The sequence below is a fragment of the Populus trichocarpa genome, chromosome 4 (assembly GCF_000002775.5).
Source record: "Populus trichocarpa isolate Nisqually-1 chromosome 4, P.trichocarpa_v4.1, whole genome shotgun sequence".
NCBI classification, from domain to species: Eukaryota; Viridiplantae; Streptophyta; class Magnoliopsida; order Malpighiales; family Salicaceae; genus Populus; species Populus trichocarpa.
The window spans coordinates 3,682,264-3,800,700 of NC_037288.2; the positions used below are offsets into that span (position 1 = coordinate 3,682,264).

The 118,437-nt window shown below is 33.0% G+C and overlaps 8 protein-coding genes and 2 long non-coding RNA genes across 16 annotated transcripts; 5 read left to right on the forward strand and 5 right to left on the reverse strand.

Annotated features, from left to right (window-relative positions):
* Positions 1–9,802: 9,802 nt before the first annotated feature.
* Positions 9,803–11,864, reverse strand: LOC18097482 (dof zinc finger protein DOF1.4). The gene is made up of 2 exons (XM_052452599.1): positions 11,695–11,864; positions 9,803–11,504 (listed from the first exon to the last, which is right to left on the reverse strand). Exons 1-2 carry the CDS (start codon positions 11,752–11,754, stop codon positions 10,539–10,541), a joined length of 1,026 nt encoding a protein of 341 aa, XP_052308559.1. The 5' UTR covers positions 11,755–11,864; the 3' UTR covers positions 9,803–10,538.
* Positions 11,865–26,433: 14,569 nt separating this feature from the next.
* Positions 26,434–28,911, forward strand: LOC112327136 (uncharacterized). Its single transcript, XR_002981178.2, has 2 exons — positions 26,434–26,737; positions 28,523–28,911. It is a non-coding gene; the product is annotated as an uncharacterized LOC112327136 (long non-coding RNA).
* A 7,553-nt stretch (positions 28,912–36,464) lies between these two features.
* On the forward strand, positions 36,465–38,352 carry LOC7456784 (squamosa promoter-binding-like protein 3). The gene is made up of 2 exons (XM_002305747.4): positions 36,465–36,893; positions 37,973–38,352. The coding sequence occupies exons 1-2, from the start codon at positions 36,565–36,567 to the stop codon at positions 38,088–38,090; spliced, it is 447 nt and encodes a 148-aa protein (XP_002305783.2). The 5' UTR covers positions 36,465–36,564; the 3' UTR covers positions 38,091–38,352.
* Positions 38,353–39,261: 909 nt separating this feature from the next.
* Positions 39,262–43,092, reverse strand: LOC18097483 (mitochondrial arginine transporter BAC1). 4 transcript variants are annotated; one of them, XM_052451981.1, is made up of 9 exons: positions 42,682–43,092; positions 42,338–42,427; positions 41,590–41,691; positions 41,369–41,473; positions 41,180–41,278; positions 40,922–41,110; positions 40,726–40,824; positions 39,930–40,106; positions 39,262–39,785 (listed from the first exon to the last, which is right to left on the reverse strand). In XM_052451981.1, exons 1-8 carry the CDS (start codon positions 42,772–42,774, stop codon positions 39,951–39,953), a joined length of 933 nt encoding a protein of 310 aa, XP_052307941.1. In that variant the 5' UTR covers positions 42,775–43,092; the 3' UTR covers positions 39,262–39,785; positions 39,930–39,950. The 4 variants fall into 4 exon arrangements, with proteins under 4 accessions (XP_052307941.1, XP_052307940.1, XP_052307943.1 ...); XM_052451980.1 differs by having other exon boundaries at positions 39,262–40,106; XM_052451983.1 differs by having other exon boundaries at positions 39,262–40,067; positions 42,682–43,091.
* Positions 43,093–45,529: 2,437 nt separating this feature from the next.
* Positions 45,530–52,133, reverse strand: LOC7477389 (glyoxysomal processing protease, glyoxysomal). 2 transcript variants are annotated; one of them, XM_002305088.4, is made up of 14 exons: positions 51,954–52,129; positions 51,810–51,856; positions 51,528–51,702; positions 51,385–51,432; positions 51,216–51,299; positions 50,446–50,589; positions 50,228–50,353; positions 49,984–50,087; positions 49,484–49,569; positions 49,308–49,402; positions 48,493–49,225; positions 47,690–47,882; positions 46,506–46,597; positions 45,530–46,136 (listed from the first exon to the last, which is right to left on the reverse strand). In XM_002305088.4, exons 1-14 carry the CDS (start codon positions 52,017–52,019, stop codon positions 45,871–45,873), a joined length of 2,259 nt encoding a protein of 752 aa, XP_002305124.3. In that variant the 5' UTR covers positions 52,020–52,129; the 3' UTR covers positions 45,530–45,870. The 2 variants fall into 2 exon arrangements, with proteins under 2 accessions (XP_002305124.3, XP_024455854.1); XM_024600086.2 differs by lacking the exon at positions 45,530–46,136 and having other exon boundaries at positions 46,506–46,637; positions 51,954–52,133.
* Positions 52,134–56,040: 3,907 nt separating this feature from the next.
* LOC7456782 (putative E3 ubiquitin-protein ligase RING1a) lies at positions 56,041–60,734 on the forward strand. Its single transcript, XM_002305746.4, has 10 exons — positions 56,041–56,564; positions 56,679–56,730; positions 57,945–58,003; positions 58,266–58,347; positions 58,461–58,581; positions 58,667–58,708; positions 59,143–59,661; positions 59,893–60,000; positions 60,113–60,322; positions 60,434–60,734. Exons 1-10 carry the CDS (start codon positions 56,393–56,395, stop codon positions 60,458–60,460), a joined length of 1,392 nt encoding a protein of 463 aa, XP_002305782.4. The 5' UTR covers positions 56,041–56,392; the 3' UTR covers positions 60,461–60,734.
* A 1,861-nt stretch (positions 60,735–62,595) lies between these two features.
* On the reverse strand, positions 62,596–64,007 carry LOC7456781 (auxin-repressed 12.5 kDa protein). 2 transcript variants are annotated; one of them, XM_024599463.2, is made up of 3 exons: positions 63,725–64,007; positions 63,410–63,638; positions 62,596–62,924 (listed from the first exon to the last, which is right to left on the reverse strand). In XM_024599463.2, exons 1-3 carry the CDS (start codon positions 63,828–63,830, stop codon positions 62,888–62,890), a joined length of 372 nt encoding a protein of 123 aa, XP_024455231.1. In that variant the 5' UTR covers positions 63,831–64,007; the 3' UTR covers positions 62,596–62,887. The 2 variants fall into 2 exon arrangements, with proteins under 2 accessions (XP_024455231.1, XP_024455232.1); XM_024599464.2 differs by having other exon boundaries at positions 62,883–63,123; positions 63,725–63,927.
* Positions 64,008–81,524: 17,517 nt separating this feature from the next.
* On the forward strand, positions 81,525–88,385 carry LOC7477387 (receptor-like protein 4). 2 transcript variants are annotated; one of them, XM_002305745.4, is made up of 9 exons: positions 81,525–81,755; positions 82,918–83,973; positions 84,658–84,805; positions 85,578–85,649; positions 85,759–85,830; positions 86,854–86,925; positions 87,000–87,077; positions 87,278–87,459; positions 87,733–88,385. In XM_002305745.4, the coding sequence occupies exons 1-9, from the start codon at positions 81,683–81,685 to the stop codon at positions 87,852–87,854; spliced, it is 1,875 nt and encodes a 624-aa protein (XP_002305781.4). In that variant the 5' UTR covers positions 81,525–81,682; the 3' UTR covers positions 87,855–88,385. The 2 variants fall into 2 exon arrangements, with proteins under 2 accessions (XP_002305781.4, XP_024455626.2); XM_024599858.2 differs by having other exon boundaries at positions 81,550–81,755; positions 82,886–83,973.
* A 6,929-nt stretch (positions 88,386–95,314) lies between these two features.
* LOC7456780 (ethylene-responsive transcription factor 12) lies at positions 95,315–96,323 on the forward strand. Its single transcript, XM_002305744.4, has one exon. It carries the CDS (start codon positions 95,465–95,467, stop codon positions 95,993–95,995), a length of 531 nt encoding a protein of 176 aa, XP_002305780.1. The 5' UTR covers positions 95,315–95,464; the 3' UTR covers positions 95,996–96,323.
* Positions 96,324–108,295: 11,972 nt separating this feature from the next.
* LOC112327216 (uncharacterized) lies at positions 108,296–110,069 on the reverse strand. The gene is made up of 3 exons (XR_002981336.2): positions 109,800–110,069; positions 109,396–109,476; positions 108,296–108,780 (listed from the first exon to the last, which is right to left on the reverse strand). It is a non-coding gene; the product is annotated as an uncharacterized LOC112327216 (long non-coding RNA).
* Between the last annotated feature and the right edge of the window lie 8,368 nt (positions 110,070–118,437).

Here is a 118,437-nt window from a genome sequence, read left to right on the forward strand (position 1 = left end):
CCTTTTGCAGTAGAGTTTGAAGACCACCAAAGCTTAAATGCCCATATCTACAATGCCAAAGGTACTCCAAATTCTGTGCAGGAGTTATGAAGCAGTGATGATCTGGAAACTGAATCTTTGCAATAACAATGAACATTCTGTTCATGGTCATCTCAGTCTCAATAATGAGTCCTCTGTCAGGGTGGAAAACTTTGCATTTGTTGTTTTTAAACAAGATTGCTAGCCCCTTTTCCTGAAGTTGCCCAATGCTGAGCAAATTGTTCTTTAAATCAGGAATATAGAACACTTCTGAGATCACTTGGGAGCTGTTATTGACTTGGAGATGAATCCTCCCCTTTCCCAACACATCAATACTGGAGTTGTCACCAAGCTTGACTGATCTGTGGAAGTTTTCATCCAATTCTAGGAAGAAATTCTTGTGCCCGGACATGTGGTTGCTACACCCCGAATCCAAGAACCAAGCTGTTTCATCGTGTGCTTTCTCAATATGAGCCATGAGCAACATTTGCATTGTGTTCTTGGTGATTTTGATCTCATCAAAATCCAGTTTAGCCCCCTCAATGTTGTTCTTCCCTTCATTCAATTCTATGGAAATTTCGACACCCTCCAGTTTGTGAACCGGTCGACCGCTTGGTTTTGTCTCATCTGGAATTTCCAGAAATTCCTTCTCATCTGCAATTTCTAGATTTGGTGTGTTGCTGTGCAATTTCGATGCATTTTCACACTCCCCTTCATCTGCACAACTCATCTCAACTGCACCATTTCCTTCATCACAACTCATCTTAACTGCACAATTTCCTTCATCTGCACAATTTTCAACAATTTCATAACTCTTCCCATCTGCACATTTTTCTTCAAAACAATGTGCATCTGTGGGCATGTGATCAGTATTTTCCAGTAAAGAGTCAAAAAACTCTATCTCTTTTGCATCATCAACACATGCCATAAGTAACATGAGTTCATTCTCATCCATGAAATGCCTTGATTTCATTATCTCTTCATCTTCAATGCAAGCCATGAGTAACAGTGGTTCATCTGTTTCAGCATAGTAAGCCTGTGATTGTGACTGTGATCCTTTATTTCTGCTCTTTCTTGGGCATTCATATTGGAAATGACCAAGATTGTGGCAATAATAGCATTCCACAACAGACTTGTCAAAGCCTTGCCTTCCACCAAAGCTCTGCCTCCCACTGTTGCGACCTCTTCCTCTCAAGTAGCTGCTGCTACGACCAGTTTTTACTTGATTATAGTCATGAGTGGTTTTCAATGCTTGATCCTCCACAACATGACTGTGCATCCTCTGCTCATGAACTACTAAACTACTTTGTAACTCATCAATGGACATTGTGTACAAATCCTTGGACTCCTCAATCGAGCACACAACGTAATCAAATTTCGAAATCATAGAACGCAAGATTTTTTCAATAACAGTGATTTCTTTCATTTCTTCTCCAAGGAATCGCAGCTTATTAGTAATTGTAAGTGTACGGGAAAAGTAATCAGAGACATTCTCACCATCCTTCATGTGTAGAATCTCAAATTCTTTGCGCAAAGCTTGCAGCTGTGCACGTTTAACCCGTGTGTTACCTTGAAATTTTTTCTTCATAGAATCCCAGATTCCTTTAGACGTTTCTTTGTCCAGTATAGTTTCCAGAATTGAGCGATCAATTGCCTGGAATAGGTAATTTTTAGCTCGCAAATCCTTCAGCCGTTGATCTGCTAAGGTTTTCTGTTGTTCACTCGTGAGATTTCCTTCATCTGCTGCTGCAGCAATTCCAGATTCCACTACCTGCCAGTATTCCTTGGATCGAAGGAAGTTCTCCATCAACATGCTCCAATGATTATAATGTCCCACAAATCTAGGGATTGATGGTTGAACAAAATTGCTTTCACTTGCCATTTAAGCACAGGTTATGCAGAGAAAGAAAATTTGACAAAGAAGCTCTGATACCAAATGTAAACTCTGGTTTGACAGATTTGGAGAAACTCTCCTTAGTTTTATTAATGAAGGTGACTCAATATATATAGTCACACAGCCTATTACAGAAAACGATCAATGTGATTCTCATGCGAATCACATGTTACTACCTCTAAACAGAAAGATAACTGAATAACAGAAATGCAACAGAAAACTGAAATGAAACTAATTGTAAATGCCACTAACTAATTAACAGACTTATTGTAACATGCATTGTGTAGCTTTTTTTATTATTATTATTAATGTTGGTGTTCGGACCAGTTTACGTGTATCTCAACTAATCCTATAGGTTATGAAGTTAACGATCATGTAAGCCTTCAATGGCCATGAGGTTTGTGGGACTCGAATTGATGACCTCTGGAAAGCAAATTTAGAGTCTGACCAGTTGAGCTACACGCCTCGGGGTTGTATAGCTTTTCATTTTTAAATAGATTGATGCTAGTGATCCTTTTCAATAATAATAATATATTGGACAAATTGTAAAATATCTTCATGAAATTAAGTGAAAAAAATAAATACTCACATGAACGAAAAAAATCCCTGATTTTTGTACCCTAAACTATGATATTTTGAATTTACTCTTAAACAATAGAAATTAACCAAATATAAATAAATAAAAATCCATTTAACCCCTCTTTCTTTCTCAACAACTTGTAATAGAGGGGAAAAAACACACATCTTCGTCTTCTTTTTCTTCTCTCTTCAACATTTAACCTAACCTCTATAAAAAAAGAGTCTCACAAAGACCTACCGAAAACTTAAATGGAAAATCCTTCTTAAATATATTTCTAAAAACCCCAATTCAAAAAAATTTCAAATCTACAAAATCTACAAAAAAAAAAACTCTATATTCTTTTTTTTTATTTTGTTTTTGAATAATGATTTTAGGCATGGATTTGCATTTCAAAGATTAATCTTTGGTTTATTAGCAAAGAGAGAGAGAGAGTAATCAAAAGAATATTATGGATTTTTCATTATTTTCTTAATAAAACCATAATAAAAGTGGCAAATTCAAAAAACTATCAGGGTGGAAAATCAATGTTTTTTTTTTTTTAAGGGCTATGTGTTTTTTCATGCAAGTTCATGTAGGTATTTTATAATTTAGCCCAATATATTATGAAGGGCTATTTCTTTGTGTAGTTTAAAGTGTAATAAAAAAAATAGCAAATAATAATTAAATAAGTGAGCATGCATGTTTACTATATAATCATGCAATTTATTAGATTATGGTAAATTTGCTATCATAACAAGAATTATATATATATATATATATATATATATATATATATATATATATAATTCACCTAAGAAATGGCTTAATCATAAGGAAATTAGGTTTAAATGGTGTGTGAAAATTAGGGTTGGTACACCGTTTCACTTTAAATGAAATGGTGCGTTTTACTTAAAAGGAAAAGAACACGCTGATGAAGATAAGAAGAAAATGGTGTCATTTTGTTCATGATCTTTGTATATTTCTGGGTAAAAAATGAATGCATAGATGATTGCTCCTCACACCATTAAGGGCTTGATCCTAGTCCAAATTGAATCTTTTGGTGGCACAAAAACAAAAGAAATGTGTCTTCTAACATGTCGGCTACAATTCTCGTGCAAGAAATCAAGGTTTAACTCTCAACATCCACTACAGATTTTGAGCCAAACATGCCCCTTCAATTAGCCTTTCTTTAAGACCATCAACCCAACCTTTCTTTTTTGATGCAAGATTTAGATCTTTGATCCTCTCTCCATAAATCAAGCAGCAAAATATTGGTGGCCAACACTTAATTTCCTTATAAAGATGATGATTTATTTCTTTTCTAAAAGAATTGGTACTCACCTATAAAAAGGCAGTAACAAGTCCAAGCAAGAGGGGGGAAGGAGAGTGAAAAAAAAAAAGAAAAAAAAACATTTGAGAGAAGAGATTTGTGAGAAGGAAGGGAAAAGGACAGAGGGTGGAACAAAAGAAGTTAGTGACAAGAAGAGGAGAAAAAAGGTTGAAGCAATAAAAGTTTCTTTTGCTGCTACAAATTCATTTTTAATTTTAGGTTTATGCAAGTTGTCTTTTTTTTTTTTTTTCCAGCATCTTGTAAGAACCATGATCATATTACCTTATATTCTTCTTTATATTTGTTATATGAATAGTAAAGTGAGATGATGGTCTCATATCATCACCACCATGAATGTTTTGAGTATATTGTAATCTTTCAAATCCCATAGTTAAATGTGAGAACATGATACATGGGTTTTGCTAATTTATTGAAGTTTTTCTTTTAGTGTTGATTATCAAAGAACTTATTAAGAGAACTTTGAAAATTTAAGATTATAAGAACACCTCATCTATGGTATGCTAGAGTAATTTAAACTTTTGACGTCTTTTATTTCTTTTCTTTTAAATCTAAAGCTGACATCTACAACATGCAAAAATAAACAAAAACAAATTAGTTCTCGTACTTTGGTCATATATTTTGAATAAAAACAGAAGTGAAAGAATGAGTACTCGTTAAGATGCATTAGTTTATGATTCAAGAAAATAAAAGGAGAGTCACCTAGGATCTGTGTTCATAATGTTAATATAGTCATGCATGGGATGGGTAAGAAAACATAGCTTTCTATAAAAGTTGTTGTTCTGATATGGTTTAGAACACCTCGGGTTGAAAGTAAGCAAATGATTGGTAAAAGATTTCTTGGATCTTAATTCTCTAGCAAGGATTAGGTGGCACTTGCACCTGAAAAGGATTTGTTTTCTTTTAAAAAAATCATTTTACCTCTAACCATATTTTTACCTTTTGAAACTTTTTTTTTTTGTGACAAGTCTTTTGGTTTAGGACCGATATTAAAGTGTTTTTTTTTAAAAAAAAATATACTTCCTTTTAAGGGATCGATGACAAATTTTTACAAATTATCAAATCGACGTCTCTCATTCTGGGGACCGATGTCAACTTTTTTAACAAGATGATTTTTTAAAAAAAAAAACGAAAAATGACAATTAGGACAATTAATTGCAATTAAAAAGATAAATTTAAGAGAAAACACACAATAAAGGTAACCTTTCATAAGAAAAGATGTTGTAAGGGCGACGTCATTTTTCCCTTAAGCATAACTAACCTGAGTCTATGAAACCAGTACATATTTTAGAATCCCTAGTTTCTTTTAATTACTAGGTGGTGACTCTTAATCTTTCACGATACATTTTTAGACCTTACCACGACGTCTATCGATATGTGACAACATTGAAGGCCATTTATCCAGTTTAGGCTATATAATGGTAATATCTCTCATCAGACATCATTAAGATGTATGATGGAATGGTGAGGATCCTCTCCCATAGTCTCACCACCTCAAGTTAGTCTCTCGAAAGCCTAACCTTCTACTAACAATAGCCTTCATGAGATGCCTCTCTTTATCAGTCAAGGTAAGGAAACTTAAAGGAGCTTGATCAAAAGCGAGGTCAGGAAAAGCATCCTCAAATTCATCTTTCTTAGGGACATCCCAAGTAGAGGGCTCATCTATTGCAGCCTTTACATATAAAGTTAGAAGTCGAGGTAAAGGAAATGCCACCATAGGAGCCTTTATAGTCGAGGCTGGAACACTGGTCTTCATAGGGGTTGAGAACCTCTTTCTCTTAAAGCAAGCTGCAGTGACTGCAATAGCTTCCTCAATTGCATCCTTAGGGATGAGGAGTTCATTGATGATAATGGGGTCACCCCTCATCTCTTCTCTAGTCTTGCCTCTACTCAAGATAAAAGACGAAGACTCTTTCAGTGAAATCTCATTTGCAGTTCTTGTTGAAACTTCTCCTTCTCCTTTAGTTGCTAGTCTTGCACAAAAACAAAGTTAGTAGTGAACTTAGATGTAACAAAAAAAAAAAGACTAAGGAAGCTGCATATTTTGTTATAGGGTCTAGTAGTGTCCTCTAACCATCGTATTGACTTCATACTCAATTAAGGTCGATGCCAATACAACATATGTTTTCTCCTCATCCGAGTTCAAACGAAGTCTATTGTTGACTTCAGGGGGAGGTATCCTATAATAGTAGGAGCAACCTTAAATATGTTGCATCTCATCTTTAGGGTTGATTGGCCTGTTATACCTCACTATCATCCACCTCCCCTTTCATTTTTTGACATGAGCAAGTTTTCCCTATATGGTTCCCTTAATAGCTTATATAGGTATGTTGAAGAAGGTAAAGAACTAATGCATGTTATTGCCACCATCAATGCCAAGAACTAGATGGTAACAGGTCCTAAAGTTATTAATTATAGGCTCAATTCCGACACGTCTAAGAAACATATTGGAGGTGGATAAAATTATTCATATATTAAGGTGCAACTAACCTTAACCTAATTGATAGTATCTAAAAACTTCCTTTACAAATCCTTAGAGTGGGAAGATGTACCCCAATGCATACATATAGAAGGGGAACTGTATACATGGGTTTGACAAGTCACTAGACCCTACATCTCTAAGTTCAGTTATGCTCTAAGCCTAAGTACATGTGGGTCTCGCAAGCCACCAAACCCAACATTTCTAGGTTTAACTATGCGTTGAGCCCAAGTACATATGAATTTGGTAAGCTGTTAGACCTTACATTCTTGGGCTCAGCATTTTGTCGAGCCTAGATGGATGTAAAGTTGATCTTTCTAGGCTCCTAATTGGATCACAAGACTTTGTTTGTTTTTTATTGTGACCTTTGACATAAAAAGTTAAGGTCAAAGATACTCATTTCTCTATATCTCTAGGTGTATAAAAGTCTTTAAAATGACCTATTACTTTATCCGTGATTAATGACGTGTATGATATATTTCATCTCTCATTAATGATGTGTAAGATATACCTATCCCTCTTCAATGATATCAGGCCAAGATGACATTTCAGCCTCTCATCTCCATAAAAAACCAAGGTTTACGGACTATAAAAACCCTATGAATCCTTCAAAAAGCTCAGGTTCACAATCTTTATTATGTATTGCATACATATTTTCAGAGTCTCTTTCTAAAATATCATTGCCTTCTTTTTATTAAAAGTCACCAACTTTACTATCAGAGAGTCCCTAAATCCATCAAAAAAAAATTTTTTAGGTACCAATCACCCTGACCTACCAGGCACTAGGTATTGGTTACTAGCTACCTTGGTTAAAGAAAGGCTTGAATCAAGAAATTAATCAATTATCCGACACTTAAACCTTGTCATTATGCAACTTAAATTTTAAAACATCATCACATCCTTTTTTTTTTCTTTTTTCTAATAAGTCAGTGTCTTTTAATTAGTTTTTGTATATCAAAATTAATTTCCTTCACCATCAATTTTAGATGCACTATTAACATGTGTATTCATTCCTTATGTTTGAACCTGAAATAATAACACGAGGAATTTACAAATCGAAACCAACTCCTAAAGGTTACATCAAATGAATGTGATCGTCTTGTTGGTTTGTGTTTGACACGTTACTTCAATAGGTTGAGGAGAGAGGAGAGGAATAAGATCAAGTATCAATCTCAATTAAGGTCAACTGAATCTTATTGATCTCATGGAGATCTAACTTAATTAAGAAGGCTTAATTTGGTCCCCCACGGTGATGCCTCGCGCATGCTGCAAGTGAAGCGTCCTTGCTAGCTAGAAGTGTGTGCGGGGAAATTGGGCTGCTGCCGATTGCTTTGTTAGGTTAGGTGGCTCCACAGTAAACATCAATATAGCATAGACATATATAGAGCGTGAATTATTAACCCAAAGATTTTGACACCTTCTCCCATTTTTTTTCTCGTGACAAACACTGTACTCCTTGCTTGCTGCTGTTTGCTCTCATTGAGCTTCTCCTTTTCTCTGGCTGAGGTTTTCATAGCCTTCTACCTCCAACTGTGGCACATGACCGTATCACTCTACAGTCCACAATCTACAGGCCACTCTATCAATGAAGAAGCTCTCTCTAGCTGAAAATTTATCTGCATCCTAGCTGTAATTGATTACTGTTTGGAATTGGATAACTACTATAAAGAAAAAAATAAAAAACATGTGTACCATCACAAATACCACTGTTTCTGAGCACCATAGGCCACTAACTAGGAGAAATTATTAACTCAAATCATAGAGAATATAGACAATCAACAGTGCCATAATTGATTCCTTCAGTACTGCCTACTGCTGCATCAACTAAGCCAGTTCAGTGTTGTTTGCCAGTTGAGACACTGTACCGCTGCAAAAAATAAAGCCATTACCAATTTTCCATCCCTCTCTTGACCACCTTGGTTCCATGTCACCTGGCTACTACGAGTTGTCGTTATCATCTTGGAACACTTTCACCGTCGGGTCCATCACCACTTTCATGGTGGCTTTGTCAATGTATAACCAACAACTACATCTGTAACACATGTTAATTATTAACATGTGCTGCGTTTAATAACATTTCCATTCTTTGCATCTACCATGTTAGTTAATCAATTGCCATTTTACCAATCTTTTCACCCTCAAAAGAAAATCTAATGATTGGAGGCCGGTGGCAGCCACACTAAATATTTCTCATAAGCTATTTGTAAACACATATAAGATATTATGCAGTACAGTTTAATTAATTATTATAAGCAGCATAAATATTTTAGATGAGTAATAAAATAAAAAAAAACCGACCCTATAGTATACTTTTAGATGAAGGTTGTGAGATAAATATTTACTTGTTTCAAAATGGATTTGAACATGTGTTGGGCCTCAGGTCAATTTTGCTTAAGATTTTCAGACACAGGTAGGTTCATTCGAATTTGAGAAACCGAAGGCCTAGAGCCAAGCCCGTGAACACCTCTATAGTATAATCTCAAAGCAAACTCTTGGAAATGAAGACCTTACTCAGCAGGGAAGTACGAGATGCCTTTCGAGAAGGGCAGTTGCTCAAAATAAAATCCTAGATGATCAGCTAAACAAATAGTAGTAGATAGCTCAATATCTATGGAGCTCTATGCTCTAGTAGAATAAAGCTGTTAAGGCCTCCAATTTGTAATTATTCTTTCATATCACATACTAATTATTAGACCAAATATTTAATAAACCACTACTATCACTTCATCTCCCAACTACTTCCACCCAAAATTGACATTACAATTTGTAAATACATAAGAAGTTTAGTGAAATGTAGAGGGATGGAGCAATCTTAGAGGGCGAACTAGATAATGCTATAGCTCTGCCTTCAGCAAGATTCTGGGCATGATGTTATGAATGCTATGGCTAACCTAGCTAGAGCATTAGTTCCTCAATTATACCATTGATAAAACCTAGAGCCGAATTCCCTTTTATAACTTCACCAAACCCTCATCACTAACTACTAATTTGGGATCGTATATAATTTTGAAAACAATCTTCTTATAGTCGATTTTATAAAAGATCTCTTTCTCGGCCGAGAGTGGAGACTAAATAATAGAGACAGGCACTGCAGCCAATATACTAAAATCCAAGTCATCATCTTGTCAGGAAGAAATCTTAATTTTCACCATATCTAGATCCTCAGTCCTCTTTGAGGAACGTACTAAAATCAGGATGCAAAATTGCAGCTGCAAGCCATATCCTCCTACATGTAACATCTAGTCCTTGAACATTTTTCCCGTTTAGAGAAAATCTGAATTTACAAATAATGTGCCTACATTTCTAACACTATATATGCAGGCATATGGACTATCTCTGCCATTGACAATGCGTGGTGTATCCAGAAGTTGAGCATATCACTGAATGTAGTTATTTCTTATACAAGGCTCAAAAAGTACTGAAACTATCAGCATTTGAAATTTCAAAACCCACACAGTGCTTTTAATGCAATAACATGAAATACATCAAAGTCAACAAAACATATAACCCGAAAGACCAATCACATAAAGAAAATCCCAACATTACAATAGCAAAATCTCCCCCTTTTCCTATACCATTAATTATACCCATCCCCTTTTTTTTCCTAAAAAGAAAGTATAAAAGACAAAAATTAAAAAAGGAAGAAGAAAGAAATGATCTTCAGTGCCTCAACTGATATTGATAGAGGACCGAGACATATACCCTCCTAACCCCAACCTAATAACAAGTACGAATACATTAACAAAAAAAGAAAAAGGGACTTGTCATGCATATATACATACAAATTAAGGTATGACCAACTTACTGGCACTAGCTAGAAAGTTGCACCAAATAGTAGTTGATCCTTTCTTCAACACTGTGTGATGTAGATGATAATGATGGTGATGATGATATGATTATGATAGCTGAGTTGATGAGAGGGAAGAGGATCCGAGGTTCCTCTCAGTGCAAATAGGATTTCTCAACCTTGAAAATAAAACCAATAGGCTGATCTTGCAGCTGACATGATCTCTCTGATCCAAGCTCCTCTCATCTTTAGGTTCCAACCACACCAATCTTATACCCTTGTTAAGAGAAAGTCTTAATCCATCCCCGATTTGAGTACCATAAACTCCACTACAAACAGAAGTAATAAGAAAAGAGAAAAAAAAAAAAACTAAGCTAGAAGAAGACATCCAAGGTCACTAACAAAGAGGGAGATAACTGAGATGAAAGAAATGGTTTTTTAGGTAGAGCTAGATCAAAGAAGTACTGAGGACCCCATATTAGCTGGATCATGCCATGAACCCACACTATTGGTAGTGTTCCAATACATTGAAGGATCTGAGAAGCCAACTTGTTCTATCTGATTCTGGCATGGCACATTCCAGTTCGACCTATTTTGATCATGCTCAATTTTCACCCCTTTCATACCAACCCCAGATTCACTATTGCCACTCATTTGCAAGTCCTCAAAGGGGACTGTCAAGTTTTGGTACAGGTTAGGAGCTCTAGTACTCTTTTGTTGGTTGAAGCTAGAGGCAAGCAAAGAAGCCATAGTTGGAGAGGTTGTGTTGGTGGAAGTTGTGGAGGAGCCAAAGAGATTGGAATAACTTGAAAGAAGAGAATTGGAAGTGACCACATCTTGGATTTGCTTAGTAGGGTTAAAACCGTTAGCATCATTAGCACTCATGATTCCTGATGAAAACCCTAATGCAAGAGCATTTAACTGAGGCTGGAGATCATGATACCCAGAAACAGCTGAATACACCCTTGAATTGAACCTACCAGGAAATGGAAGGTCCATCTCTGATGGGTTACTGCTAGTTAACCCGTAAAACAAAGGATTAATATGATTTGAAGTTGGAGAAATATGGTCAATTGGGGTTTGAGGATTAGGATTTGCACTAGAAACTGAATTATTAGCTCCTTCAACGGCTGAGGCTGGTCTCCTGACACGCTTGTTCTTTCTACATCCACCACCAACAGGAACATTCCTTAAAGTTCCACCTCTCGTCCAGTATCTCTTGCAAGCCTTGCAAAAGTGTCTTGGCTGAGATAAGCTGTAGTTGTTATAGTAACAGAACTTGGTGTTTGAGGAGTCACAGCGAGGACACTTGAGAGCTTGTTGCTGCTGCTGCTGCTGTGGTTGTGAAAGTACTTCTTCACTTGGTCTCTCCATTAGTTTACCTGTTGATTCCATCAGGCTTTTCTCATCTATCTGATTCTGCACCATAGAGAAAGGGAAAGAAAAGAAAAGAAAAGAAAGACATCAAGAGTGGTGTTTTTATTAGTGTAAAAATAACATCGCAAGATAGATATTCTCTTCCAAAAGCTAAGAAACAAAAAATGGGTCATGTTTTGTCTAATAATTGAGAGAGAGAGAGAGAGAGAGAGGGTGAGAGAGGGTGAAGAACCTGTGGCCATTCGTTAGTAGTTGAAGAGATGACAACCATCTTCTCACAGTTGCCTAACATTTCTTCTCACAAAGGAATCGTTGAAACAAAGAGTAAATAGACAGAGCAGGTGGCGACGTGAGTCTTTCTTGATGGGGTACAAATATTGTCACATAGAGAGAGAGGGGGGGGGGGGGGGGGGGGGAGGGAGGGAGGGAGAGAGAAAGTCTGTGTGTGATTAATTAGCAAACATCAGAATTTGTGTGATTTAGTTAGTCAGAATTTCACGTGATGGGGTCTGGTCTAAAATCGAATTTGGGTAGATTGTTTTTTTAAGTGAAATTATTAAAAGAGAATGCAAAAGAATATATGGAGGGACATACAATGTATTCAAAATCCAAGAAAAGGACAGGGAGGTAAAGTGGAGCTAGGGATGAATCTTTGAGCTGTTCAAGAAAGAACATTTAACATATGAGAGACTACACATTCCACCATCACTATACGTAACATTCCTTCGTATTAGATAGATAGAAATCCACAGATATACATAGAGGGAATCCCTAGAGCTCAAGACCCAATGCAGTCACACAGCAAATCCCACTTCCACTTTAGTTTCTTGTGTTTATTATATTTTATATACTGAATGGTATGCTATGTATGTGAACACATACGCCATACAAATTATGGCCAATGGCTTCAACAAGGGAGTACTTATGACGGTGCTCCTAAAAAACAACATCCAATCCATACCAAGATCCAGTGATGCACATATCATATCAATGTACACTAGCTTTTGAATTGGATGGGATGTTAATATACAGCAAATTAAAAGGTTCCAATCAAGCACGATGTGAGTATTTATTCAAAGAGTGGCTTGTTCTTGTTTTCTTTCTTTTTCCCTTTTGTAAGAATGAATGATACATCATGTTTGACATTACAAGCAGATAAGCTACTGTAGTACTATTTTATGGACTTTATTTCATACATAGGAGAATGTATTTACTATATTTTGCACACCTAGTTTAGTACTAATAATATCGTCAAGAATCACCTTGGAAGCATCAAAGGTTGTGAGGCAGTGAGCTATTGGGTGTTGCTACTTTTTGAACGGGAATGAGACTGCCTATTCAACGTTGGGGAGAATGTGAAAACTCCAAGAGAAACAGGACAACAGGGCTCCATGTGGGGAGTCCAAGTTACATCTCAGTCTCAAAGCATAGAAATGGCAATGCTTTATTCCGGAGTGCTAGCTCTTGCATGCTGTGCTTCTTATTCTCTCACCTTATTTTTTGTCTTTAAAAACAAATAAATAGAGAAGCCGTTAACAGTGTCTGTCAGAGAGAGAGAGAGAGAGATGGAAGCATAAGGTGCAGGAGCCATGTGGTGGGCAGCTCAGATACAATGGAAAAAAGAATGGTAAAGCTAAAGCATAGTTTGGGGAACATATGGATTTTGTAGTCTTTCAAGGGATCTTCTCCTCCTCCCTAATATCCCATCATTATTCTTGCGCAGTCCTGATCTTGATTAACTTTGATCTTTGGTAGAGTAATTAAAATATTATACAGTACTGCTCACATTGCTAAATGCTTGATCACTAGCTAGGGTTACTACTTCCACATGATTTTTATTTTTTTTATAATGCTTTCAAGTATGCATGTGGCTGGAGGAAGGCAGGCTGTAATTAAACTTTAGAGAGGTTAACAATAGCAAATTGACATGTTAGGGCAGTTTCCAGATTCGGCTGTCAGTATAGTCTTTTTATTTGCTGGGGAAGAATTAGACAACTAGTTTAACTAGCAGATGCGCGATATCCAGTGTTATTTCTACGAAGCACGAGTGCGAAATTCAAAGCTCAAGGGCTTGTTTCGAGAAATTATTTACACAATCCTACTATTCATTTAAACCTAAGCAAACCTTAATCATGTTACAAGAATATTTCATAATGTCATTTGGGTATTCCACCATATCGATCAATTGGACAATTTTGGTCTAATTACTTTTTTTTTTCTAAATAAAAGAACTATTCATATGATTCAATAACTGATTTGGGTGAAATTGCAATTCTATGAGTGAGTCGAGATAGAAAAACATGAATATTAGTTGATTTATGTACCCTTGTATGTTAAGGGTACACTCTTCGTTAGTGAGTGAATATAAGCCATTCTTGTATCTCATTTAAACTGAAAAATTAGACTATAATCAATTGATTGAGGATGAGTTGAATTGATTGAGGATGAGTTGTGTTGAGATTGAGGGGGTGGTTGTTTGTTGTAAAAACAAAATACATAAGAAAGAAGGAAAAAGAAGGAAAAATGAAAGAGGGAAAAGTAAAGTCGATTGTCAAGTTATAAATTAAATATTACTGATATATTTATCGATGGAATTATCCTGTCGGACATTTCATCGGTTATTCTGTTGATAAAAAGCATCACGTTACCATATAATTTGCCTATTTAAATCCCATTGTAGTACTTTCCTTAATTTCGTTGGTATATACCAAGAATTATTTATGTTGGTATATTTACGAACGAACTTTATTATCGGGTTAATCTCGTCGGTAAAACTATTGGTAAAAGTTACATCTCATCATATTTTTTTGGATTTTTTTATTCATTATTTTCTCATTGCAATTCCCTTAATATATATCAATAGAATGTTTTTGTCGATAAATACTGATAGATATAGTTATAGAAAAGTATGTTAGTAAAATTCATCGCAGTCTACTAATGAAAAAAAATTCATTGGTGTTTCTGATTATATTTGCTAAATTTATAGTAGTGCAAGGATCACATATAATTAACTAAAAATGTAATGGTAAATATGAAAATAATCTAAACTAAACTTACAATTTAAGGATCACGTATGTGATAAGTCATTTCATCTAAAATAAAAATGCCATTTGTAAATTCTGGATGCTATAAATATAATTGCAGTATGTTAATCCCATGCATATTAATTAATTACTTTGTAGTAGAGAAGTTTTATATATATATATATATATATATATATATATATATAACCTTTCAAATCATATAGATTGCTTAATAGTATACAAAACTAACATTATTAATAAATAAATAAATAAGGAGGGGAATTTTTCTGTAACTATTCACTTGACCAATGCTTTTCTTTTATTTATTTATTTCTGAATTTCATCTTTTAAAATTAAATTTTTTTATTTCGATCTCATGATCCAGATTTCAAGTTTGGCAGATTAATTAATATTTTTTTATTAGATTTTTTTTTAATTTTATCCTTCAACATTTAATTGATTTAGAATTACACTTCATAATTTTTTTTTATTTGCTCTCTATGAAGTTATCATGATCTCATTACTTGGGTCACAAGTTTAGAGGTTTAACCCAAACATGAGTTGACTCGGTTTAGGTTTTTTTAATCCTTTTCTAATTGATTTTTTTTTCAATATCATCTTTAAGCATTGAATTGATTAGAAATTGAGTTTTATAATTTGTTTTGATATGCTTTCTATGAGTTATCTCAATCATATGATACGGGTTGCAAGTTTGGCAAGTTAACTTAGGTTTACTCAAGTGTTTTTTGTTTTTAATTTTTTAATTTTTTAATTTTTTTTTCAAATCTCATCATTTAATATTAATTTCATTGAAAATTAAGTTTTATAATTTGTATTGATTTGCTTTATATGAGGTTATTTTGATCACGTGATCCAAGTCACGGATTTATTAGGTTAATCTGGGTTGATTTAGGTCGATTTAATATGTTTTCGTCTCAATATTTTTTTTAAAAAAAACAAGATATCTTGATTTTTTTATTTAAACTATATTTTTAACAATCATTTAGATTATTTTTAAACTTATCAAATTTACTCAATCATATTAAATTAAGCTCCACCCAACTTAGTTTTTTTTCTTACTACTAGCACTTTAGCAATATCTTTACCTTTTATTTTTTTACATTAAAAAAAAATTATTTGAACTCCAACGTCCATATCACGGACAATGTTCTAATGATTACTATGCATTATTGGCAAATTCCTAAGCTCAGCCTCCTTTGAAGACATAAGGTAGGCCCCATCGCTAAGAAATTGAAAGAGTTGTATGATCATGTGAAGGAATTATATCAAGTGAAAAGTTTAATTGATGAGTTTCTATAATTTTACACTATATATACTTAAACACATTTTTTCAAGTTTTTTTTTTATAAGCCTAAAGAATGCATCGAAAACACCAAGGGAAACCCAAGGCAAAAAAGAGAGATAATGGACAAATCTATTATTAAGTAACTATATTTAAAATATATGTAGCGCGCATATATATATATATATAATTAAAGTGGAATTTCTTGTTAAAGTATTTATGGACAAAATACCAGAACAAAGTTAAAAAAAAATTTTGAACATGTCAAATAATTTATTTATTTTTTTTGAAAAAAACAATCAATATTTAAATTTGACCAAATTCTACAAACCTAATTTTATAGGGGGTTAGTTAGTTATAATAAACTGAGATTAGAAAGACCGTTAAATAATTAGACTAGACTAGACTAGACTAGACTAGAAAGATATTGTTTTAGAATTTTAATTATTTTTATATTTATTTTCGGATTGTATTTTTTTTTATTTAGTTTTGATTTGTTTTTTCCTATATAGGCTAGGTAAGTTTTGACACTATAAAAATAGTTAATTTGTTATTTTTAAAGTCAGTTTATAAATTATTAACTTTTCAAAATATATCAAATTTCTTTCTATAATTTTATCTACGCTTTAGAGTTGTAATCAATTAATTTTAATTTCTATAAGAAAAAAAAATCAGCCATAAATTCTTTCATCCCGGAAAAAAGAAAGATGGCATATCATGGATCTATATTCGCTGAAGATCAAATGAATAAAGGACGATTGTGAGAAGTTCGAAACTGAGATAGTAAGGACTCATAACAGTTCGTTTGCTATTGTTAAGAAATTAATATAAGTCTATATTTGAAGCTTATATATAGTTTAAACTTAATCAAAACTAGTTCGGTTAGGTGCACATGCTAGTTCAATTAAGATCGTAAGCTAAATTTGTGAACGAACTTACTTAAAAGCTTGATTGGCCTATAATGGAAAAATAAATGAAACTAAGCTAAACTTTTTTTTCCCTCCATTATTTGTACTTTTTTTTCCTTTCTGATAATGGCTCTATGGGTCCACGATATGAAAAATATGTAAAATTTAAATTAAATCACTTACAAGCTCATCAATTAATGTAAATGAGTTAGATTCGGAAATTTTCATGGCTAGATTAAATAGTTTTATCGATGAAAATTTTTATCAGTATTTATAATCATAGTCCGTCAATATGTATATTACCGACAAGCTTATGGACAGAAACAGTCCGTCAAAAAAACTCTCATTGATAATTTATTGTTTATTGGTGAGTCCATCAGTAATAAATATACCGATGGATTTACAGACAGACAAATCACGCTAAAAAACTTTACCCGTTTTATTTTGTTGGTATCTCTATTGGTAAATTTAACATATCACCGACAGGAAAACTGTATGTAATGCCATCAGTGTTTTTATTTGTCCATCGGTAAATATAACATATTACTAACAGAATATCATTTGTAATTTTGTCGGTGAGTTAACATAAGGAATGGTAATTGCAGTAATTCTTTTCCAATTCTCTTTGAAATATATTGACGAAGTTGTTCCATCAGTAACCCCTTCAATAATAATTTAAAAATATATATATTGAACAAAAGTAGAAAAATAATTAAAATCAAATAAAATAATATAATATAAAAATCAAATATTTATAACAAATTTAAACATTTGTACGTTCAAATACAATAAATCTAAAATAGAGACTGCACTGAAAGAGGAGGAGGATGACGACGACGACAAGGAGGAGGTTAGTCGTCGCTGGGACCATGGGGCCAATTAGAGGGTGCACATGAATCACCCATATGTGGTCTCATCTCCATTACCAATCGGCGGAGTTCTTCATAATTAGCAGTGATTCGTTCACATTTATCATTAAGATGGGTCGACTGAGCCTGTACTCATTGGTCTAACATTGTCGTGAACTCTAGAGTTTGAGTGCTCGAAATCGATTGCGAGCATCCAACGGTCAAAGCACTATAGGTCATCCACAAGTTCTTAGCCGTAATGTTAGAGAGTTTGTACATCTGATTTCTATCGGATTCACTGAATGATCTTACCTCCACCCACAAATTCAGGTTGAGATATGGATGGGTCAAATAATCATCATTGTATCTCTCCTTCAACTGGATGTTATATGTATCCTGAAAAGAAAAAATAAATTCATCAAATTCAACGAAATAATAACTTTAACAAAAAAAAATAGTTGAAAACAAGCATACCACAAAGTGCTTAGCTCTGTTATCCACAAAATGCAGCACCCGGTCACCCATCGGGCTTCACTCACGTCCAAGAATCGTAAACTGCAAGAAAAAAATATTATCAGTTAAATATATTTATAAAAAACAACTACTAAAAAATGGATGTAATAAAAAAAATCATATCATCCGCTTCGCATGCAAAACCAATGGAATGAAACCGCTAGTATGCGTGGTAACGGAACCGTGAACATGTCGGTATACCTGTAAAAAATCAACAGAAAGCCCCTCTAAATATTATCAGCTCATTGATAAATGAATAGTTTATATAGTCACTGGGATATTCCAACAGACACATTCCGTCGATATACCCGTGTGTAATGAACACTATGAACATTGTCACGAAAAATAAGAGAAGGGGAACAGTTCGCATAATCTCTGGAATATATCGACGGACACATTCTATTAGTATAACCGTATGTAATGAACACCATGAACAGTGTTAGTAAGAAGAGGAATAGTTTCCATAGTCTTTGGAATATACTGACGAATACATTCCGTCGGTATTTTCATCAGTGTAAAACAGCGTTTGATGTCAAATTGTATATGTATTCCCTATCTATCCATCTTGCAAATACTTAAATTCATTGTTACACACACAACACAATAACACTAGTTTACATCACAATAATAAATTAAATATTTCCTTGTCATTCAATAATAAATTAACATCATTGTCATTACATTGAACTGGATTTTGTTCATAAATATTACTTTCTTGTTTATGGAATTACACATTCGTGTTGTACAAATTAATCAGAATTGTCTTCTTCTTCGTCAATTGACTCATCCTTATCTCCATCGCAATCTTCTACATTGATTTTGTCGTTATTATCTTCATCGACTTCTGTATGTGCGTTGGAGCTCAAAACACCATTCAACTCATCAGCATCAACATCAATATCAACAAAAATATTCTTGGCGATGTAAAAAATTAAGTTTTCTTCCAAGTCATTAATTTCGACCAAACCATGATGAAGATCTACTCTGATTCCTCTATCAGTGGTGTTATACCAATAGCATGAATACAAATTTTGTATTATGTTTGTTATGATATTGCAATTCAATGACCTTTTCCAACTTCTCATAGTAGTCAATTCCAAACTCATTAAAACTCGATCACTTAACACAAACTTCATTATTATATGTCCATTGACGAAATACTTGTTGTAGTACTACCCTGCATATATTCTTCAGTATGAAACACATGTTCATTGATGAAATACTTGTTATAGCACTTCACTTTTCTTTTAGGACTCAGACTTAATAAAGACAAAGTAACACTAGCATTCCCTCCTAATTGATAAACTTCATACATAAAGTATAACCATGAATAGTTAACGAGAAATGTGTAATGAAATTAAGTATCTTGAGAGATAAGAATAATTAAACATTACTTACATATGTTCTAAACCGTATGGAAAATTATTCATCTTGTAATCGAAAGATTTAAGATTTAATTAGCTATGAGTTTCGGGACAGTAAATATTGAAAATATTGCCTATAAGAAATTCAACAATGTATTAGTTTATAATATTATAAGAGATAAATTGTTCAAAAATAATGACATGTTAAGTAGTATACTTACTGAATAAAAGGTCTTAATTCATCACAGTTAAATAGCATATAATTATGTGTTTTTCTGAATTTTTGACAAATATCTTTTCCTCACAACATTTTTTGATATAGGTAATCTAGGATGAGAGAATATTGATAAGTTCTTACATAAAGATACTTTCCCACCATTGTCATGTCTTGGAACGTTGTTGATTCTTGCTCTAAATTGAGGCTCGAAATAGTACAAGATAAATGTTGATATCTCTTCAATAATATAGGCCTCGCATGTCGAAGCCTCAACATGCACCTTGTTTTTTACTTTTCTCTTAAGGTTGAATAGGTACATGTATGGAATTAAATGAATGTTTTGCAATATATAAAGAAAGACAATAAAATTTTAATTACGATGCATGTGTAATCCCTAACCTCTTGAATGGATACATCCATCTATATTGGATTGTGCCTTCAACTTTTACCTCAAATGGTAAATGTATAGGTAAATTCTCCATCGAGTCAAAAAATAATAGATGGAATATTATCTCAAATTTGCATATTGTCTAGACGATATTTGTTTCAAGCCTCTCCATGTGTTGTGTCTATAACTTGTTGGAGCATATATCTCTAAAGAAGTGATTGATCTCCTTGAGTACATCTCATATTCACTTTGGGAATAAATCCTGGCAAACTAATGGATTGAGTTTTTGCATAAACATGTGGTAGTCATGGCTCTTTATTCCATACAATTTGTAATTCTCTTAATTCATCAACCTTGATATTTTTGAGGCATGTCCATCAAGAAAACACAAACTTTTAAGCCATTGGTAGACAAGTAATTATGTATTCTTATCTAAGATGAAATTGGCTTTAGGCTTTGCAACCCATGACCTAATATAAACTAACTCTATATTTTTACGGTGACAAAACAAAGTTATATTCGTTCTAACTTTGATGTTTTCCTTTGTTTTCCCCTTCATATCCATAATCATTTTAAAAATGTTCTCAAACACGTTCTTTTCTATGTGCATGACATCAAGGTTGTAATGGAGGAGATTGATCTTCTAATAAGAAAGCTCTCGGAAAATACTTTGTCTTACCCAATTGTAGGTCAAATCAAAACCAAAAAATTTCTACTTACTAGATTAAAAACAAAACATAATGCCATCATACTCTAACACCACGTTATACAATTCTTCACTCGAAAGAAATGGCAATACAACATCCCTTTCAACTTTGCCAACAAAAATTTTTTCTCGATACATCATAAGTCAAAGCCTCAAATGATTACAACTGCTTCAATTTATCAATCAACGGTCAAAGACAAACATCTATATTCTAGCTTGGAATATTAGGATCAGGTATGATCGTAGATAGAAACACGAACTCCAGCCTCATACACATCCTCGAAAGCAAGTTATAAACCATGAGTATCACCGGCTAATAAGAATAAGGAGTAGCAAATGCCCCGAATAGATTGAATTCATCTATACATAACCCAAGATGCACATTTCTTATCTTCACTTAAAACTAAGGATGCATAATGTTAAAGTGTTTCCAGGCTTCACTATTAAAGGGTTGCACCATCACTCCATCCACTGCATCACATGATTGGTGTCATGTCATGTGATCAGCAATCTTTGGTGACATAAATAACATCTGCAGTCTAGGTGTGTTTGAGAAGTATCTAAGTTTTATGTGTGTAAAAATAGTCTTTTCCTGTTAGTCATGGGTTTATAATGAGAATGCTCATATGTTCAGCACTTAGTCAATTCTATATTTTCAAGATAGTACAACATGTAGAAGTTTGAATACATGTCAATTTTCTGGTATCCTATACTAAAGGGTTTCATCATGAACTTAGCAGCATATAAGTTCTCTTTCAATATGTTCCCTTTAGGTAAAATGTTTTTCGCACATTTAACAATTCTGTCATAACCAGCCTTACTCAACCCATGATCTGATTTTATAGTGAACACTTGTAATGGCCGATAATTTACAGTGATTTTTGCAGCTATCCCATAATAATTTGTCAGAATCTTTTAAAATATAAAAAAATCAGGTCGCGCCTGCATTAAGTTCTCCATCTACTATTGGACATTGATTGGCACAACCTTAATTCATTCTTATCGCGTCAATAATCATATTCTTATAAGGATTACTATTGTCATCTATAACTTCATGCACATTGCTAGAACTAGATGTTGACGCAACCATAATTTCTACCATTGTATCGTGAGGAAAATATGGTTTTCCAAGTCAAAATGATCATCCTCTGTAACCCTTTGGGTGAATGTCTATACATCCATGAATGATCATCCATTACTTTTATCAAACCTATATAAAATAATGATGACAACATGTATTAATTAACTACATTAACTAAATAATTTGTAAAAATATTGATTTAGCTCAAACTTATTTAATCTATTTTAAATGTACTCTTAATTTATTATCAATTATCTATATAAATTTAAATTTCTACACATTTACCAAAAATTTCAACTCGGTAATAAAATTGAAAAAATATAAAACATACTCATTAAATAAGCCATTATTTATTTCATCACAAAACACCTAAGTCAAAAATTCAACATAAGTTTCATCAATTTATAAACAAAATAATTTTACAAAATCTAAAACAAACTGTAACATGTACAAATCATGAATCCATACAAGAAATTTGTATGAGAAAAAACTAGAGGTGATCATTTTCGGTTCGGTTCGGTTTTTATTTAAAATTGAGTTCAAATAATAATAAAAAAAGGATAGATTTGCTTACTTAGAGTGGAGAATCCTTAATAAAATTTGAAATTGTGGTTGTTTGATTTGTTGCGGGAGGTTGAATTGTGTTGAGATTGAAGGGGGATGACTGTTTGTTGCAAAACAAAATGCATAAGAAAGAAGGAGAAATGAGGAAGGGCGAGAAGAAGGTCATAAATTAAATATCACTGATGACATTACCAATGGAATTATTCCATCACTAACTTCATTGGTCATTTTGTCGTTAAAAATATCATGTTACCGTATGATTAAACTTTTTTTAATCTCACTGCAATACCCTTAGTAATTCCCTCGGTATATACTAATAAATTTTCCCGTCGGTATATTTATAGATGTACTTTACTGTTAGGTTAATCATGTCGGTAATGTTGTCTGTAAAAGTTACACGTTATCGTACTATTTGGCTTTTTTTTTCTTTTTTATTTTTCCACTGTAATTTCCTTGATATATACTAAGAAAATCTTTCTTTTGGTGTTACTGATAGATATAGGGATGAAAAACTCTGTCGGTAAAGGTCATCGTAATATACCGATAAAAAAATTCTATTAATATTTCTATTTATATTTACTAATTTTTTTGCTAATTTTGATCGTGAACACAAGCTGGGTTTGAACTTTGCTTGAAGTTAGGTGAGTCCTGAATGTTAAAAATTCAGCTAAACTCATCTCATTAATTCGCACTGTCCGGAATCCGGATACATGAAATACACATCCTTCATTTCATAAGAAAATAGTACTTAATAATTCATCAAAAGCAAATGTACATCACTTAACAAAATAGCTATCAAATCATTGGATTTTTAGCCGGTGATCACACTTCGATCTTAAACAAGGACAGAGGTCAAAAGATTTATGAGGAGGAGACCGAGATTTATGATCGGTACTAGCTAGGCCAGGGGTCTAATTAAGAAGAGAAGATTTTTCATTTGTAAAATGGAAGTGTAGCATTCAACTGATTCCTTTAACATAGCTAGTCAAGGACTAAGACATAATATAATGTTTAAGGAGTGGTTGCAAAGCAATGATATGATGCTCTTAAATTGACAAATGACAATCACTATGTGGATTAGAAAAACATAAGGTTTTTAATTAGAAAATTAGCAGCAAGGAGTGCTTCTACAGGCTGCGCCTTTGACTTAAAGTGGTCATGTCACATTATTTAGGGCAAGCAAGTCTTCCAAGTGAACAAACTTGTGAGACTTGTGCCACACATGGCCATGTTTAGGTCCCACGATAAATCCACTATCATAATCATACAGCGATACTGTTCACACTGTAAAGCCAAAAACTTGCTGCTCTTTTTTCATTACCTTCGTGGACAATTCATCATCTTAACGTGGTACTGAATTAGCAAAATGATTCACAACTAATTAATATTTAGACGATGAATTGCTCATCACCGTTGCACTTGGATAAATGAACAAATAAAAAAAAATATCCCACTTGTAATTCCTTGGTCATATGCTTATAAAATATAGTGTAATATGCTCTTCGCCTCATGTTTTTTTAATAGAAATGATCTTTCCCTTTTCTTAAAAAAAAAAAAAAAACAAGAAGAACAATTAGGGGATACATAGATTGATGATGTGCTTCGCCAATTTATTGAGATCTTCAACATATTTATATTAAATGATAAATCTAAAATACTTTTACGAATAAAAGTATTTGGACCTAAAACTTTAGACTGATGAAAGTCTTCTCTCTTCAATTACTAATAGGGTTATTTGGCTCTTTTAACTTTATCAAAGAGAGTTCATTTCTCCTTCAACCAAAAACAAGTAAAAAGGGCATCTTAAAGAAAGCCAAAGATCCCTCGATATTTCGTAATTGACGCCTAAATTTTTGGATTGATATACAAACTATTTCTTGTTTGTGCAAAGTTCTATGCCGACGGCATATGAGCATCCAATAATAGGTTACAGGACCATGTTTTGCCTATTTACTCTATCATAGGTACCACCATTGTAGCGAACCTTACATTTTCATGCATTTCGATGTAGACAAATTAAGAATAATTCAGTGGTGATTCACTGTCCAGCAATTTGAAGAAATTATTCTCCATTATTATCAGCTACGTATGACATTAATGCATGCAGATCATTTGGATGGGACGACTCCAGCTCTCTAGTTGCGGAGTTAGAAAATTTCTTTCTTTTTTTCCATTTATTTTTAGGGCAATGAATTAATATTATGGATTTACAAGTTACATATAATTAAGGACCAGCAAGGAGTAATTTATTTTCATTTTGAAGGACTATTTTGTACAACAACGTCAATCTTTAATATATTTTTTTTATAAGGAACTGTTAAATCTCAAAGATATGTATAAATTTTGCGAAGTCACGGCGGCCGCCAGCCACAGCTACCTCTACCCTCGAGCGCAGAGGGCCCGTGACCTGAGAACTTGCCGATAGGCCTAGCCTTGCCCTTAGAGCTCGTGGGTCACGTAATGAATTTCCATATATAGACAAATATGTCAGGTTCTTGACAAAGCACTTGTCAAGTTTTAATAGGATGGAAAACAATAGGCAAAACAAGTATCAATGAAGACAACTTAGGAGGGTTAAATGAAACTTCTTTTGTATGAAAACAAATCCCCAAATCATCATTTTTGGGACGGGCATGATGTTACTTGTTAAATTTAATCCACTCGATTGCTATCCAAAACAAGGCACCGATATCTTAACATGTTTATTTGCCTAATTTAATAATGTATCTGAAAGAGAAGATTTATAGCTTGTTTATTTAATATTTGTGAGAGGAGGTCTTTCTTAAAAGTATTTTTTATTTAAAAATGTATTAAAATTATTATTTTTTTATTTTTTAAAATTTATTTTTAATATAACCATATCAAAATGATTTGATAATATAAAAAAATTAAATTAAAACAAAAAAATAAAAATAATAGTTTTTTAAAAAATATTTTTGAAATAAAAAACAAACAGATTATTATATATTAGTTTACAATGAAAGTTACTCATTGGTGCTCAGTGCTTCTTAGCTAAGGATCTGAAGACTGGAGATAGATAGTCTCGGATTGACTCATGTACCAAGGAAAATGTTTCTTTAACAAAGATCATTGGTTTAGCGTTTATGTTAGCTAGCACTTCTAGAATTAATTATAGGTTAGTATTAATATTGGGGAATGTATGTCTTTTAAGTTTATTTTCTAGAAGTTAAATAAATTTTAATTTCATTGAAAACTTATATAGTAGTTAATTTTAAGATTTGTGGAATTAGTCGAGGTGTACATAAATTAGCTTGGATATCCACATTAATAAAAAAAAAAATTATAAGTTTGTATTTGTAGTGTATCAAAATAAATTATTTAATTTTTTTAGTATTAAAAAACCATCTTATTAGTATTCTTAGTGATATTTTATTTTAAAAATTAAGAATATCTTCTTTTTCTACAAGTCTTTTTATATTATCTGTTTTTTTTCTATTTTTATAATAAAAAAAATTATAAATAGATCTAAGAACACAAAAATTAAATACATAACATCTAAGACCATAACAATTAATTAATTAGTTAGTTTTGATGAATAACATAGACTAAGTTATAATTAACTCATCACTAGCCTCACATAAGAGACCAAAACATTTATGTATGAATTGTTTTTGTTTTCAAAGTCTTGATTCAAACATAGATATGAATCATATGATAAAATCTTGTAAATTAAAAAAAGAAAAAACATAATAGTGGAAGATTTTGGTGATCGCGTAGATGGAACTAAGACAGAGGTAGTGCCCGTCAATTCCAGAGGTAGAGAGGTAGGTCCTACCCACCCACACTCAGTCACTCACTACCCCACTACCACCGGACAAGAAATGCCAATTTGGCAAACATTAAAGAAACCCAGCGAGCACGTTAAAGCAAAGTCTGTATCAGTAGGGTTTAGGGGACCAAAGCATCAAATCCAACCTCCCAACCTGTAGCCATCAAAGGCTGACCGTGGCGCACCCTAAACAATGTGCAGACAAAGATATCGCTCTCCATTGTGGTTATATTTTGGCTCTCCTTGCTGTATAAGGGCACCCACATGAACAAATTAGAGGACACTACTCTTCTTCCTCTGCTGAAAGTATGAAACTGCCATCCATCCATCGTAGACTAAACAGTAGTCTGTAAATTAAGGACTACGTACCTGATCAAATGAGGGTAAGCTGGACATTCTAGCATCATTTTAGTGCTCTGGCTACAAAAAAACTTATGGGGTCAGTTTGCTTCTTTCAAAAATCCTTTATGGAAGTCATCAATGGATTGGGATCTCCAAGAGAGAAGGATGTGAATGGATTCATCGAAGGATCATATATTCCTTTCCGGCCACTGATCAAGTGGCCATCAGGTACCATCCTGTACTTATATGTAATGTCATGGAGGGTGATAACTATTTAACACATTGATGTCAGGTCAAGTGGAACATGTTATGGAGCACATGATGTGGTTCTTGAAATTAGATGGAATCGCAGTCACGGTTAGGTCACCCAAGTGACAAGATGATGTTTATTTGAAAAAGATATTATGCAACTGTAAATCTCACTTCCAAGTAACGGATCCTGGACCAGAGGAGAAATCAAGGGTTCTTGAATCTCAAATTTCGAGGAATCCCAAACGTGGTGTTTAATAACGTGTTGCAGTGGTAAAAATAAATTAATTTAATGTTTTTTAAAATTAAAAAATTAAAAAAACAAGTTGAATCACAAAACAAACTCACCCAAAACGTTTTAATACTACCAATATTTCTATATATGTTTTTCCTTTATTATTTTATATATAGTTTTAGTGATCAAGCTGTATTGTTATCATTTTCATAAATTAATGTTATTTTTAATTAAGTAAAGGCATTCTATCAACATTTAAATTGGTTTGTTTGTGAATCTTTATCACTTTTTTTCTAAAGATTGAAAATGAAATAATGTTGTAAATCGTGTGGTGAAGTTTATTTCCCGAACGACATTAATTTCAAGGATAAAAGTAAAAAACTATGTGTAATTTTGTAAGCTAATACTTGCTTCAACAAATATCATTATCTGTAGAAGTTGATTTCTCCTAAGTAATATATATTTCCTCACAGAATTTCATAGGTCAAATGAAGTACCAAAACATTCATGGTTATGAATTTCATTTGAAGTATTTAACAACGACCGTTTTCTTTCTCTCTTTTGTTTTATTCCATTAGCATATGCTTTTTCTAAAACAGTAATTGATTATGTTGAAAGCTGATATCATTACGTAGTTAATTTGATTTGATTTGTTTGTAATTGTTTCTTGGGGGGAATCAATCTCTTGGTTAACCTGGGGTTAATAATATAGAAAAGCAAAAGCACATAGTTATAACGGGCAGTTCTATAATTATGATATTGCATGGTAACATGGGCCCAAAATATAAACTGGGAATGAAATTTACTGTAGGGGGTCAAACCTAGGCATGGAACCCAAGAAGCAGGAATGGATGAACGAGCATGAAAAATTCCAGAGAGGTCCGAGTCATAAATGGTCTTTAAAGAATCTTCACCTCTAAAATTCCAAACCCTTTTAACACATGGTTAGAAGCTAGCTTGTGGACTGTTGCTTACGGAAGTTTCAGGTCCGGTGGGTCCTAGAGAATGTCGTGGGGGACAATTACAGTGTATTTTAAAGAGGGTGTCCTAGAAATAAATCATCTCTCTGTCGAGGAGAAAAAGGCTTGAGTGAGTCCAAATAGAGTGTCCAAAACGTTCGTAGATTCAATTCTACTTCACATAACTAATGATGGCTTACAGGAAGGTAATTTATGAGAGACTGAGATTATTAAGAAACCCAAGTTTTATTTTTGATTAAGATATCTTCGAACAAGCTCGAAATTAGCTTTTCAAATATAATGTTGTGGTTTGAGAGCAAGGACTTATTTAAATATTAAATTCTTCTTGAAATACTGTCCATGTCTTGAACTTATTTCAACAAATACAACGTATGTAAGATGATTAGCATGTATTTGACATTTATGCTAGGAATCCAACAAGATAATTAAGCTCTTAATTTCCTTAACCACTACGATTCAAATCGGATCAGATTATTAAAAACAAAAAAACAAAACCATGAATCCTTAGATATTACTGATTCCAACATGTCACTTGATGTAATAAAACAGGACAGGACTTTATGTGGCAAAAGGAGAGAACAGAAAACGTAAGAGGTGTTAGAAGAGCATTTCTCTCCTAAGCTGTCAACAGGTAATACATGAGCTTAATTTATTATAAGCAGCATTATTGAGGGATTTGTATAATCTTAAAATGTCATGGCTTCATAATTATGTCAATCTTAGTGTTGATCTGCTTACGTTATCCAAATTCTCTAAAATTAATATAAGCTTTTTTTTGCTGTTTCTGCTGCTGTTGCTGCTGCTGCCCATTATATAAAGAGATTAAAGAGAATGATGAACAGAATTATCATGTGTAGCAGATTATATTATTTTATCATTCCAGCTACTTAGGTGCTCTTTGAATTAATGAAAATAAATGTCGGCCCTTTCACATTGAATTCTTTGCCTTTCCCCTTCCCTGATTTTAATATTATTTCTTGGTACAGTACGAAATTCTTAATTTTTAATGAAGGTGGATACTTTTTTTCCACAAAATTCAGCTCACCTACAGAGGCCAGGATCATCAACTTGCAGCAAGAAATCGAGTCGCTTTCACTACAAGCCCAAACCGTTTTGTAATGGGCCATTTACAGTCACATGTGCTATACATCCCAGGAGGATCTTTTTGGGCTCTCAAACATATAAAACTAAGCTTCGGCCTTTTTAGGTCTCTTAATGGGTCTCATAAACTCGTAGCCCAGTCCATAAAGGCAAAATCCATGATAAAGAACAAGGACTTTACTCTTTATGCATTTTCTTTTCCTGAAGCCGCCGCCTGGTAATTTTTGGTCATTTGACGTTCAAAAAATCTTCTAGGAGAATTACCTTGCACCTTAATTTTGGATTATTTTTAATAAATTTATGCCAAATTTAGAGCTAACTTCTATAGATGGTAAAAATACATGCCTCGTTAAAAATCTCCATACTACCCCTCACCCCAATTAGAGATGGCAATTTAATTCAAATTCAATGCATATCGATATAGCCATATTTAATTGGTATTCTTTTTTTAATAGCAACTTTATCTAATAAATAATGAATATGATATAGATATTATCAAAATTAACTGGATACATACTTGAACTTAACCCGACATATATATTTATATTATATAGTTGTATTTATAGAACATTTAGATTTTTTTTAATACAATATGATATATACATATCTTATAATTGGCATAAAACACACACACTTTAAATATATATTAATTATTTTATTTTTATTAAATACTAAATAATAATAAGATAATGGATATTCATGTGGATATCCAAAATCCAATGGATATTGATATTTAATTTTTTTTTTATCTGATAGATCATGAATATGAATAGAAAACAAATATCAAAAAATCTGACTAGCGGGTAGTCATTTTCACCCTTAACTCCAACCAAGGAAAGCTAATATAATTGAAATTTTCTCCTATGAAGGTGGGTATCAATGAAAAAATCCAAGTGTAAGCTATAATTAAAATAATTAAATATGTAAAAGTAATCATGTCTAAATCACTATAATTAAATGATACTTTTTAGTGTCAGTCAAAGCTATCTGGAAAAAAAGATTCAAGTACGAGTATTTATTTCTTTCAAATTTTATTTTTCCTGGATAAATGTTTCAATATAATTAACAAAAATATCAAGGAGAAGAAGAAGTTATTTTCACAATCAGTATTCATTGGTTTGATGAAATTGCTCCAGGCTCTAAAAAAATAATTTAAACTTGACATTAAGAGAAATACTGTCTTTTCAAAATGGTATAATTATCTTAGCAATTTCTGCAGGGTTAGGTTAGTATTTTTTTTTTTTCATAGTAGAATTCTACTATTGATTTACCTTTACAATAAAAAAAATATATATTTTTCAATCAGGAATGTTAGGAATGTTATGGTCTTTTTAATATATTTTTTAAATAGTAAAATTATCTTGTTGCTTTTAAACACAAAATCAATTTAACTCTTTCAGAATGATTTTTCTTTGTCCTTTTACATTGTTTTTATTGTTAATTTAAAGGTTATTCAGGAAAATTATTGTAATTCTTCGTATATTAAATATTATTAAAAAAACATGTTGGTAAACGTGTTAGCGAGCGTACAACCCCCACGTTCTTTGAGCAGCTCATGCAGGGTCATCCAGCCATTAAATACTGCCTTTCACTATAGCTTTTGAAAGGTCTTGATGCCCTCTCCAGTATGAGACAGCGTGTGCACCATATATGCATTTGATTTACCACCAACAACCATTTTTTTCATTTCTCTCTCTTCTTCTTGAATTTAATATCAACCCCTACAAAAAGTTAGGTCAACCCCTGCAATTTATTTTTTCTTCACATTTAATCCCTATTTTTTTGAATATTATTTTTTAAATTTTGAATAATTTATTAAATTACAAATATTTTTAATTTCACCCAGCCCTACCATTTTTAGTCTTTCAAATTTGGTCCCTATTTTTTTTGTTTGGGATCATTTTCTAGATTGTTTTTTTTTTTTACAATTTCATCCTCCTTGGGTTTTTTTCTATCAAATTTGATCCTCATTTTTTTTCTTGCTATCTTTTCTGTTTTAGCAAGTTTTTTATTGATTTTTTTTCACAATTTCATTCTTCAAATTTAAATTGGTTGGGAATTAAACTTCTTGATTGAACACAGGTCTAGGTTTTCATGAGTTGTGAGTTTTACATATTAAACCAGATTTAAGAGGATCGCCAATGTTTACTTGATTTTTTCAAAAGGGCAATTTATATATTTTTAAGAGCAAAAATGAAAAACTCTTTCAACTACAAGGACTAACATGAGATTTTGGGAGGGGTTGTGTCTAGGGGTGATAAAAAAAACCCGAGAAATCAATTAAACAGAAAAAACTAATAATTGAAAATACCAAACTGAGAAAAAAAAACTAAATTAACCAATTAGAACACACAAAGCAAATTTCAGTTTAGTTAGTTTTTAAATGTTTGAAACCAATTAAATTAAACTGAACCAGACCGGTTCAGCCAGCACAAAGAGTATGAATACTCAATTTTCTTGCCAACCCTACCCTTAACCAAAGTAACCGCCCGCGCCCCCAACTTTCTATCTGCCTCTCATCTCTTCCTGGTCTCAAAATCAAACCCAAAAGTAGCAACCCCCAAGCTCTCTCTCATCATCTCCGATCTCCTCCATCACGATCTCTTCTCTTTCTTAACCCAAAAGAGCACTTATGAGAGCAAGCAAGGAGAGAGGGCTAAGTCAAAATCTCATAAGAGAAAAAAGAATAGACAAGAGCCTATTCAATTAGTGAAAAAGCTAGATCAAGAAAGTTGCGTCCAATAAAGCTTCTTCTTGTGTAGACCTATCTTTTTTAGCTTAGTCGGTCGTCATTGCCTAAGGTCCTATTCTGAGATTTGAAGAGAGTCTCTTGAATCCCATTTCTGCTACTTTTGCTATATGCGTAACACATCAAATTCTAGACTTAATGGGCTTTGAATTGTTCTTTTTCATTGGCGGGGAAAGCTTATTCATCTATCAAAGTGATAAGTGAAGAAATGAAATTCTTGTATTGATCCATACTTGCTTCCCCTTCGTTAATTACATTTTTATTTAGATTTTTTTGATAGGTGCCGAATGATTTTCAAACCTTTTCTCTTTAAGTAGTTAAATTGTTCATTACTTTGCGTGAATAACTATTGATACTGCAGTCAAATTGTTAAATACTTTCATTAAAGAAAAAATTGTGTTCGAATAGGGCGGACTCATAGGTGAAGGAGAGACTTGTTGAGTGCATAAGTGATCCCACGTTAAGGAAAAGGAAGGAATGAGGTGTTTACATGTAAGATGAAGCCATGACTAAATATTCGAAGTTTTTGTATTTGAGATGGTGTCAACTGTCGATGCTTCTATATGCGTCCTCATGTGCTTAGTTCCAATGCAAAACGCAGAGATACATGCATCACAAGGAGCTCCCCAACAATGTTTCAACTTGTCTCATAAATCCAAATATCAAGCTATCGAATCTGTATATATTCTGCAATAGATTCTTCTACCACTTTCTTATAATAAAAATACTCTTTAATTCAGTACAAATTAAATCTTGATTTTAGAAATATTCTAATAATTGAGCCCTACAATGCACACTATTTATTTAATTTTAATTTAATTTCCTTTAAATATTAATATAATATGTATTGAAGTCCACCATATATAAGGATTATATATGCAAAAAAAAATTGTATCAAATTAAGAATTATCTCAACTCAATAGCTTAAATATTAGGTGATGTCCCAAGATATAATTTATATTATTTTCTAACATACCTCCTCAAGTAAAAGCTCTTTAGGTTTAATACTTGCATAGACTCACACTTGTGCTTAATTTTTATCAAATAAATAGTGATGGTGAGATTTAAACTTGTTTACCGCTTGGTCATCAAGACTCTGATACCATGTCAAAGAACCATCTGACCCAAAGACTCAAGCTTTTAGGTGAAATCCCAAGATATAATTTATATTATTCTCTAACAATTTGCACATCTAAATATTAAATATATACTAACATTTCATCTTTAATAACTTTGTTAGACTCTTAATGTTTCACCTCATAGACTTCACGTTCTAGAGGTCTTTGATATTGTAGTGCAGCGTGCTTTTCAAAATAACTTTTTGCTAGAAAATATAATAAAATAATTTTTTTTAATTTTTTATTTTTAACACCTCTATATCAAAACAATCATAAAGCATTAAAAAAATATTAATTTTAATATTTTTTTAGATTAAAAACATTTTTAAAAGGTTCTTAAAAACATAAGCAAAAGCTAAGCCAAACATCCATTCATTTATCCCCTCCAAAAGCCAACCTGCAAGTTGGTTTCCAATCTGTGAATATTGGGCAATCCATGATTCCTATCGCATAGAATTATTTGCGGTCCTATCATTTAGTGCTCGAAACCACCTGCGAACCTTGGATCTTTGATCTATTTGGCATCAATGTTTCGTGCTCCATATACAGTACAAATTAAAGAGCTGCCCTAGCACAGAGGGGACCAATTTACAAGATAATGCACATCGTGGTCCTTTTATATATATATGTGATAGCTAGAAACTGCAGCCAAGCACAAGAGCATAGGTGCCCACTTTGCTGCAACACTGTTGGCTACAGCAAAATGTAAGGTGTGAAAACGAGAGAGGGAGGGAAAAGAAGAGAAGAATCAGATGCCAAGGACATAGATTGTAGCTATGCCGTACCATAAGCATCTAATCTTGAGGGGCAACTTTGATAGATCATCTAGGTTTTTTCACCTTTGAATAATACCCTTACAGTGCAAAATTTCACGTGTTCAGACAAAGATATGTTCTTTTCTTTTCTTTTCTTTTTTCTATTATGTTCATAGTATCTAAACTATTAAATTTAATATGAACGATTGTAATTACTTGACTGTTTAACTTTGGCTTCTTGATCAATCATTAAATTCAAAATTAATAATTAGATATTAAGAATATGATCGGTTTTATTTTCTTCTAAATACAAAAGAATGAGATCCAATCGATCAGCAGACTCTATATATTGATGAACAATTATTTTCCAATGAGTTAGCTCTAACAAATTGATAATATTTGATTTTGTGTTATGCCCCTGCATGCAGATAATACTCTCTCTGTCTTAATGTTATTTGTTCATGTTTCCATTTAGAGATGTTCCAAAATATTTGTCATGAAGCATTTGAAAATATATGATTTTTCAACTTTATCCTTATTTATTTAATTAATTGCAATTTTATTTCAAAGTACATGGACTTGCAACATTTTTCAATACAATAATAGTTTTAAGAATGTGCACAGTGATAAAGCAATAAATAATATTTTGATAATTAATTTTTTAAAAGAGTTTTGATAAATAGTTGGAAATCGATCCCCTAATATTCTTACATGAAAGGTAAGAATGCATCACATGACAATTTAATTATATAACAAAATAAAATAATTAGACAAAAAATTTATGAATTAGTAATAAAATTCACTACTGTAGTTTTTATGCATCAGCATCTAGGCAAAATTCCATCAGTAATTTCAATATCAATAGAAAAACATAATTGAAAAGTATCTCCTCAAGCTTTTTTTTTTTTATCAATAATGAAATTATCAACCGAATATTCACATCAAATTTTACCGTTTATTTTTTATCAGAAACTCCATCAGTACCTAAATTGCTGACATAACATGTCAGAAATTTTGATGAGATTATTTTAATTTTTTTTGTTCCATCGCTGTTTCTATTGAAAATTATTGATGAAAATTTTTGTCGTAATTTTCATCAGTAAATAACAACAAAGTATTTTCCATAAGCAATTTCATGTCTTTTTTCAATTTTTCTAATAATGATATTACTCATTAATAATTTAATAATCTTGATTAAACTACCACTCTGCCATGTGATAATGTGTAGTAGCCATCCTTTATTTCCTTATAATCAAGGAAAAGTTACCACTTATAATCTCTTTAGAAATGAGGGAGAATCTGCTACCTTTTGTCTTCTTGATTCTGAAAGAGAATTTGCTGCCAATGCACCTCCTTTTCTCTACCACTTATTTTTCCCCAAAGCACTAGGAAACTTCATTGTTTATAGCTAAACAGTCCTTATAGAATAAGGATTGATGTTGACCTCTTTGTTTGGACAACTTTGGAATCCTTGCAAAAATATATAAGTAATATGTTACCATATATGTCAACAACAAAATTAAGAAATTCTTTCCAAGCATAGAATCCAAGAATCATAAAAAGATAATCCCAAACCAATTAGAAAAATAATACAATTTTTGTACAGTAACTTCATGTATCATACTTCTTTATTGGACTCCAATTGACGTGAAAGTTTATCCTAAAATAGAACAATACCTCTGGAATCATCTGGTAAAGTTTAATATCAATGAAATAGTCAGATTTAAAATTATGCTTAATATTGTAAAACTAGATAGTGGAAAATATTAAACCCAAAATGGTCTCTTTAGTCAATTCGATCCTTGGACTTGCAATAAACTTGATCGGCACCTCAATTAGATTCGTTGATGTCGTAAAATGATATGTATCATTTTATCTTTTTCTTTTCTTTTCTTCTTCCCTTTCTCTTCTTTTTCTTCTAATTTAGAAAAACTAAATTTGTGTTTTTTTTATTTTTTTTTATTTTAATGAAAGCATGTTCTGAATAAGATTTAGGTTGGATTGTTTGTGTGTTTGTGTGTAGACCTAGATTACTTTCTATATTTAAGTATATGGTGCACTAAATCCTTGCAAGGACAATTCAAGTTTTGAATTTTAAATAGTTTAGTATATGGCTAAATTTATGAAAGGACTCATTGCTAGTTGAAATGCCAAATTATAGTATTGTTGCTTCCATCATTGTTGTTGTCAAATCCTTTTAAAACAATAAGATTCAATTTCTATTAATTGTCATTGTTTCTACAATTATAATGTGACAATTGTAAATGTTATTCTCTATTTTGCTTACTGATTGATTGATTAATTTGCTTCTAGCTGAGCCATTGGCCACAGCATAATTAATTTCTTGTAGGATTATTGCATGCTTGAGAATCCCATAAAAGGAAATTGATGTTGTGACATCCACCACAGATATATCTAGCCTTTCAACTTGGGTAAACGACACTAGCTTCTTGTGGTACATATGAATTTCTTTATGTATAATATAATTACTTGATTTAACTATGTTAATAACTTTTTACATGAGAAGTTTAAGATAAGCCCGAGAAAGCAGGAGTGTATACACAGCACATGTACAACTACAATTGTACGTGCATGAGAGTAATAAATACATTAACATATATATAGAATACAAAGAAAGTTGTTCTTGATGTAACGCCTAGCATGCTTAGTTTTTGAGCTATAGCTTAAAATCTTAATTGGTCTTCATCATTACTCTTATACTTATAAGGAATAAAAAGAAATGAAGCATATGGTCCTCACACATAATTATTCTCCCTTTTTCACTTATTTATCAAGGTCTTGTAGCTTCTTGTTTGCTTCATATTTTTTGGTTCCTCCTATTAGCCTTCTTGATTAGTACTTTCCAATATGGGAACAAGCAAAGCTGAAGGAAAGAGGAACTTGAAGGAAATAGAAGATGAAGAGGAAGATGATGATGAAGAAGATATTTATACTGGGTTAGGGTTTGGAGATGATGACAAGATCAAGAAGAAAGGAAGAACAGGGTCTGGTTGTGGTGGTGGTGGTGGTAGATCGTCGTCAAGTCCGCCTATTTCTTGTCAAGTAAAAAATTGCACAACTGATATGACTGATGCCAAGCGATACCATAAACGCCATAAGGTGTGTGAGTTCCATGCCAAAGCTTCTTCTGTACTTGTAAATGGAGTCGAGCAACGCTTTTGCCAGCAATGTAGCAGGTGAAACCTTAATTTTCCAAGTCATTTCTAATTCCAACACTTCAAGTCAACTCGTAATTTTTTTTTCTTTTAAAGAGGGGTAAAAACACAAACGATATTTTAGCCTTAATTAGCCCTATCGATCTATATAATAATGTATATTGAAAAGCATAACACCTAATTTCACTAATATTTTTTTAGATTGACATTTTCTTCCTTTTTTAATTGTGAAATTAACAATATTTCCCATTTTATATGGCAACTCAAATACATGACTATTGGTCTTAATGATGAAGAGGCTGAATATATAAACTTACATTTAAACCCTTTTAAAGAAAAGGTAGAATTCTATTGCCATGACACAGGCCCAAATCAAGATAATTTTTTACGTGTAAAAAGGCATTGGTAATTGCCAAGAAAGATCATTCATAATTAATTAAGTAGGAGGGGGATCTTTGATCTAATCATAGTTAAAACCTTTCTATGATTTATGATTCGAGATTATATATTTTTCATTAAACATACAAATATAGCTAGGAATAACTAAATATATCCAAATTGAATATCATCAAAAAGTAATTTCTCCTTAATTACTTTTTTAAGAAGATTTTCTCCTTAATTCTCAAAAAAAAAAAAAAAATCTCTCTTCGATAAAGTAGACTAGTCCCATATATATAATATGAAGAAAAAGTAAGATTTTATATGTTATGAGTTTTACCTTAAAGATAAAAAAGTTGAAATACCAAAATTAACCTAAGTAATAAAAATTAATGTCTCCCCACAAAGAAATACTATTTAAAATTCCTGCATCTTTTTTTATATTTGTGCCAATTTTGCCTAATTGTTAGCCATATTTCCCCTAAAAACTACGAAGAAGTTACCTATCTAAGAAGTAAAAAACAATAAAAGAAAGAAGAAAGAATGAATGAACTATTTCATGTATATGTATAGATGTTGAACATTTTACCTCCTTATTATCCTTAGGAAAATAAAGAAACAAAAGAGCAGTGCATTTTCCACTTTCAATAATAGGTTCTTACTACTCCATAATTGAGAAATTTAATTTGTCACTAAAACAATTAATTGAATGGTGCCTGTAGGTTCCATGATTTATCTGAGTTTGATGACAGCAAAAGGAGTTGCCGGAGGCGTTTAGCGGGGCACAATGAACGGCGTAGGAAAAGCTCGTCTGACAACCAAGGAGAAGGCTCAAATTGACGAAAGGACTGCTCAGGTGTACAGGAGGTATGCTCACAGAGCAAAAGAGGGAGACAATTACATGTTATTTCCCCATAAGTGGCCTCTTCCATGCATTATTTAATTAGATTGGTTAGAATATCTAAATATGTGATCTCTGGCATGCTCTCTCTCTTCTGTCAATCTTTAGCTTTAATATAATAATAATAATAATAATAATAATAATAATCTATGATGTGTACTAATATTCAATAAATGGATGCGACTGGAAGTCTTCTATCTACTTTGCCTACCCTTCAGATTAATTAGTTGGTGTTCCTCCAGAAGTTTTTTTGTTCCATTTAAGTTCATCATTTATCTTTTTCTATAATTTGCATGAATAGCCAAAGATTGGTCTCTGCAAACTGGCGATAATATATTAGTCAGTTTATGGACAAAATCTTTTGCCTCGATTGAATCTTGAAGGGTTGATTGCATGAAGCAAGTTTCCATTATAAAACAAAGCTTTTTTACATAGGTATTTATTAATAATTTAATTGTTTTTTATTGAGACAATTGGATTATTATTTTTTTTTATGAAATGCAAGAGATTTATTTAATCCATTGTTATAGCCATTAAACACATGGCTTAGCAAAGAATATTGCATAAAACTTTAAAAGAGATATAAAAAATTATTTAACAAAACTAAATTCACAACCGAATCAAGCAAAAAAAAAAAACTCTAATAAAAAAAACCGAGTCGTTTTTTCTAAAAACTCTTTACTTGGTCAAATGATCCACAACATGATTCTTTTCTCTATAAACATGATCAAAGCATATTGCATGCATTGAAAATATCATTGAACTATGTTCCAAGGTGTAAAGACGGCATAATATTTTTTTTCTTTAATCCAAATAATTATATCGTAAGAATTGACTCCACAACTCATTAATTTGTAGAAGTATAGCAGCAATAAATACTCAAAAGCATTGATTTTTTAATTTTCAAGACCTCAACTTCATTAGAATTCATATTATTAGAATTCCAATTACCTATGTAACAAGAAAAAATACAAATAAATCTCCCTTCATGATCTATGAATCATTTCTTTTATTTATCATGTTAGTAAGAGACCATTAAAAAATAGAACAAGCCCACTGTAGCAAAAATTTACATCATTACATTTCACCCAACTAAAAACCCTATAAAAATAAAATAATCATACAAATCATCTCATTTTGTTTCTTTCTCAATAAAAAAACATGTTAACTCCACAAAATTGGAATTAGTTTAACAATTGCACGCCATTATTAGGCTCTTAGAATCTAATAAAAAACTCCACACAACGCAAGGGCAAGTGGCTAGTTTTTAATAAATCAAAAGGGTTATAGATATACTTAGCGATTGATTTATCATTGATAATTTGACTAATTGTTTCTTTAGCTGAAATGGGGGGATTTGTATAGCCTTTTCTGATCATGGGATTGGTAGTTCTGATTAGACGTCCTAATCTCCATGTCTTCTCCTGGGATTATGGCAGCACTTGTATAGATAGTAAGCATGCTAACATCTCAATTCTCCTAAGAAGAATATTTTGCCTAAAGTAGGCCAAAGATCTTAGTTGCAAGGTGCAATGCAAGCAACGTAAGCAGGATCAAGTTTGCATGGATAACATGGAGGTAAAAGAGCGTTTCTTCTTGAATTATGGTGATTTCCACGGCATTCATACCAAGTGCTGTAGTGTTTGAAATTCTCTTTCAGTGTATCAGGCAGAAAGCATATTAAAAAAAGAGGGGGGGGGGGGGTTGATGCAGTGGAAATATATCAGTGGAAACTCTCAAGTCTGAAGCCTAAAGTTTCAAAATTAAATCTCAATTACCTTAGCAAGAGACTTAATTAGCTAGAAACGCGAAGGATTCTCATAGTTGATCCACCAAGACTGTCTCGATTCTTGACAACAATTTATGAACGCATCCATGAAAACAGTAACCTGGCACAGGTTTTTGCAGCACAAAGACTGCAAGCAAGCAATTGCATTAATACAGCTGGTACATACCTGTCCAGAATCAATACTATTCAATAAAAACTGGTCCTTCTAATCTAAGGTACTTCAAAAACCATTATGTAACCAAAGGTCTACGTATTTGAACATGACTTGCATAAGCATCTTCAAACAGAGGACACCACTAATTCCACAACCTTCATAAAATCTGGTAAGTCAAACAAAGATCATTTTCTCTTTCAGGCACCAATATCAGAGCACTCTTCTTGAAGAAAAACTATCTGGAGCTTAAATTTTATATTAGAATCACCCCAGTTCCAATGGAGAGAACTTCATGAGTCAAACCGAATAATGGTGATGCAATGAAAAATTAGAAATCCTTGGTAACTAGCTATCACTTTTAGTCACGGTTTATCCCTAGCATTTTCATGGCTAGCTCCCAGGTCACTATTGCGGCGGCATTAGCAGGAAATGCTCTCACTATTGTCGGACCCAAACCCGTATAACATCCTTTAAGTCCAGCCCTTCTGTAGATCTATCAAATAAGGATTTAATTAGGTCCTCCTTTTTCTTTATACAACAATATTTTATAGTTTACTGGACAGCCCCCTGGCATTAGAAGTAGGGAATCCTTTTAAAATCAACAAAAAGAGAAAGGAACAGGACATCTTACAGAGTTCAGAATTAGAAATGGATTTCTTGAGGAGCTTTTATCAGGAGATGTCTGGATAATGGTTTTCGCCACATCCAAAGGCAAAACGGCAGACCAAAACTGGATAACATCAGAATGTAAAGCTGTTAATGACTTCATGAAACACATCAAACAAAATTTTTTTTCAAAAGATATGCAAGGTTTTCAGGATACATACAGCTACGCCACCAAGGCCACCAGTCACAATTCCAATCCCCATGTCAACTAAATTGCTGCGGTCAGATAAAGTGGGTTTCAATTGTAAATGCATGTAATGACGAACATACTCATAAACACTAAAGAAGACTGCGTTTCCAATAGATTCTCTCAACAACGTTGTAAAACCTCCACGAAAAATGCCTGTCACCTGAAAGGTTTTCCATCAGCAACGACACATCATAAATTTAAGTTGCCAATAGACAGAAGGTTTTCTCACCCCTTCATTTTTCACTGTTTGGAGGGCACAATCAAGAGGGCTGCTGTATCTACTGAACTCTGGAACCAAGGAGTCAGTTCCTTGAATTTGCATCCTACACTGAAGAAACTCAGTTTCACCATAAAGCTACAGGAGGAAACAACAGAAAGGAGACAGCGCTACCATATATGAATGCTACAAGTGACTTACTTTTACTAGCTCTGATGGGCATAATAAGAAACTGATAATAGCTCCACCATATGCTGCTGATGGAATTATTACTTGGGGTCGAGGCGCATCACTTTGCAATCCTCCCTTCATGAGTAAAGGGGAAGGAGGTTATTTCCAATTACATAATAGACTGAACTCTCAACGTGACTTCAAAAGATATATATGCACAAAAAGGTTCTTCCAATTAACTTCACACAGACCTGCAATGACTGCTTTGTTTGAGAATATATGCCAAAAAGAAGGGAACTCTCAAAAGCCATCCCAACAAAAGATGATGATGCCCCTCTATACAGTCCTTTAACCTGTCAATGATAATTATCATCTGGCTATACTTTCAAAAACAAAAATGTCAGGAACATGCAAATCCTAAACACCTCCACGGCTCCACCTCTTCCCCTCGAACAGAGAGAGAAGATGCAGGCAAACTATAACTCATGACATGTTTTACTAAGACAGTGTATGGCCTAGAAGCAGTGCACCAAGGATTGCTATAAGGTACCATAAAGTATTTTAATCAACTCCAGTGACAGAATGATTAAAATAATGCCAGAGACCAAAAAGGCGGAAACATTTTGCTGAAATTTATGAGTTCATAGGTGAACTAACACATCAAACCTAAAATCTTCTCACTCACAGGTTTCCCCATGAATCATCTTTAACTTTACATAATTTACTAATACAAATAACCTTGGACAAATCACTAAGCAATATCATTAAGCCACCAAACATGGAAAGGCATATTTCTATAAAATTCTACCCACAAAATATGTTGTTGAATTCTTCAGATCAGTAAGAAGTCTGCAAATTATCCATGCATAAATTGTTACACGTACTTAAATCCATCATTAACGCAATTGAATATATAGATTTCCATTTTATCAATCCCATTCAACTTAGAAATCATTGAGTTAATTTTGTGGCTCACAAGAAAACGTTAAAAGAGCATACTCCTTCAGTCTGTAGTATCCTAGTAGTGCAATGCAAACCATTCTTGTACTTAATCCCATGTGCTTCTGTATTATGTATCTGCAGCTTCACCTAATGAAACACAAATACAGAAACAATTCAGCAACAAACCATTGTCAAAACCACAAAGCTATGCAATGACTAATAAACACAAACCAGTATCTATCAACAAAACGACCCACATTGACTACCCTCTTAAGCATCTCTACAAACTATAAATCCAAAGCTACAAACTTTAAGATAGCCCAAATCACAAAACTTCATTTTAAACAAGTTTAGCATCAGAAATCTGAAAAATGAGAGACAGGCACTTGTAAAGCACTCACCTTGACAGTGTCAAAAGGGTGACCAGTAATAACAGTGGCTACACCAGCAAGTAAACCAGCTAAGTATTCCTTATAAGCGAATGCCTCTCCCATTTTTTTGGTTTCTCTCTTTTCTCTCTCTAAACCCCTAAACCTCGAAAGTTAATTAATTAGTAATAAAAAAAAAACCATTGTCCTTAAATAGACTGGTAAAAGTTGGGTGGTTGAACTTGTCAGCAACCAGTCACGCCACTATCGTTTTTGCGCCTCAATTCTCAATTGGTGCCGAATGAGAGGGTAAAGAAGGTGGAGATTGCCCAGAATTGTGAAAATTACAAAGAGATGAGGGGTACTGAGAGATGAGGGGTCTTCTCCATCATGTCTACGGTGTAATGTGTCTAGGGTGTAATTAAAAAAAAAAAAAAAAAAAACAGAATTTAGCTCCCTTCTTTGGTAGACGAAAAATTCTTCAAATTTATCATATATTTGTCTGCTTTCATTGTCTACACTCAATAATTAGACTGAGTTATAAACAATGTAGTCTCTATCTATGAGGTGAATTTATCACAACCTGTTTATAATTTAATCTAATTTAATTGAATTATCATAATGTGAAGAGTATGTTATTTGATTCAAAAATCTCGATGGTGTTTTAATAACTTGGCAATATTTTTTATTTTAATGATCAAGTTATAGGAAGAACTTTCGTGCTCTAAATCCCTCCATAATCGAGTGATAAATAAAATTAAGTCATCCACTGTATATTCATTAATTAAAAAATAAATCCACTCAATTTAAAAACTAATTTTACTATTGAAAGAGGATGGTCAATCATTGTTCCTTCCACCACTATGCATCCTCTCACATTTTACTATTTATAACACTGTTCACTGTGCAAATCTTCTTTCTTGGTCCCTCGAGTTTTGGGTTTGTTTAAGAAAGGAGATTTGTTTTCATTGTCCTAGAGTTTTTTATTCTCTTCATTGCATGTTATCATATGTCTAGGGTTCGAAGATGGTTCCAAAGTAAAATGGTGGGTAAATTTTGTGAAATTTAATTTCTGAATATTGTAAAAAAAAACCAAATCAAAAGAAAAAAAAGATAAAAATTGATATTGATAAAAAATAAAAGCTTTTTTCAATGTTTATAGTTCAAAAGGCGCATGAAACTATCCTTTAGTCCCTAAATTTTCAATTTTTATATTTGATCCCTTCTATTTATGAATTTTTCATTTTAGTATCAAATTTTATTTTTTTGAGTTTCAATGCTTGGATTTTTAGATAGGAGAGAAAGTTATCAGAAAATTTTAGGAGAAAGAAAGCTCTTGGGTGACTGTATTATAACCATTAAAAGTTTCAATTTTGATGTTTACGGATTTATTTTTAAGAGAGAAACTCAATGAAGGTGGTTTTCACCTTTAATGATGCAAAAAAAAAACAGATCGAAACTCGAAAAATTTTGATTTGATTTTGAGTTTTTAAACCAATTAGAATATATTTCGTTGTTAAAAACGTGATTTTAGAGGTTTTTAAGATGTTTTTTCATGTTATGAAATGAAAAAATGGTTGAAATCTTGATTTTTAGAGTTCAAAAATTCAAAGCTTGGTTTTATTTTTTTTATAAGTGGAGCCATCTCTAGTAACCAAAAAGGTTATAGATGGATGACATAGGTTGGCGAGTCAACTTACAGGGTAGCAGGTTACCCCGGTTCAGTTGTGTTTTTTAATATAATGATATGGTTTTTCACACAAATTGTCTTTTAAAAAAAAACTAAAACCATATCTTTTGGATAATTTATTTTTTAAAAAAATATATTAATCAGGTTTACCAAGTTTTGACTAAGTTATTTAAGTTGGAGGTTGATCTACCAGGCATCCAGATTTTGGCTAGTGAACTCATGCAATTCTAAAAAACCCCTGTTTTGAACCAATGAATCACTATATCAACCCGGGATTGATAACTTTTGCCTGGACAATAATTGGTGTTTTGCATTTGGTCGTCCCAACTTGCAACTGTTTCAGGCTTTATTTATTTTGGATGGTAAGTAAATTTTCTTCTTACATCTTTGAATCATAGGAGAGGAGAGACTGCGAGAGAGAAACTTGTAAAAGCACATGCGCTACTTCGAATATGAATAGCTTAATTAAGGAGTGTTTATTTTTTAGGTTAATATTATTTTTTAAATTGTTTTTTATTTGAAAAAATATTAAATTAATATTTTTTAAAGTGTTTTTTTATGATTTTTATGCACATATATTAAAAAAATAAATTAAATAAATAAATAAAAAGTTATTATTTTAATATATTTTCAATTAAAAAAAAATCATACACCGCAACACTCACTTAGAGATCCTTTGATATTATAGTAATTTTTGTTTTTTTGCACCGAGCTCCACACACAATTGCATTTCAAACTTTATTTTTGTAAAAGCTAAAAGATGTTTTTTTATTCATGAAGACATGTTTTTTATTTATTTTGAATGCAAAAATCTATTTTACTATAATTTTAACTAACCTTATATTTTTTTTTAAATCCCAACTAAAAATGTTATTTTAAACCTATTTTTAAAACATAAATAACTATAAAAACAACCTCAATAATATCAAACACACATTTATCCACACAACCGTAAAAATAACCTCAAAGCCAAACACACATTAACCTCGCCGATGAAAAACTACATGGTGTGCACTAGCTGACGCGAGGATGCCTCGAGTATTAAAGGGAAAAAAAATGCTAGTGTTTGACACGTCTTATAACAGGAGAGTCTAAACATCTCCTCTGATGCTTCAAAGTTCAAACACAAGAAGTTAAAGCTGATAGAGATAATGACCCTAAGTTGAAGAAACCTGCGGGTGATAACAAGGGTTCGGGGCAACTGTGATCTAAAATTGTATCAACTACGATAAAAGAATTTTAAATATGTCAAGTTCTGAATTATAAATAACATACAGAAAAGGCGACCCAGAAATAGTGTTGTTTAGTGTACAAGAATATTATTTGAATTTCAATTATGTTACAATCCTCCACTCGCAGGGGCATGCGCTCTGACCTTTTCACTCTTCATTTTGCCAGCCCCTGACAACTTCATTCCTCATCCAGTTCGCAATTTGTGTGCAGACTGATGCTCATTACAGTGAGAGGTTTCGAAGCCTCATTCTGATACGAGTTATAATGCTGCTACCCTCCTATGTGGCACAAAATAGCAGTCATAATTTACTGGGAATAATCACACTTGAAATGCTCTTTGCCTTGCCTAGTTGAGGTGTCCCTCTGAAAAGCTTCTCTCTTTCAGCAATGAATTTAGCAAATCTAGACCCCTTCACTTGTTTCTCATAATCTTGCAGTATTGACTCTGGCAGAGAAGGCAAAGGAGGGCTTGGTTTGGGGGAGAGTGGTGGCATTAATGCCCATACCGAAGAAAGGTGTTCATTAGGTCGGTCAAGATTTTGCAGAAGTGAAATATCCCGCATATCTGTCACGAGAAAAACTGTCAGCATTCACAAGCATGCTTTACCTTCATAAACTACAGCAGAATACAATAGCAAACATCAAAAACACATGAAATGGATAGATTCGTCTTGTATCACATATCAATTTAAATCCTATAGTTTCTATATTCCCTAATGCTTAGTAAAGACCAAGAATCCAATAGAAACATAATCTTTAATAACTTTTATGAAACCTGATTTTCAAAAAAAAATTATTTCTTGGTGTTCGTGGTCATTAATTAATAAAGCATATCACTTTGCAATGATGAGCTTGAGCATCTAAATTATGTGGGAATACAGATGAACTCATTTCATTATCAACGTGATCTCAAAACCAGGTTCAGATGAACAACCTTTTGCAAAATCAAAGATTGGAGCCAAAACTGCACATGGAATACTGAAGTTCAGATGTGGTATAACTGTTCCACCACCATGCCTTGCATTGCTGTACCAAGAATATATCTCATTAAATATAGAAGTTCAATCTGCAAGCACTGAAGATCTTAATTAGAAGAAAATTACAAAAACAAAATAGAAGACTTGCTTGAGAGCTCACAAGCACAGAAAAAAAGTGCCCTTTAATTATAAATACCAAATATATTTATCTTAAAAAAAATTTTATACATGCTAAAATTAAAAATACTTCTACTCTATATAAAAGGAAAATACTTTTTTTAATCTCACAAAACAAAATATATGTCAATACTAATATGTAAATTCAATTTTATCTCTAATCAAGTAAGAGACAAACATTAATATAATTCCTAAAAAATAAGTTAATCTTGTTTTTCCATTATATGACTATTTATACATCATATAAACCTTAAATAATATAAAATAAGCTTCTTAAATAACCTCTAACCTATATAGTACCTTATTGTACTTTATTTTGACTAGTGAAACTCCAAAAATACTTACAATAGTTCAACACATGCCAAAAATTAAAATATGAAAAATAATAAAAATTTATCAGCTTATTAATTCGATCCTTGGATTATAAATATATGGTAAAAAGGAATAACAAAAATTTAATGAATCTTTTCTTATGTTATCTTTGACTCCTTTAGAGAAAATGATCCTTTTAACAAACTCTATTAATATTAAAAAGACTCCTTGATCAAAAGGTAGAATAAGATTTTTATTCACATTTGTACCTTATGTATTTGTATTATATATGTGGTTTTATTCAAATTTCATTCCTACATCGTGTTTTATCAAAAAAAAATCATTTTCATAGAACTAATTTTAACATTTTTTATAAAACATTTATTGATACACAAGCAACGCATGTGCCAAGAATACTAATACTAGAAAGAGAAGTTATGATGAATGCAGGCATGTCACATCATGTCTTGGATGACATTTTGGCGTGCGACACATAGCCCATCATGCCAAGTCCATGAGCAACCACCACAAACTTTGGATGGATTATATATGCTCATACCAAGCGGCAAACAGTTTCCATTGTGGAATGATAACCAAAGGCCATCAATGGAACCATCTAACAACAAAGGAAAAGAAAATAAAGCAACAGTACCTGGTAACAAGTCCAATCATATGACCTTCTGAATTAACGACAGCGCCACCACTACCACCTGGGTGGACAGCAGCTGTTGTTTCAAGCATCGCTGGAATGTGTGAATACCCTCCTTGAACAGATTGACAATATGATGGTGCCTTTGCTTTGACTACTTTTGACACCGCTCCAGAGCAAATAGAGGGGGAAAAGCCTGCAAAATTCAAGGCATTAGCAGATTTATTAAAAAGCATGAAGTAAAGCAAAAAAAAAATCAAGAGAATCTTCATAGTTAACTAGCTAATAGAATTACCAATTTAGCAGAAAGCCAAAAACAATAAATGATATGGGCTAGTTAACATCATATGAATATAGAACCACTGATTTTGCCCAAAAAAAAAAAAAAAAATCAGCTTTCATGTGTTACATTTCTATGCAGCACTACACAGCACAAATGAAAAGATATGACCACATCAGAAAGTGGATTTAAGGATAAGGCCATCTATCTTAACATACAGTATACCACACAACAAATACATAACACTTCAAAAAAAAACAAGATAAACTTCATAAATGACATCATGTATTGGTGAAAATCTAGTTTGATAGTACCAAAAGAATTATCAAACCACCATTTCCAAAGTAGAAAGTAGGCTTCAAGAAAGGGGAGAAGCCAAAAAATGTCTGAAAGTGAGTCAATTACATTCTTTTATAACAGCTATAACCCGATATTTAAGTTCTTCTAGAATGACACGAGTACAGAAAAGCAACACTCCTGAATGAATAAATCTAACAAGAAAAATATAAAGCAAGCAAGCATTTACCACATCGTGGTCCAAATAGTCCATGTCCAATAACATACGCCTTTGATCCCAAAGATGAGCATTCAAAATCCACTTTGGTAGGGAAAAGCTGATCTGGAACATGCTCAAGCTGCAGAAGGGCAACATCCAAAGGTCCCTTGCAAACATGCACTACTTTAGCATCACACCAAATCCAAGGGTCAGCATGATCCAAACGAACACGTATATTCATAGGGCCTTTGTAAGACAAACTCAGTTTGTATCCCTTGCTCTCATCAGCAACAGAAGAATTCATAATGTTCAGTGTCTTTGGTGGCAACCTCTGTGTCTTCTCATGGCCATCAACTTCACTATATCTAGGAAATTCTTCAGGTGGAATAAAAGGATCCTGCAATTTGGTTCCATCTTCTCCACCATTTACAGTTGTTTTCCCAAACCTCCAAGGTTCTAATAGGTGAGCATTTGTGAGTATCAGACCTTGATCATTAAGCAGAACCCCGGATGCCCATACAAGTTCATCAATGGTAATAAGACAAATAGAAGCCATAGCCTTCTCAACTGGCAGTGGTGAAGAGCAATAAGAAATATGATGCTCATGCTTAAGAGGGAAGGGTCCATCTGAACTAGAGCTGTATGCATTCCCTACAGCATTTAAGTTTTCCTTATTAATATGAATCCCTTTTTCCGCATTTTGAGGCTCCTTCAGCAGCAAGTCACTGCAAGCAAGTGCAATGGCTTCCCACGGAATCACCAGCTGTTACCCAAGGCTAGGATTTGTATGATCTGTTAACTACCAGATAATTTAAACAAATCAAATTGAGAACATTCCAAGTTACCTGGATTTCAGCACCGCTACTCTTTTGCCGCAATGGTCTAATCAATATGCCAATAAAATTTGAATTTTCACAAAAAACTGGACTACCTTCCATTCCTGGCATATTTAGCGGCAAAGTGGATCAGAATTGTAAAGGATGAAAGAGCCACGGATAACATGACAGAGAAATGCTTGCACCTGGAAGACACCGAATGTCAGCCATCAGCAATGATATGTCAGATGATCTAGGAGGATAGCAGTTGGCAATGGATCCCACTGACAAGCTGCAAGTATAAAGAGAATTAGACAATGAAACTTCATGGAATGCATGAGATAGCAATAGTGCAATGAGTGCAGAGGAATTTTTTGCTATTCAAACACCCATATATGCACACAGACACACATTTAACCCAGTTTAAATTCGAGTGGCTAGATGACCACGGAATATCGATATTTCTTTTTCAGTTGTACTCTGAAAAATAAAGTAAATAAATAATATCCTTTTGAATTAATGTCACTATATCAACCAAACTACAAGTCAGTGTCACCTATTTGACCATTTAAGAATAGACAATACGAATACCAGATCTATGTGCTGTATTATGCTTTTTGACAAAAAATAAATAATCAGAAATGTGATCTAAGAATTCAAAATAACTATAGAAATCAAAAAAAGTTGGAAAAGCAAAGAACAATACCTGTTAAAGAAGTGCACAGGCGAGAGGACACCGAAAGGAGAACCCACTGCTAAAAGAAAATCCCCCCTTCTACTTGATGCTGATATTTCAAAGTTGGGCAGATCCTAAATGATAAAATTCATATCTATATTTTATAGCATCGAATGTAAAGGAATTATAACACAAAAAAACATGTAGATGGTTTGTCATGAAGTGGCATATCAAAAGGAGAGATAAGAACAGAAAAATAAAAGGTACACATTACCTTCAAATGTAAGAAAACGCCAAGAATAGCAACTCTAGTGGTCGACTTGCCCATAATACTTGGATTACTAGATTCCTCCCTTGCACGTCTCTGGCTCTCAGCAATTGATGCATTTCCATGCTCAGTCTGAGAGGATCAATTCAGCATTATTTATCCCATATCTCAAATGTTCAGATTTGATGAGGATAGTCCTTCGGGAAACCTTGCCCCTTACTAACCTGTGTCTGGACAACATCCATAAAAGACTGAGAACCATTCTCAGGTGAAGCTAGAGACCAACCAACCTCCCATCCATGGTTCATTGAACCTGAAGAAGCTTCTACGAGTGATTGAAGAGCAAGAGAAGATAGAGGAACATCAACCTTCATAGAAAATCGATTAATTAGGGCTATTTGACAAGAAATCTAGACGTATCATTATCATTGAACACCATTGAACACCAGTGTGAATTGAGATTTCCAACATCGTGATCATAAGTTTAAGCGGTATTTGACATCTGGCATAAATGAAATGCAACATTGATTCACTGCCTCTACATTATTTAAATCTTACCAATTGATAATTAAGGCTACCATGAAAACTAGAAGCACAGGCACCATCATAGAGAATAACATGGAATCAGTATTGGATCTCATGAAAAACAACAAAGTCGAATTTTTCACTGCCATTGGCCTTCAAATACTGCAAACCATCCCACTTAGAGTGATGAATGTGCATGTCAAATCATGCTTTAAGACACACAAAGCCAAAGTAATGTCCCAGATCAACCCATATCTTACTTAGTTATCACATGCATTGACGAATCTACCAAAACCATCATGCTGCACTTGACTGCCAAAATTACACAACAAAGTAACCGAAAATCAAAATCTCACGCTTAGTTGGCTAGTGTAAGATAACTCGTTTTCATGCAATCACAATAAATTGCATTTTATTTAAGGCTTCCTCAATGTTCTGTTAAACAGATAAGCCATCTTAAAAAGACTACCAATCTAATAACTTGTGCGCGGAGCCAGTGAGAAGTTCCTTTATCCAAACCCCCATCTGCACCATTCCTCAAATCCGACTTTCCCTGCAAGACAAAACACATTCAAACATTAACTCCAGCTACTAAACATTTCAGCCAAGTTAACCACTTGCTCGTTATTATCTCATACCTCAGCCATAACATCAATTTGAGCACCAGGAATCAGCTCAGGTCGACTCTGCAATCACATAACAACTCCACAATTCACATTAAAAAAAAAAACAAAGACAGCGAAACAAATCCAGTTACACATTAAATTAAAGTAGTTCAAACCTGAGAAATGCTCTCTCTATGTTTTGATGACAAAAAAGGCTCAATAACAGAAGCAACTGTGACTACCAACCCAAGACCCTGGCTTTTACCCTCCAAAATCCGGTTAGCCAAGTCAGCATCATAAAGGGTGTCAGGTAATAACAGCCCAGAAGCTGAAAGTGTTGTCTTGCCAGAACTACGGATACCCCGATAAATAAACTTCAATAAGAAACACATTAAACCAAAAAGAAGGCATATTTGTATTCCAATATATAACATTTTTTTTAAAACAGATTCACTCACTTGTATTGGTGAAAAGCGTGTTTTCGCATCTTTAGTCCTTTCGGGTCCTAAAGAAAAAGGAATTGCATTAAAAAAATCACACCAATTCATTGTTAAGCTACGAAATCACATATTTGTGTATAGGTAGGTGATCGAGGGACTTACAGGGCCTTGGATTCTAACCATGACAGCGAAGTTTCGGGCAAAATCTACGATTTCAGGCAAACCCATGAGGTTCTTTTGTGTAGGAAAAGAGAAAAGTTAGTGTTTTTGGATTGGATTGACGTTCAAGTTTTTGCTTTTGCTTTTGCAAACTGAAGCTGATGACATCAAGTTTTAGAAATTCGAGGCACAAGCCAAATGGGAGAACGACGTCGTAGATTCAAGAAATATGATTTTCTGTCCATAATTAAAAACATACAGGTTCACTTTTGAAATTTATTTTTAGTATGGTTTGATTTTTATTAAAAAAATAATTAAATTTCAAATTTCAAAAAAAACTGAAAGTGGTTTAAACTGACTAGTTTTAGTTCGGTTTGGTTTTTTAAAATAAAAACCGGTTCAAATCAGTTTGTCTTTGTTTTTTTCAGTTTCGGTTCGGTTCGGTTTCAGGCTTATAAAATCAAAACTGAACCGGTTAGCTTTTAAATTTTAATCGGTTTTTTTTCACGGTTTGATTTTTTCAGTTATTTTTTTCTGGTTTTCTCAATTTTTCAATTTTTTTCTCATTCCTACACATAATTTCATTTTTACAGTTATATATATATATATATAATTGTAATACTTGTATTATCCTCTTTTTACACTTAAAAAATCAAGCAATCAATTGCCTTTTCTTTTCTTTTCTTTTAGTTTTATTCAAAAAATCATTCACACAATTTCTTGAATACCCAGTTTTCACTTGTAAAATTGTATATAAATGTAATCTATTTTTTATAGTATTATTATTTTAAATCTTGATTATATTTAAATAAAATCCTGATAGTAAAAGTAGAAAATATAAATTCATATTTTAAATTTTTTAAAAATAATTATCATTAGCTTAATGAAGTACTATAAACCTTTTCTAACAATTATAACAATTAAATGGATAAATTATATGATAATAAATATTTAATTTCTTAAATAATTCTAAAAGAAACTCAGAAAAAAAAATCCATTGAAACTTGTTGTAAATTATTTTCTAAGAAAAATAAATAAAAAATTTTCAGATTTATTATAATTATTTTATAAGAAAATATAAGTTTATTTTAAATAAAAAAATGAAAAAATAAATTTATTGGTAAACCAGAAATATCGATAGTAGAACTTATTGATCATTTATTTTTTAATAAATAAACTTATTCATATTTGTTTCAAAAATCAAATACACTATTTTTTTCTATCCATTAGAATGGGTGTCCACTTGACACGTAAGCTCATAACACATTCTGCGTGAAGGACTGCGTTCGAGTACATGAATTTTGATACACGTTATGACAAAATGATTTTTTTTTTTTTCAAAAATTGGTTTCTAAAATCATTGTATTTTATACCTTAATGTTGATATTTTAAGTAATACTAACTATAATAAAAGAATCACGAGGCAATACCAAGTTTGATATATGCATTAATTCTTAATTAACCCGGTATTTAATGATAAAATTGATTTTAAAAAATCAATTAGAAAAGATAGAGAATAATTCAAGTCAACCGAGTTAATTTATTAAATTTTTTATCAAAATTATGAGACTGAAATAACCTCATAAAAAGTAAATTGAGAAAAATAATATGAAGCTCGATACTCAATAAATCTAATGTCAAATAACGTAATTGAAATTAAAAAAATTGATTAAAAATAACTATAGTCAATTTGGGTTAACTCGTTAAACCTGTCACTCGAGTCATGAAATTTAAATAACGTCATAAAAAAAAACTCAATCAATCCAATATTGAAGGATAAAAATTGAAGAAAAAGAAAGTCAAATAGAAAAATAAAAAAAAACTCAAATCAGCTCGTCAAACTTACAGCTTAGGCCTTGAGACTAAAATAATTTTATAAAAAATAAATTAAAAAAAATCATGAAATTCAACTTTCCAATAAATTTAATATGAAATGATGGAATTAAAATTATATAAAAAAACATTGATTGTAAAAAAAAAAAAGGAAAAATCTAGATGAAGGAAAGAAAAATTATTCTAGTGAATAGTATTTGGTGAGAAATAGTAGGGTAAATCCTTTTTTTTCTCTTTTAGTTTTTTTTTTTTTTGTTAATGAGTAATATATTTAAAATAAATTAAATATAAACATGTCAAATAGATAAAAATTGAAGGCTGAATGCTAAATAAAAGTTAACGAGTACTAAATCTACAGTTTCCTCGAGAGAATAGTGATTAATATTTGTGATTTAAGTAGATCATTGTATGTTGTTGTAGAGCTCATTTGAATTAGCAATGTAAAATTTTATTTTTTTCTTGGTTTTGTTTTAGTCAATAATGTTAAGATATACAGGTCTAAGTCAACAGAACACCTTGTCGAGCGCCAATGAGGAGGACCTAAAGATAATTTGCAGGACCCATTTGACACTAACTCACTGGTGAATGGTGAATGGTGAATGGTGATGTCTACGACCATATAGACTTGACTTTTTTCTACAAATGCAGGTTGATGAGGTTATCTTTATACTAACCAGGTTTTGTTGGGAATGATGAATAATTTTTATATAATTTAATTTTAAATTAAAATTAAATTAGAAGTTGGGTGATGAAGTTTTTTTTTTTATATTTTTATTATTTTTCTTAAATTCATTATTTTTCTTTTTTATCGATCGACCAAGTTATTTTTAGATTGGACAAGTCAACTAAATCATGTTAAAACAACTCCCACACGATTTAATTTTAAATTCATGCTGGGAAAAGAATATGATAAAAAAAAGTTACAAGATTGGCCTATTAAAAGCCTTTTTGGGATTGTGGTAGCAGTAGCAGTTCAAAGTAATTTTCACTTAAAAATGCATTAAAATAAATTTTTTTATTTTTTAAAAATTATTTTTGATATCAGCACATCAAAATGATCTGAAAATATATATAAAAAAATCATTTTAAGTAAAAAAAATGTTGAAAATTTTTGGGAACACGATTTACACCACGTCTCAAAACACACCTTAAATCATATTTAATAACAATACCAAGTAATTTTTTATAATCTATATATGTTTTGTTAGTAGAATTTTTTTTTGGGTGCATCCCGTAGTATAGCGTCTGCTTGGAGTATAATAAATTAATAACTAATTAGGCAATTTTGCTAAACTCATGGACTAAGGTCTAATTTATAATTAATTCATGAAATTCCTCTAAATAGACGCTTAGCTAAAGAATGGCGGGCAAGACCAAATGTCAAATAAGCTCCCAAACTTCAATATTTTATTTGTTGAAAATGTTTTTCACATTCTTATACAAAATGACGGAGTTACTCATTAATCCCCAACATGCAATTAAGAATTCATTATTTGTATGTATAAATTTTATGGTATTAAAGCTTCATTAACTTACGCCGCCATGTCAGAAGAAGAAAGAAAAAAGAAAAGTATTCCCTCTCTTCTCATCATTGTATGGAAAATCCTTGAAACGATCACAGCCCGCCCCCATCTCCTCTCTCTCTAAAGAAGACAACAAATAAGAGAGAAACATCCAAAAAAATCACAACCCACAGAGCATCAGCCTCCTCCCTGTGTAAGACTGCTGGAAATCTGAAAGTTCATTGTTATAATCTCTCTTGAAAATCCAGACCAGAAACTCCAAAATCTAAGATTGATGGGAATTTCAGGGGAAAATCTGAAGGTATCTCAAGCAATAATTGGGGTTTCATGGGAGAAGGGTGACTATGATTTTGTTCTAGAGATTTCTCCGTACAAGGAAGAAAAGGAGAGGGGAGATTATTTCTTACGTTGCTAACATGAATTTTGTTAATAATAGGATGCTACTAATTATAGTTATAGCATGAGCACCGTATCTCTAAGAAATATTTATAGGCACTGTAAAGAATAATGGAAAATTAATTTGTAATTTGGGATTAGCCCACGTAAGCTTTGGTGGTTAGAATCCAATAACATTGCCAAAATAAAGCGTATGAATATTTATAATTTAATCATATATACTCGACATAGAACACTAAACTTTTCCAGCATCTATCTGTCTGTATGTATAAAACTAGAGCTTCTAATGCCTAGAAAAAAATAAAAAATTTATGGAGTAGAAGAATGCATAGATCCATATACATAGAAAGAAAGTAAATTATACATGTAAAACTACACACAAGTCCTGTAAATACAATTGGCACGACAAACAGCCTCTCTACCCATCCGCCTCTCTCTCTCTCTCTCTCTCTCTAAAACGAGGAAAGGTCAAGCCAAGCCTCAAGCGCTACTCCACCACCACCACGGCACCACCTTCCTTCCTCGCTATCTGTCTCTTTAGAATCAAGCAGCGGCAGCAGCAGCCAGCCAGACACTAGCCATTACCATTTAGCAAAGCATCACCAATATTAAAACAAAACAACAGCAAATCCCCTTCAATTCCTTTGCTTCATTATTATTATTGCATATATTGGCTTCCGAGCGAAAAAAATGCCAGCCCAGAAGCGTTCCCATGAGACCCTCCAAAAGGAAGATGATGATGCTCTTATTCAGCAGCAACAAGACCACACTAACAACAACAACAACAACAATAACCATGAACAAAAGCAACAGCCTCATGACGATATTGATGATGACGGTGGTGGTGGTGGTGTTGATGAGCGTACGTGTGCATAGATTTCTAAGATAACAACAAACATTAGTTCTCACTTTGTGCATTTTGTTTTGGATTCGATCAACTTTTTTTGGCTAAGTTTGTTGCCTTTCACTTTAACAGAATCCGATCGAAGCCAGTCTTCTTCAAGTATTAACGAAGACGTGAAAGAAGAGTAAGTTTTTCTTGTTTTGGATCGCTTTGCTTTATCGATTATGCTGTTGCTTTTTTGTTCGGGATCTTCGTTTTTTGCTTGTTTCTTACATTTTATTAGTGTATTAGTGGACAAGCTTTGTGGGTTTCTTGAGTTTTCTCTTCTCTTTTCTTGCAATGGCTAGCGCTATCTATCGTTGAATTCTCAACCGCGTACGATGGAGTGTGGACTTTGGTTTTGGGTTTAAAGGGTCTTGGTGATTTTGGCTCGAATTGGTTTTTGTGCATGAAAGTTGGTTTCTTGTGTTACCATATATATATATATGTAGCTGGTCATAAGATAATTGCAGGCAGTTTCATACCGGGATTTGTTTATGTGGCTGAAAGTTTTGTATATGCTGGGTAAGATTCCGGTGTTTGCATGTTTTCCAGGTTATTTGATTGGAGTATATTTATTTGTTTTCCTTTTGGATATGCAGTGTGAATTTGTTTGAAGTAAGTTCTTGAGTACTTGGATTAATTCAAGAGGAACAAGCTGGTCTAGGAAGAGGCTTAACTGGCAGCTTAGTAATTGCTGATTAACTGTTAACCAGCTTGATGACCCAGTTGTTTAAATTTGAGAGTAAAGGAATTTTAATACTTTTATTTGTTTATTTTTATTTTTGTTATACCATGTGGAGCTGTGGAATATACATGCATTTTCCAAGGAGCTGAATGATGATACTGGACAAAGCAGCAAGCATATGAGTTGTGCAATTTTGTCATAATTGTGAACCTAGTTTTTTTTTTTTTTTGAAATTTTGATGAATTTGTTTGGCATATAACATCTCTTTTGCTTCTTTGATTACATTTTAGCATATGAATAGTTTGATTTTATTTTTTCAATCATGGGATTTAGTGGTATGGGATCTGATATAATGCAATGTCCAAATGATTCCCTTCTTTTATTGGATGAGTAGTCTAGACCATCATGCGATCTCATGTTTGTAGTGTATTATGTCAACAACTTAAGGAAAAGTATGGATCTAAAAAATGAGATTCATACTTTTTTTCTGCATGAGGGTGCCACTAATCAAGTTTGATTTTCATAAATATCCCAGGCATACAAAGCAATAAGTTTGATGATAATTCTTATGCATGAAGAAAGGAAAAAGAATGTTGCTGAGTACTAGACATCAATGATTGGCTGTGAATATTCCAGTGACTGATATTGTTTGTGTTGGTGCTTGTTTGCAGATATGTTGTAGTGAAGTTGTCTGAGATACGCAAGGAAGTACAATGTCCAATCTGTCTAGGTGTGAGTTTTGGTCTTTGCTTTATCAACCTCGTGATAACTTTTGACTGTTCCTAAATTGGAATAGCAAGATGTTTGTTTTCTGCTCTTTAGCTGTTCTTTAAGAAAAACTTTTCTCCAGGACACATAAATAACTCAATGACTTCACGAAGTGCTTGTATGCTCATTATCTCTTACATTCTAGTCACAATAGCAACTTTCCCTTTATACACGAGCAGAAATATTTGTTTGTACGAAATTGTTTTCTCCTTTTTTATGTGCAGGTATTATCCGCAAAACAAGAACAGTGATGGAATGTCTGCATCGTTTCTGCAGGGAATGCATTGACAAATCTATGCGGCTCGGGTACCGAAATCTTGTTGCCTTCAATGATTCTTTCCCCCCTAACATCTGTTTAAAGAAGGCGTTCTAGATTAAAAATCCACCCTATTAAAAATCTATACTGAAATTCACTACAGGAACAATGAGTGCCCTGCTTGCCGCACACATTGTGCCAGTCGTAGGTCTTTGAGAGATGACCCAAATTATGATGCATTAATTTCAGCCTTGTATCCAGATATTGACAAATATGAGGAAGAGGTAAATAGGTTCCATCCTACTGAAATCTGTTTTCTGTATAAAAATATTGAACTTCAATCATCAATTGTTTGTATATCTGTTGTAGGAATTGGCTTTCCAAGAAGATGAGAAGGCTCGCAATAAGCAGGTGTGATACTCCTTTATTGTTTCAAGTCTTTTTTAATACAGATTCACATGCATACATTCTTGAGATTCCTGGTGAATTTAGTTAGTCCACCATAGAAAACTACACTAGCAGAAGACTATATCATTCTTCATGTATACATGCTATAGGTCCATCAATAGCACTACCACTGCTGGAATTGTCAAACCATGAAATGTGATCGAACGCATCTTTATGTCCACGTGAATCCATATGTTGTAGTCTTTCATGTTTCTATCAGTTGTACAGTACTCTTTGACTTGATTTTTAATACAGATTTTTGATGATGCGTAACACCGATTTTGCCATTTGAGTGTTAGCCTTCTAGGCCTTGGTGGTGAATCCTATGCAGTAAAATGCCATATGACTTCTCCAAATCCGTCCCTTAAGGTATTTAATGCCAAGTTTTATTTGGGCAGATCCAGGCTACCATCGCCCAGACTTTTCATCGACAGGCTGAAGCTCTGAGTAGAAAAAAAACAACAGCTAAAGTGACAGCAGCAGCATTTGCAAGGAGAACACCAAGTCGTTTTCGAGATGCCCACTCTAGGGGAAGAAGAAATTATCGAATGGCTGGATTTCAAGGATCTGATGACAATGAAGATGCAAATGGTGATGGAGGAAAAGATTCATCATCTGCTGACGAGCACAGTGCAGAAGTCAAACCAAAAAGGTGCAAGAAATGGGCAGGTGCTCGTTCAGCTGCTGTTAATGCAGATGGAGGTGGTGATGAAAATGATTCAGAAGTGAATAAAGAATCTGTGGGGGGATCTTCTGGGCTAGTTGGCTCCTCAGAAAGGCTTGCCTGGGGAAAAAATGGCATGCGGAGTCACACCCGGTATGGCAGTGCAAACGGCAGCAATGTAAAAAATGCTCGAAGCAGTCGCATCTCTAAGTTAGCAGATTATCTACGGAACTTGGAGGGAAATGATAATGAGGTAAAGCTGATCCATGGCTGGTCATGTTGTGAACTGCATACAATGAGGAACTATGGAACGTTAATTGCAGCTTTAAACCAGATCAAACGGTTCTGCATTCTGAGTCACAGGCTCTGCATTTAACCCATATGACTGTCACCTTAGTGACACTATTCTGTTTCTAGATTATTGTTTCACCTTGAGCTCTCACTTTACTGCCCTGAAATGATTGTCCCGCGTTCTTTATTTCAGTTGGATATCAACCTCATGCTTGTTTCTTTTGATGAGCAAAGAGTACCCAGTTTGCAGCGCCCATACCTTTGCTGCAGGCCAACTTTGTCTATTAATAAACTGTGTCAGGTGATTTTTCTTCTAACCTATATCCTGTTTTCTAATAATGACACCTCATTTATTTTAAGTGCTCCTGATGTCAGCGTGTAGAATTGGTCATCAATTCTTTGTTCGATTGCAGTATGTTGCTTTCCAAACCTCTTTGCAAGCCAATGAAGTGGAGATATACTTGGTCCGAGAGATGAATTCTAAGGTCGACTTTTCAATCTCCATGAGCACTCCAATTTCTAAACCTGGTATAATTGATCCATGCAAAGATAAATTGCAAGTTTTAGAAGAACAAGAAACTTTGGGAAGACTTAAAACAAACAATTTCATCCACGGGTACCTGGTGAGCTCCTTTTCCTAGTCAACATATATTTATATCCATGCTCACATGCAGATGAGAATAGTTGTATAAGCACCATAAAAAATATTTCCTTTTGCCCTTCTTTTTTCGCAGCTCCTGGCATATCGGAAAAAGGTGTGAAAGTCCGAATGGTAGAGACATTACCTGGCAAAATCCTCATGGATACCAAGTTCTCTACATCTCGCTTTTACACAGGTATAGATATATATACACTCACAACGGGGACCTCTGCCGGTTCTTTTCTCATAGCGTGCATGTTCATGGATCTGACGTTATACAAATGGTAGTAATTGTACAGGGTCAACATGAATGAGCATAAATGGTTGTCAGTTGTCAAATTTTTTTCGTTCAAGATCTTGCCTATCGACCATGTGCAATGCTGTGATTATGATTATTTACTGCTCCAATCTTCTGCTTAAATTCTTGCGAGCATTAATTGAGCTTATTTCTACTGAACGTGAGCAAATTATTGCCCCAAGTTTCCAAGTTGTAATTCAGGTGCTTTGCGAAAAATATCTCTGGCGCTTGAATGTTCCATCATGCCAATATTTTCTAGTGCACACTGGCCCCATTTATTGGGACCCATAAATTCTGATGTGGTTGGAGCATTGAAGAATTAGGGGAGCTTGCATGTTACCATAATTTCAAGCAACAAGAGACTACACCTTTTTTAACGGGAAAGGAAGTAGTTTACTTTTATTTATGTAACTTCTAAAATTTCAGGTAAAAACTAGTTGAAATCGTGGTCACTACATGTTGTCGTAGAAAATCCTAAAATTTAGCCATGCTTGTCGAAATCGTGGTCACTTGTGGGCTGCCATGTCTTGTTAGATCATGTGTGTGTGTGTGTGTGTGTGTGTGTACAGTGTGTGTTTGGTTGAAGATAAACCTGAGGAAATAACTATTTCCAATAACAATCAAACACTACCTAATATTGTCTCATTATTTGTGATACAAAGAAAAACTCTAGAATTTTAGGAGCACCCACTGCTCCCAACTCCCAGTGGAACTCAGCCATATGGACGAATTGCTTGTATAACGACAACATCTTCTCTTGTCTATTTTTTGTTTTCCCGCATAACTAAGTTCAGTTTTGATTTTACATCGAAGTCGCCCAATCTCAGCAGACTGGATACTCTTGAAGCATTGGAGGTTGTTACGAATACACGTTGGATTCAACTTTTCTTTATGAATAGACTTCTTAATTCAGCTTGCCAAAAACTTGACTTGTTGCAGTGGGGCATTTCCTTGCCATTATTCTCTTCTTCACAAAAGCAGAGGCATAGCCCACAGGGGAAGATAGGGAAGAGCTCAAGTCCTGATGACCCAGCAACAAGCCTGAGTTCGTATTCTCCAGGCTAAATGCGAAGGCACAAAGCTAAAAATCGAGTTGTTTCATGTTGAACCGTATCGAACGATGATGCACATCAAAAGTTCTTCGGCTCTTTTTTTCTATTTTTCCAGTAACCAAGAAGCCTTAAAGCCCACCTTTCGCTAACTTCACCGGTTAATATTTCCCTTGAAAAAGACGAACACCAATTTCTTCGATCAATCACGCAAGAGTGGTCGTCCCCATGCAATAGTAACCGGAGAGCTCCATCTCAACCAATTTCTTTTTCGTAAATTATTATTAAGTACCCGTGTTTTCAGAAAAATAATTAGCTAGTCCTTCCAGTTTAAAAATGCCCCATTTTACATCCCTCTAATTCTTATCTATTTATTACTTAATCCCTCTATTATTCATTCATTAATAAAGTGCTGAAATATCACTAATTCAGTTTTTTTTCTTCCAAGATATATTTGGCTATATATTAACTCAATCAAATCCGAGGGGACTTGTGATTTTTTGAATAAATAGTGTAGCTTTCAATAAATTAACAGCCAGTTACAGATATCGATAAAAAAGAGAAAAAAACAAAAAGTGAATATATTTAAAAATACAGGGACTAAATATTATTGTTCAAGAAATGGTAACTAGTCCTGATCATCATTAAAAAAGGACCACCTTGACCTAGGACAAAACTGATCCAATATCCAATTCCTCGACAAATGATGACATGCCAGGCAGCTAGCCTGCCATTGGATCCCCCCATGCATCCCCTTTTCCTTATCCAATAATCCATCGCAAGATGTCCCTTCTCCTAGGATCAGTATTCCTTTAAATAATAATTTATTGATCGTCTTCTTCATAATGCTCCATGATAATAAATTAAGGAGCAATTGGGATAGCAGATAAGCACAGGCACGTAATTAGATAGCATCAACAAGAACTTCTTATTATATTTAATAAGGCATCATCATCATCACCACCATCACCATCCCTGATTGATCTTTGATTCACAACAAGACCAACCAACCGTACAATGTTTACATAACTTGGGATAATCTCACAAGAAAGAAAGATCAATACAAAACTAGTCAGCTCAGGATGTTCCAGGCACGGTAGAACCGTAGAACCATAACAACAAGAGACATATTGCAGATGAGTACTGAAAAACAAAACACAGTACGTATTTACATGGGCAACCTTGGTTGAAGGCAACCTCATCAACGATGCTCGCTCTTCGTCTCTCCACTGTACATCCTGTGATCATCAGATACAGAACAAAATCTCATTTCAACGATCAAGAAACAAATCCAATTGGCAGATCCAAGCCATCAGATGCAGATCCAATGGCTTGAGTCCGCTGAAGCACAATTAATGAAAATAATTATACCATATCGTGTCTACTTGCATGCATGCATAAGAGAGAGAGGTCTACTCCCACGCGCCATTATAACACCTGGAGATTCCTCTCATTTTATTTTATTTTTAATAAAAGAAAAAAAAATCTAAAAGGAACATCATAAAGTAGAACAAAAACAAAAACCCTATTCGAAAATTCACGTGAAATCAATTAATTATCTAGTGATTTTCAAAACAAAGCCTTTCAAGTAAAAATTAAGAAACAAAAATCTCAAACAGTACTCTTTTCCTTCCCTTTTTCATGAGAACAAAATAATCTTCTGAGCAAGTAATTAACCATTATATGAAGGAGACTAAAATTCAACAAATATGGGTTTACGTACCAGTCATAGACAGTGGGTGTGTTAGGCTGTGGCTTGTCAAAAACATGAGCACCAATATTCTTAGTAGCAAGGTTGCTACCAGGGTGGAACACGCTCCTCCAAACATTGCTACGCGCCGACACTGGGGTTGTAGGGGTCACTGGTGTCGTCGGTGTCCCTGGAGTTCCTGGCATAGTCATGGACCTCTGAAACTTATTAACAGGACTGCTCCCCTCTCCGACGTCAATATCTGACCAGAAACAACCATCAATATCAGTAAAAATTAAACAAGGAAACAGTTAACAATATGTAGATGCATAGAATTAGTAATAATACCTTTGATGTTAAGTGGTCTGGTGCTGATCTTTCTAAGCTTGCCAAGGCCACGTTCTGGCTGAGGTCCAGCAACAACATCATCCCACATCTTGTCTAGTAAAACCATCTTGCCTAGCTTATCTTTTCTCTCTGTCTCCCTTCAATGGAGATTGGCTCACTTATATAGAAGAAGATGGATAAATATCTATGAATAATTGCTTGGTGTTTTAATTTTTATCTACTTCCAAGTGTGATTTAACTATGGTCACATTTACTGGGAAGGCTCAGACAGCGTTAAAAGTGGGTCATGAAGGGTACGTGGAGGTAAGAAGATGGGAAGTGGACAAAGTAAAAGGTTGGATAAGGATGAAGACTTAGTAAAGGAGGGGCCCGCAAAATAATATCAATTCGTGATCTGACTAGATTAGAGTAGTAGGTTCCCAAGTGTACCCTTGCTATACAATGGGCTGCCCTATTCTAGGGGTCATTGTGGGGTCCTTAAAGTTGGAGGATGTTATCTTCGATGGCGACACGTGGAACCCATTCCTTCCATCATGGTTTCGATTCTTGATGAGGTGAGTATTTAGAATAAAGTTATTAAACCTCTAACATATGATTCCAAGATCCAAGTTGAGTGGGTCCATCCAAATCAATTTGTTTTGATTTTTTCTGTAAAAGTTAAATTAAGTTTTAAATTAGATTAATCTAGTTATTAATTGATTTGCGGAGTTAACTTTTATTTAATAAAAAATGGGTAGAGATAAATATGGATTGCGACAATATTTTTCATAATAAAAAAGTAATCATTAAGTTGAGAGGAATTTGGAGTGGCGGGATATAAAAGACCATTAAACGGGAGTATTGTTCTTCCTCTTATATTTTTATTGCACGATGTATGTATCATGTCTCGGAATTATTATTTTTATAAATACATTTGTTTTATATATAAATAACTTATTTAGATGCAAATAAAGAGGATTAATACCAATGAAGTGTTGGTCTAGCGATTAAGGTACTGTTATATCCCTGCAAGGATGAGAACACAAGTTCGATCCTCAAGAAACGCACTTATTGGGAAGGACAGCCGCGAACCCCGAACGAGACTAGTCTCATCCTTTAATATGGTGTGAGGATAGCCGGGTAAGAATAAAAAAAATTAAAAGGTTTAATACAGTCCACTATGATGCTGATCGCTAGAGTATTTGAAACTGTTTTTGGATTTTTTTTAAATGTGTTTGAAATTGTTTTTAATTTTTTTTAAAAAATATGTTTGATATGAAAAAATATTAAATTAATATTTTTAAATAATTTTTTGATGATTTAGATGGGTTGATGTAAAAAAAAAACTGACGGCTGCGAAGCAAGTTCACCGTGCCATGCACATCTAATTCCATACCATTAATATTCTGAGCTAGGCAGCTTGGAGGAGGCTTCGTCTTCATGGACGTCATTTTCTGCTTTTGATTTCTCATATATTGCCTTACATAAAGACATGCATGATTATGAGCTTGTGAAGGAGATCTTATTAAATACATGAAAAGTCCATTTAAATTTTTTTCATAAATTTCACCATCATATGAGATAGAAGAGTACTCTAATCCCTTCCTTGTTTGTAAAGTATATTGTTTTTGCGTGGCAATATACTATCCATCGAATTACATTCACATAGAAAAAGGAAAAGTCGTGGGTTAAGAACATGGCGTCTGCTTAATTTATTTGTATATTTATTTTCATGATGGGACTGATTTGATTTATTTTTTTATATATAATTTTTTATTTTTTAATTTCAACAACTCCATTTTTTTATTTTTTTATTTTTATTTTTTAATTTTTAATATTAAATTGTATGATAATTAAGTTTTGTAGTTTTTTCAGTTTACTGTGTGATTGTTTTTTAGGTAACTTTTGTGATTGTAGTTTAAAAAAATAAGTTTTAAAAAAGTATGGTTAGGTGTGGTTAGTTGAATTTAGATACGTATTTGGTAAAAATTATGATTGAAGTTTATGTATAGCAAAAAACATGTATAAAATGTTTGGTAATTTTGTTTACAAGTGTGATTTGTGGTCGCTTTTCAAAGTGTTTTTACTTGAAAATGCAACAAAATAATTTTAAAATTATTTTTGATATCAGAATATCAAAATAATCTGAAAACACAAGAAAAATATTAATTTGAAGTAAAGAAAAAAAATTAATTTTTTTTAAAAGCGCTTTTGAAACATAAAAACAAACAAAGTTTTATGAAATTCATTTAATAAAGTATGTAAAAACTGCATTTCAAACTCAATTTTTTAATGGATTCCACAATACAAAACGTAGTTTGGTTTGTTACCAAACAGCTTGCTGTGTTTGTTGCACCACAAACGCAAAAGCAGTTGCAAAACAAACACAGCCTAAGTGAAGTTATCTCAGTCTCATGAATTTACTTTTTTTTTCTTGATTTCAACCTTCGACATTGGATCTATTGGAAATGAAGCTTTGTAATTTTTATATTTATTTTTTATGAAGTTATTTTAGTCTCATGATTTAAGTCACATGTTTAACAAATTAGCCCGAGTTGACTTAAATTGTTTTTTTTTCGATTTTATCATTCAACATTGAGTTGATTGGAAATTGAATTTCATAATTTTTTATTTGCTTTTTATAGGATTATTCCGATCTGATGATCCAAGTTACAGGTTTGGCAGGTTAGCCTGAGTTAACTCTGATAATTTTTTGATCCTTTTAATTTTTTTTTAACTTTGTCCTTTAATATTAGATTGACTGGAAATTGATCTTTATAATTTATTTTGATTTGTTTTCTATAAAATTATCGCGATCGTATGATCTGTGTCACAGATTTGACAGATTAACCCGTGTTGATCCAATATAACATTCTCTAGTCAATATTTTAAAAAAATATATCATTCAATATATCATTGAATAAATATTTTAAAAAATATATCATTATTTTGAGTTAATAATTTAAAAAAAAAACTTTTTAGAAAACTAATAAGTAATGCTTATATATTTTTTATATTAAAAAATTGATCCAACAAGTATAACAACAATAGTCAATTCAATGATCTAGTTTTTTTTCTATCTATTGTTGATCGGCTCTGAGGCTTGTAGCCCAGCGGCAGAGGTAAGGTTTTCTTGTCTCTGTCACCTGGGTTCGAGCCTCAGCGTGCACGCTTGTCACCCCCGCGGTGTTTTACCTGTCTACTGGGCTTGCAGGGTGTTCAGTGGGTCCGGAGATTAGTTGTGGTGCGCGTAAGCTGACCCGGACACCCCGAGTTACCAAAAAAAAAAAGTCAATTCAATGATCTAGTTTTTTTTCTATCTATTGTTGATCGGCTCCTAACCTTTCATTAAAGAAATTTGATCTCATGTCTCTTTTTGTTTCTTTCCTTTTTCCCCTCATGGAAGATCTAACGTCTCTAGAAACAAAACTGAGCAACTTATTGACGAGCTGAGAGACCCCACAGAAATTTATGGTGACTTCAGTGGGTGCTCGTCTCGGTGCTGAAAACTCTTCCCTGTAAGAGGGCCTCTGCTAATTGTCATCCCATCAAAACCCATTTTAGTTGAACGGAAAGGACAGACATTAAACCGTGTTGCCGATTGTTACCACCTCCTGGGCTTCCCTTGATCCTGCTTCATGGAGATTTTAATAAGCTTTTATCCGTCATCGGTTTATTTTATTCCATCAAAATCAAAATTAAGACACGGTTTCCCTTCCTGTAAAAAATAGAATCCTGCAATAAACAAAGCCTGCAAATATATACGAGACGGGAAAAGAAGTCCATTGAGAATGATGTGCACTTGTGCGAGGAGTCATCATCTACTTCGGAATGTCCATCAATACAAAAATATTCACACATCACTAACATTTTGCCTTTGTACACTCCTCAATAATAGCGATAGGAGTAAACCAATATCCTGTTGAGCTTGGAAGCATCGACGAAATTTATCTGAATGAAAAACAATGAAATCAATAATCAGAATATCAGAAGAGTCAAGACTTAAACGGCAAGAAATCTCAAGGGAAAACATATTAAGGAAACTAAAGCAATCACAGCAATGCCACCTCCAATGTAGCTGTCACCATTCATGTCCATACCATATCTGTGTATTCCCATGATTTTAGGATCAGTTTATTCTTTCCATTACATATCTTTGATTGCCTAAACTTACGGTTTCGGGTTGTATAAAGATATGAAATATGTACAGAGATTTGTGTGTCTTGTAATAAGAACAATTTCAATAGTTCTTGTATCCGCTTTATGGTATCAGAGCTTAATCTCTAACGAGTTTTTTTTCTGTACAACATGGCTGCCATCTCTACCTCTACCATTGATTCACCTATCATCACCCTCAATACTGCCACCACCATCAACGCAAAACTCACCCCTTCCACCTTTCCTCAGTGGAGAGCTCAATTTGAGGCATTACTCATCGGTTATGATATCATTGATTTTGTCACTGGTTCAAAAGTATGTCCTGCCATTGATACAGCCAACTCTGCCTCCATCGCCGCAAACTCCCACTGGGTTCGCCAAGACAAACTTATACTCCATGCTATCCTTGCCTCCACCTCCACAAATATCACCCCACTTCTTACTTCATACAAAACCTCTCATGAGGCTTGGACAGCACTTACCCGCCTTTATGCTGGAAAATCCAGAACACGAACGATGCAGCTCAAGGAAGATTTAACCTTGAGCACTCGTGGAAATCGCACCGTTACTGAGTTCCTTCAAGCAATTAAAATGCTTGCTGACGAACTTGCAATCATCGATCATCTCGTTTCAGATGATGATTTAACCCTCTACATCCTCAATGGATTGGGTCCCGAATTCAGAGAAATTGCAGCACCCATTCGTGCTCGTGACACCTCTCTGAAATTTGAAGATCTGCACGATCTTCTTGTAGGTCATGAAAGCTATCTTCGACGGTTGGAGACTCAATCGGCAGCCACCTTTATTCCCACTGCCCATTACTCTCATCGGCAAGGAACGGGGCAGTATAAACCAAGTAATAAGTCTTTCTTTTCTAAGACTCGGAGCACCAATGGGTCCAGCAAAAATTGGCCTTCTCCTTCTGGCTATAGGAAATTCAAGCCTAAGTGCCAGTGGTGTGATCAAGTGGGTCATACAGCTAAAAATTGCCCAAAAATGCCTTCTGCTGAATTTACTGCAAATTGTGCAGTATCCACTCAAGAGAAGAAACAAAAGTGGCTGGTTGATTCCGCGGCATCTCATAATATGACCACTGATCTCTCAAAATTGACAATTAATTCTGAATATGATGGTACTGATGAGGTGGTTATTGGAGATGGTTCAGGTTTGCCTGTGTCTCATATTGGTTCATTATCTATTGCATCGCCTAACCGTGTTTTTCAATTACGTAATACTCTTTGTGTTCCTACAATTCAGAAAAACCTCATTTCTGTTCATCATTTCACCAAACATAATAATGTTTATATTGAATTTCATCCTACTTATTTTTTGGTGAAGGATCGGATCACGGGGGCGACACTACTCAAAGGCGATTGTGAAGACGGTGTGTACCCATTTCCAGAAGATTTACCTCCAAGAAATATTGTTGCTTATGTCCATGAACGTACCACCACCAATGGTTGGCACAAACGACTTGGTCATCCATCGTCCAAATTGGTTCATCATTTAATTCACACTTTTTCTTTACCCACAAATAAGAATGGATCCTTATCACTTTGTTCTTCATGTTCTCAAAATAAAGCCCATCGACAACCTTTTAATAATCATGGTCTCACTAGCACTGCTCCATTGGATCTAATTTATACGGATGTTTGGGGTCCATCGCATGCCGTTGGTATTGATGGCTCTAAATATTATCTTATTTTTGTTGATCATTATACCAAATACACTTGGCTCTACCCTATGACTCATAAATCAACAGTTCAAACAATTTTTCCGCAATTCAGAAATCTTGTGGAAAATAAATTTAATACCAAAATCAAGAGTCTTTATTCTGACAATGGTGGAGAATATATCAGTCTTAAGTCCTACCTATCAATTCATGGCATCAGTCATTATACAACCGCTCCCCATACCCCACAACAAAATGGTATGTCTGAACGACGTCATCGACACATTGTTGAGACTGGTCTCACATTACTCACAGATGCTCACATGCCCCTTTCATACTGGCCATATGCTTTTCAATGTGCAACCTACCTCATAAATCGAATGCCCACTTCTACCCTGCACAATAAATCCCCGTTTGAAAAATTGTTTCAACAAACTCCAAACTATCTCAAACTCAAGCAATTTGGTTGTCTATGTTATCCTTTAACAAAACCTTATAATAAACATAAGCTGGAACCCAAGGCCACACCATGCACATTTGTGGGTTACTCACTCTCTCAAAATGCCTATCTCTGTCTTGAGCCAAAAACACGAAAGCTGTTTCCCTCCCGACATGTCATTTTTCATGAAGGGACTTTCCCTTTTGAGAAATCATCCTCCATCAACTCCACGCTTATCTCACCTTCATCAGCAACTAAAGACTCTTCTATTCCAATTTCCTTACCACTTGTCTCCCTCCCTTCTCCTCATGCACCAGCATCTCTGGAACTGGGTACTGCTGCCTCTCCATTGTCTACGAATGGATCCTCCCCTGTATCTCTTCCTTCCCAGGTAAGTACTCCCTGCTCTCCTACTTTACTTTCCAACCATATTCCTTCCTTAGAAGTATATGCTACTAATGTTTCTGAGCACACTGACGTGCGCACCCACAAAATGACAACTCGTTCCATGAATGATATTTACAAACCAAAAAAATCCTTTGTCGTCACTAAACACCCTCTTCCACCTTGCTTGGAACCTGCGAGTGTTTCTGAAGCACTCTCTGATTCCAACTGGCGCACTGTCATGTCCTCAGAATTGACTGCGTTGTTGTCTCACAATACATGGCTTCTCGTTCCACCTCCCCCCCAGTGTAATATTGTTGGTTGTAAATGGGTGTTCAGGGTCAAAAGGCATGCAGATGGTTCGGTTGATCGGTTTAAGGCCAGGTTAGTAGCCAAAGGGTTCCATCAGAGACCAGGCCTGGATTACAAAGAGACGTTCAGTCCAGTTGTCAAACCAGTGACAATTCGTGCTGTCTTAACCATTGCAATTATGCAAGGATGGTCCCTCAGGCAATTAGACGTAAACAATGCCTTTCTTCATGGGCATCTCACTGAGAAAGTCTATATGCAGCAACCGCCTGGCTTCAAGAGTCTGGAACATCCACATCACGCCTGTTGTCTCACCAAGGCAATATACGGACTCAAACAAGCACCTCGTGCTTGGTATTCTGCTCTCAAAATGGCACTCTTAGAATTCGGTTTCATCAATGCTAAATCTGATTCATCTCTCTTTGTGTTTTCTGATGGTTTGATACTTGCATATTGTCTCGTTTATGTTGATGATTTGATCCTCACTGGAAACAACATGCCATTTGTTACAAGTATTATTACACAGCTTGGCCAGAAATTCTCCATCAAAGATTTGGGGCCCCTGCATTTTTTTCTTGGCGTTGAGGTTATCCCTACTGCAGATGGCTTGTTTCTAAATCAACATCAATATATTCACGACTTGCTTGCTAAAACTGGTATGGATGGAGCTAAGGATGTCACAACTCCTCTCTCTGTCTCAGTTCCTTTGCAGCTGGCAGATGGTTCCTCACCAGTTGATCCCTCAGAATATCGACGAGTGATTGGTGCATTGCAATACCTCAGCCTAACACGTCCTGATATCAGTTTTGCAGTCAACAAACTCTCACAATTCATGCATCGTCCAACACAGATTCACTGGACAGCCACCAAACGCTTGCTGCGTTATCTCAAGAACACTATCTTTCATGGCATAAATATCAGGAACACTTCATCTCCAGTCTTGACATGTTTCTCGGATGCTGATTGGGCCGGTTCCTTGGATGACAGGAAATCTACTTCAGCTTATCTTATTTTTCTTGGTTCAACCCCTATCTCATGGAGCTCAAAAAAACAACGTGCCATTGCTAGGTCATCCACCGAAGCTGAATACAGGGCCCTAGCCACTGCTGCAGCTGAGTCCATGTGGCTGCTTTCTCTCTTTCACGAGCTGAAGTTCTCTTTATTACACTCACCTACACTTCTCTGTGACAATTTGGGAGCCACTCATCTAAGCTTTAATCCTATACAGCACTCACGCATGAAGCATATTCAAATAGACCTTCACTTTGTACGTGATTTTGTAGGAAAAAAGCTTCTTCAAGTTCGGCATGTTCATACTCATGATCAGCTTGCTGATTTACTCACCAAGCCGCTTTCTAGACAACGCACCGATTTTCTACGAGACAAGATCGGCCTAACTGATGGTAGCCCGTTCTTGCGGGGGCGTATTAAGGAAACTAAAGCAATCACAGCAATGCCACCTCCAATGTAGCTGTCACCATTCATGTCCATACCATATCTGTGTATTCCCATGATTTTAGGATCAGTTTATTCTTTCCATTACATATCTTTGATTGCCTAAACTTACGGTTTCGGGTTGTATAAAGATATGAAATATGTACAGAGATTTGTGTGTCTTGTAATAAGAACAATTTCAATAGTTCTTGTATCCGCTTTAAAACAAACAGAAAGAATTACGTTAGGTCTAAATATCCTACTATGTCAGTGTATATAAGCTCAAGTCCATAAAACTAAATTTGCACCAAAAACGAATGGCAGCCCATCTGCAAAATAAGATCTCTTTTGATGTTTCTGCATAGCATTCATTCGAATCACTCTCCTTTTCTACTCACCGATCTACTAAAGATCTGGAATCAAAGTCAGTCCACTCCTACTAACAGCACTAACTAAGTTAAGAACCAAGACCAACAATTTCTCATGTAGTCGGGTATATATGCGATAATAGGTGAGTCTACGCAGTCAAGTATTGATCTACCACAACTAAATAATGATTTATCCCAGAAAAATTATATGAATGGACTAACAGAAACATTTATATTTATATGGATGGCCAAATGAATTTAATTTAACATCAACATCAAGAATTGTGAGCAATTTTTTTCTTTTTTTTCTATGATAACATTATGTATTCTTTTACACCACGCCAGATGATCACAGACTAAATCCATAAAGAAAAACATCTTACAGAATTCACAACATTCAACCTGAATCTCAGTTGTAACAACTGCTAAATAAGCCTCGAACAAACTGTTATGGATATTTGAATAACCAGAATCTGTAAAAAAAAAAAAATGTGCAGAAATTAAGAAAACCACATGGCCTGGCATCTCAAGATTTTCCATACTTGGAAACATATCCCTGCAAATGAAAAATGCAACCATTTAATGCCAGGAATGAGAAACTTTCAAAAATCCTCATATATCCCTTCCTACATGCGATCTCTGATCAAACAAGATACTAACCTCAACAAGCTTTGTTATTTTTGGCTGAGATGAAGAAAGAAATTGCTTAATTGACTCTACAGCAGCTGGAATTTGATGAGGCTGCAGGCTGCTAAGAACCTTCTCTGCCGTCTTTCTAACTATTGTGTTATGTGCATCCTCGCTGAGATGACCTTCACGCCAAGTTGGTTTCAGCAATTCTTTAACAAAATCAATAAGAACAGAACGGAAATGTCTCAGCACTTTTGATTCTTCTTGTACATCTATCTTTTGATCAATCTCTATGTCATTTTTTGAAGAAGAATCGGTGTGGTAAAAGATGAAAAAACCATAATGCAAAATCAAAAACTTAAGAATTATATTTTTATTAAGTGTTCATCTCTAAGCTCTCTTCAAATATAAATTAATTAATTGTTGAATTGATAATGTGTTAAATTGTTTAATTTATTTAATAAGAATTAGAATTTATATTTGGGCAACATATTAGAAACCTAATGGATCACATACATTAATAATCATTAATCAAAAATAAAACTGGGATGATTTAATTAAGTATGACTTAATTAAAAATATATTTTAGAACTTAAAGACTTAAATATAATTAATATAAGGATTATATTTCTAAAATTAGAAAAATCAAGTAAGGACTTTATTGATTTCTAAAATTGTCCTGAATTAATATATGAATATTATTCAGGGAAATATTAATATTTTATAATTTATAGATTTTTTCAAAAAAATTTATAAATAATAAGTTATGCCTTTTATTTTAAAAGAGAAGAAGTAGTTGTCTGTTAGATAGAAAAACTACGTAAACACAATATCACAGCTAGCATTATAGGCATATCAACATCTCTATTCTAAATAGGGATTTAGGAGATTTCTCACAGGTGGTTCGTGTGGATTATTGTTGGAGGCCGAATAATTGAACGACTTGTGGTTTGCGACAACCCAGCCTTTAAGGAATTATTCAAATCCAAAGAAGATCGGATCTTCAAGTAATAAATCTCAAAAAAAAATTATTCAGGAGTTTCTAGGATCCCGTTAGATTTAGATTTATCTAACGGGATCCTAGAAACTCCTGAATAATTTTGTTTTATAATTTTCACTGCATATATAATATTCGAGAACCCAACACTCGGAATGTTGCTTGCTAGTTTTTATTGAGTTTTTCTAATTTTGATGGATTATATTGACAAGGATAAAGGAGAGTATTGTGGAGAGAGAAAGAGCAAGGAAAAGGTTTGAATTTTCATTTTCTAATTAATAATTTTTGTTAGTTTTTTATTTAAATGGAAATAAAATTAATGAGAAATGGATGGAATGAGTTGACAAAAGTCAAATCTGGCAAGAATGAAGAGTAAACTAAATGAATGGTATGATGATTATATGTTTCCATGATAAAAGGTTGAGATTGCATGAATAGTGAAATTGAAAAAAAAAAAAGAGTGTGATAGTTATATGACAAATTAAAATGTATGGAAATTAATATAATGTAGATTGATAAAAGGATGAATTTTTAATTTTAATATTATTCAATAACCAGTCGACGCTGAATAATTTAATTATACTTTGAACAATAATTCAGACATACTTGATACATTTTACCTTAATGTTTATACTTTGAACATACAGGCATGCATTAAAGTTGGCAGACCTTGGCAATAGTGAAACAGCTCTATCCGGTGCCTTAGGCTCCAAGAAAATAAAAAGGCCCACAACACCGCCATGAAAAAATTTAAGTTTCAATTATATAAAGATTTTCATAAAGTTTCAATAAAACCCTGAAAATTAATTCCTGGAATTCAGCATAATTTCTGTGTATTTACAAAAAAAAAACTTATATCAGTAATTTAAATATTTTTTACCGATGTCGCAGCATTGCAAGACACTTCTAAAATAGCAAGAAAAAAAAAAGGGTTCAGTCTTGTGGGCTGCCTTGCTCCATTCGACCCGGTAAAGCCCAGACCCAAGTTTGGTAAAGATGTCCAATTCAGTTTTAGGGCACTATATCAATGTTAGCCCATATGTAATTACGAATCGGCTTTCTTGTTGTCTGATTGAGCCGGGTCTCTCGTTCCACCACTTGATCAACTTTTCTTATCGCCGGTAACTAGACCGGTGGCATGCTGCGCACCAAATATTTTCTAATGTTAAAAGAATACTTAGACGATGATGATAGGATTTCTATACAAACAAGTACAACTCAAAACTTAGATAATTAATTTTACTAGATTTTGATTAATTTAATAATATAATTATAAAAAATAACAATAGTAGATAAATTAAACAAAAAAATGACAATAATTAACTTTAAGAAATAAATTATCAATATTATAGAAAGATATCTTCCTAATATTTTTAAAAGTGCTACATGATTTTATATAATAACAAAGCAAAAATTAAATAAGAATGGGATAACTCCATGGAAACCAAAATGAAAAAAAAAAAATTAAACTCAATTCCTAACAAATCAAATGTTGAAGGGGCGAAGCTGGAAAAAAAATAAAAAGAAGAGAAAAAACTGACCCTAGTCAACCCAACTTAACCCGTCAAATCTGCGGCATGTTCGTGATAGTAAGATAACATCTTGAAAAGAAAATTGATTGAAATATGAAGCTCAATTATTAAACAAATCTAATGTTAATAACAAATTTTAAAATAATTTCATTTAAAAAAACAACAAAAAAAGACCTAAGTCAACATGTTTTAACTCACCAAACTAGCGACCTGACACATGATATGATGATTAGCCTCATAGAAAGGAAAGAGAACAAAATAATGAAGCTCAATCCTCAACAAACTTAATATTGAATGATGTAATTGTAAAAAATAACCTTAAAAAAGAGCTACTCCAATCTAGGCTAGCTTTTCAAACCCCGTAACCTTGGTCGTGAGGTTGGGGTTATCTCGTAGAAAGAAAACTCGAAAAAATAAATAAAAATATTTGAGATAACTTAGGTCATTTTTAAAATTAGCAAAAAAACCTTATAGAAAACAAATTAAAAAAAATAATAAAACAATGGAGCTTAATTTCAAATTAAATGAGTGCTCAAGGATGAAACTAAAAAAAATAACTTAAATAAAAGAGAGGGACATCAAGCAAATCTAGACGAATCTTGTAAACCTATGCTAATTTCGTAAACTCGTAATTTGTGAGATTTTAGATTCGAGTTCAATTCAAAAGTTCACTTCCCAGTCAATTTAATGTCAAAGAATAAAACTGAAAAAAATATCAATTAAAAAAATATTTTTTTAAAAAAAAAATTAACAATTAAAAAGTTAATAGGTTTTTATTTTTAAAAAAAGTACAATCCCCACTATTAACTCTTTTTTTTTTCCCTGGGGGATGGTACAAGATCCTCATGGCTAGTAGCAAACAAGTTTTCTGCATGTTTGCATAGAAATGCACGCTTCATTGGAATATGCTGTCTGAGGGTAAGTATTAAGAAAGGCAAATATATCTCTACCTGCACAAATCCCAGAAGTTGTTCTATTTGAATAGTAATTATGTATTTGGTGCGTCAGTTTAAGATTCCATTGCCACATAAATAAAACAAAATGCACAATTTGAAGGCATTTATTTTGTAATTTATTGGCCACTAAATATTCAGACTTTGGATTCCAACAAGAAGCCTCCCATTTTCTTAATATGTCCTGTCCCATTCCAGACAGTACTCCTTTGAAGTTGTAATGAATGCCAACTAATTGGCTCAACCAATCCATATATTATTACCATATGCCATTAAATTTCAGTTACATCATTAACTCTTCGTTCTTCAATGCCAAGCCCACTTAACAATGAAGAGTGGATATTTACTCTGCATTTTATTACAAACCAACCCCTTACCAATAGCTAAGGAAAAAGCTTGAATAGCCCTAACCACCAATCCACGAACCATTCATTTTCGTATCTCTTTCTCTTCTCAAATCAAGATCTCTTGTGGAAGCACAAATCAAAAATAAAAAAATTACTCCAAGCATTCTATATTTTAATAGAAATTTTACTTGTTTATTGAGTTTTGAAAAATTACTGTTTGAATCTCTAGTTAAAAAAAATTACTCCAACGCTGCCTGCCGATGATTGCGCGCCAATTCATGGTCATGCCTTGAAGAGGAAACAAAGTCAAAATGACTCAACAAGTCAACCTAAATGAGCTCGCGACTATTCTCAACCGTTCATTGAAGCCTATCCCCGACATCTTCTAGTGGCATTGACGTAAAATTCAAAAGGGAAGCCCATAAACTATGTGTGATTTTTTAATCAAGTTCTCAGCTAATTTTTTTCCTTGTTAAAAAATGAAGTTTAAAACATTTTCAATACGATCCTTCCATCGACCGTCATTAGTTAATTGTTGAAAACAAGAAAAAAAAATTGGGAGACTTAATTGAAAATCATAACATGATTGAAAGAGTGATTTGAGATTTACTTTACAATTAATTTGAGGCTAATGGTATCTGACACATAAAGAAGCAATATTAAAAAAAAACAAAAACAAATAAATAACACAAAATTCTATTTAATATGATCATATTAGCAAAACTAAAAAATAATAAAAGTTCTAAATCAAATAGAAAAAAAATCATAAATCAACTATAAAAATATATTAAATAATAACTGTTAGGTATTGTTGAAAGACCTTGTCATCTCTAATTCATGCAAAATTTTAATATTACAGGAAATAAGGTCTTTGGAATATCTTAACAAATTTTTAGCCGGATCCAACGATTATATAAAGAATTATGCTCAATAATATAAAATTATGCATTAGAAAAAAATCTCTTGCATCAGTCTCTCTATGTTAGAAAGAACTCGTTATCGAGTTCAAATTTCTCTTATTTCAATCTCGTTGATGTCCAATCAAGACCCCCAAACTCATTTTTTTCTTCTCTCCGAGAGTACAACAATTTTACACATTAACTTCAGTCTCTTTATCTAGTATCTCCAAGTCTATAAAATCTCTTAGCAAATTTATAATCCGACCCAACGATCAAATAAAAATTATGCTCAATAACATGGCTTTTAGAATCTCCTAGCAAATTTAAAGTTTGATGGAACAATCAAATAAAAAGTTAACTCAATAACATAAAATCGAGCATTAAGGAAAAATCACATGCGTGGACACATAAATTTAGAAACCAATTATTTTTAGTGACACTGATGGAGCGAATTGATTGAACTTTTTGGAACTTCCAAGGACCTTATTGGATTAAGAATTACTTGAAAAATCAATTGAGAGTCTCTACGTAGTTTTGAGACCATTTTGAAGTTTGCCCGATTAAATATGCAAAGGACACCTTTTCATTCCTTCCCGTCCTAATTCCCTAGTCACGTGCCCCTCGCAGTTTAACCACGATAAATGAAATTCTCACTAGGAAGTAGTAAAAATCAAACTGGATATATAGTAACTGAGCTTGCCCGAAAATGCCACTGCCAGTATTTTTCCCCATAAAAATTACATGCTCACCAGCAGTCACGTATTGGGCCCCGCCAAACTAAAGCATCCAGTATGCATTAACGGGTGTGATGTTGACACAAGAACTGTCGTGCCGTGTGATTGAAAATCCCGTTAACGCCGTGAACTCCGCGACTGCTTTATCACCTAATCACTTAAAGGAGATAAAAGAGAAATTAAAGGGAGTAAACTCCATTTATGCCCACTAACTATATGCGACTTTAATATGAGCATGTTTGATAGTTTTGTAAAAGTTGATTTAAAAATAAAATATTTTTTTATATAAATATATCAAAATAATTATTTTTTAATTTTATATCAACACATTAAAATAATAATAAAATATTAATTTAAAACTTTAAAAAAAATTCAAAATTTTTAAAAATCATGATTGAACCACAGTATCAAACAATAGTTATATACTCTATTATGTTATAATTTTTTTTTTTTAGATTCGAGGAAACACCAACCCTCAAAAAGCGCACTTTGTAGGTCCAGGTGAGCGAGTAAAACCCCGGTTGTCCCAGGCTCTTACAAGAAGTGCACGCCCTGACTCGAACTCGAGACCTGCTGTGCAGATCTCAAGCCCTTTGCCATCACGCCACGCCCCTTTGGGACTATAATTTCAATAACACCTTACTTCAAAAGTCATTAATTAATTTCATTTGATTTTCTCATTCTAAGTGGGAGTTAAACTCTCATATAATAGAGTTTAGAACACTTTATATCAACAGTATAAGAATAGTTTCAGTTTGAACAACTTAGCACACCAAATTTTCTTTATTAGCAATGATAAAAATGTTTGAAAGTATACATACATATAGATAGCAGGTTTTAGTTTCATGTCATGGAAAGCTGATATAGAAGATGTTATATAACAAAACAAGCATGATGTGGAACAATTGGTAGCATTTTTTAGTTGACAAGTACAAGTAATAGAGATAATGAGAACAAAAGTAAATATTCATTGTAATTATAAAAAAAAGTCATGAGACCAAATCACCATGCACTTTCTCCCAAATCATTATGCAATAGAATAATAACTTTTTCTAAATTTTAATTTGATCCTAAACTTTTTTTCTCTTGTAATTACACACCCTTTTAAGCATAAAGTGATATCTAATTGCTTTTTTTTTAAAAAAAATGATGAAATTCAAAAACATAAAACCAAAGTGAAAATAAAGAAAACATAAGTGGCAACTTCACATTTCTTTTGAAAAGTTCAGTTTGGTCCCCCATCCTTTTCAATCAATAATTAACCAGTCTTTTCAGTTGTCAGAAATAAAATTTTGATATAAAATTTTATTTTATTTATTTTTCAGTCCTTTCCTGTAGAGATAGAAAGTCGTCATTGACGCTGGTTCTGACCATAAAAATGATCGATCTTGGTATCAACGAGTTTTATTTGACGAGGGGAGTTTCACCTAAGTGTTATTTTTCCTTGACAAGATAGATCTGCCTGTGAAATATTTTCAAGATTGGGTTGATTTTTTTAATTTTTGAGTCATTTTTAGGTTATTTGATGCCATAAATAGATTTATTAAGGTGTTTTAGGCTAAAATAAAATTTTCACAAAATAAAAAACCAAGACCTTGATTTTTTTGCCACCCTCTAGTCATCAAATTTTACAACACAGCAGATGATGCTTTGTCTGCTTTTTTTTAAAACAAAAAAAAATTTATTTTCCCCTTTAAAAATAAAAAATATATATAAAACAAAGCTAGACACGCAAGCTGGACTTGAAGGCCTACTTATCTGAACTTTTTTTTAGAAGGCCCTGCCACGCCGAGCCACGTGACCAGGCTCCTTTTTGGCTTTTTATTTTATTTTATATTTGGGTCAAAAGTAAATTTAATAAAAAAATCATTAAAACTAGTTGAGTACATAACTTGGATTGTAGGTTTAATGAGTTAACCCCAAAATCCGGGTCGATTTAATATTTTTTTAAAAAAATATGTCAGATTGAATTTTTTTAAGCACTTGATTTATTTTAAATTTATCTTCATGATGTGTTTTTTTTTCATGTTAGATTAATTTATTCAAATTTGATTCTTACATGATTGTCACAATCTCGTGATCATGGTGATGGATGTAGTGGGTTGACATGGGTTGAGTCAAGCCGTTTTAGAATGTCAATATTGTTTTTATAAAAAAATCATTTTGTAAATTTTTTGTTCCTTTAATTTGTTTATTCTAGTATCATCATTTAGATTTTTTAAAATAAAAATTGTTTTTCTATTTTTTATCCTATATTAGGTATAAAATAAATTAAAAAAAATCAAACACATTAAATTTCATTACTCGAATTACAAGTTTGATAGATTAGACCACTAAATATAAGACGATAAAATATATTGTAGGCTCAATTTTTTTTAGAAAAAGGATGCCATACCAAAAATAATTTTAAGTATTTGGTTTAATTTGAATGGGTATTTATAATATGTTTCATTTTAGATTTTATAGGATTAATTTGACTTGCTTTTTATTGATTTTTTTATTATTTTTATTTTTTAAAATCAAAATCATATTATTATCGCTGATTCAATTTATCGGGTTTAATGAGATTGCCAAACAAAATTTGTAGTTGACATTTTTTTATGTTTTAAAAACAAGATGGTTCGATCCATGTGATCAAAGGATTAGTAAGTGCTGATTAACGTTACTTTATTTATCTGTAATTATATTTAAAATAATATAAATAATCAAAATGGATATAATAAAGAACGAGACTCATGCCAATAAGATTCTCATCTTCGTATTTACCTTGCTTTTTCAGGTTTAGTTTTATATTTAATTTAAATCTAATATCCTCCTATAATATCGTATTAGAGAGAACTATAACATAATCTTTCTGTATGCCCACACAAGTTATTAACATGTAGGTCCAAATTGAAACATTTTTCATAATCGAGGACTATACCTGTAGTTTGCCCACATAGATTTTTATAATACCTGCAAACACTTGCAAGCACACTCACTCTCTCACTCTCTGCTACTTTCCTGTTTCCCTATCTGAAAAAAGAAGAAGAAGACAGTGCAAGAACGTGGAAAGCGGTGAAACACTAGAGAAAGAGAGCGACTGGCTAAAAAAGAAGAAAGAAAATTTTGAAAGCTAAAATAATGCAGAGATTTCCATTCCTATTATGGACTCTTCTTTTTTGCTTAGCTTTCTCTACTTGTATAGCCAGACAAGGTAAGAAGCTTTCTCTGCTGAACTTAATTGGCTTTTTTTTTTTGTTTCAGTGCCTGCTGTAAAGATTGATTCTTCGTTGTTAGGGATTTGGATTGTTGATTTGTGAAGTGAATTTCGTGTTATTGTGAAAGGTGTTGATGATTATAAACTGTTTTCTGGTTTTTAAGTTTCTTGCTTCTGATTAAGAGGAGTTTTTTCAGTTTTGTTGGTTTTTAGTTTTTTCTTTTAGCGTTTGGATAGAGGAGCAGAATGGGAAAACAGTGTGTGTGTGTTTTTGTTATTGAAATCTATGGTTATGGATATGGAGTGGGATTGATTTGGATCTGTTTGATTGTTGAGAAGGTGTAGGAAAAGAGAGGAAGAAGGAAGTTTTACGTTTGGAGTTTTTTCTTTGTTGAGAAAGCAAGAATATTTGACTAAATTGGGACTTGTACAGCTATTTGGTTTAGTTATTCTTGATTCAATATTTTACTGGGAGACAAGAACATGAAACATAGAGTAATTTTATGATGCTCATGTGGTAACTAGTGGCATCCTGCCCACTTTAATGAAAGAGATGAATACAAGTAGAGCAAAGAAATTCTAGGTGTATATATTCTTATAATTTTTCGTGGGTTATGAATTTTATTCTCTCTTTTTTCTTATGTCTATCTCCTTCTTTAAGTGGGTCAGTTAGTAACTAATAGGATGACACTAGTTACTCTCCCCCAACACATAAAATTTTCCATGAAACATATTATACTGTGATGTATATGGAAAATTGAAATGGCAAGCGAGAGAATTCTTTCTTTCTTTATTTGTTGATTCATTCTGTTGTTTTATTCGGATAGTTGATCATTTCTGTAAAATTGTCCAGTAGACCGGGCCATTAGATTCTAGAGCAGAAACTATTGATAGATTGTCATTTGCTTAGTAGTAGCTTACACAGCGAAAATGTGTGTAATATGTTGGGTGCTAATTCACTTTTGCAACTAGACATTGAAGTAACAAGGAATATCTGGTTAGATATTTGCACAACTTGAATCATTTAACAAATGTGAGTTCAGTCTTGTATGCTTGAATGAAGTGCTAGAGGCTAGAGCAATGAATATGTTTGCTTTGACATTATATAATTCATTCTTCTTTTTCAGTGTTACTTAATAGATTTCCAATCTTCCTACAGCACCTTGGGTTATGCGCATAAGTTGCGGAGCTCGCTTGAATGTTCATACAGCACCAACCAATACACTTTGGTATAAGGATTTTGCATATACAGGAGGGATTCCAGCAAATGCAACACGCCCAAGTTACATCAGTCCTCCACTAAAAACTCTTCGCTATTTCCCCCTATCATCAGGTCCCAACAATTGCTACAATATTAATAGAGTGCCAAAGGGGCATTATACTGTAAGGGTCTTCTTTGGACTAGATGGACATCGTAATTTTGATAATGAACCATTATTTGACATTTCCATTGAAGGCACCCAAATTTATTCTTTGAAATCTGGTTGGACTAACCATGATGACCAAGTATTTACTGAAGCTCTAGTGTTTTTAACAGATGGAACTGCCTCTATCTGTTTCCACAGCACAGGTCATGGAGATCCAGCAATACTTTCCATTGAGATTCTTCAAATGGAAGATAGAGCATACTATTTTGGCCCAGCATGGGTTCAAGGGATAATCCTTAGAACAGCCGCCAGATTGAGCTGTGGTAATGGGAAACCGAAATTTGATGTTGATTATAGTGGGGATCACTGGGGTGGGGATAGATTTTGGAGTCCAATCAAAACTTTTGGCCAGGGATCTGATTTAGCTAGATCTACTGAAAGTGGCATCAAGAAGGCTTCAAATGCACCAAACTATTATCCAGAAGCTCTTTATCAGACAGCCCTGGTTAGCACTGATACTCAACCAGATTTAGCATACACAATGGATGTGGATCCCAATAGAAACTACTCGATTTGGTTACACTTTGCTGAGATTGATTCTTCAGTCACTGCAGCAGGGAAAAGGGTATTTGACATTTTGATTAATGGTGTTGTTGCTTTTGAAGATGTAGACATTGTCAAAATGAGTGGGGATCGGTATACTGCCCTTGTACTTAACACCACAGTCACTGTTAGTGGAAGAATTCTGACGATCGGTTTGCATCCTAAAGAAGGCAGTCATGCCATAATCAATGCTATTGAGGTGTTTGAGATTCTTACAGCTGAGTCCAAAACGTCATTGGAAGAAGGTGCATATACCATCTCATTCTTAATAAAATTCCTGTTTATTTCTATTCAAGGAATATGTAGGGCGCACTAGAATGAGGCTTGCTACATGCATATACCCCTAAGTTGTTGAAGTTTGCAGAAATTAGAATTCTTTCATTGCTTAAAAAAATGCATATAAATACCATATCAAGTAATGTATTGTTCAACACTAAGTTAACTTTTGATGGGCATTGATCCCAAGCTAATCACGATTTTACCTATTAAATTGGCACTTCTCACTGACCATCTTTCATATAACAAAAAAACAAAAAAAGTTGAAGTTTGATGCAATTGATTAGCAACCAAAATCTTCTCATGGTTGCATCATGAGGGTTTTGGATCAATTTGTTGTAACCTCTTGTTTGGCCATTATTTAAAATGGGCTCCTAATTACCTTACAAATTGTGTCACGTTGGTGGTTTATGTGACATGATCTTCTGCTGTTTTGAAGTCTTAGATGCAGTTCTGCAGGTATTTAGAAGAAACTGTTAAACACATGTTGCGTTGCTATAGATCTGCCTTTGATCTTCATTTCATAAAACACATGTTTTGAAGTTTGTCTTATGGTTCTTTTTGCTCAGATTTATTATATAGATAGGAAAAGCAATTCTGCAAAAAGTTCGGAATTTGTAAACTGTTACTAATCTGAATGTTCTTCTTATCAGTTAGAGCTTTACAGTCATTGAAGAGTGCATTGAGCCTTCCTCTTCGGTTTGGGTGGAATGGTGATCCATGTGTTCCCCAAGAACATCCATGGAATGGAGCAGATTGCCATTTTGACAAGACTAGCAGCAAATGGTTTATCGATGGACTGTACTGTCTCGATCCTTTTCCTCAAATTCATTTTTATTCATTTTTCACTACGATTTATCTGAACCAGATATTGTCTTTTATTGAATCCTTCTTGTTATTCATTCACGCCACTCATTACCTTCTCAGTGCTTTATTCCACTCAAAGTCATAAAACTTTTAATTAGTTCAGCATTTTATTGTTAAACAAGAAATCTTTCTGTGGTGCTCATAATACGTTTGCAAAGTTTGTAACCTTGTTCGTGCATTCAAAGTCACCACCTTCTTAATGGTTTATCCATACAAAATGTGCAGAAAATGTTAAATAGTTTAGCTTCGCCTTGTTTTTCTTTTTGCTGAAGAAAAATCTCTGGTACTGATAATAAATTTAGAAAGTACTCAATCTTGGCATTGTTCAAAGACATGATGATTGTGCTGTTCACTTTCTGGTCTTCTAGTTTAATATATATAAAGGGAGTTATGTTATCCATACTAAGAGGCTTCCTGAAAAGCTTTTCTCATTCCGCACATACTTTCGGGTGAGAAATAAAAGCTCTAAGTAATATACATATCTGTTGACAGACTTTATATTAAGAATTTTACATGAAATAAATATGTTTCATTAAGTTAATTTGGAGATCTACTACTAATAATACCTTCAAGTTTTTCCTATAATTGGCTGATTCATAGGTCACTTCTCCAGTTAATTTGACATTAAAATTATTAATTTAATTCTTGTTATCTTAAGATGTCAATATTTTCCATCACTTAATACGGATTACTTCTTCATGGTCAGTTCCCTTGACAACCAAGGTTTGAGGGGTTTCTTTCCAAATGACATATCCAGACTACGTCATTTGCAGAACATGTAAGTTTCTAGCACTTATGGTCCTCTTCTTGCAACTAAAACTCTGACCTTCTAATATTTAACTCTCTGTTTTCATCTCTTAATTTGCTCCGACTTTCTACATTTACAGAAACTTGAGTGATAACAGCATCCGGGGAGCTGTTCCACCATCAATTGGAACAATACCTGGGTTGGTAGTACTGTAAGTCTGCTTATCCATTTACCCCATTATTAACTCAGATTTCTACACAAATAAAACTGTTCACTGATGATAATAGTTTCCACCAAAGGAGCTAATGTGAGTGTATGCGACAGAGACTTGATAAAATATGATTACTATATGATTATCTTGCATTATCATTTATTTTCTTAGAAACAATTTGCTTATAGTAGTTTGTCCATTCAAATCCTTTGTTCCTCCAACCAGCCACATCTCCTGCTTGCTTTAACAACAAATAGAACTTTGCTTTTTCACTGATTTTGCATTTGAATTATTTGATAAGATGCAAAATGAGGAAGTTGATGTTTGCTTAATTCAAATTCATAGCAAAGTCCATGATGCAACTCGCATTTAGCTGGATTTGATAGGACATAAATATGTAACTTGTGCTGAAGATTTTCACGTAGGAAAAATTAGCCACTGCTAGCACAAACAAATAAAATCAAGTGAATATCCAAGTAGTCAATGTATAATGGAATAAGGAACACAAATTTTAACAATAAAAATTATATAATTGTGGCATAGAAGGACCACAGCCATAAAGGCAATTCAGCAATCACTGTGTGAATCAATTGGTGGTTCATATTAGTTTGTGCATGCATGGTATCATGGATAACTTGATCTTTCCCCACTAAGTATGCAGAATGGTAAAGAATTAGAAAGAAAGAAATCCTTAATGAAAAAGAAGCAAATATAGTTTCATGTTGCCTCCTCTTTCTGGTGTTAGTAGTCATATTTTGTCAGTAATGTGATCCTGTGCTCGAGGAAATGTGCAGTCAGCATAATGTCAATTTGCAACCCTTTTTTTTTTAAATAACTTTGTTTTTAGACAAAAAAGAAGAACAAAGAAAAGGTGATTCTGCTCATGTGGAAATGTGAATCAACTCAATGTTAACTTCTGGGTGAAACACCAGAAGCTGGATGCAAATAGAAGTGCATTTTCCAATCCTAATCATGTGATTTAACTGTACTAATAAAATGTCTGATCATATCTGTTGCGTACAGTGACCTTTCATACAATTCCTTCAATGGATCAATTCCTGAAAGCCTTGGACAGTTGACATCATTGCGAAGACTGTAAGAATTTTCTTGCAGTTAATTAATCCACGGAAGTATATATTCGAACTACAATTTATGCTGTTATGGTACAGGAATCTCAATGGTAACTCTCTGTCTGGAAGAGTCCCAGCAGCGCTAGGAGGAAGACTTTTGCATGGAGCTAGCTTCAAGTATGCTGCAACAAGTGTTGCTCTTTAATATTGCTGGCTTTGAATGGAATACGTATCATAACATGTTTATGATATGTTGAATATGTTTACTTAGACTATACTTGCATCCTTTGCTTATTTTTATCACAGTGAAAAAAAAAGCCATAACTAAATTTCATTTATAACCATGTCTAAAATTATACTTACTGTAGTTTGTGCAGTTTTACAGATAATGCAGGTCTTTGTGGCATACCTGGGTTGCGTACATGTGGCCCTCACCTTTCTGCTGGTGAGAAAATTGGCATTGCATTTGGTACATCCGTGGGATTCCTTCTAATGGTTATCTGTTCAATGTGTTGGTGGAAAAGACGACAGAATATTCTCCGTGCACAGCAGATTGCAGGTAAAGGTTTTCATGATAAACTCAGATATACATACATGATAGCATAATTTGGTTTCCTAACTTTTATTGATCAGTGATTTTAATGGCAAAGATACATCAAAAAATAAAGTGGCACTCAAAGTTAATTATAAGCAACACCCTAGATTCTATTCCCTGTGTATAAGAGAAAAAATAGTGTTCTCAGACATAGTTGTGGATGAAGTGCTCGAAAGCACAAATCTGCTTGATTTTCTCCTCTTTGCGAACTTACAGTATGCTTTCTCTTGTTTACAGAAAGAGGTGCCCCATATGCAAAAGCAAGGACGCAATTGTCGCATGATATCCAGATGACAAGGCATTATAGTCATGGCAATGCTCGGACAGCTGCTGAGAACGGGCCTAGCTTACTATCATGATACAGTCCATTTTAAACTTGCTCCTCTGCTGGTTTTTGGATTCTGATTAGTTTATTTCTTAACATGAATCCACCCAATTTGATTTGAACTCCCATTCTTGTGGAACTCAGGGTTCTGCAAATTTTCGTTTGGTGAACTTTGGAAAGTGAGAAAACACCAATCGAAGATCCTATCCACCTTCAGTGCCACCGAATGTCATATAGAATGAAAAACCATACAAGCTGCTTCAAATCTACAATTTTTTGGCTCAGTACTGGCAAAGGAAGGTTGTATGGCTTCGAAGCACTGATACATAGTGATATCAAAATGGTTCCTTTTTTTTCTTTATTTTGTGTTTAGGTTCATAGGAAGAGAGTGTTGTAAAATATCTCCATGAAGTCACAAAACTTTGATCTAGATCAATAGCGGATACACATGTAATTCCCATTAACTCTTTCAGCTGTTCGTAATGGTTCTATCTTGCTATGTTTCTCCAGAAGAATACAAGTGAATGCTTTTGTGCAAACAAGCACTTGTATTGATTCCCACTAATTTTGTGTCTTATGCGTTTGTTTCTTGAACATAATAATAATAATATGAAGAAGACTAATCTGTACAAGAACAAACATTCTTGAATATCTGGAATTGTCACCAGTTATGCATCTCTTTTGAAAATGTTCTGGGCATTTCCCTTTGGGCTGGGAAGCTAGCCTATTCGTTATGGGGAAATAATGATCCGGACCGAGTATAGCTTCAATTGCTTTCACTCGGGTTGGAGTATAACTTTTCGGCTCACTCTATATCTTGCGGTGAGCTATTTTTCTAGCAGTAGACGGCCCAATGCTGACATGCGTCCATATTCGGAGGGATAATAGAATATCTTGTTGACAAAAATTTTTGGGAGAACTGAGGTGAAAGGATACTTTTGGTTTTCTTATAATTTATATTCTCCGCATAAACTATAAATTTAAATTTTTTTATGATTTCTAAAAATCTTGTTAAAAGATCCAGAGTTTTTTAGGTTTTTTTTTTAAGATTATCTAAAATTAGATGTTCTTGTTGGCTTTTAATATTTACTTCAAGGATGAGTTGTCGTAAACCATAAGTCATCCAAGTATACAATCTCTAACTGTAATTCACATGAACCACCAGTAAAAAATTTTTCTAAACCCTTTTAGAAGAGGGGGATTGCTATATATTTGATTGTTAGCTCTTTTCTTTTGTATTTAAGTGTTTATGTACTCTATTGTATTGTATAGAAAATAAGAGTCTTAACATTCTTTATAAAGAAACCTAAAAATTATATAAATGACAAAATATCAATTTTCCTTTTAAATAACATCACATATTATTTTAGAATAATTTTAAAAATTTATTCAATCAAGTCCTTACTTGATTTTTTTAAGTTTAGAATTGAAATTTCTTGTATTAATTATCTTCTAATTCTTAATTTTTAAAAATTATTACAATCAAGTCACACTTGATTAATCATCCCATTTTAATTTCTAATTAATGGCTCTTTCGTGTGTGGCCATTAAATTCCCTAATAAGTTGGCTCAAATATAAATTATAATACTAAATAAAATAAGATTAAATAAATTAAGCAATTTAATCTATTATCAATTCAACAATTGATTAATTTATATTTAAAGATCAAGTACAATACCTAATAACTTGTCATGATCCTTAAAATATTGAGAAAGTCATAAGTGGTTTGACTTGATTTTTCGGTGACCAGTTTTTCAATGTAATTACTATTCCTTCATTAAGAATATTTCTATTTAGACATTATAACATAAAGTATGTCTGCTTTGTTAAATCATTTTAGTTGTTAACTCTATAGTTATTGATTTTTTAAATAAGATTTGAAACTCTTTTCAAATTTCATTTAATATTGGTTAAAGATTTAACAATCAATACTATTTGAAAACAGATGAAATATTTTTTCTAATTCATCTAAGAGAATGAACCTTCTCTTAATTACTCAATTACCTTCATATAGTTTATACTATACCTAATATCTGCCTGTTTTTTTATCCTTGATTAGGATAACATGTAGTCATGATCAAAACATAACACATCCTATATAAAATAACTTAGTGATCTCAAATCCAAGTATCACTTACAAGACTGCCATGTGACCTTTTCATAAACGTAGATGATCTCTCCATATGAAATTCTCTTACGGATCAATTCAATGCACATATCATCTGACAAGCACCTACATATTAGTTTCAGGTATCTCTCATATCTCAATTTATGAAAGCAACTGCTTCATTTCATAAAGAAAGTAACATAATATTTATCGGTCTCAACAACTCTAATTAATATTCAGTTTTAATACAACATTGATCAAGAACAATTATGAATAATGTTTTGATGTAATAAGAATTTTATAATTATAAGAATTTTTTATTTTTCTTACAAAGCATTTTTATCCTATGAGCTTTACCTTTATTCTGGATTTATTAATTAAATATAAATGAATATTAAAAATAAAATATATTTTTATTAATAATAAATAAATTTTATATAAATAAAATTAATATTATAAATTAACTACAGGGCATTTTCGCTGACAAATACTTCTCAGTGAATCGCATTTCATACCTTATCGTTTTATGATAAAACTCAATAAGATCTCTACCCATCAGATAAAGTCTCAAAGCCAAGGGAAGGTCCTTTTCCTATTTTATTCTTTCACGTTCTTTTCTTTCTAAAGCTCTATACATATGATAATTCAAGAACAAAAAAAAAAATATATCTTTTTAATAGGAATGTGGTTCTCTTCTAAATTGAGAGAAATTTAAAATACCAAGATATTCAATGTCTTTTACATAAATACCCCTATTTTTTCTTAATATATTAAGTTGACTAACGTATCTTTTTTTTTTTTTTTTTTATCAATAAGACACAAGTGTTTTAGGTAATTAAGATGTATGTGTTTGCTAGGATATACATTTGGACATTTAATATAATTTTTCTGTGATTTTAATCTAGTACCACACAATGATTAATATAACACACATGTTATTTAATTAATTTGTTAGTGGATATATTAATTTATTTGATAGTTATAGTTTGTAAAGTTATATTAAATATTGGACCATTCTAATATATTAGTTTTAAATATAAGTAATATGTGTAAAGATAAACATTTTATTATAAGAGTGAGATATTTTAAGTTTTAAGGATAAAATAGTAAACTGGTTATTTCTTAATAGGCTTTAATAATAAACCAATTACAATAAAGACTTATTATTAGAAATTTTATTTTACATCAAATACAACTATCATATTAGCAAATCATGATTTAAGATCAAAACTTAAGGTAAATATAATTAAGAAAATAATTAACATATTTTGGCAGACCAAAGCATGAATGTTGGTGTCTTTGTGAGGTGAATGTTCTTTTTAGACGATGAATGATGTCATTCTTTGATCATCCAAAGCACAGACGAGCATTTCTATAGGTGCGCGCATGCATGCATGCTTCTTCTTCAGAAGACATCTAATCAAATGAATATATTTGCAGGTAGTTTAGGGCAAAGCTTAACTCAGTGTCAGAAACTTATATTTTTTTACTTCGGCCAGCGGCAGGTTTGTACTAACTGCTAGTGACCCATAATTTGAATTTTGGTGCTGAGTTGGGGGCTCGAAGCTGAAGAGAGCTGACCTCATGGAATGATCTTCATTTAGCTCAGCCTGATCTTTTGAGACCACAAATTACCATTCAACACTCTTCCTGCTGGGCTTTAATTTGGCAGAGGGAGACTTTTTTTCACTCTGGGCATGCAGTTTCTGAATGTCCACACAAGGCAAGGCAAAAGACAAGAGTAAAATTGTATGCTAAAATGGTGGGATAAATTCGGCACTGCCCCGTATTCTGGTCCTCCTATCCATGCAACTGACCTATCAATCATGTGTCTGATTCGATTGGCAAAAGGATAGTTATTTTTGCATATTTGTATTTTTAAAAAAAATACGGGTGAAATAATATAATTTTTAAAAAATAGTGAAATATCATAGTTCATAATATGTATATATTGCAATTAAAAAAAATAGTGAAATAATATTTTTGCATATTTGTATTTGGACATGACTAGAGAGGAGGGAATAAAGAGAAAAAAAGAAATTAGAAGTACTTTGAAATTTTGATTACGATACCATTATCATTAGTATCTTCAAAAATACTTTAACAATACAAATCTAACAATACTAAAAAAATTTATCAACAATGACTTAAATGAGTTACACTTGTCGACAAAAGCAAATGAGTCACTAGCCATCTTTAGGTGACAAATGTGGCCGCTCAAATTACAGTTGGTGATCTTTTTTTATATCGTTAGATTCGTCTCATCAACATTTATCTGACAGTACATGTAGTGTTGTAATCAAAGTTTTGGTGTATCGAAACTCTGATTACGACATCATTGATATAATCAGAAACGTCTTGATAAAATGAATTTAAGAACACCAAGAAAGGTCACCAACAATGACCCGAGCAAGACACACTTATCACTAAAAGCAAGTGAATCACCCGTTACTTTTGAAAAGCAAGCTTGATATGCTCAAGTCATCGTTGATAATATTTTTTGATATTATTTGATTGATCTTATCGAAATCTTCATAATAATATCAATGATGTTGTAATAAAAAATTCAGTATATCTTAAATGTTTTTTCTTCTCTCTTCTTTTTTCTTATATGTAACAAATTTCATAATTTTTTTTAAATATCATGATTTAAAATAACAACAAACTTAAATATCACCATTCAAAATAGTAACAAACTTGAATGCCTCAATTTCAAACAGTGATAAATAAGAGCAAACCGTGTTATTACGCCAATATTTTTTTTAAAAAATCATTCTCACCCTAAATTTGCATTGGTACAATAATATATATATAAAAAACACATCCAGTAACTGCCACACGTGTCTCTGATGTAAAAATTAAAGCACAGCAAAAAAGAAAAAAGAAAAAAGAAAACCTAAAGCCATGAAAAACAACAACAACAATAATACCAGCTTCACGTGAACACATGTCAGTGACTCCCTGCAAGGTTTCAGTTACCAGCACACAGCCCCCCAAGATTCACCACCTACCATATCCGTACCGTTTTTATCCTTTTTAGCCTTGCAGAAATTTTTACGACAGGAGAAAGATAGGCCACACCTTTTGCTTTCATGTTTTTGTTAGGCCCAAAAACTGAGTCAAACACGCTATCTATCTATCTATATATGGACGCATTATGCAATGTGAGATGCATGAACTCAACTCGGGCTGTCTCCCGCCACTCAGACACCACCACCCTATGTACCCTCCACGTGGGGGCTCTGTACAATCCCTTTCTTTTTCTTGGCTCTGCAACTAGAAAACAGCAGCAGCTACCGTCCACTCGCTAGCAGACACGCCACCCCACCACACCTGCAATATCCGATCCAATCTAATAATATTCATAAATCATTGTTCTTCTAACACACACTGTTCCCTCCCCCAGCTAGCCTGAGAGAGACACCCACTATTTTATTTTGCTTTTTTTTTAAAAAAAAAAAAACTACTATTACTGTCTACGACGGCAATAAATGTAACACATACAAGAAACAAATGGCAGGCGCCGCTTAGCAGCGCCGTACATCTGGGGGTTCGCTTGGTTTCTAGGGCTGACATCATCATTACCGCCCTTTATGTGTAGTCACAAGACACACACGTTGAGTTCTGTAACACGCGCTCTCCCCTCTCATGTCTAATCAGGCGGCGGCTATGATATTCAATTGTTCTTTCTTTTTATTTATTATTTTAAGAGCTTGTAGGACCCATACTAAGTATTGTACGGTGTGATAATATGATTTGTTTTTTAAATTATTTTTTATAAAAATAATATATTTTTATTTTTTCATCAAAATAATTAAAACAATTAATTTCAAGCACGATAAATAAATAAAACCTGGATACTAATGCTAATGATAACTCGTTTTTTTAGATATTCACGTGTATATCCTTCCTTAATAGAATCTAGGGAGTGAGAGCTAGTCTTTTAGCAAAATGAATGTGGGAGTGGGAACATAAATTTATTTTTGGAATAGGACCATCCCTTTCCACCGGCTAAGTGTGATTTTGTTATTTTAAAAGTATTTTATTAAAAAATATATTAAAATACTTTTGATTTTAATATGGGCGCGTTAAAATCATAAAAATACTAAAATAAAATATTAATCTAAGATTTTTTAAAGATAAATATTAAAAAATAAAAATTATTGAACATTCAATGGGCTGAAACAGCCCGTGATAACGTGCCTACTACTTATTATCAAATTATATGAAAAAGAAAAGGGTAAAGTTAATAATGAATTGGATCTAATAAAAATATCATGCTTCTTTCTTTGAGGACAGCAATGCCATCAGATTTTAATATTTATTAGCTTTATTAATAAAGTAGTCAGTGCAAATGATAGATAATTTGGCTCGTAAATTCACTCAGTGGAATACACGGTGGGCATAAGCTCGCTCAGACATCCCCAGCACTCGAAATGTTTGCCACACGTGACAACCTGAGTTTAGGGACAGCGCCCGCCCTCGGCTCCCCTGAAGTTTGCAGCTTCCGGTATTCCGCCTATCATTATAAAGATCTTAAGGAGTTTTTAGGAAATTCAGATTCATTGCCGTTATCCATGACTATGAGGTTAGAACTCTTACCTTTTTAATCTTAATAAAATAAATAATTATAAACACATTCAAATTCATATTTCGCTTTATCAACCATGATCACTAATTTCATCTATGAATTTATCTTTATTTTTTAAAATAAATAAATCTTGTTTTCTTAACTTTTTATCCACGTTAATGTTTATCTAAGTGAAATGTTTGTAATAGCTCAATAATTAAAACTTGCTTTAATTAAGAGATTATTTGATATTTATATAGAAAAAATTATTTTGTTAGATAAATAATTTTTTATTTTTGCACTGGATCTTACACGTAAGTGTATTTCAAATCTTGGTCACGTAGAGGCTAAAATAATATATTTTGTTATTGGTAAAGACTTGTTTTTTATTTATTTTACATGCACAAATTCATCTTACAACAGTTTTAATAAAACATATATTTTTTAAAACCATAACTAAAAATATTGTTATTAAACCTATTTTTCTAAAACGACAATCATAACAATTAATGATAGTTAATTATTTTATATTTTTAAATTTTTTTTGTATTTTATATCAAAAATAAATTTTACAAAATAAAAAAATTATTTTAATATACCTCAAAATAAAAAATATTTTAAAATACAGAAATAATCAAAGTCCGAAACATCACCGAAATAAGGTCACAGAATAGTAACGTCTTTGATGCGCCAAACTTGGCAAGGATCCGAAAGACTTGCAAAGAAAAAGAAATGAAAACGAGAATATAGATTTGCACATACAAAGGGCATATGATTTCTTTAATATAAACAAGCTGATCGTGCCGTCCAGCCGACGATTACGGGTGACTACGTGGGACCCTCCACTTTTATACTCTCTTTCCCTCCTTATGCATCCTCTCTTTTTCACATTTCTCCTTCTCTCTCATACTACCTCTTCAAAGCTTCCTTTTCTTTTTTATCATCCCTTTCTGCTCCCTTCCTTTCATGGCTTCTTCAAGGGAAGGACACTACAGGGGAGTTCGAAAGAGACCATGGGGTCGCTATGCTGCAGAAATACGTGACCCATGGAAGAAAACACGGGTATGGCTAGGCACATTTGATACACCTGAAGAAGCTGCTCTCGCTTATGATGGTGCAGCTCGTTCTCTTCGTGGAGCTAAGGCAAAGACTAACTTCCCATCACCACCTTCCACTTCTGGTCTCTCTCTGGACCTTAATCTTCCATCCGACCCTCACCACCACCACCTTCGTTGGGGTTCAAGTCCTCATGTCGGGTCCCACAGGTTTGGTGGTCTTGGTGAGTTCTTGCAGACTGGAGTGGTTTTTAAAGAAATGAACTTCAATGCTACTGAGGCTGCAGCAGCTTCTGGGCCAGTAGTGAAAATAGAGGGTCCTGGTGTTGGTGCTGTAGCTGGAGCTCCGGTGCCGGAAAATGTTGCTCCGGCTTCGTTTTTGGGGATGGTGCGACGTGGGTTGCCAATAGATTTGAACGAGCCTCCACCTTTGTGGCTGTGACTGAATATTAATAGTAACAATTAACTGATGATGACGATGGAGAAGAAGAAGAAGACGGTCTGTCTCTTTTTGTTCTTCTAAGGCATATCTTGCGGCTGGTTTTTATTATTAACCTTACCACTATCTCTTATTTTCCTTTTTTTTCTCCTCTTTTTTTTTTTTCCCCCTTCCTATTGCACCGTCTGCTTCGCTATCTACACCTTGTATTAAGGCAAGAAAAGGGAGTATTATTAACAACAAAATATTTATAAACTAAGAATCATGAAGGACTTGTTTGTATATATATAATGTTTTCTTAGTTTTAATGGAAAGTAACTTCTTTTCGTCCCGTTCTATTATTCTTGTCGATCCATCTCTGCCCTTTTCCGGCCTTGATGGATTCTCCATCCTGGTTTAGACTTTAGACACACAAGGAAGAAAAAAAGAATTATTGGATGCAACGACTACTTTTCTTTGCCTTTATGCGATTTCCCCTCACGCGCTTGCCTGTTTGAGACGCGCTAGAAGTTTGAGCTACTGCTTGTGGCAGTCTTGCAAGAACGAGTGTTGAGTTCTTTAAACCTCACCTGTAAACACATCAAGGGCGGGGGCTATAAAATCTATTTGGGTGCCGGTCGGCTAGTGAACATATTAAGATCATACAGTTATTCAAACATACCAAAAGTGGATTCGAAAGTTACATATTAAGGACCAATTTGTAAGTTTTTTTAATTGTAATGACTATTAGGTAGAAAAACTTTAGATTTATTTGCAAAATCTAAAGTTTTTATTTTAAAACCTTGAGAGGTGTAGTTTAACTGATTATATCTTGACTTTGCTTCTTAGAAGTCACCAGTTTAAATTCTATAAATTTCAGGGTCACCGGAGGCTTACATGGTCGTTAATTTTAAGGCTCTTGATATTAGTTGAAATATGCACAAGTTGATATATACACTCACATTAATAATAATAATAATAAATTCTCTTTTCTAATTCTGGGAGTCTTAGCCCCGCATGCACCCCCTAGTTTCCACTCATTCCGATATGGGAACAATAGCCCTTCTCAACATGATTTATATGAAAAAAAGAAAAGCTATATAATATTGTTAATTGTATGATTAATCTATTTATATCAAGTAAAAAAATGGTATATGAATGGTTTGGAGTTCCATTTCGGAATTTTGGGAATCGCATATATACAGGAGGAGCATAGATTGGGTGAAAAAGACATAATTTTTTAAATTAAATGACCAAATTGCAACCTTCATCAAATGTGGGGTGTGTGTTTTGTGTCCTAGAGGCCCAACTCCCAACAAGCAGCCTTTCTTCCTGTGAAAAGCTCTAAAAAAAAAAAAACTGTTCCATCAATTAATTAGTGGGAGTGCTAATTAAGGTTGTTAAAAATTGAAGATAGCGAGAATCGATGGTTTTTTTTTTAATTTTTATTTTTAATTTCTGGTTTATGTTATATCACGAACTAAAGACATAACTAATATCATGACAAATGGGATTTATTACTGCAAATTACAAATACAAGCACGCACGGATCCATTTTCTTCTGCTATAATGTTTTTACTATTCCACTAAAAAAAAAGTTACACTTGCATTCAAGATTATTGAAATCTCTTTATATCTATTTATTATTTCATCAAGGATAAATAAGTATTTTTTTTATCTTAATTGCATCATAAAACAACTAAAATTTCATTAAAACAAAAAATTTAAACTTGATATCAAGATGTATTTTTTTATTTTCACAATATTTTTTTCATTATTAAAATTTGAACTGAGAGACAATTTGATATTTGATCAAATATAAAAAATAAAAAATAATTAAAATGTATGATAAAATGATGAGAATATCTTTAAAATAAAAAAATTAAGCATGAGATCAAAGGGGTGTTTTTTGTTTTTTACAATGATTTTTTTTTTAATTAGAAAGTCAGCTCAGAGATATTTTTGTATTTAGTTAAATAAAAAACAAAAAAAAACATGTGTGTGGCACACTTAGGGGCACGAGAGGGGGGGGGCGCCCGAGCCCTTTAGGTGGTATGTGTGGCACCTTCTTGCGTCCAAAAATACCCTTCACGGTGTCGTAGGAAGCGCCGTCATGTCCTCTTCCTGTTGGTGCGGCGGATGTCTCTGTTAATGGTTTGGTTTGTCTCTAGTTGACCTTTTTTTTTTTTTTCTCCCTTCGTTTCTCTCTCCTCTTTTGAAAATTATAGCTTAGCCCTCTTGGTTGTTGATATTTCAACTTCAGTCCTTATTCTTTTGATTTTTGATTTTTTTGATTTTGGCCCCTTTTTATTTATTTATTTGCAATTTCATTATTTAATTTCAATTTATCAAATATTATATTCCCTAATTCGATCTTCATTCATTGGATTTTTAATTCTTTGCCTTGGCTTTTTTGTAAAAGTTTTATGGGTTTCAATTTCATCCTTCAATTCAAATAGATTGTATTATATTTTTCATTTTGCTCCTCATATTGATTAAGAATTGAACTTCATGATATTTTTAGATTTAGTTTTTCCGGTCTAATGACTCGGGTCACATGTTTAAAAAGTTAACACGAGTTTTTTTATTTTTTATCAGGCTATTCTACTTTCATAGTATAGATAATAGGTTTGACGTGATATTTCAGGTTGTCTCAGCTCTGATTTTAATGTTTATAGATTTTTTATTTTACTCTATTTCAGTATTTGAACATCTTTTTTTTTGAAAAAAATAATAATTAGTTTGGCCCGTGGCTAGTGAGTTCTATCAAGCTTTTCATTGACTAATATGTTTTTATTTTCAAATCTTTTTTCTAAAAAATTTCATTTTCTTTGTCCCTTTTAAAATATCACTTTATCCATTTATCATGAATTATTTCTCATTTTAGAAGATAAAATGGATAGATTTGGATTAATTTCCTTTTTTTTTTTGTCATTTTTCAATCTTCAAAAACGTAAATCAAGGACTTATTTGTCTTGATTCTTTATTCAAAAAAGCAAAATCAACAACCATCAATATAATTCTTGAAAATCACTTTGTTTGAATTTGAAAATTTCTGACAAGCAACTGTTAGGTGTTTACATCTTTCGAAATAAAAAAACAAAAACAAATAAATGCTTTATTTTTTTTTCAAACTCAGTTTTTAAAAATTGGAAAAAAAACAAACAACCGAAGTGGAGTAATTTTTTACATGCTAAATCAGAACTAGTCGTTAGCGGCTGTGTAAAGGCAACACGATTTATAAGCTAGACAAGGTACAAGGTACCACCATCCCTAAACAAAAACGTTGCAACAGTTACTTCTGAAAGACTATAGTCTAAATTAGGATGATTAATTTAGATTAATTAGGACGGTGAACCTGGCAACCCATTTCTGCTTAATGACAAGCCATTTCCTTGGCTCCTTGGAAACAAGGTTGACTGGCTTGTTTGGGAAAAAGAAGTACAGGCCAAATCTAAATGCTCTTCTCAATGTACAGACCGTAAGGTACTTAAACAATGGAAAGAAGAGGCATTCATGTTCTGTTTTTTCCAGTTAATTAACTGATTAAGCACTCATGCTAATTAATCCTCAGTGATGATTAAAGCAGCACATGGATGGAACTGAATGATTGATGGGGCTGTACAGAGAACTCCTTCTCCCTCATGGCCTGATATGTAAGATGGTACGTACACGTATAAAGAAAGCATTTTTGGAATCCACTCCATGATCATAGGGTCAAGAATCAGTCCAATATCCCTAGTTGTCTTGTTCAATGAGATATGAGATAGCATTCGAATATTTTATGGTAAAGGAAAGGGTCCAGATACTACTGAAAGATTGAAGATAGGAATTAGGTCACGACACAGTAGCCAGGTATCCCTAAAAAAATTTACCAGTTGCAAAAAAAAAAAAAAAACCTTGTCAAGATGTCGTATTCTCGTACATATTTGTGGCCCAAACAAATACTGTAATCTAAGTGGGGCAAGAAGACTGGAAAGGAGTGTAATGTAGCAAAAAAGAAAGCTTTAATTAATCGTATTTTTAATGCCTCTCCCTTTCTTGGCATTGTAGATTTCATATCAAAGTAACTAGTAGATTCTATTGAGCCTTGAATAATTTAGGAAGATGGTGAAAATTATAATAGGCGGAGATCGCCACAGTTGACCGGTAAACCTTTTCATTTCCTGCCTTTTTGTCGCTGGACGGTGGATTTGTCTGCTAAACAAGTAAATCTCAACAAGAATCCTCAAATGTTCATCATCTAGCTATTTTTTTAAGAGAAGAAAGGGGTGGAGATGGGAGAGAGCTCTCAATGTCCCCCTCAACTGTCACTTTTCGGTATAGTAAAATGCCAGCCATTGTCCCACTCGTTCGTGATTCATCATCCATCAAGCAATAATCCTCTTCCAAATGAAAGTCTTGTTCTTTGGTACAGAATGCAAGTCATTTTTATTTATTCATTCATTCTCAATTATTTGTATGCTTAATTTGAACAAAAAAATATTATATATTTGTGTATTATTATACATATTATTTTAATAATACATCCATCACACATGGATATATAGCTAGTAATTACTTGAACATTCTATACCCCATGAAAACATTGCACTCCATTATGAACCAATTGTTGACAATGAACAATCTTGAAAAACGTTGGGATAGTTGCAAATAGATGCGACCCTTTATTTTATGTGGGATATGTGGGATCGAACGACCACGTATCAACACACCAACTCCATAAAAGTAGACCTATTTTTTTCCTGGATTTTTTTTTTTAAAAAAAAAAACACATGCGCACACATCTCTTAATTCTTTATAGCGTAGAGCAAGTTAAGAGAGAACAAGAGAAAATACAAGGAGAGAAGAAAACATAGCGAGTTTTGGGATTGTGAGAAGCTTGCCCCAAGGAGAAAGTGATCTTGACTGGATATTCAAGTTTTTACTATTTCTTTGAAGCTAGTGAATTAATTATTCTATTTGTTTGGCCATGAAAGTTTAATTTCCCATCTTGATGTCTTATAACGTTAAATAATATTGGGTCATTTATTTTATTTCTCAATTGTTTAATTATGTGAAACTCACCCTTTTGTGTGCATATTTGTTCCTTGGGTTATTAATTTAAAGCTTAATGGTGTGTCCAAAGTGTATTTAGTTTTTGGATCGAATTTTGGGTAAACGAGTTGTTTAATTATTTATTTTGTTATTAATTTGGACGTGGTCCTGTTAATGTTTCCTCATCATGAGATTTTAGCCATTGAATTCGAGATTAGCGTTGAATTCAATCCTTGAAATTGACAAGAAAAGGACAGGGAAGTATATCAAAATTAACAAAGCAGAAAGCAATCAAGACAATCTTTCTTAATAGATGAAAGTTTTGGAAAGCAAAAATATAGTAATTTGATTAATTTATTAAAAGACGCGTGGAAAGGCAATAAGGATGATTGTAGTTTAAAGGCACTTGTGCCACGAGTATTTTGGAATGGAGATGTTTGTGAATATGCTTTTTACGTAGTATTGATTTTATTAATTTTAAAATATATTTATTATTATTAAAAAAAATTATCTTTAATATTAATTTATATTTGATTAATGAATCTAATGTTTAATTAATGAATATAGAGTAAAAAATAAAGCTTATAGAACAAAAATGTTTTGTAAAGAAAATTATAAAATTATTATAATTATGAGATTTCTTTTACATGAAAGCATTATTCTTAAATGTTTCTCATTAATGTTCTATTAAGATTGAACATTAATTGAAGCTGTTGAGATCAGTGCATATTACATTCATTTCTTTATAAAATGAAGTAGCTGCTCTCATAAATTGAGGTACAAGGGATACATGAAACTAATATACAGGTGCTTGTTAGATGACATGTGCACTTAATTAACCCGTAAGAGAATTTTATATGGAGAGATTACCTATATCTATGAAAAGATAATGTGATAGTTTTGTAAGTTATACGTTAATTATTAAATTGATAATAAATTAAATTATTTAGTTTTATTTTTTCCTAAAAAAATTCAGAAGATTTCTCACTAGTTATTCGTGTGGATTACTGGTAAAGAGCGAACACTTTGATAGCTTGTGGTTTGCGACAATCGAGCCTTGAACCAATTGTCTAAAGCTGAAAAGAATGGTCTTCAAGTAATATTCACATAAATCTTAAACAACTTTAAATTTATATAATAAGATTTTTAAAACTTCTAAAAAATTTTAAATTTACTGTTTTGACAGCCTATATGTATTTCGAAAAAGCAATAGGAGAAGCATACTGAGATTGAGCTAGTAGAACCATTCAAGATTGAGCTAAATAGGCGCTCTTTTTTTTGTTTTTTCTCCCTTACCTTACCTTTATGGTTGGAGGAATATATAAGAGCAAAACTTAAGACCTCGCTAATCTCTCTCTTTTACCATTTAAGTGTTTTAACCTTGTCCAGTAGAAAAATGAATACACAAATAGATTTTTTAAATTAAATTCTCACACAAACTTATGTGTCAACATGTGAATAGTAAAAAGTGAATCTCATAACTATAACTTTTATAGCTTGATTTAAGTTGTTTCTAAACTTTTGATATAAAGAGAAATCAAAAGTTTGCTTTAATAAAAAAAATTATTTTTTTAACTTTTAACTTATATATGTATTTTTTATTTAAGAATTTATTTTAAGGTAATTTTACTAAACATGTTTACAATTTAAAGTCATTTTAATTTATTTTTTTTACTAATTTATTTATATGTAATTATTTAATTCTAGGCTATGATTAGAATTTTAAAAACTATGTGAAATAGATTCTTAAATGATTGGCCTTCTAAAAAAGGTATTAGATAATTTTATATGAAATGTTTATTTAGGAGGTATTTGGAATAACGGTTGGGTCGTATTTTTGAAATTTTTGTATTTTTTTATATGTAAATTAATTTTTTTTAGATCATTTTAATATATCGATGTTAAAAATAAATTTTAAAAAATAAAAAAAAATTATATTATTTTAATATATTTTAAAATAAAAATCAATTTAAAAAATAATATCTAACAAACTTTCCTGTCATTGTGTAAAGTGTGGTAACTTATACTTTGTTTTTTATTAAAAAAACATATTAAATTTTTTTTTCTTTTTATTTATAATATAAACATATTAAAACAATAAAGAAAATAATAAAAAAACAATATTAATTTAATATTTTTAAAGCAGAAGACACCCAAATAGCAGTTGCGATGAGCTTGCAGTGGCCACTTATTACTCAAAAGTTTACATACCAACTACTGCCCTGGAAAGGACGAGAATATTAATTATTTAGAAATGGCTTTAACAACTATAATTACAAGCTTTATTTTCTGCATTGTGTTTGGAAGAGGGAATAATAATATCCCGAGCTCCATGATGGATAGCAAGGGGTACAAATGTCAAAGTCTTGGGCAAAGAAAAGAAATTGGAGGTGTCGAATATAGTTGTCAGAGAAGTGAAATTGCAGCGAGGAATAAATCAGACAAAAAATAATAATAAAAAAAAAGAACAGAATAATAAAAGTAAGAGGGGGGAGGGGGAAAACAACAAAAAAGAGGCAGCACGCAAGCTGGTGACACAGGGACTCAATTGATTTAATATGGCGTCAGCAATCAGTGCGTGGCAGCAGCATCAGTGCTGCACCAGCTGCTGCATGCACCCAACCCGGTCGTCATTTCACCTTTTACAACGACCGATTTGACCCACCCGAACAAGCTCCCCTTGCGGTCCCCCCCTCCATCTCTCTCACACACTTTCCGTCTTTTCTTTTTTAATTTTGGTTTTTTTCTTACTCAATTGATTTAAGTTTGCCGTCCCAATTTAATTTTAAAAAAAATTATAATTTAAAAAATAATAAGAAAGATGTAACTCAACTGGTCAGGTTTTAATTTTTTTTTTAGAAATTATCAGTTCGAGTCTCAAAAAATCTCAAGCAACTGGAGTCTAACATGGTCGTTAACTATAGGGCCCGTGAGATTAGTTGAGATGCACGCAAGCTGGATTAGACACCTACGTTAATAAAAATAAAAAATAAAAAATTGTAAGCTAAGATAATTATTTATCACATTTATTCAAAATAAAAAATGATTGTTCCATGTTTCCTTAATTATAATGGAGAAATCATATACTATTCCATGATTGACTATTAACATTTACTGCATAAAGTTATACATAATTGAGTGTGGTGTGCAACATGGTGTTCAAAAAAATGACTTAAGTGCTCCACCAGTTTTTTTTTTTAATAAAGCGAGGGAAAAGACCATAGTAGTGTCAATAGGAGAAACAATTCCCAAAAATACTAAGATTAAAGACTAAATTTATATAGAAAAATATACACATGAATTATGAGCTCAATGCTCTAGAACAACATCGGGGCCCTGCCCCTCTAAAAAAAATAAAGATTAATTTGAAAACCAATCAAGGCTAAGGTTTTTTTTTGCATGATTTTAAAAATGTATTTCTTACATGTGCATTTTTGCCTTCGATATTTAAATTCAGAAATTCAAAGAAAAAAAAGATTTAATCACCAAGCCAGCCATTTTAAATTAAATATTTAAATTAATCTGATTCAATTAAAATTAACGTAAAACTCAAGATTTAAAAGATTCGTTGATTTTTTCCCCCTCTTATTCATGCAAGTAGATTTGTCCTCTCCAATATTCAAAATAATCTGCCAAAGTGGACCCATATTACTGAACGTGGCAGCACAGCATGATCCCTGGGGCCTGGACATTAAAATGGGTTCCGTTCTCCTCACGAGCGAATATGTCGGCAGCAGAGGCGTCACGGCGTTCTAACGTTACCCACCACACAAACAAACACGAAAACATGGAACACAAACTAATGTTCATTACCTGTTTCCTTTCCTTCTTGTTTTTTCATGTTCTCTGTCGTACAGAAACTCCGTGACCCTGTCGGTGACGGTGGCGGCGCGACGACACCGTTTACAGACACTATCCTCCAATCAGGATTTGAGTTTATCCACAGCTGGTGCATCTTGTCGTATTCTTGATGACTGACGGTGCTGTTAAGGGAGGGCATCATTATCTCACATGGTATCATGTCATGATGGGCAATGCCATGGGGGATAATGGATGTGGGGATGATGAAGTGTAGAGTTTTTATTTTAAAAAAAATATAGATATTGTTTTCTGGTCTACAGTTTTCTGGATGTGGCAGAGGCCGTCCCATCATGATGAGGTGGGGCTCTCACAAAGTTCATCGTCTTTGCTTGTCACTTTCTGCTTTTCTTTTACTATTTTAATTATTAACAATATAATATGAAATTGAGGACATGCTCAACCAAATTAATGAAAAGCAAGCTGATATGGGCAGTCTTCCAAGCTACAGAGACCGCTGGCGTAGAAAACTATGTATTTTCATAATTTACTATCCACACACCCACACATATATAGTTTAAATTCTTTATTGGATGCAAATTATGGAACATCATATAAATCAATATAATAAATTATGAAAAAATATGTAAATTGACTAAAAAATATTCTTATTTTGAATTGAAATAATTACTTTCAATTATTGGGTAATAAGAAAAACATAAAGTTGCTAGTGGAGAGGTGGCCGGCCGGCCGTCTTGTTTTTGTTGTTTTTTGTTTTTTTTTTCCAAAAAAAAGAAGGGTGTTGTGTAAGGAACCATTAAATATAATAAGGTGACAGTGTGTAAAGTGAGTAATACCACCCTCTCAAAGAAAATGATTGACTACAAAACAATGGGCTGACAGTACAGTGTAGCAGCAGTAGTCACATGATTTTGAGTGTCTACTTTTTCTTTTTAATTTTGATTTTAATACTGCCGTGTGCACCACATGTTGAGGAGCCGCGGGGGCGTTGATTAGGCTGGACGGTGGCGCAACCTCACACTCTTAATTCTGTGGTCCCTTGAGAATTGGTCAATTGCAAGAGGATGGATATTGTGGGGCCTTTCAAAATCAGGGGACAGGAGTGTATAAGCTGGCATGATGCAACCCATTTTTTTTTAATTTAATGTGGGTGTCCGGGCCAGCTTGCGCACACCTCGACTAATCCCACGGGCCCTGAAGTTAACGACCATGTAAGCTTCCAGTGGCCATCATATGAGCAACCACAGGGCTTGAACCTGAGATTACAGAGGGAGCAAACCTCTTGGTCCCAAGCTCTTACCACTGGGCCATCACCTAGATGGTTAGCTCCTGTTTGTTTTTAACTGATATTTCGTTATTTTTTGAATTTTTTGAATCCAGAAAATCCATTTTTTTTACTTGTTTTTAATATGTAAACACCTAAAAAAACATCCTAACAATCTAATTAAATTCATTGTTAACCTCAAAACACATAAAATCGAAAAAAAAAAACCAATTAAAAAAATCCTTTGTGGGCTTAGATTTACTTTTTTCAATAGAAAAAAGTTTGGAACCACCTTCACTTGCTAAAAGAGCTAAAAGAAATTTATTGACATTAAAATTAATATTTTTTTGTCACATAAATGAGTTCGATTAAATGCTTTTTTTTTCCAGCAACTTTCTTTCTTTTCCCTCAACACATAGGGATCAAAACACAAATAAAATAAAGTTTATAACCCAAACATAAAATTATCAAACTATATGGATCAAATATGTAAAAAAAATAATACTTTAGGGATCAAACTATAGCTTTTTGCACCTGTAAAATTTGGAATGCCTTTTTTTCTTCGTCCTTGTTCTCTCATTTTTTTCAAAAAAATAATTTAAATTCTTTTCTTTAATAAAACTGATGTTTAGTTCATGGATGAAACACTAAGACCTCATATATGCAATTTGATGCAAATAAAAATGAATTGTAACACATAAATCAATGCAAACATGAAGCGCGAGGATGAAATAGCAAAGAAATAAAGTTTGAGGACCGAGAAAAGACACCGTAAAATTTAGGGAACAGTTACGTAACATGACTCTCGACTAGACTAGTTTGTAAGACAGACGTATTTTCATGTTGGAAAGCTCTATGCTGTGAAAATGAGACTGCAACCATTCACATAATAATATGGTCATAAGCTCTTAACTCGATGATAACGTGACCAGACCAGACATGGCTACTGCTCAAAATAATTAAAAAAGGGAATTATCTTGTCAAGCATTGGTAGGACACCTACTTCAAATCAACTCAAACGTCACAGAGGAAAGCGTCTGTAACGTGTCAAAATAGGAGGCACGAGGACTCCTAGCCTAGGCCCCCCAGCCTCCCTGCGCCAAGAAAACACCAGTTTCAGGGTGGAGAGAACATTCACCTTACTATCAGAAGGGGACCAGCCAGAAAACCCGCCATTGCCATGATTGCAGGTCACCTCTTACATCATCTACAATTTCTTCGTTACAGAAGCACCAGCCATTTATAAAAGTAAAAGGGGGCTTCAAATATATCTGAATGAAACTTTTTATAATCTTGAACGAACACTCCTTTTCTCTTCATCTAATGGGAATTAAATAAACTTCAAATATTTTCTGTCGCTATCTTGTTTTCTTTTTTTCACCTGTGTGACCGGAGAATGTGTCTTGAACAAGTCCCTATGCTGGTTTCAAGAGATAAGCCACAAGGAAACCCAAATCTGCTTTCTTATTTGTATTAATAAAAAAGTATAGTTTGGTGTGATAAACGAGCACTCAACAGAAGCATCTAAAGATAAAAGCAGCAAAGACACCGGGAATCCAGCATGCGTTGTTGGTTTGTCCCTCCAAATAATTTCTTGTTTGAATCCAAGTCCAGCAATAAAGATATGGGAAGCATAGAGGCTATGCCCTAGATTTAAATCCTTTCATGGGACAGCACTTCAAATAAACCTGCTTTTCATAGAAGAGCTCCATGCGTGAAGCATTTCCGCAATGTTGAAGTCCTTGGAGTATTTGAGATTCAGCCCCGTAAATTTTAGTTTATACACTATAAACAGCCAAATATGAGGTTTTCAGTTCATAGCTCCTAAAGCTGTATATACGAACTAAACCTAGTATATGGTTTTGATTATCATAACTCATTTCACAAGTATACAGCAAATTCCCAAGGATTCTCTCCATCACTTGAACCAGGGCGGGCATCCAAATTGAATTCTTTAGCGACCTCCTCAGAGATCCTCCATCTGTTTACAGGCGCTCATAGCTTTGTAGCTTTTTAGCTCAAATGTAGGATCTCAATGGAGAAAGTAAATACCCTTCCAGAACAAATTTTCCTTCTTTGTATTTTTGGTTTTTATCATGTGCTGCAACCTACAGGTAACATTTATACGATTAACAATATACATTAAACAAAAGGTGCGGAAACTCTGGAGGACAGGGATTCAGATTTAAATAACATGGAAGAAAGAAAACGAAACTTTCAGGTATGCACATTACATATCGTACAAAAAGGATTCATATAGCTTCGTTTTCAAGTTACCAAGCTGCAGCATCAGCGAATTCTACAGCAAATCTGAGCATGATGGATGGAATTAATTTAAATAAAAACATTCTCCCTGGGGATGGATGCACCTCGAATGAAATCAATCATTACAACCTGCTCGATAGAGATCTAAAATGTTTGTGTTTCCATTGAAAAATATACTCTCGACAACAACATGTTCCTAATTCCCACTACACTTCTCTCGGTGAAACAAAAGGTCCATAGAGCTGTTGAGTCCTTTTGGGCTGAGGGAAGGCAACTTCAGGTAGGTAGGCGTGACCGAGAGGCATAGTATATGTATATCTGCAATTTTTATTTTCAGGGGAAAGCATGTGGTAAATCTGATTGCATAATCATCTTGGTAATATATTCCCTTTTTTCATCAGGTGGCCCAACTGATATATTGACCCTGGAGGAAGGGAAAAGGTTAATATTTGACATAGAGCATGCACTCAGATTTTTTCATGCTGAATGAAAGAAAAAAATTGAAATTTTATTAGTTATTTCATTTATCAATTCTAATAAATCATGGTTGTTAAACTCGGTCTGGACCGCGCTTCACAATAAATAAAGAGTTGACCTGATATAACTCGATAAAAAATGCAACCCACTCAACACTTGTTAATTTTTTTCAAAACGATATCGTTTTAACCTTAAAAAAATAGATCAACTCGGACTAACCTGACCGACCCGTGCCTTTCCCCAAGTTGATCCCCAAACCTGGTTTAATAACTATGCATAAGAGAACTTAAAAACAAGCAGCATTATTGATTGTCTCTCCATCTAGGCAGTAGATGGCTAGATCTCATTTACAGGAAACAACAAAATGGTCATTAAAACACCACCACCAAATGTGCATTTCATCAAAGGCCAGCTAGGAATTGGTCATTAGAAACAACCTGCTCCCACCCTCCCCCACCGCAAAACATAACATTCACCCAGTTCTCTACCACTGAATGCCAAAAAAAAAAATCATACTCCAAAAAATATTTGCAAACTAAAGCAAGAGATTAGAAGAACTTACGCATTACAAAATCCAGACAGTCAGATCATATTACCACTGGCAATAAACTTGCGCCCCAGAGGCATCTTGTCCTAAAAAATCCTGCATTTTAGGCCGGAGCAAAATTAAACCCAAATACACGAAAAGCTACAATCCATGCCATGCATGCAAGATCCAACATCTAAATCTTCTGTAAGGAAACAAACCCATAACAAAAGAATTCAAATTGCTTCCCTTTAGTCCAAATTACAGAAGAACCCAACTTACCCTAGAAAATCATTCCTCTTCTCTTCAAAATGATCAGTTCAATCAATCTTTCAATCATCTCAAAAAAATTCAATTTTTTAACTAATTATTATCAATTCTAAAAAAAGAAAGGACAGAAAGAAAGAAAGAAACGGAGAGAGTGGAAAGGAGATGATCACCGAGAGCAAGAGGGTTGTCGCAGAACCTGCACCTGTAAGAACCATTACCTTCTGCATCTAATCCTACTGCAAATACCCTCCCGGCCTCCCCATTACAACCACCTTTACCCTGTCTCTCTTCCTCGCCTCTCTCTCTCTCTCTCTCCTTGCCACCAAAATTAAACAGACCTCCTCCTCCTCCTCCTCTTCTTCTTTTTGAAGGTAGTACTGTTTGCATTTACGACAATAACAAACTACGAAACAGACAGTAATTATTCTCTGGTTTATGTTTATTTATATTTATATTTCCCTTTTTCTCTCTGTTTTTTTATATAATAATAATAATAAATAAATAAATAAATAAAATCGCATTTGCTTAGAAAAAATCTACCTGTTTCTATATTTTTAGTACTTGATAGTACTGCAGCTTATTTATTACTACAAATTACTATTAAAATTCTGATTTAAAAAAAAAAAACATGTATGACTCCTGATGATTTTGAATTTTACATTAAAGTATTACAATGAATTACATGATTTTGTTTTATTTTTTATATGAAGTTGACACTGAATATTATATTTTATTAATGATAAGCGAATCCTAGAAATTGCAGTTTTTTAATGTTTTTATAAAATTTTAAATTATGTTCCACTTAAAAAAAATATCTCATAACCATCGAACAACTATCTCAGGTTATTTGTTCAATATGCCATCGTTTGAAAATGATCTAGTAGCATTTGTTTTTACATTCAAAAAATAATTTTAAATTTCTTTTTACTTTTAAATATAAAAAAAATTATATTAATATATTTTTAAATATAAAATACACTTTTTAAAAAAATCTGCCTGGCATACGTGGAGATAGATGAATTGATTCACTTTCTTTTTTTCTCTCTCAATTATTTCCCTCCCTGCCAAGTCAAGTGATCGGCGACGGGAACAAATAAGGGATACGGTCTCCTGTACATGGGCTTAAGCGATATGGTTCAAGAAAAGCTTGAACCTTTGACCAACAGCTTAGGTCTGCATAGAGAGTATAGGTGTTAGCGGCATTATATCATATAACATATAACATATATAATAAGTTATTTGAAAATATATTAAAATAATATATATTTTTATTTTTTATATTATCACATTAAAAAGATTTTGAAATACCATAAAATTAATTTAAATCTAAAATATTTTTAAAAAATGGTTTAACTGCAATTTCATAAATCAATCGTCGAACAACCAGCCAAATTTTATTGAATATATATATATATATATATATATATATATATATATATATATAAAATGGATCATCTACACAGAACAGAACAGTTTAGTGATAAAATTATAAGAAAATTAGTGATTAATCTTCCTTTCCGCCATAAGAGATTCAAATCACAAACCCTGCTTTATAATGATTACACACCTCCCATTAAACTAACAAATAACAATAACGTAAGCACAAAGTTTAAGCACCCATATAAAAATTGTTAACAAATCAACTCCAAACAATTAGCTCAATTATGGGTGGCACCCACATCTGCCCTTGGTGCTCGAGGAGCAAAGTCTTGCTTGATTGTGGAAGTAAATGCAATTCCTTTTTCTTTTTTTGACTAATAAGCTGCTGCGATTCAATCCAGCTACTTTCTCCGTTGGTTTGCATATTTTCTCGCCCAAGAAAGCGATCTAGATCTTCACTTCAGCCCTCCACACTCCACGTATTGTTTAATGCTTCTTCTAACCACTAACCGGAGAAAGAAACCGTCTCGGATGCCTTATTCAACGAGCCTCGTCGTTTATTTTGCCTTGCAAGTTGTGTGCTGGGGTTTTCTACAACGACTTAAACGACAAGTCAATAAATGGGTCAAGATATTGAAAGTTGGTGCTGTGATTTGTAATAACAATGGCTTACCAACTCCAAGATCTGAAAGAAAATAATGAGGGGTATGGGAAGAAGAGCTGGCATCGCTTAACAGAGCACAAGTCAAGTCAAGTGATAGACGAGTTTGAATTTCTTTTTTCATTTTTTTGATTTGATAAAATACTCTAATAAATTTCAAGCTTAAAAACAAACAACTAATATGAGGTTGGTATTGTAAACATAGTTATCAAACTCGAAATATAAATGATTATTTGGATCATACCTTTTAACTTTTCAAATAGGCATTAAAAGAAACTAAAACATTTCATGGTTTAACTGTAGCTTTATTACTGTACATGTAGACTTATTCACGCTTCTGCGCTCTTCTAATGAAGCGTACGACATTGTTTGATGGCCAAACCCCGACTTCGAGGTTTGTGCTGGTGATTATTTATTTTTTTCAGATCTTTTTTTACAATTAATTTTTGGTGATCCTGTTTTTATACGGGGTTAACACATATCATGTTAACTCTTCTTTGTGGGGGCCAGTATTTTTTTAAAAAAATTGCTTGCTTTTTGTTATTTTTTATATTATATTATTAAATTAATTAATATGTAACTGAATTCTAAAAGAAAATTAAGAAAAACACAATAATCTCTTTTTTATTTTTTCAAGCTGAAAAAAAAAGAAAGATCCGCCCACAGCACCAACGGGTCACCAATGTGGCATGCTCTGTTGATGGAAAAGGTTTAGAAAATAAGAAACTTTTGTACCGCCAACGAACCGCTCCAAAAATCACAAGGGCGGCCGCGGAAACTTTCTAGAACCCAGATAGAGAGGTGAATTATGCCTAGAAAGAAAATGCAAGAGGAGATAGAGAGGGAAGAGGAGGTGTCACCTCATCAGGCAACAAAAAGTCCACTTAAAAAGGCCGCAACCCAGCAGCCGCCCCACACCGAATCCTTTTTTTATTTAATTATTATATAGTAACAGTAATAACTAGTTAAGTTCTGCTTTTTTGTATTTTTATTTTTAAGTTATTTATTTATTATTTTGGCGGTTGCTTGCTTTACTTTTATTTATTTATTATATATTTATATTTTTTTTATTTGCGTGAAAAGTGGCGAATCACCAGGCAATCTGCCGCCTCTGATAGTAGTAGTGGGGAATGGGACCCAGAATTTAGAGCTAACACGCCGACCTGCCTGCGCTCAACTGTCTGTCCTTATCGGACTCGTCGCCTTGCCTATGCGCCGTACTTACATTAAATAAACTATTTACAAGGTTGCTTTATGCTTGTTATGGTATATGCATGCATGCATGCCTTCCCCGCTTGTATATGTCCATTCTCATCCATGCCATACTCATCATAGCTGACCCATCTTTTTCACAGGTTGACAGGTCAAGCTATTTCAATACTACTTTTTATATATATATATATAAAAAACTCCATTTTATTTAGTCTTAATTCCTGTAGAGCTACATAGGCGTAGACCAGAAGCTTTTACCTGTCTATGATACAATATTATGTTGGTTTGGGCAAACATTGATGTGGGAGTTTTTTGAATTTTTTTCCTTTTTTTTTCTATTTTTCTAATTAAAGAGAATATTTTTCTTATTTTTATTTTTCTATTTAGTACTAATAGGGTTTATATATATATATATAGTACTAATTTCCTTTCACCTGGTTAATTTTGAAGGTCATTTGTCTGTGAACTTGTGTTTACGGCCGGTTTATCGGTTTATGGACAAAAAACTTGGATCTAAATTTTCTTATCTCTAGAGGTAACCGAAAACTAGCTCAAGTGATCCTCTACCACAACAAACGACCTGTCACCTATTAAAAAAAATATAGCGCAAACAAAGCATCATCCGTTTTTCTAAAAGAAATTCAAGATGTGGAGGCCTAAGGGCCTAGGCTTGGACGCCTGGCTTGTTATGGGGTTTTTTTAATGTTTGTTTTTCTTCTGAATTTCAATCCAATTTCTTTAAAATTAATTTGTTTAAAATATATTATATGTATTATTTTAAAAAAAATTTAAATTAATTAAGGATATGTTTTAGATATTTTCTATTAAATATCATTAAATTTTTACTTTTTTTAATAAGATCATAGAAACTCGTTCAAGCCTTTTAAAAGGTTTAGGAAGTGATCTTTTTATACAACCAACTATAATTATTTTTATTTTTATTTAGTTTCTTTTCTATGAGTATATATTTTTGTTGCCTCATAATTAAATAATTAAATAGGAAATAATTAAAAAAAAACAAAATTATTATACCTAAACAGGTTAGTGACTTGGATCATAGATTCGGCGAGTTAACCTCGGTTAACTCTTGTTGATCTAGGGCTTTGTTGTCTCAATATTTTTTTACAAAATATCTCATCTTGATTTTTTAAAAAAATTTAAGTTACATTTGAACTCGTAATTCATGAAATAATTTATGAATGTTTATAATTCATGAATTACTCATAATTCATGAAACAATTTATGAATATTGAAATCCATATCCATTGAATATATTCATGAATATCAATGGAAGCTCATAGTCATAATTCACGGGTTCATTGATAATAATTTCTCATTCAATTTTAATTAGTTTTTAAAACATATTAATAATATTATGTTAAAATAGTAATGTTGAATTATAAAATGCAACATGCTTTTTACCTCAACTGCTAATGGACTTCAAATATATATAATTTAGCCTTGAAAAACCCACTATATATATTTTATAAGCTAATTTCATCACCATTTAATATTAAATACCAACTACATAAAAAGTATGCAGAGTGATTTGGAGTCAGACATCTCCTATTTGGCCTGTGGTGCCTTTAAGGTATTATGCATGTGTTTGGAATTGTGTCATTGCTCGGACGTATTCTTTATTAGACTTGGTGAAGATCCAATTGTTTTTAAACTAGTTCGGTTAACTAGGTTTTTAAAAAGTTACTCCATCCCACCTAGGTTCATTAGAGCATTGAAATATGTACTGTGTCTAGACTTAAAAGAGGTGTAATTTATGCTTGAGTTCATACACTTCATAATTCATAGAATCGGTTTGGAACTGTGTTCAAACAAAATTAATTTTTTTAAATATAAATATATATTAATATCAAAAAAATTATTTAAAAAAATAATACCCACCACGTTCATGAACACCTAGCAATCCATTTGTTTTTGAACCTGGATCGCATCTCATGTTCTATACCTTGAACATAAGAGTTTTTTATAGGATGAATCCGGGATCTGTCCAAATTCAAACAATAGTATAAATTCCCACGCCATTTTCGTGCAAAATATGAATAAAAAAGAAATAGTACACGTTTGCCCTGCTCCTGACACCATCCATGTGAATTAACTTTTCTCACTTGACTAAATATCAATCAAACGAGAAACATGTTCATCTAATGTTAGATGACAATAATGGCGTTGTCCCTTGAGTCAATATAGAAAGACAGGTCAAAATGCCAGACAGCTTTGCAATGCTCCCAAAAAATGTTTTATAAAGATACGTCTTCCATGGCGTATAACAACGGATTATCTTATAAATCTGATGTAGTGAGTGTGACGTATTTACAGTATAGTATATTTGAAATTCTCTAAATTGAATTTAATTTATAAATTTTACTGAAATTTTATGTTTGGAACTCTTTAGACTATTAAGGATTGAATTTCAAATAGAATTCAATTTCTAAAAACACTATAAAAATAAATAAGAGGTTAAGTCTTCTGATTTATAATTTCAAAAAAAAAAATTTAATATTAAAACTAATTTTTTTCAGAATACTTATTTAGCTCTTTTTTTATAAGATCTTTAAAGAAATAAAATGAAGACAATTGAGGTAATATATAAAACAAAATTTCTTTTATCTCTTATAAATATACGAATTTAATTTATTTATTAATTGAGTTCAAATTAAACATTATAATTAAATTTAATTACGATAGAGAATTAATTATAACAACCTGTTAATATTCTCCATCTTAATTTCTAATTGAGCATGGCAAAACTAATTTTTTAAAAATACTTATATAACCCTTTTTTTTTTAAGATCTTTAAATAAATAAGATAAAGATAATTGAGGTATATAAAATAAAATAAAATGAATTGAATTTTATATTTTATAAAAATATAAATTTAGTTTATTTATTAATTGAATTTAAATTAAATACTATAATTAAATTTAATTACGATAGAGAATTAATTCCTACCATCCTATTAATATTCTCCATCTTAATTCCTGATTTATCACGGTAAATATAATTGAGTGATAGACCTTGAACGAAGTAGAAAATAAATCACGAATATAGTTTCTCGAATCGGAACATTTCCCGCAAGATTACTCCCCCACCCACGGCAGCATTATGATCATTAAAAAGCAGAAAATAAAAAGATTATGTTAAACAAAAGATATTTTCACGTGTTGCTAGTTAATGATTTAATCGTGTCAAACTTCATGATTACACTTGACAAATGATCATTCATGCACACAAAGCCTCCACCACCAATACTTTATTACAACTAAACGCAAAATTTGGTGGAGTTCAGCCGTGAGGATAAAGTTTCAGTGACGTGATTAACAAATTAAAATAATATATATATATATATACATATAGTATAGTATACAGTCCAATACAAACAAGGTGATGGAAGAATAATAAGTTGTTAATTAATAAATTAAAAGAAATGGGAAAGCGAAATCTTATGCATAGATATCGACGACTATTAAGACTGGGACCCACTTAAAGCGGCAGCCGCGCATCCCCACTTCCACTTCGCTTGCTGGCGTCCACGTGGGACCCATGTCTTGTCTCCTTACCTTACCTTTTCGCGTAGGGAGAAAATGATTAAAAATGTTTTCACACACCATACGCTTGCGGGATCGGACGGCACTGCAACACGTGCAATTCCTGACACGAATCTCGAGATGTTTGTATGTGCCCAGTCAACATGGAATTACCTTTCGGTCTCCTCCTTCGCAGCTCGCTAGTTCCACGCGCTTTTGTTTTTTTTCAGATTCTTCTTCCACTCGCGATTGGCTAAAATACCATTAACATTTTCTACGGGAATTACAATTTCTTTCTTTTATTTTCAACCAAACACCGCAAAAGAAAAAACAAAAAACAAAAAACAAAGAAGGGATGCTTTTTTAGCAAGTAGAAAATCGTGCTTTTATTAAATTAAAAAAAAATTAATTTCGTTTTGGACATGAAATTAATAGCCCATCCGTCTGTATGAAAGTCTTGTTTGTAGTTGCGATAGTCAGTTTTGTGTGTTTAGTAACACAGTGTAAAGTGTTTTTTAATTAATATTATCTTAAAATATCTTTCTGCTTTTTTTGTATATTATAACCATAGAAAAATAAATATAAAAAATATTAATTTAATATCTTTCCTAAATAAAAAACAATTTAGAAAACATAAATTATCAGAGTGTGTACACCGGCCGACTCTAGAGAGCCATCTCGTAAACATGTCTTGAAATATTTTACAAGAACAAGGAGGATTTGGGAAACTTTACAAAGTTTACGAGGCAGGACACACTTGATCACGGGTGAACACTATTCAAAGAAATCCAAAGCATCCGAATCAATTAGGGTAATAAGTTCTTAAGATTTTTGAAAAACGGGCTGTTCGGGGAATTATCTTGGATTTATTTCGAGTAATTCAGGTAAAACAAAAAGGATTTCGAGTTACCCAATTAATTACCTGAATTGTATATATATTTTTACTTATCTACTTATTTATAAAATCTTAAAGTTAACGGGCTTGTAATTTTTATAAGTCTACTATTGCTCAGTCAAGACTTCGAAAACTTGTACTATCATGCCTAATTTTTTCTAGTTGATTGAAAATTTTGAAGTAAAGTTGGGAATTTGTTTTTGAATAATTTAAGAGATTCTTTGAAATGGCAATATTTTATTCGAAGTTATCGAATGCCTACCCTCCTCTTGACCGCCTCCTAAATTCTTCCATGGTCATGACGGCCGACGGGCAAAGAGAGAATATTTCTTGATCACAAGTAACCCGCTCGAGTTACAAAGAGGGATTTACACATACAATAACGTTTGTCTTAAGCGTTTTTCTAATAGCCGAGTCAATTCTATTTTTTCTTTTCAATCTTGTTAGTTCGAGGAACTTGCTTTCTCAAGCAAGTCCATATTTTTCCTTGTGTGATTATCAAAGGCAACTCCAATCTGTCATCAACTTACCCTTCTGGTGAAGAATCGTCGAGATTAGGCCAGCATGATAAGTCGAATAAAAGGAACCCAAAAGGGAATGGCTCGAACATCCTGTATAATTGTTTCCATTCCAAAGTTTTTCTTTTTACATTTTGGTCAAAAAAGCTGTGCTCTCTATAAAGCAAGGCATGACCCCTCCACCTCCGTACCTTAATTGAAGAGAATATCTTTTTTATTGTTGAAAAAAAAGAGAGGGTCTAAATCATTTGCCAAACACTACCAAACCCTAGCAGCTACAAAATCGTTTTTATCCTCTTATTAGTCAAGAACGGTAATCATGAATTGAAATCGAAGTCCAAACTTATCTCACTGTACAAGCTAAAGCTGCTGGTTTCCACAGAAGCTTCAAACTTTTGATTTTTTTTTTTAAATAACATAGTATTTAAAAAACTAGATAAAATAGCAGAGTTTTAGTTCGCCGACAGTAGTGATATCCATGGATGTCGTGGTTTTGAAGCTCTATGCTCTACCTTGTCACGAAATTAAATCTTTTTTGTCAGTGTTTTGGTAACTAGTCGCTGCGGTTTCAAGACATGATATTTACTTAATTTTCTATTT

What these genes read in the sequence shown, in the direction of transcription:
- LOC18097482 (XM_052452599.1), bottom strand. Translation starts at nt 11,754, where the DNA reads ATGTTAGGCAACTGTGAGAAGATGGTTGTCATCTCTTCAACTACTAAC. An exon ending in CTACTAACGAATGGCCACAG is followed by an intron (nt 11,505 to 11,694) that starts GTTCTTCACCCT and finishes TCTATGGTGCAG; the next exon opens with AATCAGATAGATGAGAAAAG.
- LOC7456784 (XM_002305747.4), top strand. Translation starts at nt 36,565, where the DNA reads ATGGGAACAAGCAAAGCTGAAGGAAAGAGGAACTTGAAGGAAATAGAA. An exon ending in TTTTGCCAGCAATGTAGCAG is followed by an intron (nt 36,894 to 37,972) that starts GTGAAACCTTAA and finishes TGGTGCCTGTAG; the next exon opens with GTTCCATGATTTATCTGAGT.
- LOC18097483 (XM_052451981.1), bottom strand. Translation starts at nt 42,774, where the DNA reads ATGGGAGAGGCATTCGCTTATAAGGAATACTTAGCTGGTTTACTTGCT. An exon ending in GCCCATCAGAGCTAGTAAAA is followed by an intron (nt 41,279 to 41,368) that starts GTAAGTCACTTG and finishes GAGTTTCTTCAG; the next exon opens with TGTAGGATGCAAATTCAAGG. An exon ending in GTGGCCTTGGTGGCGTAGCT is followed by an intron (nt 40,825 to 40,921) that starts GTATGTATCCTG and finishes GATGTTATCCAG; the next exon opens with TTTTGGTCTGCCGTTTTGCC.
- LOC7477389 (XM_002305088.4), bottom strand. Translation starts at nt 52,019, where the DNA reads ATGGGTTTGCCTGAAATCGTAGATTTTGCCCGAAACTTCGCTGTCATG. An exon ending in GCGCACAAGTTATTAGATTG is followed by an intron (nt 50,590 to 51,215) that starts GTAGTCTTTTTA and finishes TTTTCTATGAAG; the next exon opens with GTTGATGTTCCTCTATCTTC. An exon ending in AATCTTTGATTTTGCAAAAG is followed by an intron (nt 46,137 to 46,505) that starts GTTGTTCATCTG and finishes TTCTCGTGACAG; the next exon opens with ATATGCGGGATATTTCACTT.
- LOC7456782 (XM_002305746.4), top strand. Translation starts at nt 56,393, where the DNA reads ATGCCAGCCCAGAAGCGTTCCCATGAGACCCTCCAAAAGGAAGATGAT. An exon ending in TGGTGGTGGTGTTGATGAGC is followed by an intron (nt 56,565 to 56,678) that starts GTACGTGTGCAT and finishes TCACTTTAACAG; the next exon opens with AATCCGATCGAAGCCAGTCT. An exon ending in TGGAGGGAAATGATAATGAG is followed by an intron (nt 59,662 to 59,892) that starts GTAAAGCTGATC and finishes TCTTTATTTCAG; the next exon opens with TTGGATATCAACCTCATGCT.
- LOC7456781 (XM_024599463.2), bottom strand. Translation starts at nt 63,830, where the DNA reads ATGGTTTTACTAGACAAGATGTGGGATGATGTTGTTGCTGGACCTCAG. An exon ending in CAGACCACTTAACATCAAAG is followed by an intron (nt 63,639 to 63,724) that starts GTATTATTACTA and finishes GTTTCTGGTCAG; the next exon opens with ATATTGACGTCGGAGAGGGG. An exon ending in ACACCCACTGTCTATGACTG is followed by an intron (nt 62,925 to 63,409) that starts GTACGTAAACCC and finishes TGATGATCACAG; the next exon opens with GATGTACAGTGGAGAGACGA.
- LOC7477387 (XM_002305745.4), top strand. Translation starts at nt 81,683, where the DNA reads ATGCAGAGATTTCCATTCCTATTATGGACTCTTCTTTTTTGCTTAGCT. An exon ending in CAAAACGTCATTGGAAGAAG is followed by an intron (nt 83,974 to 84,657) that starts GTGCATATACCA and finishes TCTTCTTATCAG; the next exon opens with TTAGAGCTTTACAGTCATTG. An exon ending in TTGCATGGAGCTAGCTTCAA is followed by an intron (nt 87,078 to 87,277) that starts GTATGCTGCAAC and finishes TAGTTTGTGCAG; the next exon opens with TTTTACAGATAATGCAGGTC.
- LOC7456780 (XM_002305744.4), top strand. Translation starts at nt 95,465, where the DNA reads ATGGCTTCTTCAAGGGAAGGACACTACAGGGGAGTTCGAAAGAGACCA.